Consider the following 144,179-nt stretch of genomic DNA (forward strand, 5'->3'; position numbering starts at 1 on the left):
AATAGTTTGGTAAATGAAAAAAGAAGATAAAAGATTACACATTGTATGATTCCATTTATATGTGGAAGAGGCAAAACTCTTTAGACAGAAAGGAGGTTAGAGGTTGCTTAGAACTGGGGTTTGGGAGCAATAATTGGCTTCCAACGGGCACAGGGGAACTTTTGGGGGGTGTTGGATACGTCCTGAAACGGGATTGTGGTGGTGATTGCAAAACTCTATAAATTTACTAAAAGTCATTGGACTGTACATTTAGAATGAGTGAATTTCATGATATGTAAAGTATACCTCAATAAAACTGATGAAAAATATCGATAAATATAGCTATTGCTATTACTATTTCTCTCATTCCACGATTGGTCTAACCTTCCTGGGCCTGAAAACCAGGAACAGTGACGGCCATAGGTGCAAGCAGCTGCCCTGCAGGCTCTGCTCTTAGTCTGGATAGGTGCTCTTGGGGTGGAGCAAAGACCAGGGTCTCCTCAAGACTTGAGTGTGTCTCCTGATTACGCTTTTTGGACTCTGGGCGCCTCTGCTCTTTCCACAGTTCATGGATTGTATAAGGTCTGGGGGGCGGAGCAAACTCAGGATGCTGAAATCAGCTAGATTTTTGGTGTCAAAGGGGCAGTTCCATTGTCTGAAGTTGGAGTGTCTTTATTTGGGACTGATCCCCCAGCAACTAGTACAAATTCCCTGATGTGGATTCTTAGGAAGATCTGGGTTAAGAAGGCGGGCTCCTAGACCAGCCCAAAGTCTGCATGTTAGAAAAGCCAGATTTTCAATCTGTTGGGCTCCCTTGGCCAAGTGTGTTATAACCAACAGATAACAGAGTCAACTGCACTCAAATCCCTGATATTTTTCCATGGCATAATCCATGTGTAATCCTTGGTCTTCTAGGTCATGATTTGGGAGGTTTACCTCTGGACAAGGGGCTTCAAGATCCAGCAATAATTACTCCTGTGTCCCTGTTTCAAAGAAGGTTGTCATTTTAGAACCAGGGCAAGATTTGAGGGTATAGTCCTGCAAAAGCAAATTTCAAAACTCTTAAACTTGTTCTTACAGGCATGACTTAAAAAAAAAAAAAATCGGGAACAGTGTTTTTCATGTAGGAGAGACTCTGTAAATATTTGCTGAACTGAATTCTAGTTACAACACTTCCTGCAGCCCCACCTTTGCCAATTCCAACGTTTAGTAAAAGTGGCCCAAATCGTGTTAGTGCTACAGAATTTTTGCATTTCCCCAGGAGCAAGTTTAACATCTCTAGTTACACATTCAGTGGACATACTTACACTTACATAATCCAGTGTTCTGTCCCATTTGCATGGAGTACACAAGAAGACTGTATCTGACCAACAGGTAATGTTTACATAAAATGTTAAAATTGCTTAGAGAGGCTCCTATGAACACATTCCCTGAGGACGTTTCTCTTCTACACTAATTCTCATTAGAGCATTCATGTTCACCAAGCGTGATCATCCAAAAATGTTTCTATACCATTAACTCCAGCCTCCCTCTTTCAAAAATGTTGTTGACTCACAGTGAACAAAGCTGTTTGATATAGCACAATAGGACTGCTAAGAATACATCCCCTGCTTTGCCTGTACAGGTTCTGAGCCTCGCAGTTTCTCTCTTTTGGTACCACTGGATGGAAGGAAGCTCACGAAATGAGGGCTTTTAGTTTTAAAAATCATTCTATTTCTTACAGCTCTCTTCCAGGGTTTCCATGGCTGGTGTCCAGCTTCACAGGAGGCGGAGGTTGAGGCCACAGACCAAAGGTCTCTTGGTGCACTTATGTTTTTAAGGCTTATCGTAAGGTGTGTCTGCATTTGGCATGGAAACCAGATGAGATAAAGGCAAATAATAAGTGGCAGTCCTAGAAGTAGCAAACATTACCCCGAAAATGGCATGGGGAAGGGGTGCACCGCCTATAAAGATGTATTCAGATAACTGAGGGTCCGAAAGGGTGGACCTTTGGTGAGCAAATATTTGCTGTTCTCTCTACAGGGGCACGTCTCTTTTACAAATGCGTGAGGAGAAAGAAAAGCAATTATTTACTTGTGGCACAAGAGAATGCTGGTTTACAACTCAAGATGTCCTCTTCTCTCCCTCCCTTCCTCTTGTCCCCTTCTTCATTCTGGAAAACATTTCTTGTTAAGATAAATAATACGAAAATTTACCTGCTTTTGCCACTCTTAGTCAACATAGAATTGGCAGTTCCAGCTAAAATAAGAAAACAAACAAAAAAGAAATACTCTACATCAAAATAAGTAAAATTACCTCTGTTCTGAGATGACATGATCGTGTGTGTAGAAATCCGTGGAGATAAAACAAAAAATGTTAGACTAATAATTTCAGCAAAGGTGTAGGATACAATATCAACACAGAAAAATCGGTTACATTTCTATACCTTAACGGCGAACCGCCTGAGAAGAAAATTTAAAAAGCAATTCCATTTAAAATATTACGAAAAAAATACTTAGAAATAACCAAAAAGGCAAAAGAAATGTGATAAATGGAATATTGCCTGCCATATCAGTAAACAAAGGAAGTCACAGTCATCAGTGATTGCAGCCACAGCCTATGGTGAGCTGGTGAGCCCTGAGGGAACTCAGGGAGGAAACAGAATACCTGCCATCTAGCAGCCATCAGACTGCAGCCACTCCATAAGGTGAGCCCTGAGGAAACTCAGGATGTGAAAACACAGGATACTGGTCCCAGAAGCTGAGGTGTATAGCAAAGGAGTGATTTCAGTGAGCCCAGACTCTTGCATCTTCCCATACATAGAAAAGTGCTAAATTCCTTAACTTGAGATAATCTGGTTTTTGTTAATTAACAATTATCTTTGATATTCAGACTACCTGCCCTTTGTTGCAAAACTTCTATGTAACCTGGCTTCCCCCTGCTTCCTTGGAACAGTTCTCTCAGGGTTACTTGAGATGCTGTCTCCCGGGCTTGAAGTCCTAAAAATTTCTGCCGAATAAAACATAACTCTCAACTTTTAGGTTGTGAATAATTTTTTAGTTGACAAATGTATAACTAAAAAATTTGTTTGAAGAAAGTAAAGACACAGATATGGAAAGACAACCATGTTTGTGAATGAAAGACCATATTAGGATGACAATAAGAACCAAAGTGATCTACACATTCCATTGAACTTTATATATATCCCAACATCATTATTTTGCAGAAGTAGAAAATCTCACCCTAAAATTCATACGGAATCTCGAGGGACCCTGAATAGACAAAGCAATCTTGAAAAGAAAGAAACAAGTCTTGGAAAAGAAAAAGTAAAGTAAAAAGAGAGAACAGATTTGGGTTTCTCACAATTCCAGATTTCATAACTTACTACAAAGCCACTATCATCAAAATAGTGTGGGTAATGGCGTAAAGACAGATATAAAGACCAGTGAAATAGAACAGAATACAAAAATAAACTCAAATATAGCTAATGTTGTTTGACAAGGTTGCCAAGATCATGTACGGGAAAAGTGCAGTCCTTTCAACAAACAATGCTGAGGAAACTACATATCAATGTGCAAAAGAAGGAAGTTAGACCTCTGCCTTACACACACACACGTACACGCACACACATACATGCACACGCACACACACAGGCGCACACACACACACAAATCTCAAAATGCATCAAAGACCTAAACATACAAGGTACATGTATGAAACGCTTAGAAGAAAAACTAGAGGGAAAGCTTGATGACATTGGATTTGGACATGTCACCAGAAGTACAGGCAACAAAAGAAAAAATACATAAATTAGTATTCATCAAAATTCAAAATGTTTTTTTGCGTCAAGGTAAACTACCAAAAGAGTGAAAAGTCAATCCACAGAATGGGAAAAAAGATCTTTGCAAATCATGTGTCTGATAAAGTTGAATAGAATGGAACTTCTTGGAAATACCATAAAACTTTATCTCAAATCACCTTTTCTCAACCATCCCAGACATTACTTGGTGACCTTTACTCTTTCATGCTTAATATTTCCATAATTAATCTTTTGATTATCCCTTCCTACTCATGCAAAATTTAAGGTTTTTATATCCTTTTCCTTCAGAGTTTGTCTTGACTACCACCGTTTCTCTTCCCTACTGAATTCAAAGAGTTTTCTAAGAGCATTTGGACCTACACCTTGAGGTAGTCCTAGTGTCTTCCAACTGGTTGACTTGGACATGGTTGAATTTTTCACAATCTGTATGTGAACAGCCTACACATAGGAATGGAAATACATTGTTTCACAAACATCACATCGAGCAGTATGGTGTATTCTCTCCATACCCTTCAGAAGTGATCTCCGTTACTCTTCTGTTTTTCTCTTTGACTCCAATTTTCTATACAGTGCATCCAAAACCAAAGTAAATGTGTGGACAGGGTGACCCTTAGTTCCATCTGAAGGTGGCCAAGGTGTTTTGGTCACTTCCCCCAGTTCCTTCTTCTGTTCCCTCCCCTCTATATTTCAGAGGCACTACCTATTCTTCTTCATCTTTGTATTTTTGCACTTACAGAATCTCAGAGTTTGAGGGAACTTGAAGGCCAATCACAGTCACAGCATAAGTGAAAGCATCAGATCACAACAGGAACAAAGTGTTACATCAATAAACATCTTTATTATAGAAGGAGTTGATACTCTTGTATAAGAAAATGCTCAGATTCTCAAAAAAGCATTCAAAGAATTCTTCTTAGGTAACATGCATTTCAACATCTGCTAGGTGTTCATCCAATCTGTCCTCAATGAGAACAATTTCTTCATGTCCTGGAGCAAGTACATCTATTGTTCTTGATCTGATAACTAGAAAAGTCTTGCATAATCGTGTTCATGATTTCTGGCCACAAATTCAGATGAGTAAGAAGAAAACACAGTTCTTTGTTTTTCTTGGAAGTGATCTTTTTTGGAAAATGGAAGCTGAAAAACATACTGTATTTTAGATACAGAACCAAGTCTCGGGGGTCCCCCTGATCATCAGGGACTGGATCCACAAAGACACTTATTGTACCAGGTCCTTTGGTCCATTTAGGTCTGGCTGCTCTGCATGATGATCAATCCAGCTCCAGAGAGAAAAGAGATGGTTACTGCTTTGAGGTCTCAACGTCTAAATGTTGCTATAAAAGAGAAAGAAGGGAGGAGTTCCCTGGTGGCACAGTGGTTAAGAATCTGCCTGCCAATGCAGGGGACACAGGTTTGAGCCCTGGTCTGGGAAGATCCCACATGCCGTGGAGCAACTAAGCCCATGCTCCACAACTACTGAGCCCGCGTGCCTAGAGGTCATGCTCCGCAACAAAAGAAGCCACTACAGTGAGAAGCCCACACACCACAACAAAGAGTAGCCCCCACTCGCCCCAACGAAGACCCAACACAACCAAAGAACAAAACAAAACAAAAACCCCTTATTAAAAAAAGAGAGAGAAAGAAGTGAAAAAGTCTTAACATAATTGCCTATACGAGTGTGTGGGTGAACTTGCTTGGAACTGTGCTGGGAGAAAAGACGCTACATCAGAAGACTCTTTTCTTATTTTCCAGACCACAGAGATTTTCTTTCAGACGTTGTCTGAAAGGTTTCACATGACACAATATTCTGGCATTCACAACAGAAACAGATAGATATCAAGGACTATTGCTCAAAAATACAGAAATTCAATGTCATTTATCCTATTATTTGGTCACAAACTCTTGAAGTTGCTTCCAATCAAGTCTGTGTTCCTCATCATTAAAACATCTTTTGTTCTCCCTCATGGGGAAAAATCCTGACCTCATGGATACTGTCTAATGTACACAACAATGCTAGTGGGATCCAAGTGAGACAGCTCTTTTGTTACTCACTGTCTAGCAAACACCAGATTTACTGTCACATGTATGCAACATAATAAAAAAGAGATGCCATTTTTATGTACCCCCGAATTTATTTGCCACAGAAACTGTATATTCTACGGAAAATAAGGAGAAAACGAAATTTTCATTTCCTATCTTTTCAGAAATTAATTAAAATAACAACCAAATAATAACCCAAAGCATGGAAAAATGATCATGGCTTAGTTCTGTGAAGTAGAGAAAAAAATAGAAATAAAAATAATTTTAATTGCTGACATACTCGAGGGGAAATGTAGCATTGATAGGAGCAACAGCATCAATTATATTACCCAACATTTTGAGTGATTACAATTTACCAGGAAGCACTCTCAATGAATCAAACATCCTATGAAGTAAGCTCAACTATTGACTCATTTTACAGATAAAGAAAACACGAGGTTATTGATTTGTCCAAGGCCACATTGAAGGTGATTATTTTTGTCATTTTTGTAAACCTCAAGAGACACTGTCTTATATAGATGTTTGCACATTTATCCCTCCTTTCCTACTTCCTGCTTCCACCCTTAATCTGACAATAGGGTGGGTAAGGTGGATAATTTTTTGGGGGGGAAGGGGAACATTGGCAGAAATCTTCTTGCATTACATTTGTACTTTATGGAAAATGGGTAATTAATTGCAAGAAGGGAGACTGCTAGAACTGATTTTCCAACTTTTCCCAAGGGCACCCCATGGTTAAGGTAAGCCCACCTGCTCCAGTAGCACACCTGGATTCACACTGCAGGTGAGCAAGATATGTTTGGTATTTCACACATATCCTGCCATGCTAGGTGTAGTTCCATTCTTCTCCCAACGGGTCACCTGCACCAACATTTAATAACGCCATTGAGAGACACCAGGTTAGATGTTCTAAGGATCATTCCATGTCTGGTGAGGAAGTTATCCAAAATTGGGTGGCCTCAGTGACTACCTCACATTGAGGACAGTCAGAATTTGCCCCATGAGCTCAATTATAGAGATCACAAATTGTTGTGGGCCCAAGAATACACTAGTTGGTATTCCACAGCCTGACCTTCCCTTGTGTGCTCTCTGAGTGTGGATGTTACTTGGATTTCAGCTGATGATTTTTCTTCCTTGGTCAACCCTCTGAGTATTCAGCTCCCCTGCCTTCTGCACCACTGAAGACACTCATTCAAATGGCAGGTGTCTGGTCAGAATGTTGTGGAATTTTAATATCCAGACACACTCAACAGCAATTACAGTGTTGCTGATAGCAATTTAATAGCAATACCAATTCCCTCTTTATAAGGAGGTTAACATCCTTGATGTAGTGAGCTATTTTCTAACCTTTGCCCTGTTCTAATCTTTGGCTCATTCATATTGCATTCTTTCAAGAGTCATGAAGAATACAAGATATCAACCTAATTTGTGAGCTAACAAATCAGCTTGCCCTGGTTTCACGACGCTGGTAGAGGGAAGACTGTTTGTTACTCACAACAATTGCTGTAACCAAAATAAGAGTATCGTTTTCCAGCTTTGCTGAGACATAATTGACATATAACATTGTATAGTCTTAAGGTTTACGATGTGATGATTTGGTGTACGTATATATTGCGGAAATGTTCACTACGACAAAGTTTGTTGTGCTAGTTCCTTGAGCCCCTATTTCTAAAGGTTGAAGTGAAGGGGCCAGGTGATACCTGAACATGCAGTGAGTTGAGTTATAGGAGAAAAGGCTTGAGTCTAGGGCCCCTGGATCAAGTATAGTGGGCACTCAGCATCCCTGCCCTTTCTCTGGAGGGAGATATTTTCTTTATATTACTGGACAGTAAACACACCTTCCATTTCTCTGGATGGAGCCACGATCTCTATATTGCAAGACTGTTCACTGTACAAATGTCTTGAAAAAATTAATGTGGGATGAAGGGTAGTCAGTGCCTCTGCTTACTGGGTGTACAGAAATGCGAAAAACTGTGCAACGTTATCTCCCAAGGGGCACTTACCCACTTCTAACAGCTGACTCCTGATTTCATTAGTAGCCTTCATCCTCCACTAGACTATAAACTCAAGACATTTAACAATAATTTATTTCTGTCTACATTATTTATTGATAAAACAATGTCTGGCACATAAAAATTTTCAATAAAATTTTGCTGAATGAACCAATGAAAGAATGGCAAAATATGCAAGAACTAATCAAAATGCTAAAGAATAGACAAATGATGAAGAAATTAAAATAATGATTATGATACACTACTTAAAACAAGCAAAGTATAATATTGGATTTTTAAAATAATATTTGATAGCTTCAGAAAATACTTCTGTTAGGTCAAAGGAAAGTATACAATTTGTATGTTGAAGATTATTTTGATGTTTAAATAAAATAGAAACTCACACATTTGTAAAGGAAAATCGTGAAGGAAAATGTACCAAACGTTAAATGTAATGGGCTAGTTACAGGTCATCTTTATTCTCTATCCTTTCCTTTTTTTCCCCCAAACTTCTGCAATTTGCCTGTATAACTTTAATGATCAGGAGAAACAAACATCCTTATCTTTTTCATTGAAATATAGTTGACTTATTATATTATATTATTTCAGATGTACAACAGAGTGATTTGTTATTTTTATAGATTATACTCCATATAAAGTTATTATAAAATATTGGGTATATTCCCCATTATTCTAGGTTGTAGGGTTTTCCCTTTCAGCACTTTAAATACATCATGCCATACCCTTCTGCCTACATAGTTTCTACAGAAAAATCAGTTGATTGCCCGATAGGGTTTTCCTTGTATGTGACTCGTTTTTCTCTTGCTGTCTTTAGAATTCTCTCTTTAAGTTTTGCCGTTTTAATTATGATATGTCTTGGTGTGGACCTCATTGGTTTTATCTTGTTTGGGACTCTCTGTGCTTCCTGCACCTGGGTAGCTTTTCCCGTTTTCAGGTTCAGGAAATTTTTTGCCATAATTTCATCAAATACACTTTCTGCCACTTTCTCTCTCCTACTTTTGGGACCCCTACAATGTGAATATTAGTATACCTGATGTTGTCCCAAAGGTCCTTTAAACTGATCTGTTTTTTAAAATTTGTTTTTCTTTTTGCTGTTTTTATTGCACAATTTCCATAATTCTATCTTCCAGATCACTTATGAATTCTTCCATATCACATAATCTGCTATTAATTCCTTCTAGTGTGTTTTTCATCTTAGTTATTGTATTCTTCAGTTCTGACTGGTTATTTTTTAAAATATTTTCTAGTTACTTGTTAACATTCTCACTGTGCTAATCTACTCTTTTCCCTAGTTCAGTTAGCATTCTTATTACTAATGCTTTGAGCTGTGGTAAATTATTTTGGTAAGTTATTTATCTGTTTCATTAGCTATTTTTTTTCAGGTGTTTTTTTCTTATTCTTTCATTTGAAACAAATTCCTTTGTCGTCTCATTTTGCTTAACTTTCTCCATCTCTATGAAATTAGGTGAAACAGTTACCTATCCCTGTCTTGAAAGGGTGTGCTTGTGTGGAAGCAACCCTAGAGGCTTTTTTCTCAAAATAAATTAATTAATTAATTAATTTATTTTTGGCTGCATTGGGTCTTCTTTGCTGCACGTGGGCTTTCTCTAGTTGCGGTGAGAGGGAGCTACTTTTCCTTGCATGCACGTGCTTCTCATTGTGGTGGCTTTTCTTGCTGTGGAGCAGGGGCTCTAGGTGCGTGGGCTTCAGTAGTTGTGGCATGTAGGTTCAGTAGTTATGGCTTGTGGGCTCTAGAGCACAGGCTCAGTAGTTGTGGTGCACGGGCTTAGTTGCTCCATGGCGTGTGGGATCTTCCTGGACCAGGGCTCGAACCCGTGTCCCCTGCATTGGCAGGAGGATTCTTAACCACTGAGCCACCAGAGAAGTCCCAACCCTCGAGGCTTTGGTGGGAGGAGCTGAAGTGAGCACGGGTCACGCCTTTCCCCAGGTTGTGCTGGCAGCTATCACCTGGGTGGGAGGTGGGACGGGGGAGGCTAAAGCCAGAGACAAGTCTGAGCCAGGGTTTTTCCTATGCTCAGTGGCTGGCACCATCGTATTGGGCCAGGCTAGGTCCCAACGTGCTGGAGCAGAAGCCCTGAGGGCTGGGCCCAAACTGGTTACATTCCCTTTAAGTGTGCACCCTCTCCCTGCCCGCCCCACCAGCACTGGTACCTTTGCCTAAGAGGGGAGCAGTGCTGGAGGAAGACAGGTTGGAGCAGGCACCTGGTGTAGGCTGCCGTGAATGCTGGTGCAATCCTGGAACACCCGTCAGAGCTCCAGAACACTTCTGATCTGCCACCTTTACCAATGGCAGTAATGGCCACCCTTGCCCTGTTCAGATGTCATGCTGGCCTGAGCCAGCTCTGTCCTCCACAACTGCACACTGTCCCCAGCACTGGCAGCCCTTGCCTTAGTAGGAGCTGACCTGGAGCCAGAGGTGCTGAAGTGGGCATTGGCGTGGGCATTGGCCTGGGACAGGGTGCACCCTGGGGCTGTCACAGTAAACTGGTAGAGTCCTGGGCTGTTTCAATCTGCTTCCTCTGCTTAGTTCCCAGGAGCAAGCAAGTGTGTGCGTCTTTTTCAAGAGGAGAGTCTAGGTTTCTTACAGCCCTCCTGTTAGTCCCACTGGTTTTCACACCAGCTACAGGGACTCCACTTCCTGGTGGTGGGCCCCAGGGCTGTGGTGCCCAGTATGTGGTTTCAATGGCTCACTCTCCAGGGAGGCTCTCCGAGACCGAATCCCTGTAATCTCCCTCCTCTTCTGTGTCTCTCCTCAGGGCACAAGTCCTGATCTGATTGCTTCTCTTCCCTTCGCACCCAACTCTATGTGGATGTTTCTTTACAGCCTTGGCTGTGTAAGAACCTTCCTGCTGGTCCCCAGTGTGTTTTCAGTGATAATCGCTCCATATGTAGATGTAATATTGATGTGCTCATGGGGGAGGTGAGTTCAGCATCCTCTTGCTCAGCCATCTGGATCTCCTCCCCAAGCAGTGGTTTTAAAACTCATTGTGTACTAAGTTTAATACCTGTGATTGTTCAGGTGCAGTTTCTGCCAATTTATTTTCTTCCTTTCATGGACCATGTTTCCCCCTTTCTATCTTTCTTTCTTTTTCTTTCTTTCTTTCCTTCCTTCCTTCCTTCCTTCCTTCCTTCCTTCCTTCCTTCCTTCCTTCCTTTCTCTCTCGTATGCCGTGTGTGTGTGTGTGTGTGTGTGTGTGTGTATGTGTCTCTGTGTGTGTGTCTCTGTGTGTGTGTTTACAATTGGGCACCTGAAACAACAAGCAAATACCCACTCGTTGCAGATTTGTCCCATGCCATGACTGTCCTTCACTAATTAGCTTGGCATGCTCCTAGTCTTGGGATCAGCCCAACAGGAAAGCTAAAGGGCTACTCAGTTCTTTTCTGACTCTGCATCTTGCCTGGTACCTGTGTGGCTTTTTGATTCTCCTGAATACATGAATGCCTTACTGTCCCCCAAATCCACACCCCAGTTCTACTCAGGGTTTTATGTGGTCTATGCTATGTCTCCTCCCTTAATCCCTTTTCCCTGGCATCTGTGCATATATAATCCCCCTGCAGCTGTAATGAGCCATTCCAGTTGCCCTTCAGTTTAAGCTTAGGGTTAGGTGAAACAGACACCAGTCTTTAGACAGCCCCCAAATAGGTTGTGACATTGCAAATAAGCTTTTCTGTGATCATTCTGGTCTGAGGGATGTGACTGGGAGCTGAGCTGCTGTTCTTTACAGATCAAGACTGCAACGCACCAGGCAAGAGGAGGGTACAGGTGAGTAAAAACACCATGAAATGTCCTACCACTCTGTTCTGGATTTTTCCTAATTGGGTGTTCACTATGTTGCTCTAGGTTTTTGTTTGACTGTTTTCCAGAACGTCTATGAGGTTTTATAGCAAGATTCTGTTTTTTTCCTTTTGTTTCCATGAGAGAATTCAGCACTTCCTACCTCACCATTTAGCTGACATTAATCTACATGTTAAATTTTAATTGGCTTCACAACATTCCCTTGTATCAATGTTTCACGATTTCCCTAACTCCTCCCAATTTTATTATAATTTAACTTGTTTACAGATTTTTCTTTTATGGATAATGTTGAGCAAGATAATAAATTATATAAAGTATCATTTACATCATGACAATTTTCAGAAGTTCTCTAACTAGGTAAAATGTATGAACAAAGATTCTGCTTGCATACAGCACACTGTAAAAACTATTAATAATTAACCTCCCATAAACACTTTGCTAGAATGTCTGATTTTGGTATCATTTTCAGGATTTCATCCCCATCTGTAAGCAAAATAATTTTGCTGGTGGGAAATGTCAAAAGGCAAATTTATTTTCATTTGATGTTTTCATTCTTTATTAAGTGCTGACATTTTGAAAAATGCTTATTAGTCACTCCTTTAAGTTGTGTGATTGTGTGTGTGTGTGTGTGTGTGTGTATGTGTGTGTGTGCTGTAATATAGTTAATTGTTTCAACTGACGTTTGGTCAAGATTGGGCTTCATAATTAGAAAAACCAAAAAGATTGGCATGTGGAGGTTTCTAGTCTTAACATATGGTCAATAATTGTTCAGCAAATCCCATGCAATAATTTACAGTAATGTAAGTGGATCCAGAATTGTAAATTTACTTATTAAAAATATGAGGTAAAATATTTCCAAGCAATTAGTGATTTATTAATCATTATACAATACTTAATATTATTCTGATAAAAAACCCAAACAAGTTAATTGCCTTCAAATATTCCTTGCTCCATGGCTACTGATTTAATCATGCTCCTCCTGCAATATTTCTGCTAACATTGGTCAGTACAGTTGGGGTGTTACCTTCCTGTTATTCACAGCCTGTGAGGGCAGAAGAAAAAATCAGAGTCTGCTTAGTCAGAGGAGCAACAGGCAATGGACCCCAAATGCCAGTGTCTGGAACTTAATGATGGCCACTTCGTTCCCATTCTGGGATTTGGAACCTATGCCCCTGAGGAGGTAACATTTGTGGGTTGGGGTTAAGGTTAGAAAAGAAAATGGATGTAACATGAGTGGAAGTGGACTTAGATTGTCAAGTTATTGAGTTCCTGTGCGACTCTGGGAGGGTCACTTGGTTCTACTAACCAGGCTAGAACCAACCCCTATGAAAGGGGAGGAAGCATTCAGTCTTCCCTCGGCATCAGAGTTTGAAGCTGTGGTCACCTACCGATGACTCTGGGTTTCCCTCCAGTGTCTGTCTCTTTCCCAGCTTGGCAGAAGAGGCGAAACTCAGCCATCAAGAATACTGACTGTCAGCTGCTTTGCTTTGAGGGTGATTGCAATTGTGTGGTTTCTCTGTATGTTTCGTTCATTCAAGAACTCTTTCCTCTTTCTGAAAAGAAGTATTTGAGGTAAAAGGTCCTGAAGATGAGGTGAATGATAAATAACGGGAGAGAATTGCTTTTCTACTGTGTTGTGCCTGCTAGGTGCCAGACGAGAAATGCTCCGCCTGTGTTTTGTCTTGTTTTTCTGTTTCTGCTTGGAAAGTTATTCTAATGGAATATATAATATCACTTGAGGGGATAAGCTACAGCCTTATAGGGCAAGGTTTCAATTCTTGATTTTTTGTAATATATTTTTTATTAAACTATAATCTTCAGTGCTTGGGTGTAAGAGGGGCGAAATAGACAATTTGCTAGACTGGAAGCCAGAAAGTTTGCTGTCCACCTTGTCTTTGGAGTACATAGTTGTATGACAAAGAACTGGTTCTTAAACTTTGAGTCTCACCTTTTTCATCTATAGAACAGAAGGAAATATTCAGAGACACTTTGGAGATTGAAGACAGGACATGTTTACTTATTTATTTATTTTTATTTAATTAATTAATTTTTGCTGCGTTGGGTCTTCTTTGCTTCACTTGGGCTTTCTCTAGTTGTGGCGAGTGGTGGCTTCTCTTGTTGCAGAGCACGGGCTCTAGGCGTGCCGGCCGCAGTAGTTGTGGCATGCCGGCTTCAGTAGTTGTGGCATGTGGGCTTCAGTAGTTGTGGCCCATGGGCTCTAAAGTGCAGGCTCAGTAGTTGTGGTACATAGGCTTAGTTGCTCCGTGGCATGTGGGAACTGCCCGGATCAGGGCTCCAACCCGTGTCCCCTGCGTTGGCGGGCAGATTCTTAACAACTGCGCCACGAGGGAAGCCCCAGGGCATGTTTAATTTGCAGCATAAAGTAGGATGAGGGGAGGGAAGGGTCCAGGCTATTCCTGAAGCTCACTGGTTAATTCCTGGGTAGATCTCCGAATGCCCGTACATTTAAGGAAAACCAGGACTAGACCCAACAAAGGGCAGTTAAACCAAGTCTCTACCTCCTTGAAAAAGAAAAGATTCTGAATCACATAAAAAGAAATGGAATATTATTCAGCCTTATAAAAGAAGTTATCCTGCCATTTGCAACAACATGGATGAACCCACAGAACGTTAAGCTAAGTGAGATAAGCCAGACATAGAAAGACAAATACTGCATGATCTCTTTATGGGTAGAATCTTAAAAAATCAAACTCATAGAAGCATAAAAATCAAACTCATAGAAGCATAGAGGCATGGTGACCAGAAGCTGGGGCCGTGGCTGGGAAAAATATAAAGATATTGGTCAAAGGGTACAAACCTTCAGTTATAAGATGAATAAGTTCTTGAGACCTAATGTACAACATGGTGACTATAGTTAATAATAATGGGTTATATTCTTGAGATTTGCTAAGAGAGTAGATCTTAAGTATTCTCACCACAACCAAAAGTTAGCTATGTGAGGTGATGGATCTGTTAACTAGCTTGATTTTGGTAAATCATTTCACAATAGATACTTATATGAAAACATCACTTTGTACAACTTGAATAGATACGGTTTTTATCTGGTGTGTTCTGTGTGGCTACACTGGTAGACAGAGGACTCTCAGAAGCATTCATCTTGTTTCTTGATGCTTTGTACCATGAACATTATACCTTTCTTGACTTTGCTTAAAATATCTCACTGTATAAATCATATCCATGACTACAACTTTATGCTCAGTCTTATGAGTTCCTCCAGAAAATCACTGAAACTGGAGGTGGTCTTGGGGACCTCTAATGTCAGTGATGAACCAGTGATTGCCTGGGATTGAAGGACTTCCTGGATGTCCAACTTTAATTACTTACCAGGAACATTGAGAGAAACTGTTATGCGTTCATCACCACACATGCAGAACTAACCAAAGGCATGAAGAAAAGTTGATTCTTGGGAAGATCAAAGCTTGTGTCTTAGCAATCTCTTAATTCTGTGGATATCCAACTACTACCTTTGTTGCTTATGTAGGTTCCTAAGAGTGAAGCCCTGGAGGTCACCAAATTTGCTATTGATGTTGGGTTCCGCCATATTGACTGTGCTCATTTGTACCAAAATGAAGAGCAGGTTGGACAGGCCATTCGCAGCAAGATTGCAGATGGCACTGTGAAGAGAGAAGACATATTCTACACTTCAAAGGTGCTGTGTGTGTTGTGTGAGTGTGCACATGTGTGCAACGTGATTGTGCACAGGTGACAATTATATAATAGGACCAGTAGTTGTCTGGTGAACTGTGCTTATCGGTATAACTATTTTCACACATATTTGTATATTAAATCTGGTATCCAAAAAGAAAATGAGAGTGATGATGGTATTCTCATCATTGCTGTGTTCAAATTTTAATTTTAAAGTAAAGTCACTTTACTTCTCTGAGCCTAGGCCAGAGCTGTGTTATTTCATATGGGCTAATGAATCAGACAGAACTGTGATCAGATTATAGCTTTCCTTATCATCTAGGGGACTTTCTAAAATTTCTTCAAGTTCTAAATCTCAGTTCTTACGTCCATCAGTGAGAGAGAGCAATAGGAGAGGCAGTTTGTATATTACACAAGCTCTAGCAAAAGTGTCTTGAATTATGTACTGCTCATATTCATATGTTCAAAGCACTTTTCCTACAGTTATGTAAACAAACAGATACTAATTCCTGAGAGGATTGATTCTTTGATAGAATTAGATTAAGTCTGTAAACTGCTTTTAAACTCTATCAAACATAATTCAGATAATGAGTATGGTAATTATTTGATAATACATTTATTTCTTGGATCATTTCTTTTTATTGTGAATGATGTACTGATGATAAAATCAATCAAATAATAAAATTTACTTGGGTTGGTTAGATCAAAAATGGAACTGAAAAAGAAACAGAGTGGTTTTCCTCTGTGGTCATCTGTTTCTAATCAGGAAAAATGTCTAATTTTTAGGTGAAAGAAGAAAAACAAAATTACCTAAGGCATTAATTTAACATAGCTCCCATTCTTTAACCTCTGCAGCTTTGGTCCACTTTCCTTCGACCAGAGTTCGTTCAACCAGCCTTGGAAAAGTCACTGAAAAATCTTCAACTGGATTATGTTGATCTCTATATTATTCATTTTCCAGCGGCTCTGAAGGTTTGCGATTTGTATGATCACGTCTATTTTATTTCTTGTGTGAGAATATCTACCAACTTGCATGGATGGTTGAATTCAGATTTTTCTTAGTAAGATGTAGAGATGATTACACTAGAGTAGAATTCCCAAAATCATAATTTCTGATTATCTTTTTATTGGGTTTCTTTGAATCCTTAATTTTCTTTCCATGCCTCCAAGAGAAAAGAGTTCAACAATCTCACATCCTCTGCCTCAAAAACTTGAGGAAATAAAAATAGACACGTTCAACACAGGGTCCCGGGCCTCTTGGGGATTTCATGAACACACAGTTTGGTGCAGCAGTGGTGAGCAATGAAGCTGCCTTACACTTGAACATGATAAGTTTATCTCCTCTTTCACCCTTTCAAATTGACCGGAGTTGGTGGTGCTCTCTCTGGGTGGGTCTAAACCTAGCAGCCTTTACAGGGACTTGGGAGACCTTGCCTACACCATTGGCTGTCTTCACAGTGAGTTTTGTAGACTGCACTTAGCCATTAAGAACTGCATTATGTAGAACTCTTGATCTGAAGTTACAGAAATCTACTCAAACTACCCTATGCAAAAGAGTTTATTGGACTATGTAGATGGGAAGTCCCAGCCATGGATAGATTTAAGGATTTGCAGTACTCTTCAGAAATGTCTCCTTTTTTTCTATCCCTTAACTTTGTAGTACTCTTGGTTTGCTTTATTTTTACCTCAACATTTTCCTTCGGTGGCAAATTAACCTTGATCAGTTCAAGGCTCATGGTCATTAACATTTGAGAGCAGGTCTGGATCTTCCACATTCCATATTAACCTAAAAATAGCCTTGCTGATTCATGTGCCTGCCCTAGGGCTATCAGATGTTCAGAGGGAAAAGGAAATCGGATTGTCAGGCTTAAGTCAAGATTGCACTTTTTTTCTGGAAATAAAGCCATGTAACTTATTGCCATTCTTTACATAAGTCACTCTGAGTACCCTTTGGGACCTAGGAAAATTCTATTTATTAAAACATATAGTAAGTGTGAGAGATCTAGAATGTTGCTACACCTACCTCATGGATGTTTAGTGTCCTGGTCCTAGATGTGCCTGGCAGCCTGGTTAAGTGTGGGGAAATTATTTAGTGACATATTTAAAATGACTGCTTCTATTCTATTCCAGCCAGGGGAGGAACTTTTTCCCAAAGATGAAAATGGAAAAATGATATTTGACACAGTGGATCTCTGTCGCACTTGGGAGGTGAGTCTGTGGAGGAGAGAGCCCAGGGGAGGAAGCCAGGAGAGGGGGAATCTCCTTCATTTCTTCCACCTGTGAGAATGGGTTGTGGACCATCAGATTCAGCAGTTCATGAACTTTAAAGGGCTGTTATGCTGGGGTGGTGTGGACGAAATCATTGCTGAAAGGCTCACAGAGAGGAACGGAGAAGAATTTGGGACAGTGAAGATAAGCATCTCTTTCCTTCAGTGTGATATATCTTCTTCTGGGATTTTCGAAGGAAGAGACAGTAATTCTTATTTTATTTTATTTTTATAAATTTATTTATTTATTTATGGCTGCATTTGGTCTTCACTGTGGTGTGCAGGCTTCTCATTGTGGTGGCTTCTCTTGTTGTGGAGCATGGGCTGTAGACATGTGGGCTTCAGTAGTTGTGGCTCGCAGGCTCTGTGCCTCTCGCAGTAGAGTGCAGGCTCAATAGTTGTGGCGCATGGGCTTAGTTGCTCCGCAGCATGTGGGATCTTCCCGGACCAGGGCTTAAACCCGTGTCCTCTGCATTGGCAGGCGGATTCTTAACCACTGTGTCACCAGGGAAGTCCCGTAATTCTTATTCTTGTGTCACAACCTTCTTCCCCTCTTTTCTTCTTGATAATCCATGCTAATTCTTGACAGGTGACCCTGTTAGCATTTTTTCAGCATTTATTCTTGCTCTATAGCCCATTGCAAATCATGTTCACCACCCCTTATCCCCCACCCCCAGGCCCTGGAGAAGTGTAAGGACGCAGGACTAGCCAAGTCCATCGGGGTGTCCAACTTTAACCGCAAACAGCTGGAGAAGATCCTGAACAAGCCGGGGCTCAAGTACAAGCCCGTCTGCAACCAGGTGAGCAGCCTCCGTCTCCTCTCCTTTCTGCTCTTCATAACCTCCTTCCTGTAGTAGAGCCAGATGTCTATTTGTCTTCCCCTCCTATTCATCCTACCTTTGTGGGACAGAAGATTCTAGAGAGCAGAGCCTCTGTCTGGAAGGGTGTGAATAGAACCCAGAATAGTATCTCTGTGTGATAAAGTCTTGGTGGAAAAGATGGGGAGGGCTTCCTGCTAAATTGTGGGTAGGAATTTAGGGAAGGTAAAGGAGATAAAGGAGGGTTAGAATAGTTACCCAGACCTTAGAGGAAGGTGGCATTTCCCTGAGCTGTAAAGGATGACCAGAAATTGGATGGTGAAAGTGCCTTGGAGGGAACTGTGTACAGGTAGGAAGGCCATGAATACATGGAATGAAAAGCAAATAAAGAGCGAAAATGAGATCTCATTGAGGTTTTAAGAGTTTGTGTGGGGTTCAGATGCCTGAGTCCTTAGTCTCAGTGTCTCAGCTTTTAGAGATCTTCAACAGGAAGCATAGTACAGAAAAATTTGCTGGAGACTATGAAATTCATCCAGGTTAGAGCGTGAAGTTAATGTCTTATGGTGATACTAACAGTAGATGAAATAGTCACTCAGGAATTAGAGCAGACCTTGTGATTTACTTGGTCTTCGTATGGTTCTCCCATTGATTTCTACCTTAAAATTAAATGTTTAAACACATTTTTTCTCTGTTTGATCCTTTGCTCATATATTTTTTGTTGTATTTTTACTTTTCTGTGGTGAGAAAACTTAATAAGAGATTCGTCCTCTTAAATTTTAAGTATTACAATACAATGTAATGCAATATTGTTAACTGCAGGGACAACGCTGTACAGCATATCTCTAGAATTTAGTCATCTTGAGTAATAGACTTCACACCCATGTTTAGAAACTTCCGATTTCTTCTTGCTCCCAGACCCTGACAACCATCACTCTACTCTTTAATTCTATGAGTTTGACCAGTTTAGATATTAATATTTGTTTTTCTGTGACTGTTGTATTTCATATAATGTAATGTCCACAAGTACAACCTGAAGTCAAGGAGTAAGAGTCTTCTACAGAAAAAGTAGCTTGTAAAATTCAAGATTTATATATATCTATATACAGCATCAACATTTTCAATTATAAAAGTTTAAAAATTAATGTGATTTTAGCACTAATTTTGCCTCCAAGTTTTCATTGTGAAAATTTTCAGATATTAGCAAAGTTAAGGGTATGATAGAGAACATCCATTTTCCCTCTTGTATGCAAAATTTTTCACATTTTGCCACACTGCCAGATGTATATATATATATATATGTATATATATTTATGTATGTAATATTTTGTTGACTTGAATCTCATTGTAATTCACATATCACTTTGAGACATGTTTCTCAAGCTCTTTTAACCTAGCATGGTGGTCACTCAATCATTTTTTTTAACCATGATATCCAGACAGGTTTTTGACAAATATAATAGATTTATCAGACTATCATCTTGTGATGTTAGTTAATTTGTTTCTCTATTCTCAATTCCTGTAAATGAGTAGATAGATCTGAACTCCTTACTACCTTAAGGTTAAACATTTTGACAAGAACACGTCCTTTGCATGCTGTGCCCTTCAAATGCACCCCAGTAGGAAGCACGTGATGACAGCTTGTCCCACTGTGAATGATGGCACTTTTGTTCTGCTGGTAAAGCTAGTGGTAGCTAGATTTTTTGTTTGGAAATGTGTATTTTCCCTGTTGAAATTACCTGGTCATCTGGGGAAGTTAGATTCTCCCCAAATTTTCACACAATGGTTGAGAATCCATCAATGACTTTCACCGGAATTAGTTATTTCATTGGGATGTTTTTCAATATTTTCAACTTAAATACTCTTTTTGATCTTCTTACCTGACATTTTATTGCAAAAACAAAATTCTGTCATTAATTCAGCATAAAATACCTTATTCCTATAAGACAGGGTAAAAACTTAACTCCTTCCCCTTAATTCTCAGTTTCTGAGAAAGGATTTATTGTAATAATCACCATCAGTGGAGGCAAATATTTTTGTTCTTTCTCTCTTTCATCACTTGGGACTCAGGGATTTTTATTTACTCTCAGTGTTACATTTGCTTTTATTCATTATTCCTTTTGATGCTCAAATCTACCCAAATGTCTCCAGTGGGATCCCCATCAAACTGGTTCTTTTAGTGCTTCAGACATTTCTTCATGAGTCTTGGAGCAAATTCTTTGCAAAATTTGATGTCCAAGACTCAAACAGGTGTTTTTCTGTCTCAGATCTGGAATTAGGCGTGTCTCTTGGTAGTGTGTTTAGTAATTGAGATCTGGTCCCTAGAGTTACTTGTTCTCAGGAATGTCATTATTTTTTACCTTTTCAGGGACAGCGATATAAAATGTATTTTTTTTTAAAAAAATCATTATTTGATGTTGATACTTCCAGTTTAAATTTAATGTTACACAGTTTTTTTCTTTAGATTTTTTTAACTTCTAACATCTCTCTGTCATATTTACATTACCATTTCATATAATCTGAAACTCTTCTATGTTGGCCTTCTACAGGTGGAATGTCATCCTTATCTCAATCAGAGCAAACTGTTGGACTTCTGCAAGTCAAACAATATTGTTCTTGTTGCCTATGGTGCTCTGGGATCCCAACGATTAAAAGATTGGTAATGAACCCTAATGAAGACAATGGAGAGTTTACCTAAAATTCAGTTTTTGATGAAATATTTTTAGTCATACCGTACTCAGTGCTCTGGAGATAACTCTCAACTTGCTTGGGGGAGAAAGGGGAGGGATAGAAGGAATCCTTCTCTTTTGTCTTCCCATCACCCAGCCAATTTTCTTATATTATATGTGTCCTGTTGTAGATTGATCAATAACACGTGTCTGTATTAAAATCTATATATAATCCCCCAGCTGAGACCTAAGACATAAGCTTAAGTCATGATTTACTTATTTATTACCTAAGGAACACATTACTAGTAATAGACTCTCCAGGCTTCACTTACCTTATGTATAAAATCAGGATAATAACATATAACTCCCAGGTCTATCATGATCCAAAAAATTACAATTTGAACCATTTTTGTAAACATCTGTAGAAGTATTGCACACTGTAAGTAATGATGAAATGAATAGTTCTCATTTTGAGACTACTCAATTTTTATCAATACCTGAGAAAATTAAACTAAAAAATATCCCAGTCTTTTCCTTCTCTTTCTCCTTTCATGCTCTTGTACTTACTTTGGGGCTGTGATTGGAGAATAAAAACAGCCACTGAGATGTAAAACAGAAAAAAAATATGATTGTGGAAGCATTGATCTCAACTCAATCATGCATCCAAATGACCTGGAGAGCTTTGTAAACACAGATTGCCAGGTGCCACAATTGAGTTTCTGATTCAGTTTGTCTGCAGTTAAGCCATGGAATTTGCATTTCTAACAAGGTCCCAGGTGATACTGATGCTGTTGGTCCATGGACCACATTTTGAGAAGCAGTGGTCTAGAGTGGACCTACTTGGTCTGTTTGGGAAGCCTCCTAACAAACTGAATACTCAGTCTCAGATCTTCAGCATTTCCGAATTTCCTTCCAGGGTGAACCCGAGCTACCCAGTTCTCTTGGAGGACCCAGTTCTTTGTGCCATTGCAAAAAAGCACAAGCAAACCCCAGCACTGATTGCCCTTCGCTACCAGATGCAACGTGGGGTTGTGGTCCTGGCCAAGAGTTACAATAAGAAGCGGATCAAAGAGAACATGCAGGTGATGAGTGGGGCTGTGGGCACAGGGGTTCTAAATAATATCCTTCACGAGGGTCATTCTTTGTCCAGCTCTCAAGACTATCTTTGGGCCAAGATGATTTATCTGTTATTTATCGTGCACGTATGCCTTACGTATATTCCTAATGGTTTTCTCCTCCTACTGTGGCAACAGGAGAGGTGGCATGGCTGGATAGGATTAAGATTGGACAGAAAATGGAGATTTTAGTTCCAGCATTACATCTGCAATTTATTCTGTCACCCTGCAAGTGATATCTTATTTTCTTTATTCTCAGTTGACGAAATTGAATTGTGATTTTCTTAGACAGTTGGGCTGCTATAACAAAATACCACAGATTGGGTGGTTTAGAAACAACTGAAATTTGTTTCTCACTGTTCTGAAAGCTGGAGGTCTGCGATCAGGGTGCCTGTGTGGTCATGTGAGGGCCCTCTTCCAGGTTACAGGCTTCTCCTTGTATCTTAATGTAGTGGGGGGCAACGGAGCTCTCAGAGTCTCTTATATGATATATGATATTATTTAAATCAAATTCATGAAGCCTTCACCATCATGACCTAACCACCACTCCAAGGTCCCACTTTCTAATATCATTGCAGTAGAAGTGGGTTTTCCAACATATGAATTTGGGGAGCACACAGATTACAGCAGTGATCTTCAACCTCCATGTCTTCATGGTTTTATTTTGCATTCCTCTGAATAGTAACGTAGTTTCATTTTCATACTTCTAATCTCCCTGAGTTTCTGCCTTTGTGAAGTTCCTGTTCAAGACTTTGTCCATTTTTATTAGGTTGTCTTTTGATTTATATGTATGAGACGATTATTATACTGTTAGCCATAGCTGTACAGCAAACTCGCCCCCATTAAGGGGTTTAATGCAGAAATCATTTACGCATCTCATGATTCTGTGGTATGACAATTAGCCTTCATTCAGTTAAACTGTTCTCTCCTTGGCTGGGCCCTCTCTTGTCTTTGCAGTCAAATGCAGAGCAGCTAGGCAGTGCTGCTTTAGCAGGTGGATTTGGATGTTGTCAGAGGAGCCAGCCCTCTTCTCCATACGGTTTTTCATGTATAGTCGGCTAGACTGTGGCCACTAACCTGGTCTTCATCTCAGCACAGTGGTATGATACCAAGGCAATGAGTGGGAAAAAAAATCCTTGTCATGTCTAGGCTCAGAACTGACTCGCCACTTCTTCTGGCAAATTTCATTGTCCAGTGCAAATTACAGGTCAGGCCAATTCAAGGGGCAGGGAAATATTACCCTGAAAATTTGTTTTTGTCTTTCCATTCAAATTTAGCCCTGTAATATACCTGGAACTGATTTTCTAATATGACATGAAAATGGATATATATACATATACTTAAATAGAAACCTAATGTCCATATTTTCCCACAGATTTTCATTGTCAACTCTGTTGTGTATCAAGTGTCCATAAGTACATTTCTGGCCTCTTTCTTCTAGTTAGCTATTTACTTTGCTGCACTGTCTTATTGTAGTGGAAAATAAGTCTTGCTTTGAAGAACGGTACATTTTTCTTCTTTAAGGATGTCTTGGCTGCTCTTGACTAGCTGTTCTTTTATATAAAATTTAGTATCACTTTACCAACTTCTACAAAAGAAAAATATCTTTAAGTCTTTGGTTCATGTTGCATTGAAACACTAGATCACTTTAGAGAAAACTGATTTCTTTTTAAGATTGAGATTTCCATTCCATGACTATGATATGAATTTCTAATTATTTAGGTGTTCTTTAATATTTTAAATACATTTCATAACTTTCTCTACAAAGGCATTTACATAATCTTTTTTGTTCAATTTATTCATAGAGAATGAGTAAGTTTGATATGGGCTTCTCGGATAGGTTTTCACGGCAGGGGGTTCTCCTTCCAATACTTGCTTAAGCTCAAAGCTGTGTCATACTTAGGGGTGCTGGGAATGAAAAATCAGTGTAATGTTTGGTCAAGTACTAGTATATTCTCCAGGTTGTCCAACTGCCCCTTTGTCTGGAAAAAGATTTTTGTCTGTTTGTTTTCTGTCACAAGTAATTCACTTAGAAAGATTTGGGATTGATGCCTTGCAAGCTGTGTGTGTGTGTGTGTGTGTGTGTGTGTGTGTGTGTGTGTGTGTGTGTGTGTGTGTGTGTGTGTGTGAAATGGAGCAGAAAAGGAGAGGGAGTGGGAAGGAGAGGTGGAGAACCCCGCAGAAGTGTTACCAGGCTGGTTCACTTGGAAGCTGAGGACAGGCGAGTCTTCCCTGTACTCTCTTCTTGCCTCCATCCAGCTGGAAAGTCCTCCAGTTCCCAGGGGGAGGCCAACTCCTTGGGGAAGAGGTTAATGTGATTCTTCCCTTCCTTCCAGGTTCTCGATTTTGAATTAACTCCAGAAGACATGAAAGCAATTGATGGTCTCAACAGTAATGTACGATATTATGATTTACTCTTGTAAGTGACTTGTATATATTTCACACATATTGTTTTCTTTTTTCTTTTTTATTGGAGTATAATTGCTTCACAACGTTGCGTTAGTTTCTGCTCTACAAAGAAGTGAATCAGGTATATGTATACATATATCCCCTTACAGATGAACCTGTTTGCAGGGTAGGAATAGAGACGCAGACGTAGAGAATGGACTTGTGGACACGGGGGTTGGAGGTGGAGGGGTGGGATGAATTGCGAGATTTCGATTGACATATATACACTACCGTGTGTAAAATAGATAGCTAATGGGAACCTGCTGTATAGCACAGGGAGCTGTGCTATACAGCACATAGTTTGGTACTCTGTGATGACCTAGATGGGTGAGATGGCGGGATGGGGTGGGAGGGAGGTCCACACACATTGTTTTCTGTAGCATGTAGGTCAGCAGAGAAACTGAGCTTCCCTAACCAGGAAGGCAGGCCTGATTTCCAGTGTAGGAGTAAACCAGGGCTTCCTGTAGACCTCAGACCAGAGGTTTCTTCCAGGGCTCCGTCTCTGACCTAACAGAAATGTGAGCAGGGCCCAGGACAACTCATAAGTAAAATCACCAAAGTTCACATTGTGGTGAATTCACTACCTTATACCCCTCATCTCTGTGCCTGGTGTACTTCCTCTCAGGGCTGACGTACCCATTAGATACAGAAGGCACAGTGCCTACAGCCCACTATTCTTTTAGGGACGTAGGAAAATGTTTCACCTTTATTTTTTTTTAAATCAGGGGAAAATGATTTGTATTAGTAATGACTATGTAACAGTGAATCCAGCCTGGATACATTCATTTTTATCCTAACATAATTGTAAAATATGTTAATATTTGTATGGAGGAGGAGCCCATAAAGGCCAATGTGCGTCGGTGCTGCGAAGGCACAGTGGGGCATGCTTCCACCCCCTCCCCTAAATGTCTGGTGGCTTTTCTCCCTAACGTGCATTTCTTTCCCAAGACATCATCCATTTCTTCCAAATTTATCTCTTCATTGGACCTTTTTTCCTATTATAACTCCATTTCCTCATCCTTGTAATCTCACCAAACTGAATTAGAATTAGATCATGAACTTAACTGGCCCTCCAGTAAGTGACTGCTGTGTGCTTAGCAGGATACATCCAGATAAGATTGTGTGGGTGTCTCTGGTTTCTTGATTTAAGACTTACCTCAGTGTTGCCCTTGTCCATCAGGAGTCCATCCCCTGGGGAGCCCCTACCTCTTCGACTTTGACTTAATTCACAAACATAGAATTCCATGTTCAATTACTGCAGGAGGATATCAGGACTGAAGAGAAAGAAGACTAATCAAACAGAGAAATTTGGAAGGGACTTTAGAGAGAAGGGAATACAAATTATTGATAAAGACACAGTTTCAAATGAAAGATGTCAAAACGCTTTCTCTTGTTTGTAAAGCTATATCATGATTCAGAGAAAGGATATTATACATGAAAAAACAGGTGCAAAGTTACTTTTCTGTACTCAAATCTTTGAAGTATTCTTCTGTGTTCTCCTTATTAGGCTGTGAATGCCTAGACTTACTCATATTTGTGGACTCAGGTCAATAGCATGGCTCCCGGCACATGGACTTGCTCAGAATGCACTCTTTAATGAATTGAATGGAAAAAGACAAACTTAGAAAGAAAAGTAAAAACATGGAAAAAAAGGAAAACAGCAGTAATACTAATTCCTTGATAACCCGTGTTTTAATACATTATAAATTAAGAAAACAGTAATCCCTTTTTATCGGTATAGTTACTTATGTGTACATGATATCCCAAGAGATTAGAAGTTTTTTAACAGAGCACCCTCTATTTTGGGGGGTGCTCCATGTTTATGTGTTGGATGGATGTGTGAAAAAGATCAGCAAGATTCTTACTGTGATTATTGCCATCATCCAGGGCCAAATGTTCCACCTGGGGCTGAAGTGACCTTAGCATTTCATCTATAGTTCTTAGACCTTCTTAGAAATTGTAATTCCAACCAAGGTAGATATCACTGTGGCTTTTATGTTGCATGTGAATGTGGGAACTGGATATGAAGATGCAGTTGACATATGGACCGGGAGCCTGCATATATGTATGTTGTAAATGAGTTGGTTGTAAATTTAGAGTTTTAGAGCATCCTAACTGCATCCACAGAGGAGCACTCTCCTTGACAAGTGTGAGACAGAGTTAATAAAATTAATCTCCCTCCTTCTCTTTCAGCATTTCTGATCACCCTGACTATCCATATTCTGAAGAATATTGATTATGAGTGATCCACCATGGTTGTATCAGAATTGATTGATTCTAGGGGTGTGGAGAGAATTGCTATAATCATTGGAGCTAATTAAAATCTGTGTCTCTGGTTTAAAGCTTCTTGCATGTTTTGGTGTGTGTGAAATAATAAAGATTTCAAAGTAAGAATACTCGGGAGGGGGATCAAAAGGCAGAGTCGGAGGATCTTGTACTCACCTTCCTCCATGAAGACATCAAAACTACCACTACATATAGAGTAACTCTCACTGCAAACAACTTGAAGAGTAGCAGAATGGCTCTGTACAACCCAAGCTATCAAGAAAGAACCTCACAGAGCCTAGTATGTGGGCAGGAGAAGCAATCCATTCAGGACCCACACCCCTAGCAGGTGACCCAGAGGAGTATAAACAGGCTCAGGGATCCTCCTTAAAGAGCGAGGGGTACAAGACCCATATTAGGCACCCCAGGTCTGAGGACTGGCACTGGGAAGACGAGCCCCTTGGCTGGTTTGAAAACCAGTGGGGCTTACCATAGGGCTGTAAGAAACCAAGACTCTGTTCTTCAAGAGCGTGTACACAGACTTGATTGCTTTCAGTCCCAACAGAGACAGCAGATTGGATTCTGCTTGACGCTCTGGCCGGTCTGCCAGGACTACCTCAGTGCATGCCCAGAGCCTCCTGCTCCATCCCCTCCTGCTCTGGCACTGGTCCCTGCTAAGGCAGAGACAGCCATCACATGCACAGGGAGAAAGTGGTGGCAACTCAGAAGTGTGTCTCCAGCCCCTTGGGCCCTAGCCCTACCCCCAACAGGTCACCAATTGCCATTGAGCCTAGAAGAAGCCTCAGCTCACACCTAACTCTGGCTCTAGTCCCTCTGACTCCAGCCCTATCTCCCAACAAAACAGCAGCTGCCAGCTCACCTAGGGAGAAGACATGGGCTGTGCTCACTTTAGATCCAGCTCTCCCACCAATGCCACTGGTCATAGGCAGACCACATAGAGATGCTCCCACACAAGGACACACGTTTAGACTCTGGAATAGGTAACTGTTTGCCTAATGTCATAGAGACAAACAGAAAAGACCGAACAAATTAGATGAAAAACACACATGTTCCAAATGAAATAACAAGATAAAACCTCAGGGAAAAAAACCCTATCGAAAGCAAGATAAATAATTTACCTGATAAAAGACTCAAAGCAATAGTAATAAAAATGCTCACTGAATGTGGGAAGATAGTAGAGGAACACAATGAGAACCTCAAAGAACTAGAAAATATTAAAAAGATCCAATCAGAGCTGAAGGATACAGTGACTGAAATACAAAATACACCAGAAGGAATTAACAACAGGTTAGGTGACACAGAAGAACGCTCTCACAACCTGGAAGTCAGAATAGTGGAAATCACTCAATCAGAGCAGCAATAAAGAATAAATTATTTTTCATAAGAACAGTTTAAGGGACCTCTAGGGTAGCATCAAGTGCACTAACACTTGCATTATAGGGGTCCTAGAAAGAGAAGAAAAGAGAGAAAGAGGCAGAAAATATATTGGATGAAATTATGGCAGAAAAGTTCCCAAATCTGAGAAGGCAAAAGATATCCAGGTGCAGGAATCACAGAGAGTCTCAAACAAGATGAAACCAAAGAGGCCCACAACCAGACATATCATAATTAAAATGGCAAAAGTTAAAAATAGAGAATTCTAAAGGCAGCAAGAGAAAAACAATGAGTCACATACCAGGAAAACCACATCAGGCTATCAGCTGATTTCTCAGTAGAAATATTGCAGGCCAGAAGGGAGTGGCATGATATATTTAAAGTGCTGAAAGGAAAAAAAAAAAACCTATGATCAAGGACACTCTACTCAGCAAAATTATCATTCAGAATTGAAGGAGAGCTAAAGAGTTTCCCAGACAAGCAAAAACTGAGTTTATCACCACTAAACTGACCCTACAAGAAATATTAGTGTCCCCCTTAAGTGAAAAAGAAAAGGCTATAACAAGAAATAAGAAAATATAAAATGGGAAAAATCCCACTAGTAAAGCCAAATGCATAGTAAAGGTGGTGCATCAACCACTTAAATAAACTAGTACAAACTTAAATAAACTAGTACAAATGTAAAAGACTAAATTAAAAAGGGATAGACATGAAGATGTAAAATATGACATCAAAAACACAAAATGTCAGGATGGAGGGGTAAAATGTAGATCTTTTAGAATATATATATACGTATATATACGATATAAACGATATATAAAGCAAGTAGATATAGGTATAGGTTGACATATATAAACTTCATGGTAATAATACATCCAAAACCTACAGTAGAGGGCTTCCCTGGTGGCGCAGTGGTTGAGAGTCCACCTGCCGATGCAGGGGACATGGGTTCATGCCCCGGTCTGGGAGGATCCCACATGCCGCGGAGCGGCTGGGCCCGTGAGCCATGGTTGCTGAGCCTGCGCATCTGGAGCCTGTGCTCCGCAATGGGAGAGGCCACAACAGTGAGAGGCCCGCATACCGCAAAAAAAAATCCAAAACAACAACAAAAATACCACAAGAAAAACCCTACAGTAGATACACAAAAATTAAAGAGAAAGTAACCCAAATATAACACAAATAAAGTTATCAAATCAAAAGATAACAGACTAAAAGAAGAATAAAAAGACAAGAAAAACTACAAAAACAACCAGAAAACAAGTAACAAAATGGCAATAAGTACAGTACTATCAGTCACTTTAAGTGTCAATGGACTCAATCCTCCAATCAAAAGACATAGAGTGGCTGATTGGATAAAGAAATAAGAACAGTATACATGCTGCCTTCAAGAGCCTCACTCCAGAGCTAAAGACATGCACAGAATGAAAGTCAGGGGATGGAAAATATCCTCCATGCAAATGGAGGCAAAAACAAAACAAAAACCTGTTCTAGCAACACCCATATCAGACAAAGTAGACTTTAAAACAAAGTCCATAATAAAAAACAAATAAGGGTATTATATAATGATAAAGGCATCAATCGAAGAAGAGTCTATAACATTTGTGAACAAATATGCATTTAATTTAGAAGTACCTACATATATAAAGCAAATATTAACAGAACTAAATAGAGAAATTGACAGGAATACAATAACAGTAGGGGATTTTAACACTCCACTTACATCGAAGGTTAGATGATCTAGCCAGAAAATCAATAAGGAAAAACTGGACTTAAATGATACATTAGACCAGTTGGACTTAACAGATATTTAAAGGACATTCCATCCAAAAACAGCAGGAAACAAATTCTTTGCAAGTGCACATGGAACATTCTCCAAGATAGATCACATTCTAGGCCACAGAAGAAGTGTCAGTAAATGTAAGATGATGCAAATTGTATCAAGAGGCTTTTCTGATTGCAACATGAAATTAGAAATCAATTATAGAAAGTAAAATTAAACAAACAAACAATAAGTGGAGACTAAGCAATATGCTACTAGAAAACCAATGGTCATTGAAGAAATCAAAGAGGAAATAAAGAAATCCCTTGAAACAAATGAAAACGGACACACAATTTCCAAAATCGCAGCTTAGCATTTTGCTGACATCACTGTACATGTTAAATTTTATTTGGCTTCATAACATTCCATTGTATCAATGTTTCATGATTTCCCTAACTCCTCCCAAATTTATTATAATTTAACTTGCTTACAGGTTTTTCCTTTATGGCTAATGTTGAGCAAGATAATAAATTATATAAAATATTTATCTTTCGGGGGGAGTTACATTGTGATAGTTCTTTAAAAGTTATACACTGGGTGAAAGATATAACCCCTCCAACACTCTGTTTGCATACTGCAAAAACTATCAATAATTAACCTCCACTAAGCACCTTGCCAGCATGTCTTTTTTTTTGTTACCCTTTTCAGGATTGCACCCTTGTCAGGACTGGATATTCTTATTATAAAGCAAAGAAGAAGAAATGAAATAATTTTTTTCTGATTGAAAAGGTAAAAAAGCAAATTTTCTTTCATTGTGAAGTTTTATTTCTTTACTAAAGTTTAACATTTTGAAAAACGCTCATTAATCATTCCTTTAAATTGTGTGTGTGTATGTGTGGTGTAGAGTAGTGTAAGATAGCTAAGTGTTTCAGACGATGTTTGGTCAACAAGGGGCTTCGGGCTTCCCTGGTGGCGCAGTGGTTGAGAGTCTGCCTGCCGATGCAGGAGACACGGGTTCGTGCCCCGGTCCGGGAAGATCCCACATGCCGCGGAGCGGCTAGGCCCGTGAGCTATGGCCGCTGAGCCTGTGCGTGCGGAGCCTGTGCTCCGCAACGGGAGAGGCCACAACAGTGAGAGGCCCGCATACAGCAAAAAAAAAAAAAAAAAGGGGCTTCATCATTGGAAAAACAAGAAAGATGTTGGTATGTGGAGGTTTCTAGTCCAGCATATGGTTAATAATTGTTCAACATTCTCTTATAATAATTTACAATAATGTAAGTGTATCAGGAATTTAAAATTTAATCATTAAAAATATGAGTTAAAATTTTGCAAAAAATTAATGATGTCTTTATTATTTTATAACACTTTACTTAAGACCACTCTGATAGAAGTACAACCAAGTTAACTGGCTTCAATTCTCTTCTTACTCCGTGGGTAATGCTTTAACCTTGCTTCTCCTCCAACATATTTCCTAATAGCTGGTCAGTACAGTTGGGGTGTTACCTTCCATCTGTTGTAACAAATGTCCCACAGTAATGCAAAATGCTAATAACAGGGTAAAGTGGGGGGCGGGGAGAGGGGGTATGAGAACTTGTGGTACTTTGTATACAATTTCCCTGTCACTCTAAAACTACTCTAAATATAGTCTCTTATTAAAAATAAACAATGTATTGTCCAATTTTTATTCTTTCTAACAGTTTATTACCTTTAATTAAAAAAAAAACTTTTTTGAGAGTCTAAGAGTCAGATTTTGTGTTTATCTCATGACAACACTGCTAAAGGATTTGATACACCTGTAGTCAAATTGTCAGTGTTTCTAATAGTTCTCAGGTCTATGGAGGTGAACTGGAATGGGAAATAGGCCATTCTTTTGTCATCATCAAAATCTTAGCAAAGTAGGTTAGAAGGTTTCCAGGCTTATTCACATGAGACTGTGTGGAATAGTTTTGGAGAAACTCATTTTCAAAGGGGCATTTCCCTCCTAAGAACAGTGGAATCAGACCTCAAGGAACTTTCCATTTCTGTGAATTTACTTGCTTATCTCTGCTCTTTTGTGGCAGCTCTCTTTGTCCAGACATTTCCTGCCTGCACAGCATTTAGAGATGTCAAAATTCTTTCATAACCTGCACAGCAAAGTAACTATTTCATTCCATGCTGACTTGCAGTACCACAAAGATAAAGAACAGATATTCCCTGGACCTATAGGAAGTTTCAAGATAAAGCCTGAGATGGCATGGCTTATGAATGGCACGGCTTATGAATGGCACCCATGCCCAAGGCAGACTGAAAGAATAGCTTTGTGGTTGTAGAACTGAGCCAACTGGGACAAAATTCCTAGTTCGGTGATAATTTCTGTATTTTATTCTTTGGAATCAAAGCTGTCAAAAACAGTCTTTGCCAACAAGAGCCTATGGAAATTGCAATTCCAAACACTATGGGCTTGAGATATCACGGAATTCATTCAAGAGATTCAGCTAGGATACTCCCAGTAAAATACTAAAAGGTCATACCAATATTGGCCTATTTGGAATTGATGTTAGGAAACCTGACATTTGGACTGCAATAATCCTAAATCTTAACATAAGACCTGGAACCACAAGAGTTACCACAAAACCCCAAGACATGCAGGCACAAGATTGTTTCTCAAATGAAAAATAACGATGCAAATGAGGGAATCTACCACCATAGAACAGAACCAAAAGATGTAACAAATAGGAAAAAAAATCACACAAGAAGACATAAAAATAATAATGTAATATGAGCATGATGTAAAAATAATGTGGTTTGGCATTCTCAAAGGAAATTAAGAAGGGACAAACATTTATGAAAGGAGAAGAAAACTAAGTAAGTAAAAAAAAAAAGACAGATGGGAGAAAGAACTAATTGGAAGTCTTATGAAAAATAAACTATCTGAATGAAAAAAGGAAACCTTCAAAAGATGCAAGAAGCAGATTAGACACAACAGCTGTTAATTTTTATTTAAATGAGTGATTGTTTTTAACGCCTATTTGATGTCTCTTTATCTGGAAGAGACAAATTCTAAACCTGAAATGAGTGAATCAATGAATTTGTCTGTTTGAATCTTCCTTTCCAGTTTAGATGCCTTTTATTTCTTTTTCTTGTCTAACTGATCTGCGTTAAGACTTCCAATACTATGTTGAATAAGAGTGGTGAGAGCGAGCATCCTTGCATTGTTCCTGATCTTAGAGGGATAGTCTTCATTTTTTCACCATTTAGTATAATGTTTGCTGTGGGTTTGTCATATATGGCCTTTATTATGTTCAGGTACATTCCTTTTATACCCATTTTTTTGACAGTTTTTACTATAAATGAGTATTGAATCTTAGATGCATTTTCTGCATCTATTGAGATGAACATATGGTTTCCATCCTTCATTTTGTTAACATGGTGAATCATTGTTTTATTTGTGAATATTGAATCATCCTTGCATCCCTGGAATAAATCCCACTTGATCATGATGTATGATCCTCTTAATGTATCGTTGTATTCAGTTTGCTAATATTTTTCTGAGGATTTTTGTATCTACGTTTATCAGAGATATTGGCCTGTAATTTTCTTTTTTTTTATGTTGTCCTTGTCTGGTCTGGTATCAGGGTAATGTTGACCTCATAAAATGAGTTAGGAAGTGTTCCCAATTTTTTCTAAGATTGTGAGAAGGATAGGAGTTAAATATTTTTGAATGTTTGGTAGAATTCACCTGTGAAGCTGTATGGTCCTGGATTTTTGTTTCTTGGGAGGTTTTTTTTTTTTTTTTTTTTTTTTGCGGTAACTGGGCCTCTCACTGTTGTGGCCTCTCCCGTTGCGGAGCACAGGCTCCGGGCGCACAGGCTCAGCGGCCATGGCTCACGGGCCTAGCCGCTCCGCGGCATGTGGGATCTTCCCGGACCGGGGCACGAACCCGTGTCCCCTGCATCGGCAGGCAGACTCTTAACCACTGCGCCACCAGGGAAGCCCTCTTGGGAGGTTTTTGATTACTCTTTCGATCTCTTTGCTAGTGATCAGTTTATTCAAATTTTCTATTTCATCATAATTCAGTCTGGGAAGGTTGCGTGATTCTAAGAATTTGTGCATTTCTTCTAGGTTGTCCAATATGCTGTCATATAACTGCTCATAATATTCTCTTATAATCCATTGAATTTCTGTGGTATCTGTTGTTATTTCTCCTCTTTTTTTCTGATTTTATTTATCAGAGACTTCTCTTTTTTTCTTAGTCTAGTTAAAAGCTTGTCAATTTTGTTTATCTTTCCAAAGAACTAGCTCTTAGTCACTGATATTTCTACTGTCTTTTTAGTCTGTATTTCACTTAGCTCTGATTTTTATTTTCTTCCTTCTACTGACTTTGGGCTTCATTTGTTCTAGTTTTTTAGTTCCTTTAGGTATAAGTTTAGTTTGTTTATTTGAGATTTTTCTCATTTCTTGAGGTGGATCTGTATTGCCATAAACTTCCCTCCTGTTACCACTTTTGCTGCATCCCATAGATTTTGGTACACTGTATTCTCATTTTCATTTGTCTGCAGGTAATTTTTGATTTCTCTTTTGATTTCTTCATTGAAAAGAAGAAATCAAAACTTGTTTACTAGCATGTTGTTCAGTCTCCACATATTTGTGATTTTTCTAGCTGTCTTGTTGTAGCTGATTTCTAGCTTCAGACCATAGTTATCAGAAAAGATGTTTGATATGATTTCAATCTTCTTAAATTTATTGAAATTTATTTTGTGTCTCAACATATGGTCTGTCTTTGAGAAAGTCCCACGTGCACTTGTGAAGAATGTGTATTCTGCTGCATTTGGATGGAATGTTCTGTACAAAGTTATCAAATCCATCTGGTCTTATGTTTAATTTAAGGCCTCTGTTTCCTTGTTGACTTTATGTCTGGATGACCTATTCATTGACATAAGTGAGGTGTTAGCTATTATTGTGCTGCCATCAATTCCTCCCTTTAGGTCTGTTAATAATTTATGTGTTTTGTTGCTCCTGTGTTGGGTGCATATATATTAATCACTGTTATGTCTTTGTGATGAATTGTTCCCTTTATCATTATATAATGTCCGTCTTTGTCTCTTGTTACCTTTGAGGTCTATTTCCTCTGATATGAGTGTGGCTACACCTGCTTTCTTTTGGCTGCTATTTCCTTGGAGTATCATTTTCCAACCCTTCACTTTTAGCCTGTGTTTGTTTTTAGAGCTGAGGTGAGTCTCTGGGAGGTAGCATGTAGATGGGTCTGGTTTTTAATCCAGCCAGCCACTGTGTGTCTTTTGATTGGTGAATTCAATCCATTTACATTTAGGGTGATTATTGGTAGATGAGGACTTAGTAATGCCATGTTATCTTTTGTTTTCTCATTGCTCTATATCTCCATTATTTCTTTTTTCTTGTGTTCTGTCTCCCATTTTGGTTTGGTGGTTTTCTATGGTGTTTTTCAGTTTCTTTCTTTTTTTTTAAATGTTTCATGTCTCTGCTCTGGGTTTATGTTTTGTGGTTACCACGAGGTTTGCATACAACATCTCATAGATAAAATAGTCCTTTTCCTGCTGATAGCATCTATTTTCATTTGCCTATACAAGTTCTGTTCTTTTCCACTTCCCTTTTATGTTTTTCTTGCCTCAAATTATCCCTTTTATGTTGTGAGTTTGTTACCAAATTGAAGTAGCTATAGTTATTTTTTCTGCTTTTTCCCCCTTTTAACCTTTATGCTATAATAAAGCATTTTTTAAAAACCTATTCTGATATAGAGTTTAAACTTTCTGATTACCTCTGTCTATCACCTTGCTCAAAGTTTTGCCTTTTTGTTTCTGGTACAAGAGCTCCTTTTGACATTTCTTGTAAAGCAGGAAAATTTGATGAACGTCCTCAACTTTTGTTTGTCTGGGAAAATCTTTATTTTGCCTTCATATTTGAATGATAACTTTGCTGGGTATTCTTGGCTGACAGTTTTTATCTTTCAGTATTTTGAAAATGTCATTCCACCCTTCTCCCTTCCCCCCAGCCTATTAAGTTTCTGTTGAGAAATCTGCTGATAGCCTAATGGAGGTTCCTTTGTAGGTTACCATCCTTTGTTCCCTGGCTGCCATTTTCTTTGTTGTTGACTTTTGACAGGTTTTTTTTTTTTTTTTTTGCGGTACGCGGGCCTCTCACTGCTGCGGCCTCTCCCGTTGCAGAGCACAGGCTCTGGATGCCCAGGCTCAGCGGCCATGGCTCACGGGCCCAGCTGCTCCACGGCATGTGAGATCTTCCTGGACCGGGGCACGAACCCGTGTCCCCTGCATCGGCAGGCGGACTCTCAACCACTGCGCCACCAGGGAAGCCCTGACAGTTTTAAGATAACCTTGGAGAAGGTCTTTTTGCAAATATAACATGGGCTGATTAACTGAGTCCCCTACTTATTTTCCCAGAGTCTTGGTGAATCCAAGAGCCCTGTAACCCCACCCACCACAATGGATTGTCCTAAATGCAGAGGGAAGAAAGAGAAAAGAAGGTGTGAAGGATTTTCAGAGGACTTCCTCCCCTTAGTGGTCAGGGGTGAAAAGTTAACCAATGAAATAACATTTTTCTCATTGCTCACATGATTCATATCATGGTATCAGTAGTTTTAGCTCTATAAATGACAGCCTAATTGTACCCATATTAGGACAGTCAATACTCTCCAATGGAATATACTGTCTGGGTAAATTCTGCATTTCCAGATCAGACTCAGAGCTGTTCCTGAAAGAAAGATTCATGGCTGTTTTCACATTTCGAGAAGGGTTAGTGTTTGCCATGTGGAACATCAGAGATGATTTTGTTCCCTTTCTCTAATGTTTAAAGCTGTGCTTGACTGTTTCCTCTTTGATTGTAATACATAATTTTGTGTATGGCTTTAATTGTGGCATAGAGAGATTCAAAAACAGTGTGGTGCCAATCAGCACCTATGTGTAAGTTTTGCAAACAAAAATCAAGGGCAGATAAGCACATAAATACCTTCCCAGTGTCCTCTGGGAAACTGTCTCAGTGTTTACGTCTGCTTTTTCACATTCAAGGTTGGATATATACTAGATATCCACTTAGAGGTAAGTACCAAAATCTTTACATAGAGGAAATAATTCTCTGAAGTCAGGGATTCTCCCTTTCTTGGTGTGGAACCATGTCAAGTAACTCACAGTGAATTATAGTACATGTAATTGTACTCTTGGTCTTCTTTTGTTTTTTGTTTACAACATTTCACAACATTTACAATATTGTGTCAGTTTCAGGTGTACTGCTAAGTGAATCTGTTATACATATACATATATCCGCTCTTTTTTTGATTATTTTCCCATATAGGTTATAACAGAGTATTGAGTAGAGTTCTCTGTGCTATACAGTAGGTCCTTGCTAGTTATCTATCTTATATATAGTAGTGTGTACGTGTCACCTCTTGGTCTTTTAAGTGATTATATTGACTGGTTTATCCTTTGCTGTCTCTGTAATTTGATATTGCTTACTGAATTATTTTATTTATACATAAAGAAAAAAGATAAGTATATAATTTTAAATATATACATAAATGATCATATATTTGCTTTTTTTTTTTTTTTTGTGGTACGCAGGCCTCTCACTGTTGTGGCCTCTCCCGTCGCGGAGCACAGGCTCCGGACGCGCAGGCTCAGCGGCCATGGCTCACGGGCCCAGCCGCTCCCTCTCAACCACTGCGCCACCAGGGAAGCCCCATATATTTGCTTTTTCGTTGAATTTTTTTCTTTTTGCCCTTTTTGTCCCCCATGCCCTCTTTTTCCCCCTTCACTCGTTTCAGCAACACTTCACAATAATGAATGTTAACAGCTTAATATGCACTTCCTATATTTTCTCCAGGCTTATATAATATATACCTATATATACATTTATATACACAAACATATATGTATTTATATACGTACACATATACAACATATGGAAATTATTTGTCATGTTTTAACAAAACCAGATCCTGTGTTCAGCACATGGAAACCACACTAGTGATCCACGGTTGGTTGAATCTACAGAGGCAGAACTGCAGATATAAAAGGGAGACTGCAAAGTTATATGTGGATTTTCAACGGTGCTTGGGTTGGCGCCCCTAACCCCTGCATTGTTGGAGGGTTAACTATATATATACGGTGTATTTGTCTTCTATTCCATCAATGACAAAAGTCTTTAGTACATTCTAGTAAATTATTTTTACTAGAATCTCTGTATTTGTTAATATATTTGCATCTTCCAAGATGTTTTTACTATAGTCAATTCTAAACTATGTATATTTTCAGTAACATCTTTTTTTTTCAAATTAGCAGGGCTTTTCTTATTAATTAATTAATTAATTAATTTTTGCTGTGTTGGGTCTTCGTTTCTGTGCGAGGGCTTTCTCTAGTTGTGGCAAGCGGGGGCCACTCGTCATCGCGGTGCGCGGGCCTCTCACTATCGCGGCCTCTCTTGTTTCAGAGCACAGGCTCCAGACGCGCAGGCTCAGCAGCTGTGGCTCACGGGCCTAGTTGCTCTGCGGCATGTGGGATCCTCCCAGACCAGGGCTCGAACCCGTGTTCCCTGCATTAGCAGGCAGATTCTCAACCGCTGAGCCACCAGGGAAGCCCCGCAGTAACATCTTTTTCATTATCAGATTTTAATGAAATGATATTAGTATTTTGCAACACAAAAATTAGTGGGGATTTTTTTGAAAATTAACTTTATTTCTATCTTACCAGATCTTAGAGTAAAACAATACTTTCAAAGATCAACCCAAAGAATTTATAGAGTGTCCTCAGGAAAAACGGCAGAATTGGAAGCACCAGGAATCCATCTCTCTACCCTGACAAAAGTTATATTGGTAGAATCTGTCTGAAGTAAATATTTTAGAACTCTAGAATCTATTTGAAGTCTTGCTGCATCCAGAGCAAAGCTTGGTTGGTAAACTGCAGTTAGTACCGGTCAGTTACAGCCCTCAGGGTGGTGTTTACCCACAGCCCACCTTCCAGACCTGGGACAGGCAGCTGTGAGGAAGGAAACCGAGGTTCTGGTGTGATTTGCTGGATCCAGGGTGGGAAATAAGGAGCTTGTCTTCCACATATCAGTGTTCTGTGTTCTGACGGTAGGTTGTTGCTCTGATTGATGAAGTACAAACAAGGCTGCTGCCATTATTTTATACCTCACAAGCTGAAGTGGCTTCCCAGGGATCTAAATAGGCCATTTCTGCTTTGGGGGGCATTCAGAAAACACTTGTTTAACGCATTAGCTTTCTGGAGGGGGTAGTGTCGATTTATGGCCCCTGTAGGCTACTTAGCTGTACAAAACAGATGACAACGCAGTGATATTACAGAGTAGTTTAGCCAAATTCTCAACAAAGCCATATATGAAAAAAGTCAAGGTAACATCATACTCAATGGTATGATGAAAGACTGAAAGCTTTCCTCCTAAGATCGAGAATGAAAGAGGATGTCTATTTTTACCTCAGCTATTCAGCATCATACTGGACATTCTAGCCAGAGCCATCAGACAAGAAAAAAAAATAAAAGCCATCCAAATTGGAAAGAAAGGGTTAAACCATCTCTGATCACAGATGACATGATTCAACATACAGAAAACCCCAAAGAGTTCACAAGAAAACTACTAGAGCTAATAAATTCAGCAGAGTTGTAGGGTACAAGGTAAATACAGATAAACACACAATCAGTTGTGGTTCTATACATCAACACTGAACAATCCAAAAGGAAAATTTGTAACAGGTATATTGTTTTTGTTGGTTCTGGGTATAGATAGTGGTGGTGGTTCCACATCATTGTGAATATATTTAATGTCACTGGATTGTACACTTAAGGGTGGTTAAAATGAAAAATATTATGTTATGTATATTTCATCACTATTAAAAGATAATAATCTACGGAAAGATAATTATAGATATTATAATAATGTCAGCTAATTGTGTAGAGCAGAGATCCACAAACCATGACCTGCAGGCACAGCTCACTGCCTGGTTTTGAATAGTCCATGAGGTAAAAATGGTTTATACATTTTTCTAACGGCTGAAAAATCCAAAAGAAAAATAATATTTCATGACATATAAACTTACGTGAATTTCGGGCTTCCCTGGTGGCGCAGTGGTTGAGAATCCACCTGCCGATGCAGGGGACATGGATTCGTGCCCTGGTCCGGGAAGATCCCATATGCCGCAGAGCTGCTAGGCCCGTGAGCCATGGCCGTTGAGCCTGTGCGTCTGGAGCCTGTGCTCCACAATGGGAGAGGCCACAACAGTGAGAGGCCTGCGTACTGCAAAAAAAAAAAAAAAATTATGTGAATTTCAACTTTAAGTATTCATAAAGGGTTGTTTTGAGCAAAAAATTAGCCCAAATTGCTGAATTTGGATGATTGATTTATGCTTAGTAGGGCCCTAGTATGGTTGACTCTCTGAGAATGATTCAAATCCAAGCCACTGATTATCAAACCAACTTCTCTTTTTATGGTAAAGCTTCACTTTCTATATGCTTTTTAAAATGTCCATGCATTTTGTCCTTCTCACAGGTTTTAGTATTGTTGCAATACTGGTATCTCCTGAATTGACATGACTTTTAGAGGTTCCATTTATCAGTGTTATATAACCCTTTATATTTAATTACCTCTCTTCCATGCTGTTGAACTCTTCTGGTACTTGGAGAATGTGACTGGCCATTAAAGTGTTTAACTTTCATTTCGTGTGAATAATTACAGATGGGATTGATTGTTCCTGTACTCAGCACACTTTTAGTACTGATTGGATTGCTTTCAATTTCCTGCTTACGAAAACAAAGTACACAACTCTACTTTATAATCTGACATTAGTATAGAAGAGAAATTACTCATTTAGATGAAGAGAAATTACTACACTTCCCTTCCCTAACATTAAAATCAGCGATAAATTAAATGTATTTTTTTGTTCATCCTTCTTTTGTATTTCAACTGCCTTTTCCTGAACTTCATCTTAATTTTCTTTTCAGTATAATTATGAATTCATGGCTTTCCATAGACTCAACTTTTTCCAAATAACAATATTAATAACATTGCTTTCATTTTCGAATTGTCATAATTTCCAGCAGAATTCCCTCAGCAGATGCCATTTGTTACTAGTTGTTGCTGGCGCCAAGGTAACCACACCCGATTTTTGGCAACAACATAATATTCAGCCCTGTCCTAAATTTTCCTGATGCAAGATAAAAATAACCACTCTCTAAGAAGACAGATTTCTTTTAGAGGGAAATAGACTCTGGTCATTAGTATTGCACATGTGCTACTGGATATTATTTGCATCTTTTAGGAGAAATGGAGCTGGAAACATTATTTCAAAGGCATGAATTCATATAATTTTTCTAATTTAATATGTTATGTTTCTTACAGCGTGAAGGAGTTGTTTAAAGGAAATTAAAATAAAATGGAGGAATAAGCAGGCAAATAGGAACTCAGGTTTAAAGAATGTTGAGAATAAGTACTGAGGGGAGAACTGCAGAGAGGCTGAATCAAGGAGGTCTGTATCAAAGTCCACAAAATTAGGGTATTCCCTAATTGTACGTTCCTTGGTGTGACCTGTGGAACAAAGGGAAGGTACCAGTAGCTGAGCTGGCTTTGTGAAAGCTTAAAGGTTGCTGAAGAATTTCTAAACTCAGGAAGACAGGGGGACTTCCCTGGTGGTACAGTGGTAAAGACTCGGCACTTCCACTGCAGGGAGTGCAGGTTCAATCCCTGGTCAGGGAACTAGGATCCCGCCTGCCATGCGGCGAGGCCAAAAATAAATAAATAAATAAATAAATACTCAGCAAGACAGAGATAGAAGCAGTTGTAGGCAGTGGGGCCAACGTCAGAGGTCAGAGTAAAAGGACAAGGAGGTTGGGCTTCCCTGGTGGTGCAGTGGTTGAGAGTCCGCCTGCCGATTCAGGGGACGCGGGTTCGTGCCCCGGTCCGGGAGGATCCCACACGCCGCGGAACGGCTGCGCCCGTGAGCCATGGCCGCTGAGGCTGCGCGTCCGGAGCCTGTGCTCCGCAATGGGGGAGGCCACAGCAGTGAGAGGCCCGCGTACTGCAAAAAAAAAAAAAAGAATTACTCATAATAGCCAAAAGGTAGAAAAAGCAAAATGTTTATCAACTGATGAATATATAAATAAAATGTGTCATATCCATACAGTGGGATGTTATTTAGCCATAAAATGGACTGAAGTACTGATACAAGTTTCAACATGGACAAGCCTTGAAAACATTATGCTAAGTGAAAGAAGGCAGTCAGAAAATGCCACATATTGTATGAGAGCATTAATATCAGATGTCTAGAATAGGCAGATCTATAGAGACAGAAAGCAATTGCCAGGAGTTGAAGGGAAGGACGGGTGGGGACGGATTGTGGGTTTCTTTGGGGATGATGAAAATGTTCTAAAGTTGTGTAGTGGTAACAACTCTATGAATATACTAAAAACCACTGAATTGTATACTTTAAAGGGGGTGATTTTTTTAAGCTTTTTATTTTACATTGGAGTATAGTTGATTAACAATGTTGTGTTAGTTTTAGGTGTCCAGCAAAGTGATTCAGTTATACATATACATGTATCTATTCTTTTTCAAGTTCTTTACCCATCTAAGTTGTTACATAATATTGAGCAGAGTTCCTTAAAGGGGGGGATTTTATGATATGTGAATATTATCTCATTAAAGCTGTTAAAAAAATAACAATTTAATTGAATACTATTTTCTTCCCTCAGCAGATTTCTCTTAATAAAGAGGAAAATTAGTGTTTGTTTAGCCAGAAGAGTGAGAGAAGATGAGTCAAACGAGACTTTTTTCTTTAAAGATGAATGATGGATTCTTCATGCCTATGCTGGGATTGGGCACTTCTGCCCCTCCTCAGGTAATCAGAATGGTATTGGAGATGGAGGAGTAGCAGACTTGGGTCCTGATCAGGACCAGTCACTGTGTGAATTTGGGAAATTCAGATGGACCACACTTTCTTAATGTGTAGTACGCTTCTCTCCAGGTTAGGTTATTTTGTGCATTGTCAGTGCTTTTCAAATTTTAATAGGCATGAAAATACCTGAGGATCTTGTTTAAAATGCAGACTTTGGGGCTCTGCCCACAAAGGTTCTGATTCATTCGATCTGGGATGAGTCTCAAAAATCCACATTTCTAACGAGCTGGCAAGTGATTCTGATGCTATAGCAAGAGATACAGAAGTTCTTCATCTTTCAGCAATTCAGGGGTGGGTCCATCTTTTCCCTTTATTCTCATTTGCTGTCCAGTTGTAGCCATTCCACAGTAGATTAGAATCAGTGAAACCCAGTTGTCTTGATTACCACGTATCAGAGATGTTGCCACAAATTTCTTGTGATGAAGTTTCTCTGTAATTTCTAATGTCCAAGTTGTCCCCAACCACCTCCAATTGTAGAGCATCCAGAGAAATCTCGGGGGCAAAAGGACCTGGAGAAAGAGAGACAAGATTCAACTTAGAGGGAGTTTTGGTGGTCTGAGGTGAAAATAGTCTCTTACAGGTCAGGCTGTGAATACTGTGCTGTAGGGAGAGGCATGTGGCACTTGGAAGTTCTCTCTCTGTTTGGAAGACTGAACTTCATGCTTGATTCCCAGCAGGAGAGCCACGTGGAGTGTGATGTTGAGGTCTGTAACAAGGACACTAGCATGGACTGTTGCTTTCACTTTGACTTGGCTCTTTCATCTGTGGACAGTCAGTTCATCCCCATGGGACTGGTCAATTCATCAGGAGTTGCAAATTAAAAAAATATACCCAAAAGACCTTTTAATTACTGAGTGAAGTAGAGGGGATAATGGAGCTGTGAAAATGATAGGTAACTTCAGAAGTCCAGCCTGGTGGTCCAGCAGAACAATAGGCAGCTAAGAAGAATAACAAAATTGTGAAGGAGAATATTAGCTAAGGATAAACTTAGTAACCAAAGAAGGAATTAATTATAAGATATTTTTAAGTGAAAAAAAAGAGGGTTTTGTTTTTGTTTTTGTTTTTTACATTTTAGTTCTTCCTCAAATGTTGTGTGAAGTGTTTCTCCAATTTTACAAAGGTAAATCACAAATTTATTCTCTCTGAAGTTACATCTTCATCGCATTGATCATTTTTTAGCATTGGATTTCCGGGTTGAAACCAGTTTAATGATCTCTTACAGAGTGAGTTAATTTAGAAAGGTAAATCTATATATTGTGTAAATCTATACATGTATATAGTGTAAGTCCAGAAATAGAGAGTTCATGATGTGATGTGCTGGGACCAGCTCATGAGCTCAAAGATTCAACTGTAAGAGTCTTTTCCCAGCATCGGTTGCGTGAAATTAGCAATGGTGGGAATAGTTCCACCATAGAAACTGGCTAATACTACAAATCAGGACTCCTTCAGAGTCAGTTGTTAAATATTTACTGCCGGTCATAGGTCAACATTAAGCTTTGTCACCACTAGCTCTTAACCCTTAGAAAAACAATGGGTTCTGCTGACTAGCTCTGCTTATGGAATTGGTCATCTGTTCCTGAATCAAGTAGGTCTTTATCTTTTCATGCTCTTCTAGGTTGCTAAGAGTGAGGTAGAAAAGGCCATTAAGAGAGCAATCGACATAGGCTACCGCCATATTGATTCAGCTTATATGTACCAAAATGAAGAAGAAATTGGGAGAGCCATCCAGATGAAGATTGCAGATGGCACTGTGAAGAGGGGTGACTTATTCTACACTACAAAGGTATTGTGTATAGTCGCATATGTATCTGTGGAAGCTCACTCTTAGCTGAATCATTTCTTGGCACATGTCTTTTCTCATTAGTTTAATTCTCATTCACTCTCAGACCTTGAACTATGAGAAGGCTGGTTTGGAACAGCTAGATAGGAATGTGGGTTCTGTGGTCAGACTTCCTATATTTGAATCCAGGTTCTGCCACTTACTTTGGACAAACTAAAGTCTGTCCCTTAGTTTCCCAAGCTGTAAATGAAGATAACAATATTTGTCTCACAGGATTTTTATGAGTATTACTTCAAAAAAATACATGTAAATCTTTAAAAATATTTAATGTATTTTAAATGTTCAAAAATACTAGCTGTTATTATTATCATATGTTTTCAAACTCAGGGATGGATTTGGCTTTTCCAACTCTGTTATACTCAAGTTGTTTTTTTTTTTTTTTGCGGTACGCGGGCCTCTCACTGTTGTGGCCTCTCCAGTTGTGGAGCACAGGCTCTGGACGTGCAGGCTCAGTGGCCATGGCTCACGGGCCCAGCCGCTCCGCAGCATGTGGGATCTTCCTGGACTGGGGCACGAACCCATGTCCCCTGCATCAGCAGGCGGACTCTCAACCACTGCGCCACCAGGGAAGCCCTATACTCAAGTTTTGATGAAGCAACAATCTTTCTTAGCTGTAGTGTGAGGTAAAGCAATTTAGTCAGAAAGTGTAGGCTTTTGGAAACTTACAATCAAATTTTAGTTTTTTAATATTCTATATATTTGACTTTGTGAAATTTCTTAACCAAAAAAAGTCTTTTAACCTCTTTAAGTCTTAGTCTTTATATCTCAGTCTATTGCGCTGTCAATAGACATTTATTTCTCTTTCCTATGAGGTAGGAAAAATAATATAATACCACGGAACTGATATAAGGATAACATTCATGTTTATAAAAGTATTTCTAATGCATTTTTTAAACTTTCAAGCCACTTTTACTAATATAATTTATATCCACTGATATCACATCTGAAACAAATAAAAGAACTTAGTATTTAAGTTGGATTGGAAATGGAACACAAGAGGAATTTTCCCCATCGTGTTCATTGAACTGACTACTGCTAGAAAAAAAGCATTTGAATTTGAGGTAAAGTAGCCCAAGAGGAGGGAGTTGGTGTCCATGATAGTGAACCCTATACTGGTCTATGAATGGATATTTCTTCCTTCTAGCTCCAGAATGTGAATCTCTCCACACTTTGTTTAGATGAGGTGTTGCTAGAGCACTACCCTCTTAACTCTCAGCTTTAATCTTCTTTACATGGGATCCGTTTGTTTCCTTACCTGTAGTTATTTTGATGGATTTTCCTTAGATTATTACTTCTTAAAATGAAGTAACTAAAATGCCCTCCCCCCCAAATTCCTAAAGGGCCTAGCTTTCTTTGGCAAACCTAACAACTGAATGCAGCCAAGATAGAATTTCCTGAATCACAATCACTTGATGTGCTTGTTTCAAATGCAGTTTCCCAGGGACCTCCCTGGTGGTCAGGTGATTAAGACTTCCCCTTCCAATGCAGGGGGTGTGGGTTCAATCCCTGGTCAGGGAGCTAAGATCCCACATGCCTTGGGGCCGAAAAATCAAAACATAAAACAGAAGCAATATTGTAACAAAATTGATAAAGACTTTAAATATGGTCCATATCAAAAATTCTTAAAAAAATAAAATGCAATTTCCCAGCAAAGTCTCCAGATATTAAAATTTATGATGTTTGAGGGAGAACCCAGGGATATATCTTGCACAAACAAACCAAATAATTCTTTTTTGTATTTTCAGTATTGAGAGCATCTGTGTAAGACCATATTTTAACTTTCTACCATGTTTTCTTAATTCAATGTGAAAATAAGCTCTGATGATAAAGAATCCTGAGCTTCACAGGATGACTTGTCACTTCCCAACGACCACGAGCGGGTTTTTGGTTGTTGTTGTTTATTTGCCATTGTATTAATCTCTCCTAAATATTCTTAAATAATCCCACCCCACTTCTCTTTCCACCACTGCAGTTGTGGAGCACCTTTTTCCGTCCAGAATTGGTCCAAACTTGCCTGGAAAGCTCACTGAGGAAACTTCAACTGAGCTACGTGGATCTTTATCTTATTCATTTCCCAATAGCTATGAAGGTTAGCGAAAGTTATTTTACTTTGGTTATCAACATCATTAGTAGCTAAATAAAAAGAGGATATAGTTTGTGAAAATGAGAAGAATCATATATAATACTTTAATATTCTCTCTTTTTGTTTTTTCTTTTTTCTGCAACTATCCCTATCCCAGTTTACTATTCCAGCCCCAGACTGATGGGTTTACTGGTTTCAATGTATTTGCCTTGATCTTGTGGACAACTATGTATATTTTCAAGTCCCTATACTCTTGAATTTCAACCTCATGCCCACTGGTGTCTGGGGAACGTGACAGTGTAGAGACCTGTGAAGGCACAGAAAATTTAAGGAGGATGAGACTCAGCCCTTGAGATGGTGACAAGTCCCTCTCTCAAAAGACCACCTCCAGGTGGAAAGCAGGGACGGAAGAGCTTTATCCCACAAGGATCTGGGACAAAGGAGCCCATTCAGCTATGGTACCACTCTGGGCTCTCACTAGGATGGGGTCTTGGGTATCTCAAGTTGTCCTTGACACAAACAATATTTATTAAACCTTTAGGGGTTAAAAACATTTCTAGGAACTGTACTTTCTCAATGTACTACCATTCCTTTCAAGAATAAGGATAGATGGTTCCATTAGCCTCAAGGTCTAAAGGCTCCAAACATATTGGCTGAGGCCAGACATAGCTTGATCCAACCTCTTCTTCTTTCCTATGTTCCAGCCTGGGGAGGACTTTTTCCCAAAGGACACACATGGAAACATCATTTTTGACACAGTGGATCTCTGTACCACATGGGAGGTGAGTGCAGCTCCAAAGAGGCCATGTCTCTGCACCTTGGGGCGGAGAGGACAGAAAAGGAATTGAGGAGAGGAGGATGTAGTCCAATTCTGCCCCCTGTGTAGACTTGGGCAAGTCCCTGAACGTCCCTCTGCCTCAGTTTCACATTTCTTCTATTTAGTAATTCAATAAGTGGTTATTGAGTGCTTATGATTACTGAGTACTTCTAAGTACTCAAGCTACATCCATGAACAAAACCAAGGTCTCTGACCCCATAGAGTGGTAGATGCTACTGGTGGGGGGGAAGGATGCAGTGGTATAAGAAAGAGTAAGGGAACTGAGTGTGCCAGGCTGGGTTTGGGGCACAGATAGGCAATTAAAAACAGAATGGACAGGGCAGGCCTCTTTGAGAAGGTGGCATTTGACCAAAGACTTGCAGGAAATTGATTAAATGGATAATGAAATTGATTAATTGATTAATGGATTAAGTAGATTAAGTGGGTATCTGGAGGAAGAGTGACGCAGGCATAAAGAAAATCAAGGCAAAGATTTTAAGATAGGAGAGAGCTTACCATGTTCAAAAACCAGCAAAGGGGCATGTGTGGCTGGAACAGAGTGAATTTGGTGGTCAATAATAGGAAATGAGGTCAAAGAGAAAACAAGGAGCTGGTGGTCTGGGAGATGGCATGGCCACTTCCTGTTTCCCAGGCTGCACCTGACTCAACCTCCATTCTCCTGGCGCTTGTTCTGATATTGTTCTATCATATTATTTTAGGTGCTAGCTAAAAATCGCACTGGATCTCTTAGCCCTGCCTTGGCTGCTTGCATTCTTACTCTATCTCCTTACCCATTTCAAAAACTATTTTATTTCTCATTCTCCTCCTATTGGCCAATTCTTGTCTTATTTACTGACAACTGCATCACGTATTGTCTCCCATCCACAGCATGCTACCATTTGTTATGCTTCTCTAGCCAGTTACTCCTCACCACCTCTTCCTCCCCAGGCCCTGGAGAAGTGTAAGGATGCAGGACTGGCCAAGTCCATTGGGGTGTCCAACTTTAACTGCAAGCAGCTGGAGATGATCCTGAACAAGCCAGGGCTCAAGTACAAGCCCGTCTGCAACCAGGTGAACCCCACCAATTGGCCCCCCAACCTCTTGTCCCTCATCATCATCTTACTATTTTCTCACTTCAACAAAGTCACCAATGGCGCTCCCCTCTCATGTACTGTACCTTTGGACACTAGCTGCTGATGTTACTATTGTAACTGTTTTGGCACTTTTTAACAATTGAGTCGTTTTAAATTAAGGTATGTAGTTTTTAGACATATGCTATTGCACACTTAATAGACCACAGTGTAGTGTAAACATCACTTTTTATGTTTACTGGGAAACTGAAAAATATGTGGCTCCTTTATTGCAATATTTGCTTTATTGTGATGGCTTGGAACTGAACCTGCAGTATCTCCAAGGTTTGCCTGAACAGGTAGCAAATAAGCATATGAAAAATTGTTAAACATCACATATCATTAGAGATTTGCAAATTAAGACAAAAGTGAGATACAATAGTTCTCTCTAATCTGTGGGATAAGACACCTCCCCCCACCCACCACCACCACAGTGGATGCCCCAAACCATACCATGGATATTACTGAACACTATATAGACTATATTTTTTCCTATATGTACATGCCTATGATAAAGTTTAATTTTAATTAAGTACAGTAATGGGACTTCCCTGGAAGTCCAGTGGTTGACTCTGTGCTTCCAATGCAGGGGGTGCAGGTTCGATCCCTGGTCAGGGAACTAAGCACAGTAAGAGAATATTTGATTTGTTAATTATGGTGTATCACAGTGATTGATTCGCATATATTGAAGAATCCTTGAATCCTTGGGATAAATCCCACTTGATCATGGTGTATGATCTTTTTAATGTGTTGTTGGATTCCGTTTGTTAGAATTTTGTTGAGGATTTTTGCATTTATGTTCGTCAGTGATATTGGTCTGTAATTTTCTTTTTTTGTGATATCTTTGTCTGGTTTTGGTATTAGGGTGATTGTGGCCTCATAGAACTAGTCTGGGAGTGTTCTTTCCTCTGCAGTTTTTTGGAAGAGTTTGAGAAGGATAGGTGTTAGCTCTTCTCTAAATGTTTGATATAATTCTCCTGTGAAGCCATCTGGTCCTGGACTTTTGTTTGCTGGAAGATTTCTAATTACAGTTTCAATTTCATTACTTGTGATTGGTCTGATTATATTCTCTAATTCTTCTTGGTTCAGTCTTGGAAATTTGTACAAACCATATGGTCATCTCAGTAGATGCAGAAAAAGCTTTTGACAAAATTCAACAAACTCTCCAGAAAGTGGGCATAGAGGGAAACTACCTCAACATAATAAAGGTCATATGCAACAAACCCACAGCAAACATTATTCTCAATGGTGAAAAACTGAAAGCATTTCCTCTAAGATCAGGAACAAGTCAAGGATGTCCATTCTTGCCACTATTATTCAGCATAGTTTTGGAAGTCCTAGCCAAGGCAATCAGAGAAGAAAAAGAAATACAAATTGGAAAAGAAGAAGTAAAACTGTCACTGTTTGCAGATGACAATATACTGTACATAGAAAATCTAAAAGATGCTACCAGAAAATTACTAGAGCTAATCAATGAATTTGGTAAAGTAGCAGGATACAAAATTAATGCACAGAAATCTCTTGCATTCCTATACATTAACAATGAGAGATTAGAAAGAGAAATTAAGGAAACAATCCCATTTACCATCACAACAAAAAGAATAAAATACCTAGGAATAAACTTACCTAAGGGGCAAAAGACCTGTACTCAGAAAAGTGTAAATATAAGACCAGACACTATGAAACTCTTAGAGGAAAACAAAGGGAAAACACTGTTTGATATAAATCACAGCAAGATCTTTTTTGATCCACTTCCTAGAGTAATGACAATATAAAAACAAAGATAAACAAATGGGATCTAGTGAAACTTAAAAGCTTTTGCACAGCAAAGGAAACCATAAACAAGACGAAAAGACATTCCTCAGAATGGGAGAAAATATTTGCAAACAAAGCAACTGACAAAGGATTAATCTCCAAAATATACAAACAGCTCATGCAGCTCAATATCAAAAAAACAAACAACCCAATCAAAAAATGGGCAGGAAAAAGAAAAAAGGGCTGGAGACCTATATAGACATTTCTCCAGAGAAGACATACAGATGGCCAAGAGGCATGTGAAAAATGCTCAACATCACTAATTATTAGAGAAATGCAAATCAAAACTACAATGAGGTATCATCTCACACCTGTCAGAATAGCCATCCTCAAAAAATCTACAAACAATAAATGCTGGAGAGGGTGTGGAGAAAAGGGAACCCTCTTGCACTGTTGGTGGGAATGTAAATTGATACAGCCACTATGGAGAACAGTATGGAGGTTTCTTAAAAAACTAAAAATAGAACTACCATATGACCAGTAATCCCACTACTGGGCATATACCCTGATAAAACCATAATTCAAAAAGACACATGCACCCCAATATTCATTGCAGCACTATTTACAATAGCCAGGACATGGAAACAACCTAAATGTCCATCGACAGATGAATGAATAAAGATGTGGTACATATATACAATGGAATATTACTCAGTCATAAAAAGGAACACAATTGGGTCATTTGTAGAGATGTGGATGGACCTAGAGTTTATCATACAGAGTGAAGTAAGTCAGAAAGAGAAAAACAAACATTGTATGTTAATGCACATATGTGGAATCTAGAAAAATGGTACAGATGAACCTATTTGCAGGGCAAGAATAGAGACACAGATGTAGAGTACAGACATGTGGACATGTCAGGTGGGGAAGGGGATGGTGGGATGAACTGGGAGATTAGGATTGACATAGATACACTACCATGTGTAACATAGGTAGCTAGTGGGAACCTGCTGTATAGTACAGGGAGCTCAGCTCGATGCTCTGTGATGACCTAGATAGGTGGGATGGGGGGCGGGGAGATCCAAGAGGGAGGAGATATATGTATACATATAGCTGATTCACTTTGTTTTACAGCAGAAACTAACACAACATTGTAAAGCAACTATACTCCAATAAAAAAAAGAGAGAGAGAGAGAGAGAGAATATTTGAATGGCCAGCATCACTAATTTTGTGTTTTGGGGACATTACTAAGTAAAATAAGGGTCACTTGAACACCAGCACTGCGATACCACAACAGATGATCTGATGGCTGCTAAGTGAGCAACAAGCTGGTAGCATATAGAGTGTGGGTACATTGAACAAAGGCATGATTCCTGTCTTGCGTGGGATGGGGCAGGACAGCACAAGACTTCATGACACCATTTAGAACAGTGTGAAATGTAAAACTTATGAATTGTTTATTTCTGTAATTTTCCATTTAATATTTTCAGACCATGGTTGACTGTGGGTAGCTGAGACCACAGAGAGAAAAACCACAGATGGGGTGGGGCCACCCTCCTGCCATGTACCTGTTAAAAGTGTCCAAATCCAGAACACTGACAACACCAAATGCTGGTGAGGATGTGGAGCAACAGGAACGCTCATTCATGGCTGATGGAAGTGCAACATGGTGCAGCCACTCTGCAAGACAGTTTGGCAGTTTCTTGCAAAACTAAACATACTCTTACCATATGATCCAGCATTGTAGTCCTTGGTATTTACCCAAAGGAGCTGAAAACACACAAACCTGAACATAGAGTTTTATAGCAGTTTTATTCATAATTGCCCAAACTTGGAAGCAACCAAGATGTCCCTCCATCCCTCCAGAGGTGAAAGGATAAACAAAATCTGGGACAGCCTTACAATGTAATATTATTTAGCAATTTAAAAGTGAGCTATCAAGCGAGAAAAAGACATGGAGGAAACTTAAATGCATATTGTTAAGTGAAAGAAGCCAATCTGAAAATTCTGCCTACTGTATGATTCCACCTCTATGACATTCTGGAAGAGGCAAAACTATGGAGACAGTAAAATGATCAGTGCTTGCCAGGGGTACAAAGGGACAGAAGGGTGGATGAATAGGTGGTACACAGGGGAACTCTTAGGACAGTATAACTATTATTCTGTTGGATGTTGTAATGAAAGATACACATCATCCATTTGTCAAAACCCATAGAATTTACATCACAAAGAATGCACCCTAATGTAAACTATGGGCTTTACTTAATAATAATCTGCCAATATTGACTCATCAATTTAAATAAATGTACCATACTAATGTAAGAGGCTAATAATAGGGGAAATTGGAGAGGGAATGAAGGGAAATATGGAAACTGTACTTTTTGTTCGATTTTTTCTGTAAAACCAAAAGTGCTCCAAAAAAAAAAAAAAAAGAAAGAGGAAGGAAGAAGGAAAGGAAGGAAGGAAGGAAGAAAAGGGAAGAAAGAAAAGATCAGTGGTTGCAAAGGGTTCATGGGGAGGGAAGGAGGGATGAACAGGTAAAGCACAAGACATTTTTAGGCACTAAAACTATTGTGTTTGGTGCACCATTGGTACAGCTGTGGATGATGGTCACTTGCTGGCCCAAGTTCCTGGTATTTCTAAGTATTTCTGGTGCCGTGAATCTGTATTCACTGTATGTTCCTTGTAAATTTGGTGCTGGCAATCCTGCTGGTCCTACACTCCAATACTTCTGCTTGGCAATTTACAGGTGGAATGTCACCCTTACCTCAACCAGAGCAAACTGCTGGAGTTCTGCAAGTCCAAGGACATTCTCCTTGTTGCATATACTACCTTGGGGTCTGACTTAAGGAAAAAATGGTAATGATCTCTATAAAGGTATTCCGACCCTAGATGCTGTGCCTTCTGGAGACATCTCTCAATGTCTGGAGGAAATTAAGTATAGTCAAGAGAAATCATCCATCTTTGCAAACCCTTTACCTAGCCTACATTGTGAGGACTCAATAAAACATTATTGAATAATAAAGTAATTATTACTGATTAAAATGTTCATCCAATTCAAAAGGTTTGGATTTAAAGAGTGACAAGGTAATTCCAAGCCATGATTCTGACACTTAGCAGTTGAGGGATATGAGACAAGTTACAACTTCTGTAAGTTTTAGTTTCTTTATCTCTTCAAGAGGAATATAGATGTGTACCTTTTAACAGTTGAGGACAAAATGGAGACAATTAGTTGAGAGCATTTTTTGCAATAGCAAATTCTTATAAAATTCTTGGTTATTATGATGGTGGTCATTGGGTCTTACTGTGGACAACAATTTTGTCTTCTTGACTTATTCAATCTTTTACTAAGTTTCTCAGAAATGTTTAAAAGATGAAAAAACTACCCGATTTTCCCTTTCTTTCCCTTGTCCTTCTTTGGATTTACCAAAAGAAGCCAAAGAAATATTGAGACAACCAGAAGGTAATGAGGAAGATTCTAGAGGATCAACCACCCCTAGCCTGAATGAACTATCCCCAAGTAGAATGGATACACAACCTCAGACACATAGCACCTCTGCCTCCCTCCCAGGGTGAAAAAGGACAATCCAGTTCTCCTGCAGGATCCAGTACTCAACATAATTGCTGAAAAGCACAGGCGAACTCCAGCCCAGGTCACCCTGCGCTATCAGCTGCAGAGAGGGGTGGCTGCTCTGGCCAAGAGCTTCAATGAGAAGAGGCTCAAGGAGAACTTCCAGGTACCTGCTAGGGTTTGGGGCAGCAGGGGGCTGACAGAAGCACATCATTTTCCCTGGGATGGGTTACTTGGGAGGCTCCCAATGTGTATTGGGGCAAAGCTTATCTCCCTGTATATTCTATGCGTATATGTGCTATAGTTAACTGTCCTGTCCTCCAAATCCTACAAGCGAGGAGGCCTGGTGGTTGTAAAGAACAGTCGACAGAGCGTCAGGTTTGAGTCTCAGTCCTGGTTTTCACTCAGCAGTATGGCCCTGAGTAAATCATCCCTTGATTTCTTCAGCTAAAAAAATGAAGGAGTTAGCTGAAGTGAGACCTGGGCTCAAAAATCTCAAGGATTCCTTGGCTACCACCACAGCTATTCAATACAAGTCTCTGAGGGTGACCTGAATTGCTAATCTCAACTCTTTGAATGGACAAATGCCCATGACTTTTATCAGGGAATGAATCCCAAGTTCATGACAACTGTCTCATGAAACCTACATAAATTCCTACATAAATTTGTGTGTGTATCTGCATGTGGGGGGCATGTAGGGGCTGCAGTAATTGCCTCCAGGAAATTGAATTGATCTTCTCACGTTTCTGATAGGTTTTTGAATTCCAGTTGACCCCAGAGGATATGCAAAGTCTAGATGGCCTAAACAGAAACATGCGCTATTTTGAAGAAGATTCGTAAGTACCCTGTTCCATTGTAGATGCTGGGGGAGCAGGGTAATGAAGGAATTCCATTTATTCTAATCCACAAAGGGCAGGGTCTTCTCTTGCCTCTTCTTTTAGGGAAGTGGATGGAAAACATTTTTCCTTCAAGCCCTCATACCCCTGTTACTCCATGCCCCTCTGTCCTTCCTCTGCTTAAATTCCAGGATCAATCAATACGAGGACATCCTTTGCACATATTTTCAAGTCTCCTCTCTCTTCTTTGTCTTACTCATTGGTCTAAAACCTGGTTACATCCTGCTCTCTCTCCCTCTACTTCATCAGATTTCCCCTCCCCATGAGATTACTCCTAGAGGCATTGGAACATTCCCTCATCTTCAAAGAAGCTCTGTCTCAAACTGACTTCATCTGCAGCTCACCCCACCATCCCCGTTTCTCCTTTTACAGCAAAACTTCTTGAAGAAGTCCATGCTTTCTTCCTCTCTTGTCTCTCTCCCCGTTCTCTTCTGAACCCACACAAACCAGGCATTTGCCCTCCTCTCTGCCAAAGCTCCTCTTGTCAAGGTCAGCCATGACCTCCTCTTTGCTTAACCCAGCAGTGATTCTCATCCATCTTATTTTACCTAGTGGGTCACTCCTCCTAGAAACACTTTCTCAGCTATGCTCTCTTCACTGCAGATCTGGTTTCCCCTTATGCCCCATGCCATTCCTTCTCCTGGTCTTTGCAGGTGTCTCCTCATCAACCTGACCTCTTAACTTTGGAGTGACCTAAGGCTCAATCCTTGGACGTCTTCTCTTTTCTATCCACATCCTCATCCTTGGTACTTAATCTAGTCCCGTGCTCTAAACACTGGGTAAATATACACTCCCCCAAATTATATCCAGCCCAGACCTAGGCCCTGGACCAAGACTTGTATATCCATTTGCTCTACTCCACTCAAACTTATCAAGTCTACACTTGAGCTCATGATGGTACCTGCACCCACCCCACCCCCCCAAACCCCACATACCTCACATGCTTGTATCAGAATCTTCCTGATCAACTAAGTGGCTGCTATTTGCTCTCTCTGCTTCTGTACTTCGTCTCTGCCCGTACTCACCAGAGTGAATGAGGTAAAAATGTAGGTCTGTATATGTTAATCCCAAACTCCTAATATCCCTCCCCCAACACCTTTCCCCTTTGGTAACCGTAAGTTTGTTTTCTATGTCTGTGAGTCTGTTTCTGTTTTGTAAATAAGTTCATTTGTATCATTCTTTTTAGATTCTACATATAAGTGATATCATATGATATTTATCTTTCTCTGTCTGACTTATTTAACATATACACGCTACTACATATAAAATATATAGTATAGGGAACTCTATTCAATATTCTGTAATAACCTATATGGGAAGAGAATCTGAAGAAGAATGGATATATGTATATGTATAACTAAATCACTTTGCTGCACACCTGAAACTAACACAAAATTGTAAATAAACTATACTCCAATATAAAATAAAAATTAAACTAAATCAAAAAAAAATAAAAAATAAAAACACTACTATTTTCTGGAAAAAAAACCCCACAAAAAACAAACAAAAAAAATAGTAGGTCTGGTGGGGAAATCCTGTCTCGGTAACTGGTGGCCTGTCTTCTCACTCAGAGTAAAGGCCAGAGTCCTCACAAAACCTACAAAGTCCAGCAGGATATGGTCTCCCCATGCCTCTGCCTCTAAGTCCTGCTGTTCTGCCCCTTCTGACTCCAGTGCAGCCCAGTGGCCTCCTTGCTGTCCCCCACATGCATCAGGCCCATCTTGGGGCCTTTGCACTGTCTGTTCCCTCTGCCCAGAACGCTCTTCCTCCAAATACCTGGATGGTCACTCCTTCACCACTGTCAGTCTTAACTCAGATGGCACCTCTGTGACACCTTCTCTGTCACTTTATCTAAAAATGCAGCCCTGTACAGCCCTTCCTTCCCCTCCATCCTGCTCCCTTTTTCTCTTGGCCCACCTCCCTAATTAACATACCGTGTGGTTTGCTAACCTATTCTGTTTACTTTCTGTTTACCACAGAACGTTAGATTTGTAGGGAAGGAATTTTAAAAAACTGCCCCTCTCTGAGTAATTAGTAAATGTTTGTTGAATGAATAATATAAGAAAATGATAGACAGGGAAAAGTAAGGGACAGTGAAGAAGCAGGTAGTAATTTTTAACAATTAATATCAGTCATTTTAATCAACAATAATTATCCAGTGGTTTAGCATTGCCTACCTCGAAAATGATTACAGTAAGTCCCCTACATAAGAATGAGTCTCCTTCCGAGAGCGCATTTGTAAGTCCAACAAGGTTAGCCTAGGTACCCAATTAACACAATCGGCTATACAGTACTGCACTGTAATAGGTTTATAATACTTTTCACACAAACATACATAACAAATAAACACAAAAAATAAAGAAAACATTTTTAATCTTACAGTACAGTACCTTGAAAAGTACAGTAGTACAGTACAACACCTGGCATCCAGGGGCTGGCATCGAGTGAACGGGCAAGAAGAGTTACTGCCTGCAGGAGGGAGAGGAGATGGGAGATGGTAGAGCTGAAGGATCATCAGTAGTAGGAGACAGCGGGCAAGCTGTAATTTCACTCATGCCTGACGTTGATGGAACGCACGTTCACAACTTTGAAAGTTTGCAACTTGAAGGTTCGCATATAGGGGACTTACTGTACTTTATATATACAAAGACAGTTCACTTCCTTTGCTAAAAATGGAAACCCCTGTTGAAGTGGCTTATATTATAATCACTCTATCTCTAGATCTAATATATAATTTTTCACCCAACAAAGTCATAGGTAAATTATTTCTGAGTGCTTGAAAGAAATTGAACAACAGTGATATTCTTGTCACCTTCCACATCATCACCTTGAAATATTTGTTAACTTTAGGTATTAAACCAGATTGGCACTGTTTTAAAAGAGGAAGAACTTATTTCTGCCCTCTTGGGAGTTTATAATATCAACGCAAATAGTTTATCTCTTTAAGTTGTAGAATAATATACCTAAAAAATGGAATATATTGGTTTATTTTTGTGTGTGTGCCCAAGTGCATGTAAGTATATTTATTTTTACAGTGTGTTCATTACATTGTAATACAATTGTATATGGTTGTTATAAAACTTGTTGGGTTTGTACTTGTCCAAAAAAGAAAACTACATTAATTCTCATGCTTAAGCCAGTTTAAAAGAAACCTCTCTTTACCCAGCCCAGAAACAGTTACTTGACTAAGACTCTCCCTTTATCTTTTAGACTGTCTCATCATCCAAATTATCCATTTCATGTTGAATATTAACAGCAGTGTCTGTGGTTGCTCCAGAGTTCTCAGTTTTGGGTTGATGATTGGAGGACATCTCAAGGATGAGAACGTGCCTGCTTTGTTGCATGTCACTTAGCCTGATCAGGCTGGAGTCCCTGGAGCAGGAAATAAAAATCTCTAAACCCAGTCTTTTTCCCCCAAAGTAAATAAAGATACATTTCAAACAATCCAACCTACTGCTGCTTTGGCTTTTTTGGTTTATCTGTTTTGTTTTGTTTCCCTGTATAACTGAGGTTGAAATGCTGTCAGCCCTGGAAGTGATCATAGGAGATATGGATCCCCCAGAAAAAGCTAACCATAGTATATTTTCCAAATTTTCGAAGTCTGGCTTTTCACCTGTCTGTAGTTCTTGTGTGTTTTTTCCCCTTTTGTTCTGTGAATTTGCTGCACTATATAATTTTATGAGACCTTTTAAAGGGATCTAAAACTTAATGAATACACAATACCCCAAATGTCCAGATTTCAATAAAAAATTACTCATTATACCTAAAACAAGGCATCAAATTGAATTAAAAAAGACAAGCTACAGATACCCACACCAAGATGACTGAGATATTAGAATTATCTTACCAAGATTTTAAAGCAGCCATCATGAAACTGTTTCAACAAGCCATTACAAACATACTGGGGACAAATGAAAAAGTAAAAAGTTTCAACAAGGAAATAGTGTCCTAGCAAAGAAATAGAAGACATAAAGAAAAACCTAATGGTAATTTTAGAACTGAAAAATACAATAATAAAAATTGAAAACTCAGTGGATAACCTCAGTAGATTTGAAGGAACAAAGGAAATAAACAGTGTGCTGGAAGATAGAGCGATATCAATTACCCAGTGGGAACAAGAGAGAGAAAGTAGGTTTTTAAAAAAAAATAGGAACAGGGCCTTGGGGACCTGTGGAATAATAACAAAAGATCTAACATGCATGTGATCGGAGTGGGGAAAATAGGGAGATGTTTGTCAAAGGGTACCAAATTTCAGTTATGAGATGAGTAAGTTCTGAGGTTCTCATGTACAGAATGCTGACTGTAGTTAATAATACTGTAGTGTATAATTGAATTTGCTTAGAGAATAGATCTTAAGGGTTCCCACCAAAACAAAAACAAAAAAAGGAATCTGACAGTTGATGGATGTGTTAATTACCTTGACTGCATGTGGGGATCATTTCACCATGTATATGAATATCAGATCATCACTATCTATAATTTTAATTGTCAATTATACAACATTAAAGCTGGGGGAAAAAAGAAAGAAAGTGTGATGAATCTCATCCAATGTCCCTTCATGGAATCAACCAATAGAATTGACAATGAGGATAGTACTTTTAGTTTATAACTATTCTAATTTAAAAAATTGATTTTTATATTTATGGCACTAGTATCTACTACTTACTCTGTTAGAGTAAATCTTAAGCCTTCTAACCACACACAAAAAAGGGAGCTATGTGATGTGACGGGAGTTAACTTGATTGTGGGAATCATTTCACAATGTGCACGTGTGTCAGATCATCACACTGCGCACTTAAAACACATACAGTTTATTTGTCAATTACACCTCAAGAAAGCTGGAAAATTAAAGGAGGGAGTGGGGCAAAAGAGAGGGGGGAACAGTTAGAAAAGGGATTGGTGATGGAGAAGTTCTCTGTCCTAACTGTGGCCACGATTCATGAAACACATAGGTGAAAAAATTGCACAGAACTAAATGCACGCCCAGCACAAATTTGGGAAAATCTGAATAAGCTCAGTGGGTTGTATCGTTGTCGATATCCTTGTCATGACATGGGGCTGTCATCTTGCAAGATGGTAACGTTGCGGGGAGCTGAGCAGAGGGGACACGAGATTTCTCTGTATTATTTCTTTCAATAGCATGTGAATTTACAGTTCTCACAAAATAAAAGTTTACTGTAAAATGAGCAACTAGAAAATTGTCACCGGCTCCACACCTGCTCCTCCCTTTTGGATTCCTTTCTTTTTTTTTTTTTTTTTTTCTGTACGCGGCCTCTCACTGTTGTGGCCTCTCCCGTTGCGGAGCACAGGCTCCGGATGCGCAGGCTCAGCGGCCATGGCTCACAGGCCCAGCCGCTCCGCGGCACGTGGGATCTTCCCGGACCGGGGCACGAACCCGTTTCCCCTGCATCGTCAGGCGGACTCTCAACCACTGCGCCACCAGGGAAGCCCTCTGTTTTATTTTGTTGGCTCTTAATTACTCATAAATAGAATTCTACTCTGCTATTTGTTGAGTGATCTGAGACCTTTTACTTTTCTACCACCTAGGCAGCCAACTGCAGGGACCCCTAGAAAATGAGGCAGTTCCCCAGGCAGGGTAAGAGGGTCTGACCTGAGTATCTGCTTCTGGGACCGATAATCTTACTAAGACTTTCTGTGCCTCAGTTTCATCACCTGTACAATGGGGTGTTAACAACAGTCCCCACCTTACAGGCTTGTGAGGATTAACTGAGAAAGTAAGTGTAAAACAGTGCCTGGTACATCATTAAAATCATACTATTAGCTGACAGTAAGTGCAAGACAGCTATTATCGTTATTTTAAGTATTATTCTCTGAACATTGGATTCCAAACATACATAAGTCGTTTCTGAATCATCCTCTCTTGTTTCGCTTTCTAGGCATCTTCTGCTCTCTGTTACTGTGACTGATGCACAGTTGCTACATCCTTTACTGAAACTAATACAATGACTTAAAGTAGAGCTGCACTAGGAATGAAGCAGTTTTTCTTGTTTAGTCTAAAAAGATGAGCGACAGCTCAGCTTACACCATGAGATTCTCAGAAAAGGTGCTCTCATGGGAGACGCCCAAGCAGCGATCATTCAGCCTAATGTAGGAGAAATCCTTTCCAGGATGTCTGTAATCCTTTCTCTGTCCCGTCCTGACCTGCATCCTAGTTCAGGCGGTCATCACCCCCGCCTCTATGGCTGTTACTGTCGCCTGTCTCCTGCCTCCTGTTCAAACACGTGCTTCTTTCAGCGGCTACGATCACCTCGACACAACACAAGTCTCTCTTACATAGAATACAAGCTCCCTACTTCAAAGCCTTCAGCTGTGGTCCTTTATCTAAGAGGAAAAGAATAAGCTCCTCAAATGGCATCCGGACTTCCACCATTGGCCCATCTGCTTCCCCAGCCTCGCATCTCTGCTGCCTAACATTTTTCCATGTAGGAACGTCAAGCTTCTTATGTGGCCCTGTACCCCGCGCTGTCCCATACCCTGTGCCTTTGCTCAAGAGGTCACCTCTGCCTGTCATGCTGTCCCCGACCCCTTGACCGCACCAATCCCAGCATCTGCACGAAGCTGCAGAAGTCCTGTCCCGTCTGGTTCAAGCACAGGTGGAGTCATCAGCTCGCATGAGGAGACCGGAGAACCCTCCCTGTGCTGCTCCCCCTATCTCGTGGCCCAGTCCTGAACGGTCTGCAGCCCGCTCTCTCTGCCAGGGAAGGCCCACCTTGCTGACAATAAACAGGTCCTTCCGCCTCACCATGCCCTCCTTGACCTTGCACTGGATCCCCACTCCAACCTCATTTTCGTTGTGGTACAAGCCCACTTCTATCGCAACTTTTACTGCTCTGTCACTTCCCCTGGGGCCGCCTGCAAAACAAGGAACAGAAGTAAACCACCCACATTCAGGGCCAACCCTAATTCCCCCTTTGCACTCTAGAATGCACAGCCAATGATCCGTAAAAAATGAAGTTACTGAATTGGTACTTCTATCCCTTTGTCCTAAAATTAGGGAATGTCAGAGTCAGAAAGGATTTATAGTTAATCTAAGTTCAAATTCCTTTACTTATTTGGGGAAAACGCTTTAGGTATTTTTAGTGCTTGCAAATAACTGAGCTAGAGGCCGTGTTTCCAGAATGGAACACAGGAATAAATAAATTTAGGAGGAATAAAGATGACAGGTGAGTCGCAAGGAGGTACAGGCTCACCCTCTACCCACAAAGACCATCAGTCCAAGTGTGAAGGTAGACATGTGCACACCAAGATAATCCATCACACAGAGCATCTGCCAGACCCAGAGGAACGCGATGGACTCTATCAGGAATGCGGAAGTTCGGAAAAGAAAATGCTCACTGTGAACGGGGTTGTTCTAGCAGGCGAGGGGCCTGGAACCAGGGGAAGAGGCCCGGGACGGCTCACAGGACCATTAAACCCAATGTTCCCAAAGGGCTTCACAGCTCACAAGGCGCTTTCTCACTTGAACTTGACATCACCCCACGAGATGCATCAGTATAATGATCTTCATTTAACGAGAACACATTCAGAGTGGCTGGGAGCTAATGAACTAAGTGTCCACCTCAAAGTTAGAAGAACCACTTACGAAAATAAGAATGAATATCAAATATCAATAAAGAAGATCAACAAAGCCAGTGGTTAGTTCTTTGAAAAATCTTAATAAAGTAGACAAACTTTTTGGTTGTTGTCCTTTTTTTTTTTTTTGGCTGCGCTGCACAGCATGTGGAATCTTAGTTCCCCAACCAGGGATCGAACCCGGGCCCCCAGCAGTGGGAGCGTGGAGGCCTAACCACTGGGCCACCAGGGAATTCCCTAAAGTAGACAAACTTTTGACAAGACTGAGACCAATTTTTTAAAAAATGACATGAGAGGAAAGCAGTACATATAGATAAAAATAGAGATTTAATATCTAAGAAACTATTATCAATGACTAGAAGCCGACAATTTGGAAAAATGAAATAAAATGGAAATATTCCTAGAAAAACTTAACTCAAGAAGAAATAAAGCTCAATTGTCCTATAGTTATTTTTAAAATGAAGCAATTAAACACAACACACACATAGTTCTACAAAATTTTCAAGTCAGAATTCACCCCACTTTAAAACAAAATCTTTCTGACAAGAGGTAAAGAGGAAATAATTCCAACTCATTCTACCAAACCGCAATGAATTAAACTACATCCCTGGCCTCTACGAGTTAAGTGGATAGAAGAAATAATTTAAATAATATTTTGATGAGCAAGGGTGGATCATTCGAATTCCTACTCATCCAATAACTTCCTATGTGACTTCTTTTTTTTTTTTTTTTTTTGCGGTACGCGGGCCTCTCACTGTTGTGGCCTCTCCCGTTGCGGAGCACAGGCCCCGGACACGCAGGCTCAGCGGCCATGGCTCACGGGCCCAGCCGCTCCGCGGCATGTGGGATCTTCCCAGACCGGGGCAGGAACCCGCGTCCTCTGCATCGGCAGGCGGACTCTCAACCACTGCGCCACCAGGGAAGCCCCCTATGTGACTTCTTAAATGGATATCTTTTTACCAAAGACTAAGTTTTAAAAGAAAGCAAATTTGAAAAGCTTTTTAGTTAGTGCTATGTCTAAATCACTGACAGAAAGTCCGAAGTAGAGAAAGGTCCAAAGTACTTCCACTATCAGGTTTTTACACGGGGAAGAAGACAAAGCTTCAGTGTTTCTTTTTAGGGCTTCCCTGGTGGCGCAGTGGTTGAGAGTCCGTCTGACGATACTAGGCGATACGGGTTCGTGCCCCGGTCCGGGAAAATCCCACATGCCACAGAGCGGCCGGGCCCGTGAGCCATGGCCGCTGGGCTTGCGCGTCCGGAGCCTGTGCTCCGCAACGGGAGAGGCCACAACAGTGAGAAGCCCGCGTACCGCAAAAAAAAAAACAAAAAAAAAAAAATAAAAATCAATGTTTCTTTTTAAAACCAAACTGGCAATGGCAGCATTTCTTTGTCTCTTTGATACAGACATTTCCCCAATCTTCCGGTTGGCTGCTGCTCTGATCTGTGAGGTGACTGCCAATGTTCCCGCCCTTATCCAAGCATGACCACCTTTTCTTCTGGGCTTTCCCGGACGTTATTTCTGAATAATTATGATTGGGACTCAATATGAATAAGGACAACCTCCATTTTCAGAAAATCTGATATCTAAATATTCCATCTTTCAAACACAGGAGGAGCCCTGCGGCAGGTGCGGGCGATCAGCTGGGCCTGCGGAGGCTGAGGTAGGTGTCCCGGGGGTGTCCCCGCGGGTGTCCAGGTAGGTGGCCCCTCCACGTCAGGGAGCGCCGAGGAAAGGCGCCACCCCTCCCCGACCACGGGGCCGCCTCACCTTCCAGATGCCCAGGCCCAGGACAGGTATCTTCTCCATGCTTCAGATCACCTCTACAGCTACCGCGCGGCTCCGAGGGACGCCACCGTAGTGGGTGCCCGGATTCGCTGGCGGCACGGTGGTGGACACTTCGATTGGCCGGCGGCTCCGATGGTAGACACCTGATTGGCTGGAGGCCCCGGTGGTGAACACCCTGATTGGCTAGCGACGCGGCCGGTTAGCCAGAAGCGCTTGCGGGCAGTGGACACGCCCACATGGGCGGAGACGGAAGGTAGGGCGTTGGGGAGAGCATGTGCGCACGCGCCGGGTGGGCTTTGCGGTCCAGGAGGGAGTAGGCCCAGCACCCAGTCTCCTAGCAGCACGCTGGCGGCGCAAGGCATCCGGAGCGGAGAGATGCCGGGCTGCTGGGCGGGGATCCAGAGGTTCCCAGGGTCGTCTGGGCAGGGCCATCCCCAGGTCAGCGGGGAGAGGACAGGGTCTGAGGCCTTGTGTCCACCGCTCTGAGCGCGTGGGACGAGGGTAGGCTCCCAAGACTCCCACTCCCATGCCAGGGGACACCAGGATACGGGAGGGAAGACCTGCTTCATCCTCTACAAATTGTGCTTGGGCGGGACCCCGAGGGTTCCACGATTTCATAGAAGAGTGTGTTGGCCTTGGTTCTCTGTTGGCGACCCGCTGTGCTGAGTCCTGTAAATGTTTTCTACCTTCTGGGGCCCTTGGGAGCAGAGGACAGCCTGGGGACCTGGGTAGTGCACAACGTGGTAGAGCCCTGGACCGCTCCTCCGGGGGCCAGGGAACAGACCCTCCCTGCAGGAGCCTCCAGTCCTGAGGTGGAAGGGGGCGGAGTCATTGCCTGGGGTGAGGCCTCCTGTCCTCATGGATGTCCCAGGACAGTGGAGGGAAACTGGGAGACATGGAGGATCCAAGGTCCCTCTGCTCCCCCCTGGATCCCGTAGGTCCTGCTTCTTTGCCCCCTGGGGCCTGGGAGCCCCACAAAAGTGGGGCTTGCCTTGATGACCCCAAACAAAGGTCTGTTTTAATTTCTGGTTTCCTGTCTGGTGCCGCAGTGCTGCCGGTGACCACCAGGGGGAAGTTGTGCCCACTGTGGTTAACGGAGCAACTGGCGCAGGGAAGGACACCAGGGATCACGTAAGCCTGTGTACCAGGGGACAGAGGGACACACAGGCCGAGATGAGGCACTTGGGGGCCTGATTCTAAATGTGGGAAGTCCTTGGAAAGTTTCATGCCAGAGAAGGGGAGTATCTGAATTTCATTTTAACCCCTCCATGGGAGAGACTAGGGCATAAGGCCAAAAGGCGGGAAGATTGCGGACCAGAACCCACGCCAGTTTTGAGTTGTATTCTAGCTACATCCCACGCCTTTCTGTAATCATCCATCTCTGAGTTTGTGCATTAGCCTCGTGTGATATCACCCCTGGGGTTTCATTGGTCTTATCTCTTATAGGCCTGATGACATCCGGAAGCAGATGCTAGAATGATCGCCACTGGAAGGCCCAGTGTGTGTGTGTTTGTGTGTGTGTTGGGGGTTACAGGCCCAGGGGCTTTGCACCTGAGTGGCCAGGGTCCCAAGGAGTCTGGGCTCCTCCCTTCCTCTACCTCCACCAGTCAGCCCCCTCCTTGGTCAGTTGCAAAATTACTTTTCATATATTTGGGGGGATATCTGAGAAAATTCTTTATATATTGCTTTGGCTTCTTGCTATGGCTGTATTTTTGCATTTTCCTACTGTTTACGTACATTATTTGAAGTGTCCCCCTTCTGTCCACCCCAGCATGAAAACAAGTCAGCCCTGAACGTGGAGAATCTGGTTCCTGCCCACCGGAGCAGAGCTCCTGTGTCCCACCTCCCATCCACCTGCTGAAACGTCATTGGCACCCAGCAAGTCCCCGGCCTGCCGGTGAAAAGGTGGGTGCTTCTCCCCTCTACAGCACAGCTGTGTGTTTTGGGAATGTTGCTTCACCTCTCTGTTCCTGGGTTTGCTCATGTGACAGCTGGGGTATGACAAGGACCAAACTCATAGGGTTACTGCCAGGACTCAGTGGGACAAGCTACAGGAAGTGCTGAGTCCCTGCCTGGCCTGTGGAAAGGATGTGGTGCTTCTTATTTATGATTTTCCTCTCCTTCATGAGGAAGGTTTCTGCTTCAAGCCTCACTTATCCTGTGACCGTGGGCCAGGCTCTCTCCCATTTGTAAAGGAGGTTTCACGTTCTGTCTGTTGGGCGGGGTCTCCTGTCCTGGGTGTAGCCAGAGCAGGGATCCCTGGCAGCTGGCTGGGGGGCCCCAGGTACACTCAGACATCCGAGAAGTTTCATTCTGTCAACAGTACATAAAGTACCTACTGTGCACAGGCCCTTTTCTAAGCACTTAGCAGAATTCAGTGAACAGAGTGGACAAAAATCCCTGCCCCCCGGGCTTCCATTCTGGTCCGGGGTCCACCAGTCCCACTGGACACCAAGGCAGGTAGTGGACACGTGTGATGCCCTCCTGGCCTCCTCTGGATAGGGGTCCCTCTGCCCTCATTGTCAGAAGGAGGACGGACCCCGGGAACAGCTAAAGAAGTGAGTGGGCATCAGGGAGAGGACTCCTGTCTCCACACGGGGCGACATTTGGGGGCTGAGGTTGGGGGTTCAGGCAGAACCCTGGATCCCTCACATCTTGTGATTCCTGCTAGAGGGCTGAGAGCTGAGGGCTTTTCCTGCAGGAAGAAAGGAGTCAGAGAGCTGTGGCTGGGGTCCCGGGTCCCCAGGGAGCAGAGGGGAGGCTGAGAGCTCAGAGCCAGTCCCCAGAGAAGATGCATGCAGCCACAGCCCAGCCGTGCTTGCCCCTTGCCCAATCTGAGGGCTTAGGACAGAGGTGTGCCGGGTATCCCGATCACACATCGGCCTTGTCGCCCATCCTCCGAGCCCAGCTGCGAACGGAGCACCTACAGTGGGCAGTGACCAGAGCAGCGCAGCCCTCCCTGCCCCCCTGGGGTGGATGTTCCAGCGGGGCGGGGACAGACAGAGGGCTGCGCCTGGCTTCCCTGAGGGAGGGGGCGGGTGGTCAGAGTGTCCTGCATGGACACTGTTTGTAGCCCCTGCCTGTTACCAGGCCTGCCCCTGCTTGGCAGTCAAGTGGGGGCGGGCTGAGGTGGGGCTGGCCTCTGGATGGGCAGGGGCTGGCACCGGGGCCCACAGGGGTGCCTGTGGAAAGGAAGGAAAGGCCAGGCCTCTGACTCTGCTGCACGCCCTCTACCTCCAGTACCACCTGCTCCTTCCTGGGCACCTGACTGGACCAGTTTCTGGAGGATTTTTGTCAGCCCTCAGCCTAAAGCAGTTTATGGCTTACGTGCAGCTCAGCACGCTGGGCTCAGACCTGGAGCCCCAGGCCTACCTTCTTCTGACCCAGCCGGGGGACCAGGAGCACAGGAGGCAGAGCCGAGCCCAGGGTGAGGAGGCCAGGGGTGGGCGCACATGAGCATAGGAGGAGGGGTCCCTATGGGCCCCTCAGGTCGAAGCCCCCAGGGGCCGCTGTCCGACCAGGAGCAAAGACTGGCCTGGGACCACCCCTCAGCCTGGGAAGACTTCCTCCTGTGGGCTCTTGGGCTCTGGCTCCTCTGGAAAGCACCGGGATGTGTGGTCTTTGGAAGGCGCATGGGAGCGCAGTCACGCCGGTGACCTTTTCTCCTCTTGCAGCTCCACTGCCCTCCCGCGGTGAGGCTGGCTCCAGCGCCAGCTGCTGTACTATCTCAAGACCTCGATCCAGCTGCATCACTGCAGTGCCAGGGCCAGCTCCAGAGAGGCCCAGCAAAAACAAGGCAAACGTCACTGGTAGAAAGACAACTGAACCTAGGAAAGCATTCCTCGGAACCCAAAGCCAGAGGAAGGTTAGCATCCCTGTGGTACCAAAAACTCTCAAAAGTCAATGTTTTAAAAAAGGTACAGAGAACAAACACATGCAATTCAAACGAGAAGTGATGCACGTGGCCATAAGCAGCAGAGATGCTCGCCTCCCTGCTCTGGACGCACACAAATGTCCTCACCGCTAAGGAGCACTGGGTACCATCACTGGTGGGTGTTTATTTCTGGTGATGGTGTGAGGGAGCAGAGGCCCCATCAGCTGCCCTGGAGGGACACTCCTCTCTGGAGAAGAGCTTTCAGGACCTGTCAAAGTCCCACAGGTGTATACCTTTACTAGTGGTAATTTATCCAAAAGAAATCCTTGCACAATATTTCAAACATCCATTGATACGACTGCTCATCAGGGCCTACACAGACTCTCCATTGCAGGCCATGCCCTGGTCCTGGCCCCATCCCCGCCCCCGCCCCTCCTGCATCTTAATGCAGCTTCTGAGCTGAGCACCCAGCCCTGCTGTCCAGGACACTGGAGGGCGTGGCCTGCCCGCTCCCTCTCCTCCAGGCATCCATCCAGGGGATGTTCTCAGCTGCAACAGCAGGACCCTTGAGCTCCTGTGAGCAGAGGAGGCCTTCACAGAGCACAGGGGTGGGTGGGGGCCTCAGGGAAGCTGCTGGAAGGTCAGAGCATCAGGCTGGGGGCTTTGGAGACAGAGCACTGCTCAGACTGCATCTCAGGCTCCACGGGAGTGCGGGCTGCCACCCCGAGCCCAAGCTTCAGTCACACTCAGCTCTGCCTGGCAGGGAGGAGTCGGAGAGCCTCACCTGCCTCAAAGTGGGTTGGGGACAGGGGGGTCCACATGGTCTGAGGCTGCCGGATGAAGCCACAGCCACTTGTGTCTTATCTGCCCAGACTTGGAGACCCCCAAGCAGACAGCGTTGGTCCTCAAGGGGGGAATTCACCAGGCTGTCCCTGGAGGAAGGCGAGGGAAGACCCTGACCGTATGGTGAGCAGGTGAGGGCAGAGAGCAGGGATGCGTGACGGCCGCGTGGCTGGGGCAGTGCCACTTGGTGGTTGAGGCACAGGCTCTGAGGTCAGACAGACCCCATCACCAGGGAAAGTGTTGCTATTCGAGCCACAGTTTGCTCGTCTGTGAAGTGGGGCCAGCAGTGGCCTTCTAAGGTGATATGGAGACAGGCTCAGCGCGACTGCACTTGGGGGCCCCCGTATGTGCTCAGTGACAAGGACCCAACAAAGGGCCACCTGGAAAGAGCACCCGTCCCCGTGGGAGGCACATTCTCGGGGGCTGCGGGTGCACTGTGAGCTACTGTAGCTGTCCTTCACATGTGACAAGAGGCGTCAAGGTGCCTGTCCCCTGTGCCCCAAGAACGGGACCCTGGGAAAAAGCAAAGCAGCGATTTGCCCAAGGACATCTCAGCAGTGGTGTCTGGAGCACAGGAGGCCTGGGATGTATCTTGGAAAAGTGAATGATCGTAAGCTCAGCCGGGCGGTGACTGACTCCTGTTGCTGCTTCCTCGGTGTGATTTCATTGCCTGAGCAGAATAACACATCCCTCGGTACCTGGCATGCAGCTATTGATCTGGGAAATGCCTCTTCCTCCATACCTGCTAGGAAAGACCACCAGAATCAGAGCTGGCCAGCAGAACTCATTCATGTCCTGCCTCAGGCTGTATCAGGTCTCCAGCCCGATGTCACGGTTTTTTCCCTTCGTTCTCTTACAGTGTTGCATTGATTGGTTTTTGCATGTTAACCCATCCTTAGAAGGTCCTACCTCGCTGTGCTTGTAGCACTCCTGAGCGTCTGCATGTGGGCCTCTGGATGGAATCTGTACTTTCTACCGTTCCATGTGTCTGTCCTGCACCACGACCACACTACCTTGTTTACTGTTGCTGAATTAAAAGTCTGGATATCTAGTACTGTATGTCCTCCAACTTTCTTCTTCAAGATTATTTTGACTATTCTTGGCCCTTTATATTTCTGTATATATTTTGAAATTAGCTCATCAGTTTCCACAAAGAGATTTCTGCTGAGGCATTTTATAGAGATTGTACTGAATCTATAAGTCAAATTGGGGGAGAACTGACATTTTAACATTGTACCAAGGGAAAAGACACCGTATCCTAAAAAGGAAAAAGTGATAAGCTGGGAAGAAATATTTGCAACTTATATCCCAGGCAAAGGGCCTAACTGCCTCTATAAATAAAGAGACCCTAGAAACTGGTAAGAAAGAAAAGAGCCACAATATAAAATTGGGCAAAAGACATTATCATACATTCCACAAAAAACCAAATATAGCCTTAAACACATGAAATACGCTGAGGCTCCTATGACAAAATTCGTAAATCCAGAAGATTGAAGGCATACTCTGAAGCTGCTGTAGAAATAGCACATGGGAATGCCTTCTAACAGAGGCAGTGGAGCTCTATCTATCCACAATTACAAATGTATTTACCCTTTGATTCAACAGTCACAGTTCAGGAAATTTACCCCACGGAAACACCTCTACACTTGGCACATGTACACAGTTATTCATTGCAGCCTTCTTCATATGAGCAAAAGATTGGAAATAACCCAGTTTCCTCCATTAGTGACCTGGTTAAATGAATGATGAAAAATGAATGAAATGGTGGGAAAAGACAAGCATGAAGGGAGGAAGCTCTGTCTACTGATTTGCCAAGTTCCCTCCGTGGTCCTGATGCTCGCAGGACTGATCCTCGCTGTTCTGCCCCTCCCACTTCCAGCTGGCTTTTTTGAGCACCTGTGGACATGGCTTCACTACTGTGCCACCAATGCCAGGGGCATCGTGGGCACTGGGGCTTAAAGCCCAGGGCTCCGAGCCCAACTTAGACACTGACCAGAATGGGGACCTGAGCAGTCTCCTGGAAGACACAGCAGTTCCCTTGGAGCACACTGGGGTTTCCAATGAGAAGACAGGTCACAGGGAGTTCTTTGTCTCATAGGATCAAGACAAACTTCAAGGAGGAAGCTAGGAATGGATTTCCTCAGATGCCCACTGTAAAGATGGCAAAACTGAGGACTTGTGAGGGGAATGGTTGCACAGGGATCCCACGTAGCATGAGCGTTCAGACCAAGGAGCCCACGTCCCCTCCAGCCCCACCTAAACTGGTCTTCACTGGCTGACGAGGACAGGGCTCCACCCGCTGATCCTGGCAGCTGCCCCGGCTGGGCTGGGACACACCCCTGTGACCCGCTCTCCTCACTCACGCCCTGGTCTGGTCAGCTCCACGTGAGCCCGGGCTGTGGCGCTCCTTTGCTCTGCTCCCAGGTCTCTTGCGACGGTGCCCAGCACACAAAAGGCACTTACATATGTATTCAGTCAGTGTGATCCTCCCAACGGTCCCAGGAGGTAGTGCTGTTCTTTTACAGATGTGAAGCCTGACACACAAAGAAGCCCTGGGCTGGGGGATGGACTCATTCACATATTCACATGTACTGCTTCTTGTAGTGTGCAGGCACCTGCAATATAAATGTGAACCCTGGACACCTTCCTGACCTCAGAGCTCACAGCCTAGCAGGCAGGACAGCATCTAACCCACAGCTTGCCAGTGGGAGACACAAAGCTACAGCCACTTCCAGCCCAAGATCTCGCATAGCTGGGAAGATGTGTCTGTCTGGCCCCAGCTACACCGCGAGATTGAGGACCAGCTACAGAACTAGAGACGCCTCCAGCCTGAACCCTTGGAGCAGTTTAGGAGTTACAGCAGCTCCGGTTCTAGATCCAGGCCGAAAGTGATCCAGGCTCATCCTCAGTTTCCTCACCCACTGTGGTCCTGGGGCCGGAATGAGAGGCAGCCACAGAGAGAGAGCTCCTGTACCAGCTCTGGCACCAGATCTGTGCTGGTGCCCAGCCCAAGCCAGGTGCGTCTCCAGCATCTGCTGCTGCAGTGGCTCTGGCATCCCCGTCAGCATCAGCTTCAGTACCAGAGCTTCTTCCCTTCCCTTGTGATGACAGCTTTTTTTTTTTCCAAATGTTTTCTATTTCATATAGTTTAATGGCTTATTAGATTTTATGTTTTAAAATTTACCTTTTAATCATTTTAAATTATACAGTTCAATGGCATTAAGCAAATTCAATATGCTGTGCACCATCCCCATGATCTATTTCTAGAATGTTTTTATCACACCAAACAGGAATCCTGTGTGCAGTACTGCAGAGGCCCGGATTCTGCCAGCACCCAGGCCTGCTTCTAGCTCTGAGAGATCTCAGAAGCTCTGTTCCCGACCCAGGGATATTGGCTCTTTCTGTGGGTGCAGAGTGGGGAACCTGGCACCAGGAAGGGTCCCGATCCCCATGTCCCTCCCACCCCCCTGCCCTCCACTCATCTCCTGTTTCTAAGCATTTCTTCTCCCTGGCCCGTCGCCCCTCCTGAGCACAGCTGACCTTTCCCCCGCCCTTCCCTGACCAGAGCTAATGATCCCTGACAACGCCAACCTGTTCTACAACATGGGCCCTTCAGGACTTTGTCCTGAAGACGTGGACTTTCACCTTGGGGACGCAGGTCAGGCCTGGAGCTAGGGACTCGAGATTGCCAAGGGCTCCTTCTAATCGGTCCCCAGCGCCAACCAGCACAAGGCCACATCCCCCAGGGTCTTTCTAGTCAGGTAGCTAAGCGTTTACACACCACAGAGTCCCAGACCAGGTGGGCATCTTCCCCCAAACCTGCCAGCCCAGGCCACACCTGGAGCCCTGATTCATCCTGAAACTCTCCTGCTGCAGCCACGATGCCCTCCAACAGGCTGGGCACGCCAGCGCTCCGCTGCACCATGAGGACATAGAGGCGGTCTCCTTAGCCCAGGGCGGTTCCTGGGGATCCATGCTCATTAAGCTCGCTCCAGGTCTAAGATGCTGTGGCTCTGGTCGGACCACCTGGATTGTGTCTCCTGCCCACCCCCAACCTGCAGTGGCCCCTGACTCCTTGCTTGGAGCTCAGAGCCCTATGTGTTCGTATCCAGAAGACCTCCCCAGCATGCACCGTCACCCTCCCTCCCTCCAGCCTCCCTAGAGCCTTCTTCACCCATGGACCCCACCGCCCTTGCCCCTCCCCATACTCCCCCATCCACAATGGACTCACCTCCAAGCCTGGGCTCAGGGGCCACCTCTTGGGCTCCTGGGCACAGCATGGCCTTTGGGGTGAGATTGACCTGGGGCCAGTCACAGCCCCGTGACAGGCAATCTTCGTGGTGACTTCTCAGAGTCTCAGTTTGGCTGGGCTTGGTCACTTAGAGCTGAGTGACCCATGCCATGCCATGGCTCATCTATAAATTTGGCACTGAGTGCCCAGGAGGGGCTCCCTAGTAACAGGAATTACCCCCAACACACTCGGCCCTCCCTGTGGGGCCACCTCCTCTGGGGACTCCCTCCAGTCCCTGCTACACCAGCCAGGGCTGCGGCCAGGGCCACGCTGTACCTGGTGTGTGTCCCAGGGTCCTGCCAGAGAAGGCAGGGAGAGGCGGGTGTGGAGGAGTGGTGGGGTGGCCTGCCCTTCTCCTGCCCAGGCCCGTGTCTACACTACCTCTAGGCTCCCTGACCTAGCCGTGCACCGAGCTGGCCTCGGGGAGAAGTCTGGGGACCAGGACAGCAGGTTGTGTATGGGGGGTATTCCGTGACTTTCATGTTCCCAGGTCTCCAGCCAGCCTGACTGGAGTAGGGTGGCCTGGGGGTCCCAGGGGTCATGGGGTCGCAGAGCAGCGGCCGTTGGGGCCGTGAGATAACGGCCGGGCTGGGAGCCGTTGGTGCCCTGAGCTCATGCGCCCAGTGCACCAACGGCTGATGCTCATGTTGGGTCTTGTAGCCCGCGCTGCCCGGGGTCTGCGTGTGAGCCGGGAGGTGGACTTGGACGCGGGGCCAGCGGCCCCGCGCTGAGTCTGCACGTGGGAGGGAGGCCCCTGCACCCCTGAACGCATCCTGCTGCACCCACCCAGGGCCCTGGGGACGAGGAGCCCAGGCCGTGTCCACACCGAGTGAGGCCCCCACAGTTCTGTGTTCATCCCCTCCTGGGACAATCGGGGGAATCTGAGACCAGGAGAGTTGGGGACTGGCCCAGGGCCCGAGAGGTGGGCTGAGTCCAGAGGAGAAGGGAGGGTTCAGTATCCCGAGGCCAGGGTTTGCTTTGGGAATGAGAGCCCCTAGGATCCTGAGGGACCCCCTGCCCACCTCTCCCACATGGGGCCCTTTCCTCTGTGCATCCCCACTTGGGCACAGGTGTGACGCATGTGCGACCTCATGTTTTCTCCCCATCCATCTACGATACTTGGTATGCAGAGTACATTTTTGTAGTACAGTATATGAGAAACTTAGCAGTGTTACCTGTGGAATGGAGCAATGAGGTAGATGACAAATTTAAAACATTCTGGATGTTGTGAGATTATTTTTATAATACACATAGCTTTTTTAATTTTCAAAAATAGTTTATACATTGAAGCAATGTGAGAAAAGTCACTTTTAATGTTTCTTTCAACAGGCAAAAAATGTAGGGCTAATTTTTTGTTTTAAATGACATCATTTTAGAAGTAATTATTTTATTGCTGATTGTCTATAGTTGCAGAGAAAAATTCACAAACTGTAAATTAAGTAGATTACTATTTAGAATGTGCTTCACCTGAACTTGGGAAATATTTTGTGACTCTCTAGAGATGGGTTTGTTTATTTAGGAAATATAACTGAGGAAAAACAACTGTATGATAAAAAATAGTTACCTTTTAATTGAGAATAGTTACGTATTAGTTGAGTTACCTATTAGTATTCCTTCTAATGCAGAACTTCAATCTTGGTGAACGGTATGAAGACTTCGTTTGGTTCTCCTGCTCTCTAGTGGTCATTTATCAAAATGCAGAGAAACTTGTATTAGGTGAACCCCCTGAAATTATACAACCCAGGTGTGGGGATCAGGTTCTGAATTTTGGAGATTAGAGGAAACTGAGAAATTTTCTGACTTGATTTCCTCATCTTTGCAACATAAACACCATGTGTCGATTACATATTCCCTTGAGATTACTGATATAAAATTCAATTCTGGCATCTCTTGACTATTTGACTTAGTAAATTATCCAAAGCTACAGTTATTTTCTGTAACTTTTTTAACATATATGGTATAATCTTAGACCTTATCGCTATTGTATAAAGGTTGTTTTGCAAGTAAATAAACACTTTAAAATGTACTTACACTGTTTCCTACTATTAGGTAAGTCTGTTATATACTGTATTTTTTATTCCTCAAAACTACCCCGTACACTTTGTGAAGTACAAGCTATATTATTCTGATTTCATGAGGAAATAAAGTGATACTGAGGGGGGCTGATAAGACTGAGGAAGTGGTACACCCCGGGCCCGAAAGACTGAATTTTGTGCCATGACTTTCTTTCTTCTAAAAATCCATATGGTTAATTAATTTTGAATTGATTTAAAATTATTTAACCAGAATAAGTTGGTCATGTTTTAACATATTAGTATGTTTAAAGCAACATTTGTGTATCACATTCTTTAATATGCTAATGTATGCCAGCCTCAAAGACCTAGGTTTTTCTATAAAGTTTAAGAACCAGGCCCCATGATTTTAGAGAAGGTGAGTTTTTAGAAAGTCTAAAAAGAGGTTTTCTATTTTAACTGAAGAATTTAGAAGCAAAAACTAGAGCTTTGTGTCCCTTTTCATGGTAGATAGCAAAGAGATGCTTGTGGGCTAAGAAAGTTGCACCCTGGGGAAGAGTTACATGGTATGGAATTAAGAGTATGATTTCATATAAGGATAATTAACTTCAAAAAGATTTTTCATTGCTATGGAACTCCAGACTAAAAATTTTTAAGTCCTTTGCTTAAAATAGCTTCACTACAAAATCCTTTGCGCATGCCTCTGATAGCCAGGTCTAGATCAGATCATTTCTGATTAAGCCATTTGGCATCTAGACAGGTCACCCTAGTCATTCTAGCCAGTAATGACTTTACCTCCCCTGAGTTTCTACATCTTGTTTATGCTGCTCATACATATGACTTCACAGATCGGAACAATGGGACAATCCTTAAGAACGAAAGAAAGACGATCATCCTATAAGAAGAGTTAAGCCAATAAAATCCACACATAATGAATTAGGTTAGCGGCTTATAAAATAACCAGAGATGCATCTGGATGTGTGTGACTTCACAGGATCAAAGTGACTGGAGTGAAGTTTTAGGGAAGCAGAACAGACTCAGCTATAAATAGGAAGGCACAAATGGGGGGCTAGTTGTACTGTGTCCTGAAGGGTGTTTAAAATATTTATGTAACTGTTTTGCTGTTAATTTAATAATAATAGCTATGTCAAATATTTAAAATACATTTGTTATAAGTATTAATTCAAGCAATTCTCACCCCAACCCCAAGGAGATGGGTATTCTTGTTAACCACACATTCATGATGAATAAACTGAGGCACAGATGAAGTTAAGTAACTTCCAGGATTTCAATCTAGTAACTGATGGAGAAGGAGTAATTTCTGGGCTCTAGGGTCAGACACATAAATACCCCATTATACTGCCTCATTTAAGATGGTCTACCCCTGTGATGGTTCATTTATGCGTCAACTTGACTGGTCCACGGGGTGCACAGATATTTGACCAAATATTATTCTGGGTGTTTCTGGATGAGATTAACATTTTAATTGTAAAGTAAAGCAGATTGTCTTCCCTAATGTGGACAGGCCTTATCCAATCAGTTTGGAAGCCTGAATAAAACAAAATGGTTGACTCTCCCCTGAAAAGGCCATCCTCCCGCCGGATGGCTTTTGAGCTGGGACAATGGTCTTCATCTACCTTCAGACTTGGACTCAGACTGGAATTTATACCATCTTGGTCCTCAGGCCTTTAGATTTAAACTGAATTACACCATCGGCTCTTCTGAGTGTCTGGCTTGTTGACTGTTGATTTTGGAACGCCTCAGCCTCCATAATCGTGTGAGCCAATTCCTTATAATAATGATTATATATGTATATGTATAAAACACACACATATAAAACCCTCATGTGCTATAAGCTCCCCCAAATGAGGAAATGTATGTTATTTTTCTACTATACATTCAGCACCTGTTACAATTCTGCTGCAGTGCAGGCTTCCCAAATTAAGCATGTGTCATTGGAGAGAAGTGCTCACAGAGCAAGGATTCGCTCTTATTCTCTTCACAAAGCACTGTCTGGGAAACAAAGGGACTAAAACTTTGGGGAGAGGAAGCATTCTTTCATTTATTCATCAGTCACTTAATGTGTATGTAGTATGAAACAGATCTATCTTGTGCTGGGTGAAAAAATACAGAGATAAAATATACAATTACTGCCCTCACGGGCTTCACACTTCTTTGGATGACAATTAAAACCTAAGCGGATAAAATCCTAATTAACAGGGTGACCTCCACATTAATCTGAAATGGGTATGGACCTAATAACGCAGCTTCAAAATCTATAAATCCAAAGCTGATAGAACTGAAAAGGGAAAGAGCTCCACAACCATGGAGATTTCAATATGCTGCTCAGTAACGGACAGAATGAGCACACAGAAAATCAGTAAGAATAGAGAAGCGCCGCACCCAAACAAAGCAGAAAGCCCATTATTTTCAGAAGCACCGTTACATTCACCAAAAGAGACCGTATGCCGGCCCATAAAACGAGTTTGGGTGTGTTTAAAAGGATTGAAATCGTACAACATTCGCATTCCTCCTGGCCGCAAAGCCTCTCCTCTCCGGGTGCAAGTGGAGAGAACTGGGAAGGTGACAGGCAGCGACTGTTTGCAAGTATTCGGAGCTGCGCTAAACCAGCGAGAGATTGTGAGAGCATGAGAGATTGTGGAGGAGGAATAACGCACAGGACTCGACTCCTTGCCGTGACCGTGCGGAACAGGAGGTCTTATCGTTCAGCATTCGTCCCCCGGTTTCTGGCATGGGTAATTGGACAGATGGCGAGCCATTTCCCAATAAAAAAAAATAGAAGACAGGCCCCCTCCGTTCTTCTCTCCCTGTAACAAAAATGATTGCTCTACCACCCTTCCTTTTCAAGTCCCGCCCTTTTACAGTCCCGCCCCGAAGAGTAATCGGAAGACCAAATACTGCCGGAAAGTGCGACGCCACATTCCAAGGAGCGGAAGTAGATTTCCCGGAAAGCCGTAAAGCGCCGCCCTCTTCCGGTTAACAACAGTCGTACCGACCGTCCACGCCGGCAGTTCTCCGGTAAGCGCCTCCGCCGGGCTCTCTGTAATTCAGTTTTCTCTTCGATTCCGGGCGCTTCCTTGTCGCCCTCTTCACCTTGGATCATGTTCAAGAAATTTGATGAAAAAGAAAATGTGTCCAACTGCATCCAGTTGAAAACTTCCGTTATTAAGGGTATTAAGAACCAGTTGATAGAGCAGTTTCCTGGTATCGATCCGTGGCTGAATCAAATCATGCCTAAGAAGGATCCGGTCAAAATAGTGCGATGCCACGAACACATAGAAATCCTCACTGTAAACGGGGAGTTACTATTTTTTAGACAAAGAGAAGGGCCTTTTTATCCAACGCTAAGGCTGCTTCACAAATACCCTTTCATCCTGCCCCGCCAGCAGGTTGATAAAGGAGCCATCAAGTTTGTGCTCAGTGGAGCCAATATCATGTGTCCGGGCCTGACCTCTCCCGGAGCTAAGCTCTACCCCGCCGCGGTGGACACGGTGGTTGCAATCATGGCAGAAGGGAAACAGCACGCCCTGTGTGTGGGAGTCATGAAGATGTCTGCAGAGGAAATCGAGAAAGTCAACAAAGGAATCGGGATCGAAAATATCCACTATTTAAATGACGGGCTGTGGCACATGAAGACGTATAAATGAGCCTCAGAAGAAATGCGCCTGGGCTAAACATAGACCTCGTGCAGTATCTTTGTGTGTGACGGCATGAAGACGGCACCTCTGTGGATAGCAATTCAACAGACGCTAAAAACCGGAAATAGACGAAGTAAAGCTTTGGAACGAATCCATATGTCTGTGCATGTGTCATTGTGTGTGTGTCTGTGTGAGTGTGTATGCCTGTGGATATGTGAGGGTGTGTGTGTGTGTTTGTGTGTTTACAGGGGAGTGATTAGATTTGCTGTCTTGTCTGTTTAAGCAGATATCAGTTCAAACAGGTAAATTATCTCTTAGAAAAATAGATTTCAAAGTCAAGAGCGTGCAGTTGCTAGATGGACCCAAGTTGGGAGAAGAAAAGGACTGGAGAGAGACCCTAAACAACTCTTCATATGACCGTTTAAGGGATGAGTACTAGAAACAGAAAATCCGGTTAAAAGTACACAGTGGTCATTATTGGTTGTCCACCCAACAGAGTAGCTCCCTCCCTCCTTGGTGGCATAGCTCTGTCCATCCCTTTTCTACGCGAGTCTGGAAAATGCTGATTAGTCAAGGCCTATCACGGTGGTCTATTTCCCTATGAGATGGATTCATTTGTAGGTGGGCGTGGGGCCTAAGGCCAAGGAGGATCTTATGTTTAGGAACCCATGGGAAAGTGAGGGTCCTTCTCCCATGGTTTTGAGTCATTTATAGGTGGGACCACTAAAAGAAAGATGCATGGGGAGAAACTCTTCCCTACTTTGGATGGACATTGGCATATGATTTTGCTCTTGCCAAACACACACACACACACACACACACACACACACACACACACACACACACACACACACACCCTTGATTAGCATAAAGTCTGAACATGGTAAAGTTGAAAATAGAAAAGAGTGCCCTTGGTGATCTATGAACCAATGATTAATCAACTATGCAGATTCCATATATTGGGACCTCTTAAGGGGTGTGACTAAGTTCTGTGAAATAATAAAATTTTCTTATAGATTTCTTCATTTGTACTTGAGTTTTCTGAAATTTAAAGCTAAAGAGAGCTCAGTTTTTATAGAGTGGCATCATAGACACCCAACTGAAAAATATCTTAAACAGGGATAAAATAGATCAGCTGAAAGTTCATCAGTGACTTTCACATGAGCAGTTTCAGTGAAATTCATATGAAAGCAAGATAAATTGCAGTAGATCTGGGGGTGAATGGGGAGTGAGAAGGTTAAGGTGTGGGAGTTTACACTTCATGTTATTATTTACAGAATTTTGGGAATTAAAAGGGTGAAAGGAAGGTCATAGTCAAGATAGTCTGTTTTGGAGTTTATATTATTTTGCTGTTGTTATTTTAATTGTTTTTGTTTTTTTCTTTCTTGTGGCATGTTTGTTAGTGGGGTATCTGAGCATATTTATATGCTGAGGGGAAAGATTCACTAAGAGAGGGATACTTGATGGGGATTTAATCAGTGGAATAGGAAAGCAGAAAGGAATGGCTCCAAAAGCAGGGGTAGAGGATGGCCTTCTGTCCTCAGAAATCTGCGCAAATGAAACACATTTTCTGTTTCTAGTACTCATCCCTTAAACGGTCATATGAATAGAGTTGTTTAGAGTGTCTCTCTAGTCATTTTTTTCTCCCAACTTGGGTCCATCTAGTAACTGCACAAAAGATAATGGCACTGATTAATCTGCACCACAGGGTTGTCATGTAACAGCTCTTAAATACTCCTCTTCAAAACACTGTTTTTTCCTTAAAGGCTTAGGGCTTTTGCCCTTATTAATTCTCCACCCAAATCAGCACCATTAAGTCTGGTCAGTGGTGGATACCTGTGGAGGGTCTCTGAACGTCTCATGATAATCTAGAGCACCCAGGCCTCTGACGAACACTGTTGGAGACAATCAAATTAGCAACCTTTCAGTTCTTCTTTTACCATATTGTAACTATCTCCACCAAAAATTGAACAAGGACCCTCTGGATCTACTCTAAGCCTTCTTTCAGGTCTCTTCTATTCCTTCTCTTATTCCAGCCTGGTTCACTTGGTCCTATTGGATGGTGGTGTAATCCTACTGAACAACTCAGAATGGACAGCCTGTATACAAACTGGGAAGTGGATGGAGATAAAGAGTTCTATGAACGTCTTGGAATTTCACACAAAATCTGGTGTGTATGTGCATAGATAACTGTACTTGGTAAAGCATTCTCTACACTGATCATGTGTTTAAGGTGACCTGTGAGCCAAAAGGGTATTTTGAACAATTAAAGTAGAAGAGGATCCCCATCTACTTCTTGGCTAATGCCAGTGCATAGTTCAATGATAGGATGCTGGATAATGAAATACAAATTGTGGTCATATCTTACCTCAAGAATCTACCCACTCCAGTGCTATGTAACCCAGAATAGTTCAACAAACATTATTGGGTACTTACTGTAGGGCAGACACTGGGCTAGGAGTAAGGGACAGAAAGAGAAATATACTATTACCTTAACTTTTAGGAGCTTGGTCTTGTTAGGAAGGCAAACTTAGATAATTTCACTTTCGTATATTTGTGTATGATATAACCTACGGTAAATATCTGAATTATCCATTACAACATAGCATGAATGAATGAGGGAAAGCTGTCTCTCCCTAGAGAATCAAAGAGGGTTTCTGAATGACAGGTTGTGTGAGTAGGACATAAAAGATGATTAAGAATATTGGGAATTCCCTGGTGGTCCAGTGGTTGGGACTCTGTGCTTCACTGCTGAGGGCCAGGGTTCAGTCCCTGGTCAGGGAATTAAGATCCCACAAGCCAAGTGTTGTGGCCAAAAAAAAAAAAACCTTCATAATGAATATGGTGAAAAATTACAGTAAAAGATACAGGGCGAGCAATGCAGTAGATTCACAGAAATACAAGCGGTTTGGCTTTTGTAGGCCATGATTTTCCTGGAAAAGGTGAGAGGAGATGAAGCTAGAGGCCTATGGTAGAGACCCATTTTTAATATGCTAAAGAATTTATATACTTAAGGGACTTCCCTCGTGGTCCAGAGGTAAAGAATCCACCTTCCAATGCAGGGGATGTGGGTTCGATCCCTGGTCAGGGAACTAAGATCCCACAGTCGCAGGGCAACTAAGCCTGCATGCCACAACTGCTGAGCTGACGCACCTCCATGAGAGAGCCCACATGCTGCAAACTACAGAGCCCACGTGCTCTGGAGCCCACACGCCACAACTAGAGAGAGGAAAAAAACCCCAAAAAACCTGCACGCCACAACTAGAGAGAAGCCCGTGTGCTGCAACAAAAGATCCTGCATGCTGCAACTAAGACCCAGTGCAGCCAAATAAATAAATAAATATTTAAAAATTTATATACTTGACAATTTAAATTGGTCTTTAAAAGGCTGCTAAAACAGAATGAGACATGAACAATATATTTTGGATAGATGATAATGGTGAGGATGGGTTCTAGTGGGGATAAGACTAGAGAAAGTAACTAATACTGCAGCATTGTAGGTATTTCAGGCAAAAGATAATGGCACTGATTAAAAGGATTTGAACTATTCTAAAAATGTTTGTGGAGGAAATTTTCCTAAGACATTAAGGGAACCACCAGCTCACTTAAGAAGAAATGGATAACTACAATAGTACTGTATCTATTAAAGTACATAATTAAATTTGCAGTTAAAATTCTACAAACAAGGAAAACTCCAGACCCAGAAAGTTTCAGTAGTGAAATCTACCAAACATTTCAGGAAGAAATAATTTAAAAATTTATAGAATTTCTTCTACAGTAAAGAGGTTTGGGGGATACTTTCCAACTCATTTTATAAGGCCAGCAGTACTGAAAAATCCAAACCAAAGACATGGCAAACCCCCCACTAAACTATAGACCAATACCCATCTGAATATAAACACAAATACTGTTTAAAAAATGAGCAAACTGAGCCCAGCAATATGTAAAAATGGCAAAATGGATTTATTCTGGAAATGGAATCTTGGTTTAATATTTAGAAATCAATGTAATATGCCATATTAATAGATTAAAGAAGGAAAAGCATAAGGTATTCCTACTAGATGCAGAAAAAAACATTTGACATCGTTCATTATTCATTCATTCACTGAAAGAAGTCTTCCTCAACCTGATAAAGTAGGTCTATAAAATACCTACAGCTCACATATATTTATTGGTGAAAGACTGAATGCTCTCTTCTTAAAATCAGGAACAGGGGAGAAATGTCTCCTATAACTCCTTCTATCAGTCATTTTAGGTAGTGATTCAGTAAAGGAAGACCAAAGAAATAAAAGGCATACAGCCTGCAAATAAAAAGCAAAACTGCCTCTACTTACAGACAACTTAGTTGTCTAAGTAGAAAATCCAAAGGAATGTACAAAATAAGCCATTAGAACAGATACATGAGGTTAGCAAATCAATATTTAAAAATCAGTTACATGTCTACATGCCAGCAATGAACAATTGTTGAAATTTAAAAATAGACCATTTTCAGTAGCACAAAAGACCTTGAAATCCTTAATCAAACAGTATGTGCATGATCTGTATGCCCAAACCACAAAACACTTATGAATGAAACACTGATTAAAGGGCACTTTCATAAACACAGAGGTTTGATCTGTTCAGGAACAGGAAAGTGATAATGTCAATTCTCCCCAAAATAATATAGAGATTTAATACAACTTGAGTCAAAATCACACAGGCTTTTCATAAGAATTGGCAAACTATTTCTAAATTTTTGTTGTTGTTAAATTTATTTATTTATTTATTTCTGGCTGTGTTGGGCCTTCTTTGCTGCACGTGGGCTTTCTCTAGTTGCGGTGAGTGGGGGCTACTCTTTGCTTGTGGTGCGCGGGCTTCTCATTGCGGTGGCTTCTCTTGTTGCAGAGCACGGGCTCTAGGCGTGCGGGCTTCAGTAGTTGTGGCACATGGCCTCAGTAGTTGTGACTTGCAGGCTCCAGAGCTCAGGCTCAGTAGTTGTGGCGCACAGGCTTAGTTGCTCCGTGGCATGTGGGATCTTCCCGGACCAGGGCTTGAACCCGTGTCCTCTGCATTGGCAGGCAGATTCTTAACCACTGCACCACCAGGGAAGTCCCTATTTCTAAAATTTTAATGGCACTTCAAAGGGACAGAATAGTCCAAACCATTGTGAAAAGGGAGAACAAAGTTGGACGGCTCACGTTTCCAGACGCCAAAGCTTCCTATAAAGCTGCGGTACACAGTGTGGTCTTAGCAAAAGGACAGGCTCATGAATCAAGGGAGCTGAGAAGAGTCCCCAGATGGACCCGCTAAATATTGTCAATTGATTTTCTACAAAGTTGCAAAGGTAATTCAATGGAGCAAGAATAGTCTTCTCAACAAATGGTGCTGGGGGCAACCATAAGCAAAAATATTGAACTTTGGCCCTTACTTTACAATGTAAATAAAAATTAACTCAAAATGCATTGTAGACCTAAATGTTAAAACGTATCAAATTTCTAGAAGTAAACATAGGAGAAAAACTGTGAGTTTAGCAAAGATTTCTTGGATGTAACATCAAAAACACTACCCTTTTTTAAAAATTTAATTAATTAATTAATTTATGGCTATGTTGGGTCTTCCTTGCTGCAGGTGGGCTTTCTCTAGTTGCGGTGAGCGGGGGCTACTCTTTGTTTGCGGTGCGCGGGTTTCTTATCGCAGTGGCTTCTCTTGCAGAGCACGGGCTCTAGGCACGCAGGCTTCAGTAGTTGTGGCTCGTGTATTCTAGAGCGCAGGCTCAGTAGTTGTGGTGCATGGCCTTAGTTGCTCCGTGGCATGTGGGATCTTCCCGGACCAGAGCTCGAACCCGCATCCCCTGCACTGGCAGGCAGCTTCTTATCCACTACACCACCAGGGAAGACCCCAAAACACTACCCTTAAATGCAGAAATAGAATTAACTGAAATTAAGAACTTCTAAGTTTTTAAAGACACTGTTAAGACACGGAAAAGACAAGCTGTATACTAAAAGAAACTCTTATCAAAACATATATTTAATAACTCATTAGCATCCAAAATGTATATTTTCAAAATTCAATGATGAAAAAGCAAGAAAAAAACAGGCAAAATGTTTGACAGACACTTCACTAAATAAGATATATATGAATAGCAAATAAGCACATGAAAAGATGCTCAACATCTTTAATAATTAGAGAAATTAAAATTAAACCACAGCGAGATACACTACATACAAATAACAACAACAGAAAAGGCTGGCCGTGTAAGTGTTGGCAGAAATGCTGAGCAAATGGAACTCTTATCCATTGCTGCTGGGAAGGCAAGTGGTGTAGCCAGCTGTGGAAAAGAAATGTTTATAGTGGCTGTATTTGTAATCCCCCCAAACTTGAAACACAGTAAAGGGACATTCCTACCAGAGGGACATTCCTACCATTGCCATATACTTATCCACTCTCAATCTTTATTTTAATAGAAATCTTTTAACTGCAAACATTTTACAAATAATGACCAATAAGGATGTTGAATATTACAAACTGAGGTTTTCAGATTATGAGGATTAATGATAGTGAACATATTGGCACATTTTTTCACCTCTATGCACTTTCTCATTCTTTTAAAAATCAAGATCTGTGTTAATCCTGGGACCTCAGTCCTTCAGTTCATCCTCACGTGATAAACTCCAGGAAAACTTTAAAACACTTACAAAGAACGTGATTGCAATTCTTGCGTGCTCTTTCAGCAGAGCTAAATTCAGGGTATAAATATTTTCCTTAAAAATTCAGTTGGCTCAACATATTTTCAAAGGAGGAAACTCTGAGGCTTTGAAAAGCACATCTGTGTTACAGAGAAAACATTTTCTAAGCAGGAAAAGTATTTCTGACTCTGCAAAACAACATTTTCACTTGCATATTTTGGGGTTATCTCTGTCCGAAGACTCTTTTTCTTCAGTCCGAATGATGCAGAAAGCTGTACAAGCAAGTCATGGTTATGTCAGACGCTTAGCCAAACAATCGTGAAAACCAAATATGATATCAAATGGTTTTCTTTGGGCAAAATAATGCTTTTTAAAGTAAGCCCTGCATTTCCGGTCTGTTGAGGATTTGAGCTGACGCTGACCATGCCTTTCACCATGAAGTGAGCAGCCCCTCCAAGGGCTCCTTATATACATACTGACTACTGGGCATTACGTCTCTATTCTTTTGAGGTCAAATGACAGTTTATTTTTAAAAATTTGTATTTATCTCTATATCTCAGTAAAAATCTATAAAAATGTAAGAAAAGAATGAAAACATGGGTGCATGTAGAGGGCATTAGGCTAAGAAGGACACATTCTTAAAACCATTGCAGATTCTCAGGCCAAAGAGAGCTGTGATTTGTCGTTGTGTTTATCTGTTATGCTGTTTTCTCCTTTCTTATTAACCTTCCAAGTTGTACTAGATGACATTTGAGAAGCTGCACTAAGGTTTTGAGTATCACTCTCATAATTACAGGTAAAGCACCACTTCGGTGAATGTGGTTTATAAGTGAGCCCTTAACCAAGCAATGCCCTCATTCTGGTGATGCACCAAAGAGGCTTAGGTTTATTGCTTTTGTTAAAATTCAGTTTAATGTACTATTACTCTCAATGAAAGGATGCTGTCTTGCACTACCTATTTGTAGATGAACGCAGGAGAAGTTCCCTGAGCTGTGCATACTTCCCCACAGGACTAGGTGGTGACTGACTCTCCATAGCTGCTAATACCCTTTACCCCAGCCTTCTTTTCCTGGTGCCCTTTTCCCCAAACCTACACAGCCCTTCCTGTTCAGCCTCCCCCTCTCCCCATATACCCTTTAAAATACTCATAATTTATGAGAACAGTCATCTGAGATAGGATTATAACCTCCTTTTTTTGGAGCTGACAATTTGAGGCACACAGAGAGGCAAGGTTAATTACCCAAAGTCACAGAGCCCGTGAATGATGGAGATGGGCTTGGGTCTCAGACATCTGACTCCAGATCCGGGTGCTCATCTATAGAAGACACCAGAGTATTTCCCCACCTGATTCAACATGCTGTTTCACTTGTTACCTCACCCTCAGGGACATGCAAGAATTTCTCTTAGTTTCCTCTTACTGAAAAAAAAGTCACAGAGTCTTAGTTTTCATCTCTAAAAGCTAACCATCCCACTTCACTCCAGCCAACCTGTTTTATTCACTCTCTCACAGACTTTTCGTGGACATTTTGGAGTCTAGCTTAGGTTCAAATTATTCTTTTATCTTGAGTTTTCTATTCCCTCTTGGCCTATTATATACATTATCACTTTTCTTCAGAACTTAATGAAGGCTTGCATTTCCTCTATTAGATTCTCCTTTGTTATTCCCCTCTCCAAAAGTCGAATCTTCTGAGATCTTAAGAGAACGTAATGTCTGTATATCTCATTTGCCATTTTATCATGTTGGCCTCAAGGAATCATATAAAAGTTACATGGATTGTCATCTACTAGCAAAACCACAGTGCTGGTTATGTTAGAACTGCAAAGCAGTGTGAAACAGGGTTTTTGCACTCAGTGAATTTATATATATATGAAGTCAAGATATAAAGGTGAATTTTTTAAAATACTTTTTTTAAAACCAAAACTAGGAATAAGACAAGATGATACCAAAGTAGCTGGCACTACACAGACATTCTTTGTGAGGACAATATCAATATATGCATGAAGAGGAGGGAGAGGTAACTAGTGTCCCGACCAGTCCAGAAAGATTTATGGAGGAGACAGATGAAGCCGTAAACATGTAACAGAAGAATAATGTAGTGGAAGTGGAATGTAAGAATGGAAAAGGTGGATTGAAGCCACACAGAGAGTGCTTTGAGTTCTCAGTCAGTGCATTCACTTGAAGGTAACAAGTCACCTGGGCTTTTGAGCCCAGCAATGGAATGTTGATTTTGAAAGCGTCTTGCAAGAGAGACTATAGATGTGGGAAAGTCTGCGTGCTGTAAATATGGAGGGTTGAGACCCTGAGCGCAGGAAGTAAGAGAGAGAAAGGTGGGAAAGTCATGTCTGTGGGTTACATACCCACTGTTGTTGTTGTGTGTGTGGTGTGAGAGCGTGTGTGTGCACACGATTTAGCAGGAGCAAGCTATTTGAGAATTGAACAGGCCAACTTTACATGGACTCTTCCCTACAGAATCCTCAAATAATTAGCAGTTCAATGGAGACACTGAAGTCTGTTGTCTGACACACTGTAGCCTGGCAAGAATGGCTCTGTGATTGACAGCCCCCACTCTCACTTGCTGGGCTGGAGTTACTTGGTGTTGCCTTAGTGTCTGAACTGTGTCTTTTTACCCCATCCTGTACTAAACATCAGAAAAAACACCATCCATGTGATTAGGGAACATCTGTTTGTTCTTTTTCTCTTTTAACAGCAATGAGAACTACAAAAGCCTAGATCTTTTCAGCACTAGGAACATGGATGATTTAAAATACGGATGATGGAATTCAGGTACGATAAAATTAGTGCAGAAATCCAGCTATAAATAAATACCAAAGAAGAATAAAATACAATGTGCAGGATTTTTCACATCAAACTCTAGTTCAGGGATAGATTGTGCATATGTTCATGTATTTAAATACCTGAAAATTAAGAAATACGTGACATACAATATGCACAAACTCTAAAGTATGAAATTTATAGTAGAATAGCTTTGTAGTATATTTTATTCCCTTAGAATATTTTACGATTTTAATGTAATACTGAATTAAACTATTAACAATAAAAACAATTTTGTGAAGTGCATTTGTCAATTTTAACACACAATCCAATGATCAGTAATAATGGAGAAACCCTCAATACTTCTTATAGCTTTAAAAAATCATAGCCTTTCCTTACAGCCAGAACTCTGAATAAGAATTAGTTATTTTTAACATTAGAAAATACAGTTTTAATTAAGGACTGGGAGTTTACACAGGGAAGGACCCCTTCCCTGCTCTCCCACCCCTCCACCATGCTACACACATTAAGTCTTTTCGTTTAAAACAAATATTTCGAGCAAGGTAATCATACTAGTGCATGAAAGACAAACTGCCTCTTTTTGGGGGGAGGGGGTAGAATTGGGAGTGAAAATGTAATAAACAGATGTAGATAATTAGTTGGAAGAAATAATAGCCTTATGCTGTTAATGAGATTTCCAAAATTCATCTGAAACCATTGACTTAATTTATGTATTCATTTATTCTTACATTAATTCATCTGACAACTACTAATTAACACCCACCATGAAATGGAAATTAAAATACTTAGGCAAGCCTTTTTGGCTGCAATTAACAAAGCCCTATTGCCCTAGTAGAAGCAAAACATTGCCGGCCATCTTAAAGATTTGGGGCATCTCCAGGAAGGCACAGGGTGGGAAGGGGGTTGGTTCTCACGGGGCTGTGCCCGCAGACCCGTTACGACTCAAGGTGAGAGGGGGGTGTCTCATCTCTGTCTCTTTTTTTCTGCTTTGTTCTGTTCCTTCCTTGCAAACCAATTGCTCTGATTTTGGTGTACATGAGTCAGAATTGCCCAGACTGTTCTCCTGAGTTGGCCACCTGTGGACGCTGATTAGTGTCTGAAATCCAAATCCAAGCTCCAGGAAGAATGTGTACCCTTGGCATTGCTTTGCTCTCATCACCCCTCAGCTCATCAATTACTGCAGCAGCCTCCTGCCCTCCCTACTCTGGTGTTTTATTTTTCCCAAACAGTCTTCCCTGCTGCGTTCAGATGGATCCTTCTGAAATTCAAATCTGATCATCCCTCACACCTAGCTTTTAGTCTTAACAGGCTGCATATTACTCTCTGGTTAAAATAGGGATGCCTTAAATGGAGTGCAAGGCCCTTCCTGATTCAGCCTCTGGGAATTCTTAGGTCTCCTCTCTCACCAGCTTCACTAATTCTAGCCCTCTCTGCTACGGAAACCCTGAATTTGTAATTTTTCTAAGGCACCATGCTGTCCCCTGCCTTTGGGTTTTCACTTCTCTGTTCTGTCTGAAGAACTTCTCTATTCTGCCTACCCTCTGCCTTCCCGTGGCTAACACTTACTCCTCCTTCTGTGTTAACTGCATGTTGCATCCGGCAGACTTTCCTGATCCCAAGTCTGAGCCACGGGCCCACATGCCCCCTCGCACCAGGGACCACTGCTGCTGCAGCCCTGGGCATCTGTACAGTTGTCTGCTCATGTGTCTGTACAATCTGTGAAAACTTGTTTCCACCTATTATATACTGTATTAGCAATAAATACTGATTACATAGGGAAATAATCAAATCAGTGGAATCCATAATCGAATAATAGGATTTCCAGATGGGAAGGAGACAAGGATTTTAACTGCCCCACCCCCTCACTAAGTGAACCAGCTGCCACAGAATGCTGTTGTTTAAGGAAAATATACTGATGATGTAACTCAGAAGAAAACTGGTTGGTAAGTAATAGGAGACAGGAGGGGTTAACTTGAATGTGCTGGATGTTTGAAAAATACAATGTCTAATCCTGGTTCTTCCTGAACTTGTGTGAAATTAGTCAAATTCCTTACTAACATTAAAGGGTTGGTATAAAATTTAAATAAAACAAGTATTTAGAAGCTGTAGAAGTATCTCCGCAAAGAGTACAAAGTCTAAAATACCTTTATAAATATGTATCTATATAAATCAATAAAATGTGAGTAACTTGGGGGTTGACATTCAAGTAATACCTAAGGTATTAGCTCTTTTCTTGGAGTTCCTATGTTCAAATAGCCACATGCTCATTCCAGGTGGTCGCCCTCAACACGTGCTTCCCTGTTCCTCTTCTGCATCTGGAATCAAGTGAGAGAAAGACAAACCAAAAGGTAGATAGGGATTAAAATATTCTCAGCCACAGAAGCCAATTCTGTGGGCAATTGCTGCTATCTGGCCCTGCCAGAATGATGCCCAGGACTTTATTTACCTAAAGGACAGATAGCTTAGTGGTGTGACAACGTTCTTACTAATACTATGACAAACCCACAACGCTTAGTGTCAAAAACGGTGGGAATTAAGGCTTTGAAACGTCTTAGTCTTCATGATCAAGGCCAAGTCATACATCCTTGTTTGAAACTTGATTTCATTATCTGTAAATGGAAATAAATATACAAGCCCCCCACCCCCTTATATTTATTTTGGAGACCACATTGATAACGTGGGAATTTAGTCCATGTATTTTTAAATGGTGTAGACATTTTATTAATTAAGCATTAAAACAGCAATAGTGCATTGTAATATCCCTGACATGAGATTGGGTAACTCAAGAGACTAAGTCCTGGCTGTAGGGCAGTTCGTGCACCAGCCCTCTGTATACTTTGGTGATAAGTGTATCGTTCCAGAATTTGTACCTTGAATACATTTCTGTGCATTTGCTTATTTTTCTTCCGTGCATTTGACTATCTTTCTTCTAATCATTGTTTTATCGTATCGTATAAAGAGAATTCTTGGGTTCACTTCAGGTTTTTTCAAAATATGACCTAAATATAATCCAAGTAGATTCCATGTGTCCAAGCCTGAGTTACCTGGAGAACAGTAGTGCAGCTGAGAGAAGTACAGTCTTCTGTGGGCTGGTGTGGACGCGAGAGGGTTTGTGTGCTCTTTTGTAGATTTGCTGGGTTGAGGGAATAGTGGGACAGCCACATTACATATAAGAGTCACCTGTGGATTAGTGTGTGAATTTGAAGATAGATGTTAAAAATTAAGATGTAGTTTTGAGTGTCCTCAATGAACACTTATTATTCCTCTCTTTTTAAAGAAATAGCTTTCCAAAGCCTACTTACTGTGACAATCTATTGTTTGGGCCTCCTTACTCTCTCCTTCCCCCTTTCTTAGTACAATAACTTAGATTTTTGTTTCAGTATTTCTGCAACCTTCAAAATTGGTTTGTTCCAGGAGCAACTAGATGGCCCTGCAACCCTGGGCTCAGGCCTAAGCTCGGCAGTTCAATCCTTTGACCCCAGCCCTGGTCAAATTGACTGTTTTAGGGGTCTGGGCAATTGCTTCTCTTTGGCTCCACCAGAATGATGCCAGGACTTTAAAGACTGGGGAAGAAACTGGGCAGCAGGCTTGGGACAACGGCAAGCAGATTGCAACCAAAAGGCAAGTCAGCCTGAATTTGAAGCCCAGCCATGCATGGGGGGCGGATCCAAGAGGATGAGAAGAGCAGGAGGGGGGCTGTGATGAAACTGCTTTCGAAGCCTGAAATTCTTCTGACCTTTCAGTTATGTGTCCATAACTTTCCTTTATAGTCTTAGCTAAATCGATCTGTGGCTTGTGGGTTATTATTTTTGTTATGTTGTCACCTTTGCTAGTATAATCAATGCATGAGGTTGAATTCACAGATTGCACGAGATATTCAAACCATACATTAGCATCACGTATCTCTAACTATGTGCAAGGAACGCCCTGGCAACTTAATCCGAGAACTGCCCACTATAGGCACCTCTAAAATCATGTAGTTCAACCCCTCATTTCATAAAGGAGAAAACCTGAGGCCAGCAAAAATAACTGAAATTGTCCAACTTAATAGACTTGGATAATGACATAGTTAAGATTAAAAAATCAGTTCTCTTTGTCATGGAAATCACTTCTCCCAGCACAGAGCATTTTCATTATGTTTTCCACATACTGTGAAATTAGCCAAGCAAGTAGCCAAGCTAAGCCAGTTGAGAGCACTTTGTGAAGTGAGGGAATACAGGAGCATCCTCTCTGGAGCCCAGAGCCAAAGTTGAGGAACAAACCATGAAGGAGATTAGCATACATTTTAGCCCTGGAAAGACATCTACCCACTTCACAGAACACAGCTGCAAAGACAAAATGAAAAGAGAGGAAAAGAAAGATGCAAATTAGCTGCCACACCACCCCCACTGATTTATTAATTTAACAAGTCCTGTGTGTTTACTTAGTCCTGTGCTAATGCCTGGAGATGGAATGGTGAGCAGAGCCAGGCTCTGCCCTCACACATCCCCGTCTGGGTAGGAAGGGGAGTCTAGCAAAGAGACAATTATAGCACAGACAGAAGATAAGGTCTGCGGGTCAAGAAAGGAATCCTCAGGGAACCCACACCTGTCTTAGACTGCAGGGTAGGGAAGGTTTAGGCAAGTGGAAGTCAGGGAAGAGCATTCGAGGCCTAGAGAAGAGCAAAACGAAGGTTTGTGGTTGGGAGCAAAAGCCTCGGAAATGCAGAAAGTCATGTTCACGTGGCCGGGTCGTGGAGCAACAGAATGCTGAGTGATGCTAGAGGGGAACCAGTCCTCTGGCAGAGAGACAAAAGCACACAGGAGTTCTTCAAAGGGTTAAACACCTCCTGGGAGATAGTATGAATGAACCCTTCATTACAGGAATGCACCCAGTTTTCAGCTGTAATTTGGATTGTGACTTTGCAATTTAGAAAATCGTTTCCAAAGCAACTGAACTTTAAAGATTTTAAAGGCCATAGGCCAGACAGCATTCAAAATAATATGTTTTTGTGTTTGCTTATAGATGCAAGACAGGTGGCTTCCCTTTCACATATTATAAGGCATTTTTAGGTTTAGAAAACTGGAATGCATGCCGAACAAAATTCCTGTAAACAATCATTTATTTATCTGTGTCTTCGAAGAAACAAAAGATTGCTTTCTTTAAAATTGTATTACAGCAGAAGAAAAAAATTGTCTTTTCTACAAAGAGGTATCTAGATTATTGGGGTATTTAAACATTCCATTCCTGATATAACCAAGTCTCATTTATTCCAATACATTTTAAAAAATTATGGTATACATGTATTTGCCAAATTATGTCATGGGCACTCAGTATACTTTGAGTAAAAATAGCAGATGTCTGTATTTTCCAGTTTTATGTGAATCCACTAAACATATATAGTCCTATACTCAACTGTAATTTTCTTTCTAATTAAAAATATATGTTGGATACATATTTCCATGTTAAGCTATGGGTGCCTTATGTATAGACTCTTTGGCCTCCTTAAAACAATATTTCCATAGTATTTATGGCTAACCAACCACCTGCCAAAATTTTGACATACTAAGAAATGGTCAATCTACTCCAAAAATAGCATGTTCTCTCAAATTTCTTAGTGGGCTTTGGACAGAATATTTCATTTCCTCTGACATTTTTAACTCCCTTCGAGCCAGTTTCAAGAGTCCTAGCTTCTCAAAAGTAGCTATAAGGTGGGAAACTTGAGTTTAAATACATTTATGAATTCTGTTCACTTATTAGGAGCATGCCACAGCGCAAGTTCTATGAATGCCTTTAATTATCCCATTTAACCAAACATCTCACACTTAGCGTGTGGAGTAGGATGAGCTCATTGTTCACAAAATGTCTCAAAACAAGCTTGATGCTCTGATTTAGCGAGGGCCTGTTACAGAGAGCAAGACACAATCACGAACTTTAAGCGGCTTAAGTTTAGTTGAGGCGTCAGAATGTATGTATTTACATACAATAATAATACTGAAATATCATCGACATGTTAAATTTATGGCACAGACTAGTTAATCGAGAGTTGCTGGGGCTGACTAAAATTAAAAGTTCACCAAGTTCACCAAGCTCATATGCTTGGCATATGATAAACTTTCAGTAATAATAATTACAGTTAGTAGTAAAAAAAAAAAAAAAAAGTGTGTGTTTGTGAGAGTGTGTGTAATTTGGCTCCATAGACTTGCACTGAGAGAAAGAAACATGAATGGGTAGAAACATCAGAATGAAGATTTTTTTAGTGCTATTGTTGCAGCAATTAAGACAAGAGATTATGAGAATCCCACCACTAAAATAGAAAGAAAAGGAGAGGATTCAGGGGTTTTTCTTGCTATGGTGGTGGATTATGTGTGATTGGCAAAAAAGAAAAAGGAAAAGAGGAACCAACTGATGGGAATCGCGGGGGCTTCTGTGTTAGTGGATGTCTCTGTGGCTGCTTCACCAATAGCAACAGTAACCATCGTGCATAGTGGTGATAACGTGCTCAGTCGGGGTCAGAGGTTAGGGTTGAAGATGTAGACTTTGATCAGCGCTTTGTGGTACTGGAGGCCCTGTGGTCTCAGCGGGATGGGTCGAAACTCACAGAACACCCCTTTTGATTGGGTGCAGAGCAACGGGGCCGCCCACATCTGCAGCTCTTCCTTCGTTTCCATGGTTCCCTGTGGACTTATTTCAGCTCTGAACACATCTTGCTTGTTATGAATTTGGAGGTCATGTTACTGGCACGAATATGAATTCTAGGAAGTAAAGGTAAGCCACCAATCAAGGTTCACCGATCTGATATTGGCCTAGGGCCCAAAGCTGGGACCAATGTGGGGAAAGTGATTTGAAACAGTGCTTGACATTCACGTAATAAGCTAGAAATGTCAATTGCTGCTTGAGGTAAACATTTATTTTCCAGAGTAAATGTTACAGCCCCTGCTTTTCATGACCCTGTGTCATTCAAACACTTGTCTAAAGGGCGGAAATGCATCTTGGAAGTAGCTTTCATTCCTAATTCGTATTTGTGTTTAACTACAAAACCATTTAATCCACCTGCTCATTGTAATAAGCAAAACAGAGAACACACATTTCCTTCATTATAAAAATAAAACAAAACCAAGCACTTTTCTCTGCATTAGATTCCTTTTGAATACTAATGTATAAAAGCCCAGGTTAAATTAATCTCAGCTGTCACAGTCACACTTGGCAAATGAATCATAAAATAATTTCTTCTTCATGTGACATAATTTGATAGCAAATTAAAATCTTAATAAGGGCTTCTAAAATGCACATGCATATATACATGCATAATCTTTTTTGGAGCTCAATGTCAAAATACAAATTATTTTGCTTTGTTTTTTTAAAATTGTGATTTTTAAAAAAGATAAAAAGATTTTCCAGATCTTTTTATCAGGTGGTTTCAAACTCTCTATACCCTTGAATACTTTTAACTTACCTACAAAATAAGTTTTGGAAATCTTGCCAGAGTTGTTGGATAATGGTTTGGTTTTTTTTTTATCACGGAAAATTATTTATTGTTTACTTAAATGATACAGATATCAATACAATTCTCTACCTCCTAGCTTTCCTCAATAACAGTGGCCTCTCAGGGCTGGGATGTCACATGAAGAAATCAGAGGCCAATTACAGGGGCAGATTCCTGCTAGCCCTGTAGGTGCAACTCTCAAGGTACAGAGAGGTTGCAGAAAGACACATCAGGAAACAGGTGGAGACTTACAGCTTCAACTCAGACATGTGAAGAGCTTGGAAGTTGTCATTACCATCCTCACATCAGGAAAAAAGATGAACTAACTGAAAAAAAATCAATGAAGTCTCAGGTCTAGGTACCACTCCAAATTCTGGAGAGAAACGTGAATCTGGAAAGTCAGCCAAGACCTGCTTTCCTGGAACAGAACCCACTGGAGCCACAAACTGGTAGCAACACTTACAGGGTAATTTGGTTGAATTGCTGGAAGCAGAGTATGGTCTAGCTTGAGAGTAAGAAGCTGGTGGAGACCACTGAAAAGGGCTTTACCTCCAGGAATTCTGTGAAGAGCCAAGGAAGAGCCCCTTGTGGCTCTGGCAGGGGAGAAGGAGAGTAATCTTTGAGAAAGACACCCAAGTGTTCTCCATAACAGAATCCTACTCTGTGGGGAGCAGATTGTACCATCACCTTATTCCACCTGGGGGAAGACCACTGCCCTGACTCCAGCCCCCTCTAGACTTCCTGAAGCTAAGTAGCATGTGTGACGGTCACAGCTCAGGGGCACAGGCCCACCAAGAGACTGGAGTTTAATCAGAGGATAAAAGAGCACTTCTCCTCTCCCCCACCCCACAACTACATCAGCAGGGCTCCTGTATAATAACAGCAGACTGTACGGGATTCAGACTCCGAGGAGGATTCGTAGGGAAGCCTCAAAGACGTCAGGGGAGATGAAACCAATGGAACTAGAGGAATTTGAAGCCTCTGGCGTGTACAACTATCACAAACATTAAACATAGCCTGAACTGCACATGAAAGGTCTGTTTACCTCAGTTCCTATTACGCAGCATGTCATGTCTGGATTTCAGTAAAAAATCACAAGGCATGCTAAAAGGCAGGAAAATTACAGTGTGGAAGGACAAAACGAGCATCAGAAAGATACTTAGATATGGCACAGATTTTGGAATGTTTTAAAATAACTATGATTAAGCTCTAATGGAAAAGGTAGACAGCACACAAGAAGAGATGAATATGATTTTTTATCAACACAACTACAGAGCACCTGTGGATTCCCTGCCTCTATCCCTTCCCTTCCTTTCTTCAGGGCAACCAAAGAGACAGCTTGAGTTTCTTGATGCCAACTGGGTCTCTGATAGAAAATTGTATGTGCTCCTAAATGATCTTATTTTCCACCGTGGATGTTGTGTCATTAAAACTAGACAAATCAATGTGATGAATATAAAAAAAAATGATGAATAATGGAAGCAGAGAGGTGGAAACTATCTGATGGGCTCATGAGTAGATGAGACACAGGCAGGGAAAGAATCACCGAGCTTGAAGGTATATCAACTGAAACTTTCCAAACTAAAGTGCAAAGAGAAAACAACAACAACAACAACAACAACAAATTAATGAAGGAAGGAAGGAGGAAGAAATATGACTGGTAGCTAGATTTTATAATATCTATGGTAATTTGGGGATTGGGCAAAAATAAAGGACAAAGGTCTAGTCAAGATCCCATAATCTTGAAATATTTAATAGATGACTGGATACTTAAAGGACCACCCAGAAGCTAGGATCTGGGTGATTTAAGTCCAGCTCAAAGGGGCATATTTTAACTGAAGTTTACATAAGACATTTTTTTCTCTCAATGTCACATCTTCCTTTCCCTCCTAATCTCAATTCTATTCTCTATGGGTCTGGGAGGGAACATTAAGTGCTAGGAAACATTAAGTACCATACAATTCAGGCTTCTCAGTTTCCTGGCAAGGGCGTCCAAACTTCACATCCACGTGTGCAAGATAGCCTGGCAATGCTCCAGTAACTGTAACAGCCATATTACTGTCTGCGTATCTGGCACAATTAAAAGCAGACTGAAAATTGTTCTCAGACCCATTTTCCTCCATTTCAGTATTCCAGTATCTTTATAGCTTTTTAAATAAAATATCATTTAAATATGGACTTTATAGATGAGAAATGTACAATGCTTTCAAAGTTGCTGTGTTTTTAATAATAACTATTATACCATTTGCAAGCTCATGTTTTGATTTACATAAATTAATGCCTTGTATTTTCCATAATACTTCCTGACAAAATTGCATTTGATACTTGATGACGAGGCTTACTTGGAGGGTCATCAGTTCAGTCTTACGATGATTGAATCTCTAAATGGAATAGTTGGCAGCTGTTTCTTAGCCTCGATTATGCTTGGGTGGCCTTAACTCTATCAGGGTATAAATAATACTCCATAAAAAATAGATTTGTGACTACAGTTTTATATCAAACATGTTTGGTTTAGTTTGAAACACTGAAATATTATATGGCCTTTGCTGAGAGTCAAAATATCCTGTGGGGTTTGAGGTCATGGGCTCTGGAATAAACTTCCTGGGTTGAAATCCTGTCTCTATGCCTTTAGAGGCTTTGTGACTTTGGGGAAGTAACTTAATCTTTATATGCCTCAGTATTTTCATATGTAAAATTGAGATATTATTAATACCTGCCTTGTTTAGTTCTCATGGGATTAAAGGTGTTAATATACACAAATCACTCTGAAAGGTGACTAAATAAGTGCTCAGTGAGTATTTGCTGTTACCTTAAAACTATCTTTGGTCCTGGGGCTCCCCATACATGCTGTTAAAGCCAATTGAAGATAAAGTATTGGTCGTCCTGAAAAACGTCGTAATGTTTGACTAACTGGTAGGTATTTTACTTGCCACCCAATGATGCAGAATTTAATCCGTATGTACAATGCTTCCTTCTGTAATTGTCATCAATGTATCTTGATGACTTTCCACATCTTTTTTGGAGTTCTGTCTTTTCCCAACTGGGCTCATCAGCAGAATTTCATGGGCACTTGTTAAACACAGTGATTCCTAAATCTCTCATCTGGAGGTCTGGAATGTGGCACCTCAGAATCTATATTTTTAGTAAGCACCTCAGATATTTTAATGACTACCTCAGTTGGAAAAAATATTGGTCTAAAACATACATTTTAATTAAGGTCTACATCCTAAGAGCATTGTAAACACACGTATTTTTCATATATATTGGAAACCATGTTAGAAAAATTAATCTCTGAGGTTACTGAGCACTTGGTGTCTTTTGTGATCTATTGACATGGTTTAACTTGACTCTCAGTTGCTAGGACAATCCATTCTTTTCCATAATGAAGATGTCGTTAGCAGGATATGCCCCCCCCCCCCCCCGGCATCACCACTCTAAAGATGTCTGCATCTGAATCTCCAGAACCTGGTAATGTGTTATGTTACATGGCAAGGGAGAATTAAGTTTGTAGATGAAAGTAAGATTGCTAATCAGTTCACCTTAAAATAAGGAGAATCTCCTAGATTATCTCACTGGGCCCAATGTAATTTCAAGGGTCCTTTAAAGTATAAGAGGGAGACAAAAGAGAAATTCAGAGTCAGAGAAAAACTGGAAGATGGAGAAAGGTGCCGTGAACCAAGAATGCAGGCAGCCTCTAGAAGCTGGAAAAGGCGAGAATACCGAGGCTTCCTAAAGCCTTCAGAAGGAACACAGGCCTGCTGACCTGATTTTAGCTCAGGAAGACCTATTTTGGACTTTTTGACTTCTAAAACTATAAGATGATAAATTTGGAGAAAATCTATTTGAGCTTCAGTTTGAATCTCTACATATAGCACCAAAAGCATTGTACACACACACACACACACACACACACACACACACACACACACACACACACACACACACACACACGGTGAATGAGAGCTAAACCCTGCTATTTTAAGCCTTTCAGATTGGGAGTTATTTGTTACCATAGCATAAGGATAACCTCATCTCTCCAGACTGGTAAAAGCCAGAAGAATTAACCTGCAGTGTGTAATGTGAAATCATTCAGGGGCAGATATGAGATCAAATCCCTTTCTGTTACCTCAATTAGTAGAAGCTGACCTTTGAAATGCTAGTAGGGGAAGTAGATTGTAAGATTAGGATGGCATGGAGGGAGCGATACTTCATTTGACGCTATTTTATTTGGAGATGAAAGGCAAGAATGAACTTTCACCTTGGAGGACTCAGTTGCTTTTATCTGTTAAGCACTTATATTAATATTATATTCATATTTTGGAAAAAGAACGTAAAACAAATGAACAACAAAAGCAGTGGCAACAAATTCAGAAGTAAATTTTAACTTGAATTTTATATAGCACATTCTGGTGAAGATATTGTTCCTATTATTGGTAGTTATATAGAGCTTTAACGTGCATGCCTATCACCTGGAAATCCTGTTAACTGCAGATTCCGATTCCATACATCTCAGGTAGGGAGTGAGATCCTGCATTCTCGTGGAGCCCCATGTCGTGCTGATCCACATTTTGACAAGCAATGTGTAGAAGACACACATGCAAATAGAATATTTTAATTTCATTTGAAAGCATAATTCCAGTTTTAGAAAATAAAGGTGTATTTAGGCAAGTAATTCCAGTAGTTGTAGTTTCTCAAAGTATGAGTTAGCCAGCTAAATTCAAATCCTTTGTTTGTCTAAGGTGTGGATGTACCACAGTATGTTTATTCACTCAAATATTGAAGGATATATTGATTACTTCCAGTTTTGGGCAATTATGAATAAAGCTACTATAATACTTGCTTGCAGGTTTTTGTGTAAATGTACATTTTCCAATCAGTTGGGTAAATACCTTATGGGCCTGATTGCTAAATCATTTGAAAGACTATGCTTAGTTTTGTAAGGAACTGCTAAACTGTCTTCCAAAATGGCTGTACCATTTTGCATTCCCGTGAGCAATGAATGAGAGTTCCTGTAGCATGCTTGGTGTTTATGGGTCTTTACGGTTAAGAATACTGATAGGTGTGTAATGGTTTTCATCACTGGTTTAATTTGCATTTCTCTGAAAACATGTACCATTGAGCATCTTCATCTTTTCATGTGACAATTTTCCTTTTTGGTGAGACGTCTATTCAGATCTTTTTACCATTTCTTACTTGGGTCCTTTGCTTTCTTATTGTTGAGTCTGAAGGGTTCAGTGTATTTTTTAGAGACAAGACTTTTATCAGATAAGTGTTTTGCAAATGTCTTCTCTCATTCCGAGGCTAACAGCATCCTACACAAAACATACACTTTTAATTTTAATAATGCTCACCCTATCAATTTTTTAAATGGATCATGTTTTTGGTGCTGTATGTAAAAATTCATCACCAAACTGAAGGTCAAATAGATTTTCTCCTACATTTTCTTCTAGAAATTTTATAGTTTAGTATTTAACACTTGGGTCTATGGCCCATTTTGAGTTAATTTTTGTAAAAAGTGTATGGTCTGTGTCTACACTTTTTTTTTTGCATATGGATATATAAAATTCTGGCACAATTTGTTTAAAAGACTATTCTTTCTCCACTGAATTGCCCTTGAACCCCTATCAAAAATCAGCTGACTTTGTTTGGGTCTAATTTTGAGCTCTGTATCCTGCTCATTGATCTATGTGTCTGTTGTTTTGCAAATACCACACCAACTTGGTTTTCTGTAGTTTGAATATAATCTGTGATATTTAAAATAAATATTTTAAAATATAAAAACATATGAAAGTGTGACTTTTAAAATAAATATTTATTCTTCCTGATGTTCTATGAGCTTCCTAGATTTGTGGTTTAGTGTCAGTCATTAATTTTACAAAGTTCTTGACCATTATTTCTTCAAATATTTCTTTTCCTCCATCCTATCTTTATTCTCCGGATATTCCAATGACACATATGTTACATACTTTTAAATTGTCTCACAGTTCTTGTTATTTCTCTTTCTCTTTTTCTTTTCTCCTTGAATTTCAGTCTAGGAAGTTTCTATTTGTATATCCAAGCTCACTGACTCTTTCCTCAGCTGTGTCCGGTCTACTGATGATCTCTTTGAAGGCATTCTTCATGTCTGTTACTATGTTTTTTATTTCTAGCATTTCTTTTTGATTCTTAGAGCTTCTGTCTCTCTGCTTACATTACCCGTGTAAACTTACATGCCATTAACTTTTCCCATTAGAGCCCTTGACCTACTAATCACAGTTATTTTAAATTCTCTAACTGTTAATTCCAACATCTGTGTCACATCTGTCTGATACCGATGCTCACTTTGTCTCTTCACACTGTATTTTTTCTTGTCTTTTATGCTTTCTAATTTTTTGTTGAAAGCCGGACACACATTGACTAACAGGTACTGAAGTAAATAGGCTTTTGGTTGAAGGATTTATGGTCATCCGGCTAAGGGTAGCTGTAGCGGAATGTGCTTGAGGACTCAAGGTCCTCCAGTGCCCTTGTTTTTGTCTCCATTGTGATTTTGGGGTTCCGTAATTAATCCCCAGAGAGAGTCTCTGTCTTCCAGCTCTTTCAGGTATAATGCAATGTTATTGTACAGGAACCCTATGTTTTGGTGGTAACACACAGGGAAGGACAAGCATTCTATAATCTCAGGACTAAATCCCAGTGTCTTGCAGGCCTGCATCTCTGAGCTGTGACCTTCACGAGTGTTTTTCCCATGGTATAGTTTTCTTCCCTCATCCACCTCTCCCTTCTTGACTAGAGAGTTGCGTATCTATTTCCTTAAGGCTCTAACCTCCTGACTACTGTTGTGTTTTTGTTTTATCCTCTTGAGTGAGATATAAATATTAGAGGGAGTGGAAGGAAGACCCTCCCCCAGCTGAGGTAAGGCCAGTAAAGTATTTTCTGGACTCACTGGTCTCCAGATTTCAGAGTGGCAACTTGCCCCACAGCCTCAATTCTCTGATGGGTCCGAGAAAGTCATTTATTTTCAGTTTGCCTAGATTTTTTGTTGTAAAAATGGGAGTGACAGCTTCTAAACTGTTTACACGTCAAAGCTGAAACCAGAAGTCAGGCATCAGTTTCTCCAAACTGATCTTCTCCAAAACACCTTTACATTAAAAGGAAGACAGTTTTGCCTGCAACAATGACCAAGTAGCGAATGCCTACAGGAGTGATTTCAGGACCATGGAGACACAGTATTTTACATGACTAATGGTTTAAGCGCCTTGGGATGTTTATCCAGGTGCAAAGAAAACTCATGAAGGGCAGGTTGGAACATTCCAGCGGTCCTCACATATTTGAAGGGAAGCCTTGTGAAAGCACAATCAGGTAGGTTTGTATAATAAATGGATTAAAATCACGTGCCAAACAGATTACCGAAAGAATACATTGCTCTCACAAGTTTATTTAGAATGTCAAAGGTCAAGCACACACAGGCAGTTTTCCTGCTCTGGCTAATACATCATGTCAAATTGTGTACAATCCTCTGACTCCTCTGCCACTGTTAGAGTTTCTTTGTTGATAAACTTAGTCAGTGCTGCTCAGCGCTGGTGTACACATGGACTCAACTGGGATTTTGGGGATACTACCAACACCTTCTGCACCTTTCCTTCTCTCCCTCAATGTTTGCTCTGTTTTCTGAAGCCAACCCTTTATTCTTGGGGAGTCGAGGCCGCTCACTTTATACTCCTGATTATACATACAAGTACTATGTGTGTGTGTGTGTGTGTGTGTGTGTGTGTGTGTGTGTGTCGGGGGGGTCGGTTGTCAGATACACAATCACGTACAAATGGCTGAGACTTTCTGTTGACAGGGGTCTGGCAGGGCCTGAGGACAGGAGTGTGTGTATAAGGAGTGAACGTGAACCATTAAACATCAGAAAGTGATGTCAAATGCCCCTGAAGAGGAAACTGGGAGAGTCAGAATATTTTCTCTGGATACACAATGTCCCCGTTTTCCAGTCTTAAGCCTGTCTAATAGGATTCCTACACCATGGCCACTGGCATCTGAATTTATTTCCCTTGGCGGTTGCCTGCTGCACACTGTGTTTTAGGAGGCAGCGTCTGTAGCTGGGTGCTATGCCTGATCAGGTCAAGCACTGAGCATTTTCTGTGTTCTGCCAAGCAAGTGTCAAGCACCCAGCTTCACAGGTACCCTTCCTCCATAGAGTCTTCTTTAAAAACGTGAAGTATAGTTGATTTACAATTTTATGTTACTTTCAGGTGTACAACATAGAGATTCAATATTTTTATAGAATACACTCCATTTAAAGTTATTATAAAATATTGACTATATACCCCTGTGCTGTACAATATATCCTTGTAGCTTATTTATTTTATACTCAGTAGTTTGTACCTCTTAATCCCCTACCCCTATCTTGCCCCTCCTCCCTCCCCTCTCCCCACTGGTAACCACTATTTTGTTCTCTATATCTGTGAGTCCGCTTCTGTTTTGTTATATACATTAGTTTGTTTTAGTTTTTAGATTCCACATATAAGTGATAACATAGAGTGTTAGTCTGTCTCTGTTTGGCTCATTTCACTTAGCATAATACCCTCTAGATCCATCTATGTTTTTGCAAATGGCAGAATTTCATCCTTTTTTATGGCTGAGTAATATTCCATTGTACCTATTTACCACATCTTCTTTATCCATTCATCTGTTGATGGACACTTAGGTTGCTTCCATATCTTGGCTATTGTAAATAATGCTGTTATGAGCACTGGGGTGCGTGTACTTTTCAAATTAGTCTTTTCATTTTTTTGGGTTATATACCCAGGAGTGGAATTGCTGGATCATATGGTAGTTCTAGTTTTAGTTTTTTGAGGAACCTCCATCCTGTCTTCCATGGTAGCTGTACCAATTTACATTCTTGAGCGTGGCATTCTGGGACTCTTTCATGATTTTCTCCATTTAGCCCCTGGAGATTATTTTTTAGAGAAAGGGACCCATTTGCAAAAGAGCTGTAAAAGGTTGATATAAGATTTTAATACTGTTGATCATAAGCCTGTACAATAAAAAGAATAAGTAAAGACCAAAACTCTCATATTTGAAAATGACTTCAAGACACAACTTCTTTAACTTCTCCTGGTCTCCTTAATACTTAAAAACTGTGATTAAGTCTAACTGCAGAGCTCTTCTCTAACAATAACTATTTTAACTCCTTAAACTGCCTTCATAGGTACTCTTTTTTTTTTTTAATTTATTTGTTAAATTTATTTATTTATTTATTTTTGGCTGTGTTGGGTCTTCGTTGCTGCACGCGAGCTTTTTCTAGTTGCTGTGAGTGGGGGCTACTCTTTGTTGCGGTGTGCGAGCTTCTCATTGTGGTGGCTTCTCTTGTTGCGGAGCACAGGCTCTAGGCCTGCAGGCTTCAGTAGGTGTGGAACATGGGCTCAGTAGTTGTGGCTCATGGGCTCTACAGCACAGGCTCAGTAGTTGTGGTGCATGGGCTTAGTTGCTCCATGGCATGTGGGATCTTCCTGGCCCAGGGCTCGAACCCATGTCCCCTGCATTGGCAGGCGGATTCTTAACCACTGCACCACCAGGGAAGCCCTGGTACTCATTCTTTTAAGGATTAATGAGGTTCTTGAATAAGAAGATTAAGGCCATTGCTGTGGCCTTCTGAAACGTCACTTATGTTTAATTATTGATTGACTAAAACCAGCAAGTATAATTTTTTTGTCATCAAATAGCTTAATTAATGTGTCCTGGTATTTTCCTGGCTGTTCTTCCCACATCAGATTCAATTTGTCCATAAAAACATGAAGCCAACTCTTTACTGACTTACTAAGACAAAAGAAGTCTCAGACTGTATTTTTCCATATGGAAATCCTCTGGAGATCCTTCTTTGTATTCATCATTAGTGTGACATTTTCTCAAAACAAGATTAATCAACAAACATGGATTTGTTGATCTTTGCATTGAAAAGTTTATATTTTGTAAGGAAAGTATTTTTGATACTTAAAATGTTATGAAGCAACTTCACTGTGTCTGTGTATTCCGAATTCAAAGAGTGAAACTTATAATAAATTCTCATCAAAGTAAAACACACATTTTTTAAAGATCAGATAAGACCTTGTGGTTAAGACAGCAAGACTCATAGCAAACACTGATGATCTGTCCTGCATCCTCCTGTCCTGGTCACATTCACTAAGAGGCAACAGCTTATAATTCTCCCAGTGTTTATTCTTGTTAGTTACCTCCACATTTCCAAATAATATTCAAATTATCAACTTTACCTATTTTCCATAGCCAGCTCCCTTCTCCTCTATGAATTCTACCTAGTAATATCTCCACTGTGTGCTAAATAATTTTTCAGTGTCTGCAGCGCTATGACTATGTAACTGCTTAGCCAAAAAAAAAAAAAAAAAAAAAAATGAAGAAGAAGAAAAGAAAAGATGCTTCACTTTCATTTTCTTCTTAGACAACTTTTATTTTTCCTTGGAATTTGTAATTATTCTTTCATTTTGATTTTGTTTGCCATCTGCTTTCTTTTTCTATACACCTCTAAATAATTCTTCAAAATACTCCAATAAAGTAGTAAAATCCCTCTTATTGGAAAACTATTTCCAGTGGTCAAATGAATCAATTTCTTTCCTCATTGAAATCTCCCTTTTACAGCCATCGTCCAACTGCTCCCGATACACTGTCCTCTACCTGTCCCATCCACAACTGCTGTGCTATTCCTTTATTCATCACCCTCATTTGTCCTGTTCATCACCCACTCAGAGTCTTCACCCCCTCTCTCCTTTACTGGAACCTCTGTTTTAGGGATTGCAGACTTTCTTCTTTACCCTGTTATTTTAGTAACACCATCCTCAACCTGAGAAAGGGTACATATAGGAACATTTTTGCGAACTTCTGTAGTTTTGAATGTCTCATTAATTTGCTCCAATATTGCATTAAGGGGAAAGTGATTTTTTAGGCAATTCTGCCATTTTCTTCTGTACTACAGGCCGTTGTTGCGATGTTGAGGTGTCTGATGTCATCCTAATTCCTGCTTTTGTTATTGTTTTTGGTAGTGGCCAATGTTTGTCTATATCTTTCTGGAAACTTTTAGAGTCTTCTTTGTATACCTGGTGTTTTGAAACTTCATGTCGGCATGTTTTGCAAAATGGCCTCATTTTGCAGTCAATACACTGAACCCTGGCTAGTCCCTTGTAAGATAGAAAATCTTGCAATATAGTTCTCTGAGATTTCTGTTTTGAATGGAAGATTCTTTAAATTCTGCAGTGCTTTACAATTTTCAAAAGTTTCACACACATGATTTCATATAATCCCATAATAACCTTTTATTCCCCCACCCTTATATTGCCCCTCCCTCTGAGATTTTTTGATATTATTTCTTTAATAATATCTCTCCTGCACGTGCGTGTGTGTTTCTTTACTCTTTCTGGAACTACTATTAGTTGAATATTGGACCTCTGTGAGAGACCCCCTGATATTCTTAATTTTCCCTCCAATTTTGTCATGTTTTTTCCCTCTTAAAATGAATTATATGAAATTATAAATATGTGATCACTTTTTAAAATTTACAAAAGTGGCAATTCCATGTGGTTCAATCTGTATGTCGATATGAATATTTCTTTGATTATATCATACAAAATATTTTATATTGATGATATTTTAAAGTTCCAACTTATTTGCAATTAATATCAAGATTCTTGTTTAATAACAAGATTCACTATGTTCTCTTATTTTCTTGAAGATGTTCATTAAACTTTTTAGAAGTTTTCATCTACTTTACTGAATTTCTTTATTTTCAAAATCTTTTGTGCCCATTGCTTTCTTCTAAGAAGTTTTCTGGATATATCTGGCAATCTTTAACTATCTGTCGATGTTTAAGAATGGGTCCCTAAAAAGCTGATTAAGAGCTATGTGCTCACAGTGGAGTTGCCATGTGATTGGATACGAATCCATTCATTTTCTTGCTGGAGCCTAAAATATGCAAAATTGTAGGTCTTTTTAATTTTTCCTCTGAGGTGAATTTTTTTCCAGAGACAAAATGTCCTGTCTTCTGCCCGCAGGCTATATGATTAACTTCCAATTTTGTAGGAGTTGAGCAGGGGCAAAAGGGAAAGATCACCCCATTGAGCTTATAAACTTTAACTTAATTTCCTCAGTTTTACTTTAATGACCAAACAGCCACCCTCTACTGTGCTTTCCCTGCCCCAGTGGGGGATCTCTGAGGTCACTTTCTTTCTGGATGGGAGAGGTGGACTCATTGGGCTGCAAAGAGTGAAGAAGGAATCTCACTCACCTAATCACTCTGTGTTCAAGCTGCCAGCCCCCTCCTAGTTTGGAACCCCCTTCACTCACTCTCCTTGCTGTATTTTTTGCTTCTGATTCTCCATTTTTCCCAGGTTCCTTAGTGAAAAATCCACTCAGGATTCAGCTTCCTCTGTCCTAAGTCCATGTCCACTGTCCCTCTGCTTTCTCTCTTTCGAATATTTGTTAGTCTCTCGCCCACTGATGCCTCTTCTTTCATTCACCTTGTGAGTTTATACTTCTTTTCTATCATTTTAGTAGGACTTCCAGAAGGAGAAGACCTAGACCACCATGTGTTTAATCTATTATATTTAACCAGAATTCCTGCAATTTATTTGCTTAGACATGTTATCAAACTTATTTCTATTTTTTTTTTTTTTTGGCTGAACCACATGGCATGTGGGATTTTAGTTCCCTGACCAGGGATCGAACCCACACCCTCTGAGGTGGAAGCGTGGAGTCTAAACCACTGGACTGCCAGGGAAGCCGCCTCAAGCTTATTTCTAAGTCCTATGACAGACAAAGTGCACTATTTAGTAGAGCAGAACCTATGTTTTACAACTTTATCATTCATGCATAAGTAATGGAAACCTGAAGGAGGTTAGCTCTGAAAAATGTTTGAAGCTTAAAAATGTCTAATTTATGGAATTTGAGAAGCTTATCATCCCCAGAGTAGAGATTGGTATTTCTCTTTGTGGTGAATCCTCTCCTTGCTCTGGGATAAAATGATTTGGTGAGTTTAATTTCACATACATGGTATAATGTCCGTATAAACTCATGCAGGGTTGAGGTTGGTACCTAATCATCTTTGTTAGCACAGGAGATTAGCCCAAATGCAGTTTCTTCATTTTGAGATGCTGTGCTTTCATTTAGCAATGGAAATTAGATATATAAACAAGGCAGTATCCCTGTATGATTAGAACATTTGAAACCTAATTTTGGAGTTAGACTCCTCAACGATGAAAAATTAGACATTTGCTTCCAGAAATCTAGGGTCATTCAGCTGGTACAAGGATGTTCAGTATCACCTCTACTCAAAGCTCTTCGGAGGAAATTCTATGACAAGGATCTGTTTTAGCTGAGAACATCTCTAAACTATTAGTTCTTCAAGGGGGTGTTTAAGAATGAATAAAATATGACTTTGGGGAAAGTGGACTATCTCATTTGTGGTTTCTGGTGGACAGACCATCTCTGAATACCTCTGCTCTTCTGAAGTAAATAAATATCTTCACGGTCAATTAACCTTCTGTGGGAACAAAGTCAATACCTAGATTCCTGGCATTGTTTTGAGAAAGGATATTAGCAGTTATTCTCCACCCTCTTTCCCCATATCAGGGTCTAGCTCATGAAGCACTGTTATGTGGGGTGGGCAATATTCAGAGGATTTGATGTTTACTGGGAAGAAGAGGATTGAAACTCATTCATACCCACAGACATAATTACCTGCAACTTTAACACTCAGGGAATCTTGTTGGCACAGACCCATCCAAAATCTTGGAAGACGCTCCATCAATACCCACCCTCCCACAAGGCAATATGTCCTATAAAATTTGCAAAAGTAAGAGACCATTCTGATGTCCCCCCTTCCCCCGTCACACTCTCTGTAGGTGGAGAAACCACTGAAATGTTGAGGATATAAGGGGAAGGTGAGTCAGGATTCACTGAGTTTGGGCTTAGTGAGAGATATTTATGAAATTCACAGTCACTAACATTTCCATGTGGAAAGGGCTGCTAGGAGTGTCTTTTTCAAAGATCTGAAACCCATTTCTTTAAAACATGATCATCAGGAGGGTTGGGCACTCTGTCTCCCGTCTCTGTGGGAGGGTAGAATCCTAACATTTTTTTTTTTTTTCATTACCAGCCAGCAGACACAGCTGGCCCAATCGCCTTTACCCTTGTCAATCCTTTCTGAGTTTTCACTTCCCTGGCTCTACAGAGGTCCCCTAATCCCTCGTCCTCCCTTTAAACCAGTCACCTCTGTACTAATTGAAGTTGAGCTCAGTTTACATCAGATTCTCTTCCCTCTTGCAATAGTACGTTACCGATTAGAATCTTCCTTGCCACTTTAACTAGTGTCCAGCTTCAGCTAAGTCCCAAACTGTCCAATCAGGCATCTTGTCATCACAAAGTCTCATAATTCCAGACCTTATTCGTTTGCTCGGGCTGCTATAATGGATACCACAGACTGGCTGGATTAAACAGCAGACATTTATTTCTCACAGTTCTGGAGCCTGGGAGTCCAAGATCAAGGTGTCCTCAGAGAGTTATCTTCTCCTTAGACCTTCCCTTATGTCTCTTTTTATAAGGGTACTAATCCCATTCATGGGGGCACCACTCTCATGAACTAATCACCCGCAAAGGCCCCACTTCCTGACATCAGCACATTGAGGATTTAGGCTTCAACGTATAAATCTTGTAGAGACACATTCAGTCCACAGCACAGACTAAGCAGTGTGCACAATGTCCTATAAAAACAAGCATCCCAGTGACACTGTGAGGATGCAAGACCAGCCTGATTACACAATTACATGATTCGCACCTCAATATAACATTTGGTTTGCTTTTTTTTTTGCAGTTTTTAAATTTTTTAATTTGTTTCAAAGTTAAACCCAAGACACATTGACTTCATAGGAAATCCACTGAGAAATGTTTTTCTAGGCTGAACACCTCTTTCCCTTTAGTCTCCCCCAACAGAGTCTGTACATGTTAATTACTTTCATTTTATAATCACTGCTGTCCCACCACTATACCAAGATCACCTAAACTGTGTGTGTAGTATACTTAACGTTCTTAGTTATACCCTAATTTCACTAACGGCAAAAGATTTTCTGCGATAACCTGTCACTTGAATTCTTTGGCTACTTTTGAAGATGAAGTCCAAAGAACTCTTAAGTGATTCTCTTTTCGGGGGGGCGTAGGTGGTATTATATAGGCATTAGACACGAGCACCTGGGGCTGTGCTGATCCCATCGGGCATCACTGGGAGAGAACCTATAAAACCGAAGAATCATATGATGCAGCAGCCAACTAAGTGACTCAAAACTGAAGGTTAAATTTAAAGAAAAAACTAATTTAGAGAAAAAAAGGTAATCCTAGAGGAACTCATTCTAGGCAATCGATCATTATGCCTCTGTGTGTGTGTGTGTGTGTGTGTGTGTGCGTTGTGTGTAAGGCACAACCAGATCGATTCAGTGCAGCCTGGTAGGTCCCAGATGACTCTCCTTTTCGGAAGACAGTGCTCTGAGGGAGCAGAATCTGGCAAGTGGCCGGTACCAGTAAAGAGCAGCCGTGAGGTGCCGGCGACATTTATATTCAACCCCCCTCTGGAGTCAAACCGGCAGGTTCAGGAATTCCCTGGCGGTCCAGTGGTTAGGACTCATCACTCTCATTGCCAAGGGCCAGGGTTCAATCCCTGGTTGAGGAACTAAGATCCCACAAGCTGTACAGCGCAGTTTAAAAAAAACAAAAACAGAAACAAACCTACAGGTTCACTTGGGTCCCACAGAACAGTCAAGTCCACTCAGAAGCCGACTATAACCCAGCAGGTAGACTTTCCCACTTGTTAACACATCCTTTCGCTTTGTTTTACTTCCAGCTATAAGCTGCTTGGACCAGTTTTCAGGCTCTTTAAATCTCATTCCAAATATAGCTTCCTCGGCGACCGAACAAATATGTGACCTTACATATAAAGAGCTGCACACACCTCCCAACTTCAACAGAAAAGAAAGGCAATCTGTGCCCACTTCAAGCCTGGCATTTAAATGGGAACAAAGCCCAGCGCCACTTTGCTACTCTCTTGCTCACATGCCAGCCATGCCATTCAGACAGAGCTGAGCTAATGCCAGGAGAGCTCCCTGGTGTTAACAAAGCACCTGGAAACCAAATGGCTCTGCTAGTGCCATTGTACCCCTTCTTTCCTGAATGTCAGGATATGGCGCAAAGACAAGAGGTCAGATAGTCCAGAAGTGTTCTGACTGCCACAGCTGGCATACATCTGCCATTCCTGTCTGTTTCAAAGAGCACATTCATTTTCTTGAAATATGTGACAAGCACTCTTTCATTCCACAATAAGAGTATAAACCAAATCTGGGCCACTTGCCCATTTCTACCACCTCTTATAGCCTGTGCCCTCAGAGCCATTAATCAAGGGGCCTAAAGTGTGATAGGGCAGCCACACCACTGGTTTTCAAGTTGCAGAGGGATGGTGCACTAGGACTCGGGTCTCGGCAGGGTATGCACAATCCCCTTTGGAGTCCATTCAATTCGATCCCTTATACAGACTGAACTTCTTTTAAGAGCACAGGGTCAGCCCCTTAAGCCTCAGAACAGATTGTCTTCCCTTAGTGGAGATTTTCAGAGAGGGATAACTAACCATCGTAGGCTCGGGACATGTAAGATGGAAACAGCGAGCTTACAAACAACAAGAGAGGAATCATCATTTCACTTGCTTCAGGCAAAGCAGTTCAGTTCTGTCTCACTCACTGCAGACACCTAGCAAAGAAAACAAACCTATATCAAAGTCTCCCTGACACTTAGCACAACTCAAAGGCCAGGACAGGGGAAGCAAAAAGAATACTCCACCCAAGCCTGTTCCAAAGGTCTTCTCTATTACACACAGGAGAGAAATTCCGCCTTGGGTCCAGGGCAGCTGAAACAGCACGGCTGTTAGTTAGTGGCTTGTTCTGGAGCATCCTTTTCAGCCTCAAACTGAGGCTGAGACTGTACCATTTATAGAAATTTCATCACGAAGATCCTTACACTCAATATCTTTGGATGATGGTTTTCATGTGACTTTTTCCAAGTCCACAGCCAACATCTTTAATCCTTCTCATTTCTGGTGCCCAGCCAGGTCTTGCCTGCATCCATTCTTACTCATTTCAAGGTTCCATTCGTTAGTTTTAAGCTTCAACATGCGTGTCAGCTTCTCACCGTCTCTGCAGATGCCAAAGGCCGCTGCCAAAGGTCTGAGGTTGCTGGCCTCGCTTGGACCAGACTGAGGCCACCATGACTTCCAGCCATGAGACCGGCCCTGAAGAACTGGTTTGCTTTTGTGGATACCATAATTTTGAATTCTTTTTCTTTACTTTTTCTGGTTTTCAGAGTTCTCAAATGTTACCTATGATAGAAAGTAAGTGTTGTTAATTCAGAGCATTTATGATTAGTCACTGCACAAGAATACTTGACTAAATTATATTTTTGGTTTTTCTAATATAAAAAGTTATATTACAAAATCATTGCCAAATGGAGAGACGCTCCAAGAGAAGAGTCAGAGATGCAGGGAGAAGAAGTCGAAAGGTATGCTGGGCAGCAAATTAATTAAAAAAAATCATTCTAAACGTGATGCGTGTGACATTTGTTAGCTTTCCAAAAATTTGTAATTTGTGGGGACGTGTATTCTCATTTCAAACAAACATCTATTTTATACATATTTTTGGATTCTTTTTCTTAACGAGGATTCCCCCATATTATGTCAACTCCAGAGCCCATAAAGCTTGGATCCCCTTTTGCTTAGAGACATTTTCTTTGGAGCATAAATATACTAAATCGTGTCTGCTGAGCTCAGGGAGGTGGAACTGAGGGGGACTTAGAGGAAAGGACACAGGGACAGCCCTTGAAAGAAGGAGGCACTTGTTAGAAAGGGAAAGTTTGGCTCGATTTTCTGGTCCTCACTCCTGGACTTTGGTTGTCCACCTAAAGAACAGATTCCAGGATGGGGGTAAGGCTGAACCCTTCCAGACCAGCCACCGTCTCCCTGGAGTGTGAGAACTGAGAAGGTGGCTCTGTGTGTCTGCATGTGAAGTCAGGAGCCTGTCCTTACCTAGCTGTAGCCCCGGGAGCCTCAAGAGCCGATTGGACCCGGGAGAGAGGAGATCTGGGAAGAAGAGGCAGCCGTGTATGTCCTGCCACATTGAGAGCAGGGGGATAGTCAGGGTCCAGCATAAAGAGGAGAGAGGACATAGAAAAGAACCGCATGTTCCCACGGCTGGTGTAAGTATGGATACTTCCAGCTCCGAGTGGACTCTACCTGAGGTCTTTTTTGTCTTAAAAGATTCTATTTTTTAAGAGCAGTTTTAGGTTTACAACTCAATTGAGAAGAAGGTACAGAGATTTCCCGTAAACCCTCTGCTCCACAAATGCATAGCTTCCCCCACGATCACCATCCCCACCAGAACGGTCCTTTGTTTTTTTTCTCTTTTAACCAAGGATGAACCTACACTGACACCTTTTTTTGGGTTTTTTTGTTTTTTGGGGTTTTTTTTTGCGGTACGCGGGCCTCTCACTGTTGTGGCCTCTCCCGTTGCGGGGCACAGGCTCTGGACGCGCAGGCCCAGCTGCCATGGCTCAAGGGCCCAGCTGCTCCGCGGCATGTGGGATCTTCCCAGACCGGGGCACGAACCTGTGTTCCCTGCATCGGCAGGCGGACTCTCAACCACTGCGCCACCAGGGAAGCCCCACTGACACCTTTTTTTTTTTTTTACTTTCCTTTCTTCTCTTGAACGTCCTCAGTGGAAAAACATCAGTTATCAGAAGCAAAAACTGTCAATATTACGGTGTGGGCAGAGAGAACTTTGTTTACAAAGAATCGGTTTCACTTCCTGCTTCCTGTAGATGGAGCTAAATCCTTAAGCATATGTTCTGTGTTTGCACATCTTCCAAGTTTCTGGGAAGGAGATCTTTGAAAGACGATATTAATGTCTGAAGGCTCTTCGTTCTTTTTACTGTAAGTAGTGCTACAATGTGCAAGATTTGGTGCTAAAGAAAAAACACAAGTCACACTTGAGTCACAAGTCCTGTGCCCGCTTCCTTGTCTTTGCAGGGAGCTTGTCTTAAATAGCAATGGCAGCATGTTGCTACTATTGTTTATTTCTGTGTTTTGTGGAAAATTAAACTGCCCATTATGCATTGTCCTTTCCCACGGCTGTTTCCTGTGTACTGGTCTCATCCCTTGCTCTGTGTGATTGAATGATCATATATAACAAGTTGCAATGACCTCTCAGTATTTTTTTCAATCAGTTAATAAACATTGCGTACCTGTGGACAGAAAGATGCACTTTATTACTTCCCCACATGGTTTCTAAGGGATGTGAGAACACAATGTGTCAGGCCAACAGGAAACTTAAAAAAGGAAACAGAAAAAAAAAAGAATCTGATTGTGTCCCTACCAAGTTCATAGCACTGTATTCGTTCATCAATTCCAAAACCAGGAAGAGAAACTTTATACCTTAAAAGGAAAAGAAAAAGCCAAATAATAGTTAAAGGGTTTAAAATATAAATATAGGAAATATTTTGATTAAATGAATTTGCCTATATCTTAGATGCTTTTTAATTTACCCAACAGTGCATTGAATACATTTTACTTTTTGAAATAAGAAAAAAGAACCCTTCAAAAAGTTTTTAAGATGTTTAACTATTCTTTCCTAGTAGCTCCCAAATTTGTAGCTAGGATAAGTCAGAGGCAGAATAAAAATGAATGAACGATTTTAATTGTAACCTAAAATATTATCTTGAGCTTAAGACATTGCAATTATTTTGAATTTCAGGAAGATGCTGATAGCAAGATAAATTTCATTCTCCACGTTTTTAAGCTGCATGTTAGAAACTTTACCACCCTTCTGTACCTTTTAATTCTCTAAAGCTATGACATTTTCAATAATCAAACATATTTCTTTTGGGGGGATTAATATGTGAATTTGCAGATTGGGTTAATTTCACTAATATGTGAGTTGAGAAATAATTCTCAAAATATTGGAATACTCAGTTTCATGTATTGGTGAGCATTCAGATGTATCATTTGCTATATAGTTTGCAGAGTTTAGAGGATTAAAGAAAAGAAATGTTGATACTAAAGAGGTGAATTATGAAATTAGTGATTCTCAAAACAACATCCAGGTTTATTCCTTTAAAAAATAATATAATTTTCTCAAAGTCACATTTACTGTTATACAAGCTATCCCTTGTTTTGATTTATTAGGAGGATATGAAAGACGTATTCTTTCTTTATGCATTTTTCTTAAGACTCCATTAAAACAAACGGCTTTCCGGTCTGTGCCCCCTTCCTATGTGATTATATATCAATTTAATATTGAGTTGCAAAAGGGAATCCATTACAAAAACCTTTTGTAATTGTCTAAATTCCCTGTGTTTAGGAAGCTTTTGAGACATCCAGGAATAAGCCAATTTCCCTAATGGTGAGAGAGAATTGTATGGTGGAGACAATAAAGTCTTGTCTGTTGACTCAGTCTTGTGCATGAATAAGTATACGATTTACTAATTTAAAAAGATGTTAACTTTGAGTTGTTGCTTTCTCTATAAAAAAACAAACTGCTAGCAACTCTAGTTCTGTTTTTCCCTGTGAGAATGCTGTCAGCCCACTGTCTTGAGGATGGAACTGAAATTCCATAGGATGGAGAAATTTAAGTTTATTTTATGTGCTATACAGTTTACGGAAACATTCTTAACACGTAAGTATTAGACTGGATTCCAAAACACTGAAAGCATGCCAATTGACAGAGATTTGTAAAGATCGTTAAGACATTATCTTTGCATAGATAGCAATAGTATATTTACGTTTTAAAATGGATACCAGAGACTTGCGGGGGGGCGGGGCACAGGGGTGGAAGAAATGGGGAGATATTGGTCAAAGGGTACACATTTCCAGTTAAAAGATAAGTTCTGGGATCCAATGTACAGCATGGCGATGATAGTTACTCATACTGTATCGAAAGTTGCTAAGAGAATAAATCTTAAATGTTCTCACCACAAACACACACACACACACACACACACATACACACACAATGGTAACTATGTGATGTGAGGGAAGTAATCATTTTGCAATCTACAAGTGTACCAAATCATCACATTGTATACCTTTGACTTATACAATGTTGTATACCTTTGACTTATACAATGTTATATGTCAATTACATCTCAATAAAGCTGAAAAAAAGATAATTTCTAAAAAAAAGGGGAAATAATTTGAATATACCTTCTTACGGGCTAGGTGTTTTCATTGGTCACACTCAAATCTGTTGTCTCCTATTCTCCCCTGGCTTAGGCCTTTCTGAGAGCAAAAGGACTGACTGAGTTAGGGTAATGGGTTTCCAGGGTCCTCTTGGCTGTTACCTTATATAATAAGGCTTGGCTTGTGCAGTCACTGGTTGGATTCAATTATGTCCCTTCCTGACATTTTCATTAATTTGATTGCCCAGGCCTAATATGTCAGGCAAGATGAGGTCTGGCACCAGGATGATTTTCCTTTGAAAGCATCAGTGCGGATCAGATTTAAATATTTGTTCCCCCTACCCCTGCCCCGGACCCCACCACCTTGGCTATATCTAAGTCAACCAAATATTCTCCCATAAAATTTATTAAAGCCCCAAAACAATCAAGAAAGGCACATTCAAATCTGCTGACTCAACTATAGATTGATACAAAGAAATGCAGATTTCATTTGATTGTTCAGTCATAGAAGTGTCTTTTTTAAAAAATAAATTTATTTTATTTTTTATTTATTTTTGGCTGCGTTGGGTCTTTGTTGCTGCGCGCGGGCTTTCTCTAGTAGCGGCGAGCGGGGGCTACTCTTTGTTGCAGTGCATGGGCTTCTCACTGTGGTGGCTTCTTTTGTTGCGGAGCATGGACTCTAGGCACGTGGGCTTAAGTAGTTGTGGCATGCGACCTCAGTAATTGTGGCACACGGACTTAGTTGCTCCACGGCATGTGGGATCTTCCTGGACCAGGGCTCGAACCCATGTCCCCTGCACTGGCAGGCGGATTCTTAACCACTGTACCACCAGGGAAGTCCTAGAAGTGTCTTTTATTCATTCAGGAAGCATGGAAGGCAGTTCTAGGAAGGAAGCCACTTTGAGCCTAAGGGAGCCCTTGATGAATTTCTCTCTTTTCTTGATCTATCTCTTAGTTCCATAGCTGTCAGTGAAAAAATATTGCCTGCCATAACAGTAAACAAAGGATGTTGTAGCCATCAAGACATCACACTGCAGCCACCCCCAACGATGCACCCTGAGGAGACTCAGGGTGAGAAAACACAGTATACTGGCCTCAGATAGCTGAGGTGCATATCAAAGGAATGATTTCAGTAGGCCCTGATTTTTGAATCTTCCCCTACATAGAAAAGCACTAAATTCCTTAACTTGAGATGTCTGATTTTCTTTAATTAACAGTAATCTTTTGATGTTCCAACTACCTGGTCTTTTTTGCAAAAACTCCTATATACCCTGGCTCCTTCCCTACCTCTTTGGAGCAGTCCCTCAGAGCTATCTGAGAGGCTGCCTCCCGGGCTCAAGTCCTCAGTTTTGTTCACCGAATAAAAACATCTCTCTCAACTTTTAGTTGTACCTATTTTTTTCAGTTGACATAGCCTTGCTGGAGTTTGCCCACTGTCCCCAGGCAGAGGTGAGGTGGAAGGAATGAAGGAAAAGATAAAGCAAATCACAGAAAACCTTGATGTAGCCAATCCGAACTGCATAACCTGACTGATAATGTTTTACAGGCACATGAAAAAATTAGCTTGCATTTCCTGAGTACATTCTACCTCACCTGTGTCGTGATTAAATCACAGACTGTCACGGATTTGAAAAGTTCAGGGCAGTGAGGCTGGTGTTCTAGTGGAGGCCCCTGAATCTTTCAGCAGAACTCAGCCACGGACGTCAATATTACCAGCCCTTCATGAGCTAAACTAAACATGGATTCCATTTAAAAACACTCTTGTTTTGCACGTCATGTGCTCTTACTACAATCATAATTATCAGTGATTCCAGTAATTAGCTGCTTGCTCACTTTCAAACACTACAATATGATTATACAACATTTATAAAATTTGGAATCCATCCTGTCCTCCATTCAAAGAGTTATTTCAGGATTTAACAAATCCTTCTCGCTTATCACCTTCAGTGTGTGCTGACAGGACTGACAGATCCTGGGGTAGCACTTGTGTAGTTTCTATAATCCACCTAAATGGGAGACTTTTCTAGAAGAGGTTCTACAAGCCTGCCTTATGTGAAGGGTGATGGAAGAACACAGTTTATTTTCTGAATACAAGAACCATAAAAAAGTCACTGAAACAATATTACTTTTTGTTTATGCTAAAAGGATCAAATACTCCGCCCTCTCTAGAAACTTAATTAGAACATCTTCAAAGGCCCTCTAGGTTGCTGAAAGAGATATAATTTCGGGAACTTTCAAGTGATGAATAATAAAGGATTCCTTTATTTATTCCTTTGATAATTCTACCTAAATTGCATTTTTTCCCCAAGAAGACATGTTCTTTGTTCTTTGTTCATTAACAAATCGTTATTCATCATAACTTGGAATCCAATTACCCCTTTCCAGAGCTGCCCGTGCTGTTTCACTTTCCTGGGCACAGTGGGGTCATGCATATGTGTGACATCTCACAAAGTGTCATTTTAGGAAAGTCCTCTTACTCTACGTGTGGGAAGAAACAGAGTTAGGTTGTGTAGCCACAGAGCCCACTTTATTTTGCAACCTTTAGCTTCCTGGGGGGAGTCCAGAAATGAGGAGGGAATTTGACTTAAAACACTAGGTTGTTAGAGTTCAAATGTTCCACTTATTTATATCAGCAAATTCAATCTAGGCATCTCATTTAAAAATGTACACATCAGTGCCTCTTTGGAGAAACATGTAAAAATGTATGGCTAACTGCTCACAACTTTACTTTCAGACCATAATAACTATCTTGGCATTTCTATTTACCTTATGTGAAAATCAGAAAACAATTTTGAAGGCTTTTGGGGGCAACAGGGGCAGAAAGGGCAGGTACCCTTAAAACAGCAAAGGCATTGCAGTCACCTGAGAGGCAACCTCAGAACTACCAGCAGAGGGCGCAACAGCCTATTTTATAATCAGCAGGAAGAATTTCGTGATCAGAAAACAACCTAAAATGGTATTTTTCTCTCTTTGCTTATTAATTCTTAGTGTACTAAAAATATAATGACTTTATTTGTTTATTTATTTACATAAATTTATTTATATTTTATTTTGGGCTGCGTTGGGTCTTTGCTGCTGTGCGTGGGCTTTCTCCAGCTGCCGTGAGCGGGTGCTACTCTTTGTTGCGGTGCGAGGGCTTCTCATTGCGGTGGCTTCTCTTGTTGTGGAGCACGGCCTCTAGGCGCGCGGGCTCAGTAGTTGTGGCGCACGGGCTTAGTTGCTCCGCGGCATGTGGGATCTTCCCGGACCAGGGCTGGAACCCGTGTCCCCTGCATTGGCAGGAGGATTCTTAACCACTGCGCCACTAGGGAAGTCCTATAATGACTTTATTGACAATAACATTTGGAACTAAAACCACAGAAGCTGTAATAATTGTATAAGAATAATGATAGGATTATTATACATAATATCTGACTTTTGGAACTAAAAGGGACCCTAGACCTTTTGGGTTCAATTTGTCTGTTTAAGGCCAGGGAGACTGAGGTTCTTAATTTTGAAGTTAAAATTCAAGGGGAGAGTTTTGATGAGAATTCTGGTCGCATCACTGGGTCCAGGACTCTGATTCAGCAGCACTGCTTCTCAGACAAATAGCATTTTTAGCCCAATAACCACAGATGGGGGAGTGGGGAGGGATATGGGATCACTGAAGTTAAGAATATTTTTCAGCTGATGTTTACCTGTAAAGTCTTCTCAATTCTTTTGTAAGAACATTCATATATTCAGAGAAATGGCATTTTCAGGGAGAACCTGCCATCCTTCTGTCCCCTTTATAGCATTTTCTAAAGCACCTCTGTTTCCAGCTGTGACCCAGCAATACCATTTTACCAAATGCTGCCTTTCCAGCCTCTGGCTCTTTCTGCAATGGAAGGGAAGGGATTTTTCACACATTTGGTTTATTCTGAGAAGATACTTCCTACAGCATCAACAAATATCATGTAACAGGAATGAATAAGGAGACCTGGCTTCGTTTCTGTGGCCAGGATTCTCATGGAAATGATGCTGCTATTCAAAAAGTGGAAGTTGACGGAAAGCTGCATTGTTAACTCACAGAAGAAGGAGAGTAATGAAAGCTTGAGTTCAAAAAGAACACAATGCTCCCCAAATAATCACCTGACCTGAAAATGAAAAGGACAGAAAATTGATATGACAGTTGTGGACTTTAATATTTTGAAATTTTATTTTTTAATTTACATTATTTCTTCTTGTCATATTGCCAAGTGGCTTGAAAACTGTCTGAAGGACCATAAATGATTGATGCTGAAAATTATATATTAGAAACTTTTGTTGAAAAGGTGAGGAAAGACAATTTTTGGAAAACCAAGATATACTACAAGGTCTGTCCATATATATATATATATATATATTTTATCAACAGGTAATACTTTCTCTCAACCATTGAAAATGTGATAGCACTTTAACAATAAAATGATTTTCAATGTGTTATAGACAATACAAGGTAACTAAAACTTCAATCAAATATCTGATTGGAAGGCTTTACAGAACTCTTCAAAATATTATTTAAAAATATGGTTTCCTTTTGAAAGTATCTGAAAATCAAATTGCCCAGATCATTACACATTTTACTAAGTTTCAATCTGACAAAGGTTCTCCATTGGAATATATATTTTAGAAGCAAGATTAAATGAGTAAATGCAGATAAAGCACTTTGCCCTTTGCCTGGCTCAAATAACTTGTTACAATTATTTAAAAAATTTCCATTACAATACAGCAAAATGACCATCCAATTTTCAGCGTATGCTACTTTTGAGCAGAAGGCTTTTTAGCAACGAACTGAATGTCCTTTTACTTATAAAAGTAAATGGCCTAATCAGATGTTGTTCTGGAGACTTCCAAGGTTTAACATTTGGTGATTTTACCATCTTATTCCAAATAAAGGAGCCAGGAGACCGCCCTGATTTTACTGTGAGAGCTCTGTATGAACAGCTGTGTGTAATAACTTGACAATGTTATGGGAAAATTTGGTAAAAGACGTTCTATTTGTAATACCTATTTGAATTGGAGATGACCTCTGAGGACATGACTTCCCCGATGCTTATTCATTAGAAAATATCCTGGACTAAATGCTGGCAAAATCTTCTCTTGGGAGCAAGGTCTGCATTATTTAAAAGGTCTGACAATCTGGATATCTTCATATACAAATTTATACTATTTTTCATATCACCTGTTTTCCTTAGGTTAATGGTTAACTTAGCAGCCTTTTTTCTTTTTAAGTGAATAGAAGCTTAACAAGTAGAAAATCTACTGATGATTTTCATTATATGAACCAAGAAAGTAATTTGAACCTAGTAGTAACTATGAAAAAATATTGCTTTCTAATTATTATCTTTTTTCTTTTAGTACTGGCCCTTGCTAAATGTTGCCAAAATTTTCAAATTTATGGATTGAGATACATAAACATATGTGAAAGCTAGTTGTGTGAACCACCTTGGGCCTTAGTTTCCGCATTCAGCACAGAAGGAGTTGGGATGAACAAGAGGTGGGCTCTTTTCCCAGGTCTAGATGGGGCATGTATGTAGAGTGGTCCTGCTGGGGCTCATAGGGATGGTGGACAAGTCCAGTGTTCAAGCAGCCAGTGGGGCAGGTCCCCAGGGCCTTACCCCAAACACCCTGGGTCTGATGTGATTCAAAATTCAGATTTGGTTTCTCCTTTTGGATTTTAGAAAGGAAATACATGGCGGATACAGTGCATTATACAGCCTCCCCATCAAGCTCTGGGGCAGCTCCACACAGCAAGCATATTAAGGATTCTGGAGGTAAACACTGTAGGGACTGTAAATAACTTCTCCTCCACTCAGCCCACTTGTTGTGATTAGAGGAATTATGAAGTTTGTTTGTTTGTTTGTTTTTTTACTGCATTTTGGATTTTGAATTGCAGTTAAGATATTGTGAACCTGGACACATGGGAAGCCTACTAATGAAATACAAACACAGAGAGCATAAAGCTTGTGCTAACTCTTCCCGCAGCAGCAGGGGAAGAGATAAGATGTGAGAGACACGTGTCTCCACCCTTGGGAGGGCGTGTGCTTGGGGTGAGGGTGGGACATTTCGATCAGTATTTATTTCCTTGGTTCCATATAAATTTCACTATCTTTACTTTTGTGCTTTTTTTTTGGTGGCAACACAAACATAAAAACTAACTGAAAAAAAAACAAACAAACCCTAACTTTTATTAATTTTGCAATTCAGGAATTGGAGGATTTTACCATGGAACCATTGGCATTTCACAGACTCTTCCTACTACATTACCTGGAGATAAACGAAGACCATCCAAATGAGAACAGGCAAAGGCTATTTATTCTGAGCTTGCCGGAGCGAAGGCAGTCAGCCATCCTCACTTGCTTTTGGCAGGAGACTCCAAGGCAGTCAGGGGAGTTGGAAAGCTTCATCATGGACAAAAGGGAAGGCTTCAGGGGTGCCCAGGTGGAGGCTGTCAGCTCGGGGAAAGCTGTAGACAGGCTAACATTACCATGGGGCTCCTAGGAGACTTCCTCTGGTCAGTTCTGTGTTAGAAAGGAGGGCAGGGGCCAACATGAGAGAAGGTGGCAGTTACAGACCTAGTCCTGGCCATTGGGGGCCAATGGCTGCAAGGGGCTGTGGTTTGGCTTCCTGGTCTGGCTGCTGCTGTGGTTGTAGGTCGGAGTTCTGCTGTCATAGACAGTCTAGCTGCTGTCCTTTTCTCCATTCAGTCCCTCAGTAGGAGGGAGTTCCAGTGGTAGTTCCAGAATTTCTAGAAGGGAGAGATTTAAAGGGATAACTTTATGGATGGAGAGTCCAGGAGACTTGTAACGAAGCTGCGTTTGCATAGGAAACTCCTGGGCTTTCCTCAGATTATTCCTTCATTGGAGCGGCTTTGGAATCAGGACATGCTGCGTAGGGTGGGGCTTCTCAAGTCCCCACTGCTTTCTCTAGCTCTGCAGCTGGGGGTGCCTTCCTGCGTTAGGTTCCTTTCATCTCATCAAGCAGCTAACGTTCACTTTCTTGCTGCAGTCACACAGCAAAATCGGCTCTAGGAACAAGCACGAAGTTCAAATCTTAAAGAAAACATTCCCTTTCCATGCAAAGTTCTGCTCTAATGAAGTACGTTAAGCAAATAATTTGCTTAGCAGGTCCCAGGGAAGTTACTGAGAAAATGATGAATAGGAAGAAAGGTGAAAGAATAGAAAGATTGAACAGAGAGAGAGGCCCGTGAACTTCTGAGTCACTTGAACAAAATCAAATACTAACTATGAAAATTAACCATTAGTCAAACTAATTGATTTATAAGATGAACAGTCCTCTCAGAATCAAAATAATGATATCAAATGGAAGAATAACTGCATTTGAGGTTATTGAAAGGAAAGAAAATCTCTGCAGTGACTAAAGTTAATGGCCTGCACTTGCCCTGCTGTCAACTTTCTCTATTCAGAATATATATATCCTCTCTCTCCCATCCATGGATTATTAATATCCATATCACACATCACAATAAAACACAATTATGATGTGAATATTATTCCCATATTCTGAATACGCCCTGAAGTGGCTTTTGGGTCATTAGGGTGATTTTTCATTTAGAACATGTAGATAACTGATTTTTAAAATGAAGCATTTCTAATATACACAGCACCTAAATGCATAATATCATTTTACATTTTTATAAAGATGTTCCTCTGCGGTTCCCAAAGCCCATGGTTAATTTCAGTTTGATTTAGATCCAGCTATGTGACTGCTCTGAAGACACAGATACAGTGTAGCTTCCTATCAGAACTGTCAAGAGTTGTGAAGCACTTAAGATTTCACCCAGCCTGGAACCAACAAGTTAGGTTGCCAATTTCATGGACGGTAATCAGAAGACATGAGACTCCCGGGTCAGAGACAAGGACTTTATGACTCATGGTGCAGCAGGCAGCTTGAGCAAACGTTTGCTGAGTTTGCACCCCCAAATCCCACGGGGAGGTGTGTGTGTGCAGTGGACAGGAGCCTTGAATTTGGAGAGCCTGATCTAAGAACAGTAAGAATGTCTTCCCTTTGTTCTAGAAGGAGACACTGTATCTTCCATGCTGATTGCCATTCAAATACCCTGTTTGCTGTTCAGATTTCCCTCAGCTGGAAAGATGTACCCGAATCCCAGAGACACATGGAGAATGATCTTTCAATAATATGGTGAGATTTCCCAGGAGTACATACTCTGTTGGGCACTATGATTAATCTGACCAACAGAAGCAGCAGCGAACTCTGTTCAACTTGTCTCCCACGATGTTTAATTTAGGCTTCTACCAACAGGACCGCGGTCCATAGGACATGCCAATCCATCCAGAGAATCCAGATGGCTAGCCGGAAGCAAGTTTGAATTCCCCAGGCCCCTTTTGTCCAGGCTACCACCCAAAGGTGTGCCAACCAGACTGGTCCAGTGTGGGAGAGAAAGACACATCATGCCGGGAATTCTCAGAGTAGAATCTTAGATATTCAGGTTAGGTCTTTGCCACCCCTTTCATCCTGATCATTACTCAGGAGATGGCCAAGAAGGGATGGTCCCTTTTTGGAACAGTGGTGTTCAGTGACCAAAGTACCTTGCTAAGGCTGAAGACCAGAAAGAGGTGAGGGAGGTAGAGTTAGAAAATTTTTGAGTCATTTTTTTCAGGAGACTGTTCGAACATTCAATGATACCGAATGACTGTGGTTGGTAGGCAGCACGGAAGGGCCATCTTGACTATCAGCCCGTGGTTGGGTGGTTTTTGCTGTAGAAGGCACACCACTGTCAGATCGCAAATGGAAAACGTGGCCCAGATTACGTTCAAGGCCCCAGTGGTGTGGCCGGAGTCAGCTGATTGGACTGCATCTGATGAAATGTCAAGTGTGATGAGACACAAGTGATAGCCTGAGAGGAGCTTTGGCATCGGGTGTAGTCAATCTGCCGGGAGCAGCAGGGGCCATACCCCCTGCACAGTGGCCTCCCTCACCTGAGACAAACAGTGGGACCACTGGCAGCAGCCCACGGGGCAGAAGAGATTAACAAGGCACATCAACAGGAGTTTTGGACACAGCTATGAGAATGGCTTTGCGTTCAGCCCACTGAACAGTGACCACAAACATCGTAACTTCTGTTTGGGTGGAGCTGAGCTGGAATGGCCACAGCAGCTCAGAGGATATACATACTGTACGGTAGCGAATGACTGGGGAGTTTAGCCCAGTGGTGCTTCTCTACCTGGAGCTCTTCCTGATGGGGAAAAGCCCCTTGGCCCTTATGGGGTTGGGAGCACAGGCATGTGACACTTTAATTCCTACTATACATTCAGAGCTAGATGAGACATCAACAAGGCACTGAAATGCTCCAGTGGCTCCACATTCTTCCTTACTGAGAATTCTGCTCAACCCCGTCCATTGAATTTGGCCTTTTATAGGATCAGATGGGGTGGAGGCTTGGGTGACAGTATCCAGCAGAGACACGGAAGTCTGAGACTCTCTCCTTCTTCTTCTTCAGCTAGTTGGGTGGGTGGGTGTGGTCTTCAGCTTTCCTTGGGGACCGGGAGACTTCAGCTCCACCCCTAATCTCATCTTAAGATACCTTCATAAAATCTTAAGGTGCTTTGAACTCAGACAACCCTCTGCATTCAAAGGATTCTTTAAATGATAAGTAGAGAATCACTAAATATTTACCAATCTTTTAGTCTAAATATGCACATCCGAGGACGGACGTTTTACACTTTTATGTCTCTAAGGACTTTTAAAGGGAATTTTGTTTGGATCATCACTTTCTTCTTACGCTGGTTGCTGGTAATAAATAGTTCATTAATCCAACGTGGCAAAGTCTTGTCCTGGTCTATGCCCTCTGTGGTCCACCACCTTCTTCAACAATGTGTTCTAAGTTTTCCACCATCATAAATCCCAAGCAGTGCTAGCATGCGTGCTGCACGAGAGCTTGCAAACCACAGCGCCCTCCGAGATCGCGATGTCTGAGCCTCTTCTGGCCTCTGCCCCTATGTCTACATCCCCATCTTTGAACTGCTTTTCTTTTTCTCCTTTTTCTCAACCTCTCTTATTTTGTTCACTTCTCCTCCAGTCTGAATATACCAAACCATCCTTTTTTTCTTTTCTCTTTGTTGATGACTCCTAATTTTCATTAGGAAAATGTATTATTTTAAGGTACTTTGTAAAACTAGTGGCATTCAGGAGTTTGTGCCCTTGGAAATTCATGCATGTTCACCTTCTAGAACTCCCTGGTTCCTGAGAGCAGGAATGAGTTATCTCTGACTTTCAGTGTCTGTAGGAACCATCAGGGACAATCTGATAAATTGGGCATACAACACATACCCCCCAAAGGATTCTCAACAAATGTGACCGTTCACTGCTCGCTGCAGTCAAATATACTGAATACTGAAAATGACTTTGTTTAGGACTTCCCTGGTGGTGCAGTGGTTAAGAATCCACCTGACAATGCAGGGGACATGGGTTCGAGCCCTGGTCCGGGAAGATCCCACATGCCGCAGAGCAACTAAGCCCGTGCACCACAGCTACTGAGCCTGTGCCCTAGAGCCCGTGAGCCACAACTACTGAGCCTGTGCTCTAGAGCCCGTGAGCCACAACTACTGAGCCCGCACGCCACAACTACTGAAGCCCGCACACCTAGAGCCCATGCTCCTCAACAAGAGAAGCCACTGAAATGAGAAGCCTGCGCACAGCGAAGAGGAGTAGCCCCCACTTGCCGCAAATAGAGAAAGCTCGCGTGCAGCAACGAAGACCCAACGCAGCCAAAAATAAATAAATTAATTTAAAAAAAAAAGAAAGAAAATGACTTTGTTTATACTGGATGAATTCTTGTGACTTTAGATAAAACACACAGAAAAACCCATGTGTGGGGATGACCTCTGCGAGGCAGTAGAAAGTCCTACCACTCTGCCATTCTGTCTCCTTTCTTCTTCACCCAAGTCAGGAAGGGGCAGAAATGTCTTGAAGCTTACATAAAGCTCTGGTTAAGTCACTTTCACGTAAAAATTTGTTTCACATTTTCCTTGCGGCAGGACCGAGAATTTGGATAAGTATACCTAAAAAAATTTTATAAACTTCTTTCCTAACTTGCGTTTTCTCCATACAGTTGTTGAACCTTTGCTTTATATGTAGTCTTAGGAAGTTTACATTGTCTGAAATAAAGAAATAAATAAAATTTTCTTTTCTTTTTTTATTGTTGTGGTAAAATAGACATAACACAAAATGTAACATTTTAACCATTCTTGGGTGTCCAGTTCAGTGGCATTAAGTACATTCATATTGTTGTGACACCATCACCACCATCCATCTCCATAGCTTTTTTCATCTTCCCATTAAACAACAATTCCTCATTCCCTCGTCCCCCAGCCCCTGGTTACCACTATTCTACTTTCAGTCTATGAATTGACCATTCAAAGTACCGCACATACTTGGAATCATACAGTATTTGTCCTTTTGTGTCTGGCTTATTTCACGTAGCATAAGATCTTCCAGGTTTACTCATGTTTTATCCTATGCCAGAATTTCCTTCCAGAAATTAGAAATTAGAATAAGTTATCCAGAAATTAGAATAAATTATTTTATTAGTTTTAGAATTTTTTGTACTAGAATGTCTTGAGGGGCTTCCCTGGTGGCGCAGTGGTTGAGGGTCCGCCTGCTGATGCAGGGAACATGGGTTCGTGCCCTGGTCCGGGAAGATCCCACATGCCGCGGAGCGGCTGGGCCCGTGAGCCACGGCCGCTGAGCATGCGCGTCCGGAGCCTGTGCTCCGCAACGGGAGAGGCCACAGCAGTGAGGGGCCCGCGTACCGCAAAAAAAAAAAATTAGAATGTCTTGAGTTTTCTTTGTATACTAGTGTACAGTCGTGTAATCAGCAAAAGTAATAGTTTTTCTTTTTTCCCATGTTTTTTTACCAGTTATTTCATTTTCTTTTAGTATTTACTGTAATACCTGTAACAGTGTTAAAATTAACATGAAATGGATTATCTTTGGTTCTGATTTTAGAATTTGCTGCTAGTTTTTGGAAAATTATTTTTATTGATTTAAATAGTTTCTTTCTAGTGCTATTTTTAATTAGGACTGACTATTGAATTTTTTTCAAATGCCTTTTAATCAACTTGGGCTTTTATCTTTCACTATTTTTGCTATACTGGATTAAATGGATACATTTCCTGATATTAAACACTCTATTATTCTTGGATTCATGTTTAAAAAAAACAAGAAGTAGACAATTTTAATCAATCAGCTACCCAATAATCCATAAGATGGTCAAGAATCTATCATTTAAAAAGACACCAGGACCATATGGCTTCACAGCTGGGTTTTACCTGGACCCTAAAGAACAGAAAATTCCCATATTATTTAAGATAAGCCATTGAAATATATATAAAGTTCCTCAATGATGTCAACATAATTTTCATGCCCAGATTTGATAAAAATAGAAGCAAAATACAAAACTGCAAGCCAGTTTGGCTTATTATGATAAAAGCAGTAACTCTAAATAAAATATTAGCAAAGAGAATCTGTCTATATTTCAAAGGACTAAGTAGAATATATTTCATGAAATATATTCTTAAGTATAAATTTTTCATTGCTATTTTCACTTCAAGTTGTTTATCATATCCTATTGTCCAGGTTATTCACTTCCTTTGAAGTTATATCTTCCCCTGACAACTTAGGAACCCTGAGAAAGTGTGTAAGAGAGGAATAAACTATCTAAAATCTGACTCAGACCCCAGATAAGCATATGGTGCTTTAGTGAGAAGAAATTTGATTCTGCTGATCAGGATACTAAAACTTGACCTTTGCGATCGTCTCCTAATAAAATAAAAGTAGAGGGCTGCCCTGTGAAAATGTTTATTCATGGATCATCAGGGTGAGAAGGACCTTGATCCCAGAGGAAGGTCTTCCCACAGACACTCAGACTTTCATGGCTGTGAACGTGAATGTGGCTTTCAGAGAGCAACGATGGCTATGAATCTACAAATCAGAGCAGTTCAGGAGACACACCTCCAGCCTTTATCGCTGTTGTTCACTTGAAATTTTTATCAAAATTGTCCGCGCACTTTCCAATATCACCTTGTTCTGGTGTAGGCTGTGCTTCAAGCCAGTTTCAACCTCACTAACAAATGAGGTGAGATCCAAAACGTAAAATGTTACCTCTCGTAGGGAGGCGGAGGGAAGGCATAGAGAGAAGCACATAGATAAATATAAAAATAAATAAATTATTGTTAATGATCCAGCTTTTGGGCTGGGTGATAGGTTCATGAAGGTACACTTTATTGTGCTTTATTTTTAAAAAGACGTATCACTACATACATACATATATATATATAATATAATATTTATAGGTATCAAATAACATTTAACAATATGAAGGAGGGGGAATCACCGATAGACTTATTAAGAAACAAAGCCCAGGCCCCTCCTTCCAGAGATTTGATTCAATAGGTCTGAGCAGGGTCTGCAAATCTGCATTTAAAGAAAAATGAGGTGAAATCCATATAGGGAGGAATCGGAGCCACGTTGAATTGAAAGAGCTCGCCTCAGGAGCAGCAAATTAGGTGTGCAACAAGAAAGGGCGCTCCAGAGTGCACATTTCCAGTCATTGACTGCAGCTAGGGGCCTGGACCCTGCAATGAATCAATCAACATTTACTTATCTGTCCCCTGCAGCAGCTTTGCAAGTCGTTTTCAAAAATCATTGAACCACTAACAGTTTATCCACTCTGCAAAATATACACAGCTTCTCATATCCACCAGGGTTACTCCCCTCTCAGCTATATTCAGCTCTTTTTACTGCTCCTGATTTCAATAAGCAGCAAATCATATACACCTGCCCAGGGAGATCACTTACCACAAAATTGCCTCTTATGTTGGAATGTCTATGAGACCCTCCAAAAAAGAGAGCTAGCGAGCTGAAGCAAGTGTTTACCCCCAACTTAAAAAGATCTATCTTATAAATAATATGCCCTGGGGAATGGCCAACATTGCTTCACCCTTGGGCGTGAACTTCACCACCTCCAGCTCCAAGGAAATCACTAGCAAAAATGTTATTCCTACACCTTGGCTTCTATTCCAGGCCTCAAATACATACAGCGTCCCAAAGGGTACTTCCTTCCCGTTGCTTTGATCTCGTGATCAGAGGAGGGAGTAGGGGGGCTCCCACCTGCAGCTGAGCGATGCTGGGAAGACATGATGCTCATGCTTCCATAGATGGTGACCTTGGGCAGGATTCCTAGCATAACGTCACTTTCCTTATCTGCAAAAGGAAAATAATACTTCCTCCCTTACAAGGTGCTTAATCCTCTTCACTTTGTTTCTTTGTTGGAAAGGTAGAGAACTCAGGGTTGTCTCTCTTCAATGCAGCTGTTTGATGAACAGCTTGAAACCTGGAAGGAATGGCATCTTGAAAACCGACCATGTAAGGCTTTGGGAAATATCAATTAATGCCAATTCCATTAATTATTCAGAGAAATCTGATCCAGTACACTAAAATGTGAACATCTGTGAACAGATCAGTAAGATTGGTTTTACTCTTTTAATCCTTTTTCAGGACTTAGAATAATTTTGGTAGAGGAGGGTATGGAGTGGTTCTTATTTTAAAAATTTTTGAAAAGGAAGATAGTTGTAGTTTAAACACTAAGGCCTTTATTTTATTTTATTTTAATTTATTTTATTTATTTATTTTTTTTTGCGATATGCGGGCCTCTCACTGCTGTGGCCTCTCCCGTTGCGGAGCACAGGCTCCGGACCCGCAGGCTCAGCGGCCATGGCTCATGGGCCCAGCTGCTCCGCGGCACATGGGATCCTCCCAGACTGGGGCACGAACCTGCGTCCCCTGCATCGTCAGGCGGACTCTCAACCACTGCGCCACCAGGGAAGCCCTATTTTATTTTTATTTAAGGTGTTTATTTTAAAATTTATTTCAAAATTAGAATACCAAAATGAACTTGATATAATAAATGTGCACATAATAAAATGTGGGAAGTAGATTTAGCTTTGTTCCTTAAAATACAGAAATCATACCTTAGATTTTCAAGTGTTTAGAAAATAGTAATTTATGCTCTCCATTTCTTTATATCCTGCTTATTTTAAGTTAGAAATGTCAAGTCCAGTTGAGTTTTACAACTGCTGAAAATAAAAGTTCTAAACCATTCTGTAGAGTTTAGAAGTAAATTGTATGACTATTTTACTAATGCTTAAATATTTCTAAAAAATTAGCTATCTCCATTTGTATTTATACCTTCCCCTTCTAAGAAAAGAAATTTTATGTAATTATTATTCTGAGATAGATTTACTGTTGTTTCCACATAATCTTCTTAGACTAAGACTTATTCTTAGGCTAGCTGAAAAATGCCTCTTAGTTCAGATAACATTTTTTTCTTTTTACTGGTAGTTTTTATAGTATAAGCCAGCAGTTCTGAAATATGTTTAAAAATGTGTTTAAAATAAGGTATGCTGTTTACTTTATATAAGCAACAGTTCAATAATTCAAATCCTATATTTATCTTCTCAGAGTAAAAGGCAGATTTATGCAAACACATTTAACAAACAATAGTGGATTTCAACATCTTTGACTCATTTTCAAGAGAGATTCCATGTAATTCAAAGACAAAAATTTTAATATGAAATACTTTCCTTAACAACTCATATGTACTCATCTAAAGAGTATGTTTGCCATTTTCATGTCTTTTTACATAAATATTAGGAATGGTTAAGTAGAATCTGGAAAGACTTTTCTCATATGCTTTGGCTTAAATGAAACTGAAACTCATAGGATCTGTGTTTCTGGAGAGGAGCAGAATAAAAGTGAGGGAATGTAGAACTTTGAGAGAAGGGACCACTTAGTAAGAGACACAAAAGTGCTCTCTCGGGAAGAGAAGTGATCTTAACTTTACTCCCAAATTGAAAAAAAAGTTCTCTTACAGAAAATGTGCAATTACTCAAATAATTAACAAATAATGAAACCTAGGAAATTGATTTTTATTTTTTCGAGAGCAGAAGAATATTATTTTGGCTATTCAAATGCATTCGGCAAATATTTAGGTTCTTTTTTCCCTATGTGTCCAATATTTTAATCTTTAGACTTTACTAATGCTAGAGGTCTTACTTGTAATTTAATAAAATATTCTATTTAGTTTAGAAATGTGAATAATATTTTATCAAAACACAGAGCTTATTAATGGTATAATAATTTCTTAATAATTTATCAAATGTGGTACGTTGAACACTGTCCTAAATGCTTTTATGCATTAACTGAAGAACTGTTATATGTAGTAATCTGTGCCCCACTGTCAAATTCTCCCTCTAGGACTGTGACACTCATTTACACGATTGTCAGGAGTATGGATTTTGACGGAACACTGCCGAGTCTGTCTCCAGGAATTGCCTATGGCCAAATAAAGCAGCCCTGTGTCCACGGGGGACATCTCTGAAGGGTCATGGAGACGACCCCTGGTTCAGAGGTCCTATACATTAGTATTTCTGCTGTTTGATTAATTCTGGTATTTATGCTGCACTTGTATTTCTATTGTTTGATAAAAAATTCTGTATTTATGAATTTATGTTGCTTGATTCTTTCTGTATCAATGAATAATCATAATGAAAATCAATCTGGAAGAAACTTTTAACCTCTAGAGTCTTATGGGCACAGAAATTTTTGCCCACATTTTTATCAGAGTGAAAAAATATGATGATCAACAAAGCATTTTTCAGGAATAAAAACATTTACACTAACAAAACTCAAAGGGAGAAATGGAGTGAAATTTACATTCAAGAAAGAAAAGTCATGTAAAATAGCCAACTGTTACTTGAGCTTGTTCATGTGTACCTTTCCATGGCTGATCCAAGATATAAAATCATTACAATTTTTAGATTTCATTAGGTAAATTTACAAACATGTATCTAAATTCTAGTTGACTTATTTTTAAAACTCCAATATTTGTTGATCTGGAAATTATACTCTTTACAACTATATCAACTTATGACAAAGTTTTTAGTGGCCACCTAACATTGTGTGAAAGGATACATAGTTTTTCAAAATTCTTCTGGGTGTTAAGTAGGCAAAAATTTCCACTAAACTAGATGACCCTAAACTAAGTTTATTTGACTATAAATTCGGTGATGCTTTCTTATGTTGTTTTCTAGAGATAGTCAATCTAATCAAGTCTTTTGTGGTGATCACCCATCCATGGTGAAAAAAGAATTATTAGCAATGGAAGAGGAAACATCACCAGAAAAACAAAAGCAGGAGATAATTTGGGCTGGCATAAGCTTGGAAAGAAGTATAGTAAACTAAAAAAAGAAAGGTGGGGATTACAAATGTCCTTCTCTGCTCACAAGCCACATGTCCTCATCGGGACAGGTGATGCCCACATCTCAAGCTTTAGACTCACATCTCCTTGCTGTTGGTCTCACTGAAGGAAAAGGAGACAGAAGGATTTCTGCTTTCCTCCGCCGCCCTCTGATGACTGCCGTGAATGACTGGGATATGCTTTCCAGGAGTGGGAAGCTCTCAGTTCAGTGGATAAATCCGCAAGAGCCTGCATAATGTAACCCTCAGGTATCCAAGCATTCATGTGATGCTCATGGAAACAGACAAGCTGGCTTCCAGGGTCCTCATAACTGACCTGCTTAGAAAAACATACCTTAGCTGTAGGCAAAACATGAGGTTGCTTCAGGAATCTTACTGCCCTTCTTAATATTCAAGCTTGTACGTTTGTGGTACTAATCTGTTCTCCTTAATTACACTGAAATTATTATCAGAATAAAAATCCATGATTTTTCATATTTCTTTCAAATGAAATATTTCAATTGCCTCTGACATTTCAGATGAGACCTTTATAATGTAAATATAACTGCGTGAGATATTCCCTGACTATATATTTAATGACTGAGAAAAAATAAATTTCTTCCCACGAAGTGGGGAATCACCAGAAGCAAGGATGGAATGGAATTATAGCCAGGGATAAAGTAAGAGGCAGAGATGAAAGGGGAGCAAAAAATAATTCTATTCCTCTTCAGGACAATTGGAATCAGGACTTCGGGTGCCTTCCCAGTCATTCTGTGATCCTACTGGAAGAACGGCTTTCTTCCCTGGCAGGAAGCATCCTTGTGGATTGGGACTTATTCCTTTGCACATTTCAGGAAATCCACTCACTGCTAGCAGAGGGGCAGTGACATACTGACAAATTGGCAGGACCGTAGAATTCCATTGATTAACTGTTATATGTGGCACTAAACACTTAAAACATAATCACTAGACTATTTACAGACCTTATGGATTTCCTACAATTTCAAGCTACAATATTGCTGTCCACCTGGCTCTGTAATTTTGTAAGTGCAAATATTAAAGCCAAACAGACATTATGTTTTTCTTCCTTCTTCTCTTCCAGCTGGAATCATTGCAGGAGTTTTACTCGTATGCCAACACTTAAATCAGCAGCTTTATCTTGTTGAGAGAGAAGCATAACAAGAATTGCATCCAGAATAATGGGAAGAGCAATGATTCATACTTAATTATTATAAGGAAGTTCTTAAATTAAGAGCTAGTCATTATATGCATGCACGAAAAGCTGAAAAGACAGGTGGGATCTGACAGGTCTGTAGAAGTACCATCCATCTCTGGAAGAGAGACATCTTCCATTCTATAGGAAAGGATGGAAGGTGTCCAGCTTACCCAAGCTGATCTCGAAACAAACATTAGCATTTAGAACAAACCCATGGCAAAAACAGTGGTATATATGACCAATATGAAAGCGTTAATGAAATTAGATAGCTGATCATCAAAGCACAGGGGAAATTAATAAATTAACAGTGATAAATATGTCCTATTTACTCCTTACCTGTTTTACCAAAATAAAAATGAATTCAATTGTAGATGTTTCCAAAAATTCAAAAAGCAAGCCCTTACATTAACTGAGTGAAGATATTACTATAAACCAATTGAAATGTGGTCTGGATTCATTAAGGAGTTTCTATTTAGAATGGAGGGGGGATGGGAGCATGTATTGAACACAGTCAGAACTTACCTTTGCTAAGGCCAGCTTTGAATGTGTTGTTTTATTTGGGAAGGTCAGAAGACATGAACTTTCCTCACTCTCTATTAGAAAGTGCACATCTGACCTTGCTTTGAAAGGGATGCTGATGCCTTTAGCAAGGCCTTTAAAAAAATAGTTTTATCACAGTTATTCAAAACTACTAAAGATTCATCTCTATATAAGATTTTCCATTTTTTCTAGCAAACATGAATTATAGTTATAACACTTTCCAAAAATTAATTATACTAGTAGATATGGCCATAAATAACTCAAGGTCATAGGGTTGGATACACAGCACATAAGATTTTGTTGTTCATTTTTCTTGTTAAATTGCTACAATTAGTGATAAATTACTAATGTACTAAATAATGAGCTAGAATGATTTTTCTAAAGTGGAATCTTCGGCCTGTTCAAGTTTTCCAAATAGCACATTGTGCAAGTGAAAAACAAGCATCCTGGAAATACTTACTCTTATGTAAATTTTCACCATGACTGGCAAGTCTTAAGCAAAGCAAATTTCAATGAGAACTCATTCTTACAAACTGATTTAAAATGATCACATACAAAATACCACACTTTGTTTTTTTCACATTCTTCCCCTGTCAAATACACAATATCAACACCCAAACTGGTTACTCATTAGCAATGCAAAAATATAAGACTGACCTTGGTGACAGGAGGAATGGATTTGTCCTTCTCCTCCACCCCCAATCTGAGGAAGCCTTTGTCTGTCTTCACATACCTACCGCCTCTCCGTGGAGAATTCCTTAATCACTCTTATCTAAGAAGACCTCATTTTCAAGCTCCTTTTTCCATGCCATACAATTAACACTTCTTTATACGGTAGCTAATGTACCAATTATTTTTACCTAGTAATTTAACACTTGATAATGAACTATTTTGTTCTCTAATTTTTCTTGAATATGCTGCTTATCCCCACCAATCATATTATAAAGATTAAGTCCAGATTCCAAACTGCCTGAGATCTAATCTTGGGTCTTTCACTTAAAAGTGTTGGTAACCTTGGGAAAATCACTTAGACATTTTCGTGCCTCAGTTTTCTTCATGCAAAGTGGGAACAATGATAAACAGTACAGCTTATAGGTTGTTGTGAGGATTAAATAATAAATGTACAAAAAATATGTAGGGCAGTTTCTTTTTTTTTTATTCAAGTATTGTTGATTTACAATGTTATGTTCATTTCTGCTGTATAGAAAAGTGATTCAGTTATACATATGTATACATTCTTCTTCATTTTCTTTTCCATTATGGTTTATCATAAGATATTGAACATAGTTCCCTGTGCTATACAATAGGACCTTGTTGTTTATCCATCCTATATATAATAGTTTGCATCTGCTAATCTCAAACTCCCAATCCTTCCCTCCCCCACCCCTTCCCACTTGGCAACCACAAGTCTGTTCTCCATGTCTGTGAGTCTGTTTCTGTTTCATAGATAAGTCCATTTGTGTCACATTTTAGATTCTATATATAAGTGATATCACATGGTATTTATCTTTCTCTTTCTGACTTACTTCACTTAGTTTGGTCATCTCTAGGTCTATCCATGTTGCTGCAAATGACATTATTTCATTCTTTTTAATGGCTGAGTAGTATTCCATTGTATATATGCACCACATCTTCTTTATCCATTCTCCCGTCGATGGACGTTTAGGTTGTTTCCACGTGTAGGACAGTTTCTGATATGTGTGTTATATAACGTTCCCTATCATCATTAGTATTTTATAGTTATTGTTATTGGTACCCTTAATTCCAGGGACTTCATATCAAATCTTTGGTGTCATGTCTTGTACAGTGTTGGTCATACGAGTACTCTGTAAATTTTGATGACTGAATAGTAAGACTAGAAGGCAGAAGAAAATCCATAGACCAGTGTATAGTGTCTGCATATGCATGAGTTTGGGTGTGACTAATGATGAAACCATCACTGCATTTGAATAACTGAGTAGGTCTATGTAGCCATAAAGCATAATTGTGAGATGCTGATGGAACAGCGGCAGAGATATACATTCATAATACATCAATCAAAAAATGGTGTGGCTTTTAATGCAAAGCTTTTCTGAAGTTCATGGTGATATCAAATGGAAGCAGACATTTTGAAACAAGCTCATGGTAGCTCTAAGGATAACATAAATGTAGCAACTATGGGAAAAATGTCTAATTTTTAGTTCCACTATTCATCTAGATAAATTCAACCTCATCATCTTTGAAAACTGAAGGGCAGATTTAAAAATTGGAAAGAGTTAAATAAATTAGATTCATTCATGTAGTAGAATATGACATACCAGTGAAAATATGATTGTAGAAAATATTGAATTTATGGAAAATTGTTCGTTATGTATTGTTAAGAGAGAAAAGGTCAGTATGATTGAAGTTTTGAGGAGAAGGAGGGTGAGAAAAAGGAAGAGAAAGAGGAGAGGAATTTGCTTTCCTCTAAGTTGAGTTTTAAACTGAAATATTTCTGAATGAAGAGTCAGTCTAGTCGTTTTACAGAGCTCAATCCATGAGTGGGCTCGTTATTACTGAGAAGGAAGAGGTAAGAAAATGTGGGCAAAATAAATGTCACTTATAGAACAACTGCTCTTTATCTAAAAATAGAGTAGAAGGCTGTGATGCTACACTTAGCTTGGAAATATCATATACATATTTCTTTGTTCAAAAAAACCAGATAAAGATGATTACTTGGAAATAAATTTAGGAGGTAGGCAGTTTTAGGATAAGCAGGGCAGAGGGAGGAATAATAAAGGCAAATAAAAACCTGTGTGTGTAAATATTTTAACTCAATTTTATTTTTAATTTAAATTTAACTTAAAATTCTATTAAAAAAGAAGTAATTGTATAATCTGTATATGACCCAGAAAGCTTTCTTATTTCATTAAAAACAACAACAACAACAAAAAACAAACAGCAAAATAAGCCACACATGCAGTTCTTAATTTGCTCCAAGGGAAATTTTTCTTAGAAAAACACAAAGTACATATGGAATGACTTGTATATATTTGCATCATTGTGAAGACCTATTTTGGTTTATAAATTATAGTTAATAATTTTTATTTCATTAGTCACATTTAATCTTTTCTAATCAAACACTTTATTTGAATGAGAGTCATGAGATCCTCTTAAAATAAAACAAGATCTTTAATCTGACTTGGTTACGCACACAGGCCGGGAGGGCTGTTGTATCAAGATTCCTATCAGGAGGCAATTTAGGTTTTAAACCAGTGAGCCGTCCTGGCAAAAAGGGAAATTCAAACTCAAACTCAAACCAAATTTAAGCAATAAAAACCCCAGGAGCACGTGGTCAACACTGACTCTATCTTGACTGAATGGTTATAGATATCTTCATTCATATATCAGAATGACTAATATGTTGAGACAATTACAGTTAATCATTATTATAGTCAGGTAGTATGAAACCATATTTATTATAAGGATATATACTGATAATACACATATATTTTTACTAATGCTTATAATGACCTTTCCACATAGATAGAGATATGATTCTCTCCAATTCACAGATTTAGGTCCTTATACCAATTCACTAACAAAATAAGTATCTTCATGGACTGAACCAAAAACTCAGGTGTTGTGGCTATTTTCAGTTTCCTATAGAAAACAGATTTCATGGTGCCATTCCAAATCTCTATTATATATATGTGTGTGGCTCATACAAACTAGCAATTTTTAGTTACAGGTTAAATCGAATCATGAAAAAGCAAAACTTTTATGCAAAGAAAATTGGCAAACACACAGTAGCTCCATCTATATGTGCTTACATCATTTTCTGAGGTGTATCAATCTCACGTTACTGGTTAGAATTCATCCCGAAAGCATCACAGCCCAATGCATGGATTTACTGCTCGCTTAGCCAGGAAATACTGTCAGTAGTGAACCTGACTGAATTTAAGATTATAAGGTGATAGTAGCGGTGAATAGCATTTTCTGAATGGAAGGTCATAGATAAATCAGAGAAAGATGGAGGAGAAGAAAGCAAATATTTAAGGACATTACATTTTGGGAACAGATTGGCTAACATGGTGAAAGGAAGAAGGCCAGCAGTGAAATATGGGAGAAATAAGAAAGAACTCTGACACATCCACTGATTTTTTCACAAAGACTTACCTTGTTCGACTTTGACCGAATATAAAATGTAAAGTTCATTTAGATGTTGTTGATGGAGGGAGGATCTAGAGATTGTTACTCTGACAAAAACATTGAGTAAAAATTAGATGCCATAGAAAGATGAGTTGGTTAGACAAGATGAGGAGACACCTGTGGTGTGCAAGAGCTTTGAGTATGAGACAGAGGAGACAGAGGTGGAAAAGTCTTGCAGGTGATTTGATTTGAGAATTCTGATAAAACGCTTTAGTTAAAAAAATTATTTATTGTTTGCTTTTTAATTTTATTATTGTAATTCAAATATAACCTAATTTTTCTTACCAAATAAGTTATAACTTAAGACCATGGTTACTACCACTACTATTACTACTACTACTTTTATAAAGCAGAAAAGGGAAGAAATCATGTTATTAATTTTGCCTCATGTATAATTATCATATAGGATGTTTACAAACTTCCTACAAAAGCATGTAGAAATCATTGTAATGAGAATATAATATGAAGCTAACTTTCCCTTTCTGGGAAATATTATCAGCAACGATGTCCACTTCCTTCTCCCATTTATGATAAGCTAGTTCCCATGAGAACTAGTTTCTCTGTGGCTAGGATTTTCTCTTCTCCCTGAAATTTTAAAATAGAAAATAAGTAAAGAAAATACGTAGTATTATTTTAAAAACATGAAAATTAATCCTTATGACTATAGAACAACTTAAACTATATTATCCAGGGCAATTCTCAATAGCTTCCTAAGCTGTTTCCTGCCTCCCATCTTATTTCTCTCACTGGTAATCCTCATTGTACAAAACAACTTTATCTTAAAGCATTGGGGGCTTCCCTGGTGGCGCAGTGGTTAAGAATCCGCCTGCCAATGCAGGGGACACGGGTTCCAGCCCTGGTCCGGGAAGATCCCTCATGCCGCGGAGCAACTAAGCCCGTGCACTACAGCTACTGAGCTTGCGCTCTAGAGCCCGCGAGCCACAACTGCTGAAGCCCACGTGCCACAACTACTGAAGCCCCCGCGCCTAGAGCCTGTGCTCTGCAACAAGAGAAGCTACCGCAGTGAGAAGCCCGCGCACTGCAACGAAGAGTAGCCCCCGCTCACCGCAACTAGAGAAAGCCCGCACAGCAAACGAAGACCCAGCGCAGCCAAAAATAAATAAATAAATAAAATAAAGTGTTGACCAACTCGTTACTTTCTCACTAATGTGACTGAGACACAACTGTTTGAAGATGCCCTACTATCCACTTGAAGTATCTTTCTTATTTAACATGCATACATACAACACACATGCACACGCGTCCTGCAGACACACTGCAGACGTTCAAGCCCGGGACATCCCCTCTTCTGTCTCGGCTCCTGATCCGAGACCATGATTCAAATGCATCCTTTGTCTTCCCCACCGCAGTCCTTTGCAGAAATGGAGGAGAGGAAGGAAGTTCAAGATATTATGCCATACAAAACGATGTTCAAAACTATTTGTATCCCAGGAAAAAATGTTATTTTGAACAAAAACTGATTTCAGCTGATTTTGATGACCAGAGTAAGGCCACAATTTCTATATGGAAGGTGGCTTTTTGTTGGAAAATTGTCCACTTTTGATTTTGGAATTTTATAAGACTACCTGCCTCCTAAATTACTTTAAATAATAATAAAGCAAGAGAAAATTTTCAGTTACTGTAGCCACGTCAGAAGAAGGGATGGAGGGGTGTAAAAGTTGAAAAGATGACCTTTGAGGAATAGTAAGGAGTGAAGGGCCCCCAAATAGAGAAAAGGCTTTGCTTCCTGAGGAAGAAAGTTCATCAGCAATAAATGCTGTGAAATGACCAAAGAGTTTAGGTACAGGGCCAAATAATAAACAAGTTTAAGTTGACAGTTGTGTCATGGAGTAAGCTGTTTTATGATACAAATTTTAGTAAAATTATGCAGCATGCAAAGCCTCATGTTTTTGGTTTGTGGGAAATTATAAGAAAGTTGCTGTATCTTATGTTTGGGTTTACTTGTTACAAAGAGGTGCGATGGGCCACAATATAAGAAATTAACAACAACAACAAAAATCAATGGAGACAAAGATGACCATGACTATATTCACGATAGTCTATATGGATTTTCCATATTATTTTGAGGCTGATGCAGGTATGTGTGTGTGTGTGCGTGCGTGCGCGATATTAAAGAGGGAAGTCCAAACAGATCAAAGGACTCAGAGACCCACAGATTGTGCTAAAATTTAAAGCCATGAACTTCAGCTATGAGAGTCACTTCATTTATTAATCCATTTATTTATATGAATAGTTTTTAGGTACAAAGTTAGGTGGTTGGGGCCACAGAAGTTAATAAAATAGTCTTTATCTTGGGTGTTATTTTCTAAAGGAATGGAAATTTAGAGAACATCAAGGCGATTTCTGAAGTAAAGAGTATATTTATGATCAATGAGTCAAGAAAGGAAGTAAAAGAAGTTTTAAATTTGGCACTAATACTGTGAACAAGAGTATGTTAGGTGAAAGTCCATAATACTTACAGCCACAATATTTATGACAGTGGCAAAAAAAAAAATCCAGAAATACAATAACCTTTTAAAGTCTATAGATAGAATATAATTCTATCTGGAAACAGTAACTTTCCATTATTTAGTAGTAAAATGTCATTCAAAGATATCAGAAACACTGCAGACACAATGCACTGTTTTCCCTGTTCTCTAAATAGTATCATCATCCTTACAACCTGTACTTGGCATCATGTGGCGTCACCCTCACAAAGTGACTGAAAAGCTGTCAGTAAATGGAAACCTTGCAAAGGTCTAGGCAGAGTTGAGGGAAGCAAACAAGAGATGTAGAAACATGCAGAGGCTAAGAATCTCAGGAAGTTATCAGCACCCTCGGACCTAATGGTGGTTTGCTGCAGCCCAGAAACAGGCTCCTGTAGAAAAGGGTCATTAGATAAGAGTTGTGCCCTCTGTCACTCGGACCGCCAAACCCACTGAGCCCTGCATCATGGGAATGGGATGCAACATTTTTCAAGTGGTTTATAAGGTACACGTAGCAGGAAGGGGTCCTCTCCCACCTCCATCCTTCCCTTGGTTTCAAGACCTGTTCCGTTCAGGTGTGATGGAGGCGGCATCAACACCACCTGCTGGTTTAAACGGTACACTGCACCCTTCTGGGATTGCAACAGTGAAGAGGTCGCCCAGCTGTCTCCAATAGGAAGGCTCCACTGTGTTAGGATGCTAGGGATGGGACACGCACTAAGACCACTGAGTTTATATTTGTGTCTCTCTCTCTTTGTTTATTTACACATTATTTTCTGGGCTGGCTGGAAATTCTGCAGATCTCGAGTAGTGTGAGCTGATCTCGGCTGGGCAGGCTCCTTCATCCATGGATGAACGGGCTAGGAGCTGGCTGGTCTAGTGTGGGTTCAGCTGAGCCAACTCAGTTCTCCTGCACCTGTTCCATCCTCCAGGGGTTGGTCCAGAACATTCTCTTGGCAGTGCCTGGGCTCCAAGAAAGAGTGTGAAACACACATGCACTTTTCCAAGCCTCTTCCTGCAGCACATGTGCTGCTGTCCACAGACAAAAGCAAGTCTATGGCCAGGTCCAGAGTCTGTGGGAAGAAATTAACCATAGGAATGGATACAGGGAGGTAAGAAAAATTAAGACTCTCTGTGCAATCTACCTTAGGTATGTTGGCCGCAAAAAATAAGCTTGGAAGTGTCCCTTTTTTTTTTAATATTCTCT

At 40.8% G+C, this 144,179-nt stretch overlaps 3 protein-coding genes across 3 annotated transcripts; all 3 read left to right on the plus strand.

Annotated features, from left to right (window-relative positions):
• Window positions 1–12,737: 12,737 nt before the first annotated feature.
• Window positions 12,738–26,857, plus strand: LOC115842191 (dihydrodiol dehydrogenase 3). The gene is made up of 9 exons (XM_030836859.2): window positions 12,738–12,821; window positions 15,144–15,311; window positions 16,163–16,279; window positions 17,438–17,515; window positions 18,252–18,374; window positions 20,939–21,048; window positions 21,975–22,140; window positions 24,510–24,592; window positions 26,815–26,857. The coding sequence occupies exons 1-9, from the start codon at window positions 12,738–12,740 to the stop codon at window positions 26,855–26,857; spliced, it is 972 nt and encodes a 323-aa protein (XP_030692719.1).
• Window positions 26,858–42,821: 15,964 nt separating this feature from the next.
• Window positions 42,822–58,311, plus strand: LOC115842192 (aldo-keto reductase family 1 member C3-like). The gene is made up of 9 exons (XM_030836861.2): window positions 42,822–42,908; window positions 44,581–44,748; window positions 46,778–46,894; window positions 47,593–47,670; window positions 48,654–48,776; window positions 53,341–53,450; window positions 54,163–54,328; window positions 54,916–54,998; window positions 58,269–58,311. The coding sequence occupies exons 1-9, from the start codon at window positions 42,822–42,824 to the stop codon at window positions 58,309–58,311; spliced, it is 975 nt and encodes a 324-aa protein (XP_030692721.2).
• Window positions 58,312–78,449: 20,138 nt separating this feature from the next.
• On the plus strand, window positions 78,450–79,269 carry LOC115842189 (malignant T-cell-amplified sequence 1-like). Its single transcript, XM_030836850.3, has one exon. The coding sequence runs from the start codon at window positions 78,580–78,582 to the stop codon at window positions 79,123–79,125; it is 546 nt and encodes a 181-aa protein (XP_030692710.1). The 5' UTR covers window positions 78,450–78,579; the 3' UTR covers window positions 79,126–79,269.
• The last annotated feature ends 64,910 nt before the right edge of the window (window positions 79,270–144,179 follow it).

This window comes from Globicephala melas, chromosome 2, assembly GCF_963455315.2.
Source record: "Globicephala melas chromosome 2, mGloMel1.2, whole genome shotgun sequence".
Lineage (NCBI taxonomy): Eukaryota > Metazoa > Chordata > Mammalia > Artiodactyla > Delphinidae > Globicephala > Globicephala melas.

What these genes read in the sequence shown, in the direction of transcription:
- LOC115842191 (XM_030836859.2), top strand. Translation starts at nt 12,738, where the DNA reads ATGGACCCCAAATGCCAGTGTCTGGAACTTAATGATGGCCACTTCGTT. An exon ending in ATCTCTGTCGCACTTGGGAG is followed by an intron (nt 17,516 to 18,251) that starts GTGAGTCTGTGG and finishes CCCCACCCCCAG; the next exon opens with GCCCTGGAGAAGTGTAAGGA. An exon ending in CGATATTATGATTTACTCTT is followed by an intron (nt 24,593 to 26,814) that starts GTAAGTGACTTG and finishes CTTCTCTTTCAG; the next exon opens with CATTTCTGATCACCCTGACT.
- LOC115842192 (XM_030836861.2), top strand. Translation starts at nt 42,822, where the DNA reads ATGAGTCAAACGAGACTTTTTTCTTTAAAGATGAATGATGGATTCTTC. An exon ending in GCACTTCTGCCCCTCCTCAG is followed by an intron (nt 42,909 to 44,580) that starts GTAATCAGAATG and finishes ATGCTCTTCTAG; the next exon opens with GTTGCTAAGAGTGAGGTAGA. An exon ending in ATTTCCCAATAGCTATGAAG is followed by an intron (nt 46,895 to 47,592) that starts GTTAGCGAAAGT and finishes CCTATGTTCCAG; the next exon opens with CCTGGGGAGGACTTTTTCCC.
- LOC115842189 (XM_030836850.3), top strand. Translation starts at nt 78,580, where the DNA reads ATGTTCAAGAAATTTGATGAAAAAGAAAATGTGTCCAACTGCATCCAG.